Below are 102,500 nucleotides of genomic sequence, written 5' to 3' on the forward strand. Positions count from 1 at the left end.
GTGTACAATTGAAGTGTAAATGTTCTATTAAATCTATTAAATAAATTTATAATTATTAATAATAGCCCTAACTGTTAATGAAATGTTAAAATACACATTACCAATATTTATCTAGCACAAAACAACAACAGGGGATCTCAGTTTAGGTAAAGGCATGTCGATGTTTTGTTTTTGTTTTTTTAATGAAGTTATAACTTCATTACATAAAAAAGACATACATGTATAGAAGGGTGGCCAATAAATATAATGATAAAATGTCAACACAGAATTTAATGTCAGAAAAAAAAATATGACACAGTAAAAATTAATTCCAATATTCAGCAAAAAAACGCAAGTTGCTGATATTTCTTAACATTTAATATATAAAAAAACTAAAACGTACATTTTTAAATTTTAGGATTCATTTTGGAGCGCGTGCAGCGAAAAAAAGTACAACTTTGTCATTTGAGTGTTTTTAGTGATTGATGCTGGAATGATATCATAATGTATGGGATGTATGTGCCCAAAAATGTTGTCTAGCCGGGTAGGCAGCCGTGTAGGGTTTAAGATTAGAAGTTTAAGGTTTAAGAAGTCATAACCGAGCGCAAGAAATGCTCACTGCAGCAGCTTGCTTTTATAACCGTTCTGTTGTGTGATTTAAAGAATAAAAGCTGAAGGCCCCGAGTGCGTGATCTGACACTCACTGCTCATTTATCATTTCTCCAACTAACCAAAACAGGGTGAGGCTCTTACTTTGTAGTTGAACACACTGTAAACAAGCACGCTGTGCATTTCAACTGGTGTCTTAATAAGAGACGTTGCACCATCAAACGTGTAAAAACATGTTTGCAAACTCGTAAAGGCGTTCGCCGATCTTACCTCGTCCTGTTTCTGAGAAATATCAGTTTGATCAGGGGGTGTGTGTACTGCTGGAGTCCCGTTTTGCTTATTGATGTGACCCGTAATTTGTGGTCCAAGATGTGCAGGTCCATCGTTTACTAATCCTCCAGGAAGACGCCGCGAAAACGTGTTCTGTGCAGCGCGGGCTAAATAACGCAACGCGAGAACCGCCTATGTGATGTTACATACCCCTGTGCTACTAAAACGCTTCATCCTCGTGAACTGGGCATGCTGCTGGGAGAGACTCGTCCGATGCAACTCGATTCGAGAACTAATTGAAAAGTGCATCTGAAATGTTGTTTACCATGGGGCGTGCTGCTGGCTTCCTCCAGGGGGCGTTTGGAGCCGCTCAACTAATTTGAATTCGCATATTATGCGTCTTATATTTATTATTTTTGTAGATTTAAAAGTTAATATATCATGTTCAATAAATAACATTTATATGTTAAAAAAATATATATATATTCTATGTGAAACGGGAATACAAGATATGTGAAGTCATCACAAGTGACCGTGATAAGGCGAATCTGGTCAGCGCTGAGTAAAGTAACAGATGTCATGTGACACGGTCTCTATAGTTCGCGTCCACAAATGTTACAGGCAGTAATTTATACCAGAAAACACAAATGAGAACCTGACAAAAACATAGATTGTAAATCGGAGAATGTTATTTAAAGCCATCGAATTTGAAAACGGACTTGTCGCGAAGCCCCGCCCACTTCGGAACGCATCGTTTTACGCTTATTGCCTTTCTGCCAGTTCAGTTGATTCTACTTGTATGGTTCGAACAGCAGACGGCCCAGTTGTCACACGCCCCCTTGCTCTTAAAGGGACGGAAGTAATATAAGAGGGCCATATCAAATCGTCCATAACAAATAATGTTTTTGACATTTATGTAATATCATGGCCATCAAACTAAAGGGACAGTTCATCCCAGAATTAAAATTCTGCCATTAATTACTCACCCTCCAAACCTGTATGTAACACAAATGTAGATATTTTGAGTACTTGCCTTGTTCCCGTTAAGACCAAAGTATGTGCATAGATTATAGCATGCTCCATGAATAAAGTCATTATTTTAGTTTTCTTTGTACACAAAAATACTCTCCTAGCTTATCCTTATAGCATACGTTTCTGTGCCTCGAAATTAAGTTTTTATGTACAGTTAAAATGGCCATGACATCAATTATTATTAAATCACAATAATATATCATGTTGTAATATCAGACTACAAATCAACACATTATTTATTATTCCATAAAAGAGCTTTTACCACGTTAAAATGAAGCATTCCAATAAATTTATTCAATTTAGCAAATTTCTTTTAATTGTAGATAAAAGGCTACACTGACAGGCAGTTTCTTCAGACACTGCAACAGGCCAAATGATGCACGAGAAAGAAGAACGACCGGATCAACACATGCTTTAACAGTCCGAGCTCTCTCATCGTATCTCTCAGATTGACTTCGACACCTGCACAGGTCTGCCTTCTTGCAGGCTTTAGGTCCGGCTCCTCTCTAACACAACTGCCTGTCTACTTGAAGGGGACCTGAAGAGCACGATCATCTGCTTCGGATGTGTTTGATTAAGTCAGAGCTGGTGGATTGTGTATTTGGTATCATCACAGACGAAACGCTGCCGATTTTACTGCAGAGGCGAATGTTCCATGGGAATCATAATTCTCGATTCCATCTTTTGGATAAGAGGCACTGTCAAAAACACAAATAAACAGTTCTACTGAAATCCGCCAGATGGCGCTGTTTACAAACAAAACACTTTTTTTTTTTAAATTATTCTTACTGTCATAAGTTAAGACATTTTTACAGAATTTAAACAAGCTTTTTTTTCAGATATCCGTGGGATAATATTCGCAGAAAAATGGCAATGAATGATAGCACAGTTGGAAACATTTATGGTTATGATTTATGGTTGCATATTAAAATATAATCTACTGTTCAAAAGTTTGACAGTATGTAAGTCTTTGTAAGAAAATTGGAAAAGTAGTCTTATGTTCACCAAGGCTGGAAAATGTAAGTATATAAACATTAATACTCCAATTTTAAATAATTAGGTATTTAAAATTTTTTAAAAACTATTTATTTTTGTTATGGTACAGCAATATTTTCAGCAGCTTCAGTGTCACATGACTTTTTAAAAACAATTTCAGTATGCTGATTTCCTGCTTAAGAAAGTTATTATTATTATTATTATTATAATTATGTAGAAAACAACTGTGCTACCTCATATTGTTGTTGGACTTGTATAAGAATTATATGATGCTATTCAAAAGAACAGCACATTATATGAAATAAAATATTTTACATATTTTGAACAGATTTGAAAACATTTAACAGTGTATTATCTACATGATCGATACATTAATACGTTAATTTTGTTCATACTCACTGGTATAGTGCACATTGGCATCCCAGCCCTCTTTTAACCAAGCAGCATTTCTGGTCTCTTCTCTAGACTGCAGGTCTTTATAGGCTAAAACACATACAAAATATTTTGAAATCACTTAATAATATGCAATGATCAGAAGAAGACCTGAGCTCAGCGAAGGATGTTCTTACCCCATAAATGATGAACGACGTACAATTCCCCGATCTGTGTGAAGAAGCCTCCCACCGCTTCATTATTTTCCTGTCTATATTTGATGGCTCGAGCCCTTGAACATGATAAAAACAGATGCACGTGGCGATATAATATCAGTAATTTATTTTTTAAAGTTAAACTGTACAGCTCAGACACAAACTTACCAGTGATTTCCCCATTCAATCATTGTTCCAGGCTTGAGTCAGAAATTTCAGGACAAACCAAACAGGAAAAAAACAATTAAAGGAAAAGCTTAAAATGTATTGACCTCAAGCTATCCAAGCTGCGAGTTTGTTTCTTCATCGGATCCGATTTAGAGAAATTTAATATCACCAGTGGATCCTCTGAAGTGAATGGGTGCCGTCAGAATGAGCGTCCGAAACGCACGACGATTAATGTCTTGCTAAGCGAAAAGCTGCTCGTTTGTAAGATAAAAATCCACGACTAACATGTTTTTAAACTTTGAACCGTTGCTTACAGCTAAAACACAACATAAGAAAACATTTCAAGAGCGCTCATTCTGACGGCACCCATTCACTGCAAAGAATCCACTGATGAGCAAGCGATGTAAAATGTAACAAAACATTTTTTTTGTTCTGTTGTGCATATATAAAAAAAGAGCGATTAAATGGTATTTACTACTAGTTGATATGTTCTCAGTTCGTAAATGTTGGGGCCGCTTCTGGGTGCAGGCTCGTTCCAGAAACTGAACTCCAGAAGAAGCTGGTTGCATCGGGAGATCAGCATTTTACTCCTCTCTTTTCGAAATGCAAGATAAGCCTGCAGAGAACACGTTCCGATAAAGGACAAAATGCATCCTCACATCTAAATCTGAAGTGCACAGAGATGTGGCAAATACCGTATTGCTGTTGAGTTTGCTCAAACACTCGGTTAGAGCGGGATACCCGCCGGAATACCTCCAGAGATGCACTGCAGACACAAAAACAGCGCGTGTCACTCTAATACTGCAGAAAGATATATACGGAACAGCTAGCAGATATGTAAACAAACCAAATCTGGTGCTTACATTTTTTTTTTTTTTTTTTTAAAATCAGTAATTTGATCAGATGACTCAATGATCAAAAGTGACAGTAAAGACGTTTCGAATTATTATCTTTTTTTATAATAATAATAATAATAATAATAATAATAATTTTAGTAGGCTAGCTGAGCAGCATATCAGTGATTTCTAAAGAACGCCGAAGACAGACCTTTGCATCACAGAAGTAAATTGCATCTTAAAATGCTTTCAAATAGAAAACCGTTATTTGAATTTGTTATAATAGTTCACAGCAGTACTCTTTTTACTGTACTTTTAAGCGAATGAAAGCAACATAAGACTTAATTTCGAAAACATAAATGCTGTTTCCCATCTCACCCGCTTGATCCTGTTCCCCATACCACGTGTTCCAGCTTCCGATGACTTCACACGGATAACTCGCATCCCGGTGAAGTTCTTTCTGTACCTCATCCCTTGGGAGTAATTTAAGAAATATTTAAACCCGACAATAATGCAGTTAACGGGCTAAAACTGCACGCAACGGTTTAATGTGGAATTCGCATTCATGCGTTTTATACAGAAACAGAAAGTTGGGGCAGGACGCGTCTGTGCTACAGCGATGATAATAAATCGGGATCGCGTAAGGACGATCAAAGAAGCAAAGTACGTCACATCTAGACGCGGCAGGTGTCGTACTGAAATCAATACTGCGTACGTTATCAGTTCAAAAGGGTACTTACGACATTTTATTGTATGCCTCCATGCACTCTGGCTTGACATTGTGAACTGAAAGAAAAAACGGGATTCGAACGGGATGACAAATGGACCAGAGTTAAAAAACTGTAGGAAACATTTTGAATTCGCTGAAATTCCTTGCAATTTTATCACTCAAACCAACCGTTCAATTAAATATCATCTACGAATAAACACTTTGCAAGCTGATTTATTAAAGCAATTAAACCGGTTTAGGCTGTTAGGAAAACGACGAGCGCATCATTCATGCATGCAGATATTTTTAGTCATTCGCATCAACTGTATTGCGTGCGCAATTTCTCCCAAGGCCTAAACATTTGAGCGCATCCTCGAAGGTTTTAGACGGGTTGGCTCACACTGAATCTTGTAGAGGTTGCTGGTTTCTTTCTTGGAGAGCAGATTGGAGTGGGCATCTTTCCTGGCATCCACTTTGTGTGCAAACATGGAACTCAACCAGCCTTCATCGCTTTTATTCGCAAAACCTCTAAAGATTCACAAGCAAAACTGTTTCAGCAAGTGTTTAATAAATATATAAGTGATGCATCGCAAGCTGCAGTGCGCAGTTCTTATAGAAAGCCTGTACGCACATGAGCAGTTGATGTGACATTTCAAGCAGTGACAGCAAAGGCAGGCAGCGTGACATGCTAAATAATTATTACGCATACACTTTTAATGACTTAATATTAACTTTTATAGTTTAATAGCCCCCCTCGCCCTCGAGTGCAGTGTTCAAAAATTGCTGCAAAATGAGATGAGTAATGCTACATACCATTCCTTATTTTGAATAAAAAAACATTCTAATGATAATTTACATAATTTGTGTGGAGAACTTACTGCAAATCTCCTCCCTGTACAGATGATCAATAAATTATTATTGCTTTTATTGCTTTAATATGCCAATATTTATTTACTACAAATTGGCCTGCAGTTAAGGCAGTTTTAAAGGCTATAGCAGTCAGTCTAAATTCTTAAAATAATTATAACAATAAAATACTAATAAAAATAAAATGCTAGACCACTGATTAATAAATAAATTATATATATATATATATATATATATATATATATATATATATATATATATATATATATAAATTTTACACTAATAATATTATTGCAGTTATTATATATATATATATATATATATATATATATATACATATATATATATATAGATAGATAGATAAAATAATAAATGTATATAATTTATATTCATAGATTTATTATAATAGATTTATGAAAAACGAAATGTATTGCAAGTTAAAAATAGGTGCTGAAAGAAACAGAGACATTATTGCAATGTCAGAGAAAAGGTTATTTCATGTGAAAAATGTAGCAATATTACCTGTGCATTGTGGGCGATGATTTGAGAAACTGAATTTATGCACTTTAAAAATTACCTTGTCACACTACAGGACGCTTTTATGCAGCACATTATGCCTACACTTTACCTTACACGTTCACATATATTTGAACAAAACCCCCTGATGTTAAAAAGCAAGATACCGTCCATAATATTCATCGACTGCCCCCATACTGAATATATAACCGAATGGACTCTAGCACCGCCGACTATCTTTATCCTAGCTTCACGCACCTCTCACTGACAAATGCAGCACATTTACCTGACCAGCCATGTTGAGTGCACCTTGTTCAGGAAATGCCGCTGTCTGTTGAGGATATGCAGAGAGCGTGTTGTCGCCATTATTTTGTCGTGTTGTATGTAGATTCTCGTCTATACGGAGTTGTTGTTGTTGCGTGAGTTGCGACACGCGTTCGTCCGAGTTAATGTTTGACGCGGGGGAACCGTTGGACTTCAGCTTCACGCGAGCCTTTGATTCGTTAAAGTTTAGAAACTCATTAATCATGGTGATTAATCTGTTGATGTGGTCGCTGATGTCATTAAAATCCAGTTTCAAAGAAAAATAACTTTTCAAAAATGACTAAACAACGTTTGCGGCCTAAATAGCAGGATTACTACAAATTAAAATCAGAACCATAAAGCTAGCATAAATGCTAGCTAGCTGAAAAAAAAAGCTAGACCACTGATTTATTTCTATAAATTATAATATATATATATATATATATATATATATATATATATATATATATATATATATTTAACCAGCCTAAGCTGGTTTCTCAGCAAGGATATATGCACCCCAAATTATTTGAAATAATTTTGCAATAAAATAAATACATAGTTGAGGTATCAATGTGTCCTATGGTGTGACAGAAAATGTAAATGTAAAAAAAAATATTAACATTAAAGATAAACCTCTCGCTATTTGTAACTATGAAAGAAGATACATTTTTCGCAAGTTATTTTTTATTATATACGTTTTTTTTTAATTATTATTATTTCACACCATAGGACAGTCCATTTTTTATTTGTCAACTACTCATTTAATACTTTAGTAGCTTTCTATTTCAATTAAAAGCTGTTCATTTGAACTTTATCAAATGTATGCCATGGTTTCCACACAAAGAAGAAGCTGCACAACTCTTTTCAACATCGATCATAATTTTTTTAATAATGCTTTTAAAAAATATTCTGAAGGATCATGTGGCGCTGAAGACTGGTGTAATGATGCTGAAAACTCTTATTTCACATGAATAATTCACATTTTATACTATTCTCGAATAGAAAACAGTTTTTGTGAATTATAATATTTCATAATATTTACTGAATTGGTGATCAAATAATGCATTACAGACTTATTTTGAAAACGTTAACTTTTCAACGGTAGTGTATAGTAATTAGATCAATTCTGCTTGCTCCACACGTAACATTTTAAAGTCTATGGTCACTAATGTCATCAAATCTTTTTCGAAACTTTATTCTTCCCGAACCGTTGTTCCCTTAACGCCGGAAACCATGATCCATCAACCATGACTTGATCCAATTTGCCATGTGGAGGAGTGTGGAGTGAGATTCAAATCAGTTTAAAGTCTCGGTTTTATGCGAGTTCAGAAATGCGTTTGCGGTTCTACAAGCCTACACGATTACAATCGGATTGTCCAGAATGGGTTTCTGAATAAAGCTCAGCTCTTTTTAAGCGCTGCGTTAATTTTTCCACCATGTTTCACCTGGAGGTTTGGGAGTGTTTCTTTAGCGCTTTCGAATAAGTCTTCAAATTCCTGGTCCACGCAAATATCCTACGAGAAACGAGGTTAGAGATACGCAAAACCAGCAAGGAAAAGGAAATATGAGAAATGAATGGGAAGGATTCACTCACAGAGAAGTCTAAGAACTCTACTGCACTCTCTGGGTTCGCTTGAACTGATTTTAAAATGGCGTAGCATCCCGCTGACTGCATCGGGTTCCTAGACATCTGGATCATACGGTAAAACCAACCAAATTAGTCATAACAAAGATCGAAAAACCATAAATCTCTTGTGACGCAGACTTGAAAGCCTAAACTTAAAAGCCGCGCTTCGCTTCAAAAATTCCCTGCTGTTACTATTTTCATCTTTCGCACTTTGAGAATTCGCAGAGTCGTGTTCGCTTTGAGGCCCAACGCAAAATGGATGGCTCCTTCGAGCGGGATGCGATTATTGCTGCAGACAAAGAAAAAAGTATTTTAAGCAAGTATTTGAGGTACTTTTATTCCGGCTGTCAGTTTATCGGCTGTTTGCGAAGTCTGGTGTTTGTTGATTTCACCACTGCAAATAAATCATGAATAACTGTGCATTGTGAACCTTCAAACTAATTTAGCAGGCAAACGTTGAACGATTTCAACTGTCTACCGTCTCATAATTACGGCAATAAATCAAGGACTGTTTATGAGCAGCAAAGAATAGGTGAGGTGGCCGTACTCGCAGGTGATGCATGTCCTGCTTTCCATAAATACAGATGCAGTATAATATATAATCGTACTGTGACAACAGTACCTGATGTTCAGATCTTCCAGTGTATTGTTGTGTTTGAGTGCTTCTTCTAGAGCCACAGATCCTTCCTTGCCCAGGCCATTGTATGACAAATCCAGGGTCCGCAAGAAGATATTTCCCTTCAAAATCAAATCCAACAGAATAATTACAGTAACATATGAGCAGAATTTAAGTGTCTCAGAATGTTTTCTTTCTTTTTTTTTTTTACCACACTAATGTCCACTTATAATTTGCTTGTATCATGATTTACTTTAAATACTACTACTGCTACTACTACTAATAACAATAATTGCATTATTACAATTTTTTAAATAATATAATTATATTTATTTATTTATTATTTAATAATATAATTTAATAATAATAGATTTTTTTATTTACTATTGTCTTTTTGTACAGGGGAGAAAGTTTGATTATTTTTGTATTATTTTTTATTTAAATCCACCCACCCCACCCAAATTATTATTATTGTCATTATTATTATTATATAAATAAAAAGAAGTAAGCAAATAATGCATTTTCTTATTTTGTGCAACTCTATTTTTAATAATCGTCCTTTTTTTGACAGGGAGAGTGCTTAAAGCTCTTAAAGTTACAATATGTTTTCACAGTTAAACTATTTCATCTTAAAATATGAAGTTAATTTTGATTCCTCATGATAAGGCCCTTTTTACTGCATAGGATGTTGGACCAAACAGCATGTTGCTATATTTAGGTTGTTAAATCCTGACTTGATCAATGGATGCTAGGCCAAAGTAAGTTCTTACATGAGTGAGTGACTCTGGCAGAGGATGGACTTTATTTTCCTCTTACCTCCAGGCCTTTAGCAATTGCAATGGCTCCTTTTCCTCGAATGCAGTTCCAAGCCAGATTGAGTGACTTCATTCCCGTGTTCTCGGCAGTAGCAGCACCCAGAATTTCCCCTGAGGAAAGGAGAAAGATGGAGAAGAGCAACATAGGGGAGTTACTGTTATTAATTCAGTGTATTACTGTGTCTCCCACATACTATTTTATTTCTATATGATCTATCTGGATATTAACTAGTAATTTAAGCCAAAAATATGATAGTCGGTGTGGGAGCAACATAAAATATAAGCGTAAGGATACAGAATATAGAACATAAAAACTAAATAAAATAATATAATCAGGAAAAATAAGTATACATTTTTTAACATCTTTTTTTATAGTAATTTCAAATAAATGCAAACATAGTGAGCATAAAAGAATAAAATAAATGATTTCAAAATGATCAAAAAAATCTTTCTGACCTTAAACGTTTGAGCGGCAGTGTATTATGCGTAATAAATAGCATTCCCTGAAAGTGTTACCATTTTCAAAGCTCTTAAAGAAATCAAAAAGCTCAATGAATATCGTACTCGATATACATAACTGTGTCAGGCCTTATTGACTGCATCTGCGATGGTCACCAGTGTATCCTGCCTGGAGTAAGCGAGCGGTGTATGATTATAAAAAGAAAGCCATCACCATATGTAATATGAACAGAGATGTGCCAGAGGAATCTGTTAAAGATGTATGAATCATGGCAGGTCATGGAGGAGTTCCTCTTTATGATTATGTGCAATATTTTATTGAGGTAATTTTCCTATCTTCACACTCTGTCATTCATGCTGACAGCTGTGGGGCTTTAGGACTGTATTCTTTATCCCTCATCATCATACTGGAGTTTCTGATCATTTGAGATCCAGCCCTCTGGATATTGCAAATATGAAGATATTGTGCTCGTGTTGAAGCCGACTATCATTTCCAATTTGCATTGGAGTTAAGAAGAGAGCACTTAGCTTTAAAAAACAACGTTATTTTGAAGAATTGCGTTTCCGTACATTCCCACAGAAAGATATGAATAATCTCTGAGATGGGTTTGAAAACAGTGGGTTTAAAGCAGGTTTCATTTATCAAAGTATTAAAAATAAAACTGTAGTTAAAGGTTTGTTTAAAAGCAAATTTATCACCTCGCAGTAGACATATATATTACACCCGAAATTATACAGTGCCATTATACAACTTATACAACTTTTTAACTACAAGCCAAATTCCAGAAATGTTGGGATGTTTATTTTATTCTCATAAAAAGAGCGTAGATAATATAACAAATGTGTAAATTTCAAAATTTAATAGACAAAATGAGCTCAATTCTAAGTTGATGCCAGCTACAGGTCTCAAAATAATTGGAACGGGGACATGTTTACCATTGTGTAGCATCTCCTCCTCTTTTCAAAGCAGTTTGATGATGTGCATCGAGGTTATGAGCTTCTGGAGTTTTGGTGTTGGAATTTGGTGTCATTCTTCCAGCTGCTGAAGAGTTTGAGGGGGGTTTTGACGTATTTTTTATGTTTTCTTCTACTACGAAGCCATGCTGTTGTATTATCTGCAGTATGTGGTTTTGCATTGTCCTGAAGAAATCCCTTCCCTGAAATGGACGTCATCTGGAGAGGAGCATATGTTGCTCTCAAACTTTTAAAAACCTTTCAGCATTCATAGTGCCTTCCAAAACATGCAAGCTGACCATACTCCATGCACCCCCATACCATCAGAGATGCTGGCTTTTGAACTGAACGCTGATAACACGCTGGAAGACCTCCTTCCTCTTTAGCCTGGAGGACATGGCATCTGAGATTCCAACAAGAATGTCAAATTTGAACTCGTCTGACCATCAAACACTTTTCCACTTTAAAACATTCCTTTTTAAATGAGCCTTGGCCCACGGGACACAACGCCGCTTCTGGACCACGTTCACATATGGCTTCCTTTTTGCATGACAGAGCTTTAGTTGGCATCTGCAGATGGCAGGGTGGATTGTGTTTACCGACAGTGGTTTCTGGAAGTATTCCTGGGCCCAATGACAGAATCACGCCGATGAGTGATGCAGTATCGTCTGAGGGCCTGAACTAGCCTGTACTAGCACTTAAATAAGTAAAACAAAGTAAAACATTTTGCTATTGTCACGCCCCCTAATTGTGTCATTGCCTTCATCTCTTTAAAATAAAATATAAAATATAAAAAAATTGTAGTTTTGCATAATCAAAAGTAAAACAGCAGCACCACTGAAGGCACCTTTGCTGCACTTATATTTTTTAATTCATTAAAAAACATCACATTTTGCCCTGTTATTTTTTCAGTTTCATAAATTTTATAAAGCAGTGGTTCCTGTCTAAGCACCCCGGCAGTGGAGAGTCACTGCACTGGCCAACTTATCTTTTGCTTCGTGAACTGAAACGAAATTATCCAAATTTGTGTCTAGACATTTTTATTATACTCTGTAGTGCTATAAAAATCGTCAGTAATGAACGTGAAACAAACAGATTTGAATTTCATTCCCATTGTGCAATACAGCGTTAAAGGTTAATGTTCTTTTTGTTATGCATGTGTTGGATCAAATCTCAATCTTTTTTTTTTTTTTTTTTTTTTCTAGCGCTTATCCTACTAAGTGACCATGAAACTGTAGCCTTCCGGTCCAACTGTTACATGCAGCCATTCAACACATGTCAGCCAAATGCCTCAACAACTACTAAACGCCCCTCTAAAAGCAAAGTTATTCAGAGGTCTGCAGTAATCAAGCGGTGAACCTTTCATCAGCAGCTTTTCACATCATCTCGCACCTGCTATATCTCCGAATCTGTTGTGACTCAGGTCTAGGTGCTGAAGTTTCTGGTTGCTGATCAGAGCTGGGGACAGGTGTCTGGCCGCTCGCTCGTCCAGATGGTTCCCGGAGAGGTTGAGAGAGAAAAGGGTAGAGTTTTCCAACAGCATGCTGGACAGAGCCCTGGCTCCATATTCACCCATCCGGTTTTCAGACAAATCAATTTCTGGGAAGGAAAAACATACAGTTTATATCTTGAGGGAGTGCTGCAAAACCAACTGTATGAGCCTCACCAAATCAACCAGAATGCACAGCGAATAAAATGCATTAAAACTGTGAAACTGTTGTATGTTGCTTTGAATTGGCTATTATCCATTACATTTTTAACCATTTTTAACCTCATTGTATGTGCTCAGATATCACAATGTATAGTACAGCAACAGTTATGACAAATTTTGATGTAGGCCTGACAAAGCCGTTGTCTGAAAGTTTCAAATAACTTTTGAAGTTTGAAGGTTATACACAGAGAAGTCCGAGAATTAGATTGATCCCATGTAGCTATGATTGCAGGAATCGCTCTGAGATGTATCGCAATCTTCATAACAATAAACAATCTGACTTGTGATGAAGCCCTGGAATTAAACCGCATCACGTTGGTTTGTCTGGCCAGAGGAGAACTGCCGATTGAGTCTGGTTTCTTCCCAGGTTTTTTTTTCCGTCCATTTTTGTCACTGATTGAGTTTGGGTTCCTTCCCACAGTTGCCTTTGGCATGCTTTGTTGTGGACACTTCATATTTAGCAATATTATTGAAATGAGTGTGCACCCTGCTAAAAAAAATAAAACAATAAAAACCATCTAAGAAATTCCAAATACCATTACAAACTATTGGGCAAGTTTTTGGGAACATAATATGCGCATGTGTTGTGTATGTAATGGTTTCTTTTGTGTTTTTTTCAGTACTGCTGAAAGGTTACTTGACTTGCTATCATGTTTTACCACTTGAACGTTTATAATATGATTTAGCACATTATTAGCATCTTTCAGCATGTTGCTAGCATGTCTTAACACATTGTTAGCATTTTAACATGTTGCTAGCATATATAGCCTATGTATATTCAAATGCCATATACAACGATTCCAGACATGCTGGTGCATCCGTCATCTTGAGAAAGTCATCTCTCACAGTAAAAATGCATGTTTCTAGCTTGTTTCTAACATGATGTAACACATTGCCAGGATGTTTTTTTTAAGCTGTTAGAGCATTACGTATGTGATTAAACACATTACTGGCATCTTTTAACATAGTTTAGCATAATTTAAGAAGTTCTTAAAAAGTTAACACATTGTTAGCACTTAAACATTTTTGATAGGGTGTTTCTTGTATCATTTAGCACACTAGTATTTTTAACATGCTGTTAGCAAGTTGCTAGCATGAATTAACATTGCATAGAAATATTTAACCCACCAAATTTAGTGAAATTTGAAATCTGATATTGAAATCAGTATGTCGCCTTTGTTATATCATAAACCATATTGCTTTCTAAAAGATTCCAGAATTGTCCAGCCCCATGTTCCTTTATAAAAAACATGACAAGACTGTCTCGCAGATGAGATCAAACAGACTCTCACACTACTAGTTAATAAAAAAAAAAAAGTCCAAGGAAAACAAGGCAATACTGTGATGTTGTGTGTGGACCTGCGGGACGTCACCTGTGATGTAGCAATTCTCTTTGAGCATATCAGCAATGGCAGCCCCGCCTATTCCCTCCATCCAATTATCTCGCAGATTGAGCTTCAGGACAGAGGTGTTGGTTACTAAGGAAATGGCCAGAGCTTTGGTACCCTATGGAGGAAAGTTTTTGACATGTTAATCATATTTAATTTGTATCGAATGCAGCAGGACCTACAGACTTCCTATGATGCCTTTTCTTTAGCCATCAGTCCATATTATTTCTATAGAGCATCTTTAAATCGTTAGTTTTACATTTCGCCACCATTTTTTATTTAATCATTATTCGCATAGTTTCAATGGATACTAGAAATGTTTTTCCTTTGCATTTTTGAATAGAGTATATTGTGTAATTGTGTATTGACAATGACATTGGGAAAACAATCCTCATTCCCATGGATTCACAAAAACAAATAAAAAAAATGTATTATGCATGCCAGGTCAGTAGATGGCAATGTCTCTTATACTAAGTATCTGAGCACAAATGTTAACACTACAGTCAGTGAAGATCTAATATGCATGCGCGTGAAAAACGATGCACAAATTCACATGCAAATGATAAAAGCATCGTTTCCAAAAACGCGCACTTTTTAAAGCCGTTTTCAAACGTTTGCGTTTTTATGCCCCCAAAACGCTGTTTTCGTGTAAATACATAGCCAAGATGCATAAAAAAATGTCTATGTTCAGTTGAGCTGTGTAAATGCCCCCTAAATCGTATTCTTTGCTCCTACCTGTGAGCCCAGCCCATAATGCATCATGTTGAGTTCACTCTGGTTCATATTTCGGAGGAAGCAGGACACTGGAATTACATTCAGCATCTTACAAGCCTCTCTGTAGCTTGACTGTCCTGTGGGGTCATATGCTCGTCTTTCATCTAGAACATAACCAGAATAATCTCATTCTTTTATTCGATAAAACAGCTCTTTTGCACATAAATTAAAAAGTTATTGACAGCTCGATACTGTGTTAATTTCTCTCCGTATACAGACAAAGTCAAAATACTGAAATTATAAAATCTGTAATCCTATAACATTCTTGTCTTTTGATTGTGGCCTCGTTTAATGTACTTTCTGTCCGAATTAATTTTAATGCTAATAATTATTTGTATTTGTAATGCACTTTTCTCATACTAAAGTGCAGGAAATCTAAATATAAAAGCTAAAGAATAAATTCAATAATAATAATAAACCAAAAAAAAGCGAAAGCATTGCTTACAAAAGCAATAAAACATCTCAAGGAGGCGCCACCGTATGCAGCACAAACTGTACAAAGTTACGCACTAAAATTGAAAATACATATTAGAGGTTTACTATTCTCATTATGACTTATGAGTGAAAATAAGTGATGCTTTCCTCAGCAAGCACAGGTAATCAGAAGATAGTGTGCCGTACTCACACACGCAACCTTTACAGCTCAAACGAGATGAACTGGTGTGACTTCATAAACCAAATACGACAACAATGTATCATTGTTTCTCATTGAGATGCGCAATTATCATGAATGTGGAAAATTCCCAAGCCATTCATTAAGCTATGCGGAGGCACACAGCAGTAATCTAGCAGATGGCTATCTCTAATAAGCTGAATAAACAGCCATCAGAGAGATAGTGAGGGATGGATGGAGCCGTGATTTATGTATATGTAGAGGAGTGTGTAGGTGTTTCGGTATCTGCAGAACAAGCAGGTGAAAAATGAGAGCGAGGAAGAGAGAGAGACCTGTCTGAAATTACATGCGTGACTCACGGCCGTTTGCCTGTTTTATTCCCCGTTGAGTGGCAACATCATATTCTGTGCCCCTTAGCTCTTTGACACCCTCTATCAGAACGTGCATCACCCACGTCCCCCCCGTCGGCCCACTCTCTCCTTCTCTCTCTCTCTCTCCGCTCATATTCACACTTTCACTTTTAATAAGAACTCTCACTGTGAAATCTGTCGAGTTCCAGGTCTGTGTCAAAATCTACGTCACCGATGACACACTCTTCCTCCTGCTGCTGTCCATCACCTGGACGGATACCTCCACCTTCATCCACCTCGTCTTCTTCATTCGTATGATCTTCATCCTGATGGGCCGTTCTTGTGCTCTGATGCAGACTGGGTGATCTAGACACTCTCTGAGAACAACGCAGAGGATACTCTCTGAAACGAGAATTCATCATTCTATCTATTGTTCTGTCTTTCTGGCTCTTTATCCATCCTCTATCTTTTTGTCTATCTATTGCTCTGTTGTTCTTTCTTTCTGTCTCTATCCATCATCTTTTTTATCTAGCTATCTATTGTTTTATCACCTTGTCTTTCAGTCTCTTTATCCACTATCTATCTATTGTTCTTTCTTTCTGTGTCTTTATCCATCTATGTATACTATCTTCTTTGTCTATATGTCTATCTATTGCACTTTTTTTTGTTCTTTCTTTCTGTCTTTATCCATCATCTTTTTATCTATCTATCTATCTATCTATCTATCTATCTATCTATCTATCTATCTATCTATCTATCATCACACTTTTGTTCTTTCTTTCTGTCTTTATCCGTCATCTTTTTATCTATCTATCTATCTATCTATCTATCTATCTATCTATCTATCTATCTATCTATCTATCTATCTATCTATCGTTTTATCACCCTGTCTTTCTGTCTCTTTATCTATCTATCTATCTATCTATCTATCTATCTATCTATCTATCTATCTATCTATCACACTTTTGTTCTTTCTTTCTGTCTTTATCCGTCATCTTTTTATCTATCTATCTATCTATCTATCTATCTATCTATCTATCTATCTATCTATCTATCTATCTATCTATCTATCTATCTATCTATCTATCAGGCCAAAAACCTTCAAACTTCAAAGGCTTTTAAACATTTTGAAAACTTTCAAACAAAATTTGTCTGTCTAGTTCAAAATTACATTTACACGAATTTCTGTTTTCACTTCCGAATGGCACACAATCTTACCATTCAGTAAGTAATAATCTCACCATACAAGTCTTTTTTTTCTTGCAATGTGACACATTTCCAAGTGAAACATACTGCGAGGCACAAACACATAGGAAGGGGATTTGATTTTATTTATCAGGAATTTTTGGATTTTGTAAACCGGTCACATACCAGAATGAAGGCAGATGGTTTGTGGTGAGGGGTTGCAAAGTTACTGTGTGTGCCCACTGGTGCTGAGATGAGCGGGCGTTTACAATTCATTCTCTATGGGCGCTGAGCGACAGGCTCGTGCGGGGGATTGACAGCGCAGTGAAGCAAGCAGTGAGAGCAGCAGAAAGTTGAGAAAACCTAAACTTTAAACAATAAAGGCCGAGGTCGAGAGCCAATCACATTTCAGTAATTTGACCAAAATGTAATGCTAGAGCAGAAGTGGTTAAAAATATAAAAAAATACAATATAAATTTAAATAATGGAAACATACTTCATATATATATATATAAATATATATATATATATATATATATATATATATATATATATATATATATATATATATATATATATATATATATTAGTAAGTTTTTTTGCAGCAGTGGTGGAAAGAGTACTAAGACACTGTACTTAAGTAAAATTATTATTGAGTATTATTAGGTAATTTATTGAGTACAAGTAAAAGTACAAAAAAATTATTTGACTCAAGTGAGTCTTTGCTTAAAAACTACAAAGTACTTAATTTGTCTAAAAAAAAAAAAAAACTTTCTTATGTCTTTCAATTGGCTAAGAAATCAAATACACTGCTGGACAATAACCAATCATTTGCATTCTGTAATATTTTTCTGTACTTGGCTAATGACAATTTTAGGATTTGTTTATTCAAACACCTAATACAGCAAAGTAGTTTCTATAATAAACGTTGTCAATTAGCACTTTTATGACTTTTTTCAATCAGATTGACAATGGTGTCAAATCATTGTGTCAAACAAATCTTTTAAACCCAGGTTTATACATCCAGACAACATAAAAGTTCTCAGTTCTTTGCAACGAATACTAAACTGTGTTACAACCCCACCCCAGTCAACCAATGATTAGCTAGTTGTATTAGCATAACGGTTGAAATTAGCAGTTAAAAACCTGATAATCTACAATTTATTCTAAGGAAAACTGTATGATTTAATCTTCAACAGTTTGAGTTTCTTGCACCTAAATCAGATTTTTTTTCTTTATAAAATCTGCATATATCTATTTACAGCCTTGACAATAATTCATATAAGATCAGGGAGGAAGTAGGTAGATAATGAAATTATTAAATGGTGGTGTTACAACCATACCTGGTCTCCCCTACTCAAGAAAGTAGAAAACAATAAAAAATGCACTGTAATGAAGTACTGTAACAAAGTATTTGTAATTACTTTTCACTTACTTTCTGATACCATTTGGACGCTTTTATGGTCTATATATTTGTTCAAAATTTAAGTTAGCATTTTTCCAACAGGATTCATGCATATTTATTGTATTGAAAATGTTCGTAAACCACACTGACTTCTTCACACCACTAGACAAGTACCAAAAGATTTGGGACATCTGAAACCAGTGTTTTTCATAGGCCAAACTTGTTCTTTCACCGACCTTAAAATCTGATTGGTTGAATAGATGTAGGAACGAACGTTTTCTAACACACAAGCGTACGACACTCACTTGGCCATCCACACTTCCTCTGCTGTAGAGACTCCTGGGTCTGCTGACCGGCCTGCTCGCGATTGCTCCCAAATCTTCTTCTGGTCCACCTTCATCTCCTTCATCTTCGCACACTGATGGAAGAATGCTTTCTTTTGTCACCTTTTTGCCCGCTACCATTTTATACGTTGCGCGAGTCTGTGCTTCTTTGCAAAATGAATATTGAGAATGCTTTGATCAAACTAAATCACATTCGATTCACTCTGGTTTCCCCTGCCAGACAGGATCGATATCCTTAAAATCAAATCTGTGAGAAGGCAAATCAGTGCAGCAGTGTCTCCTGTTGGCCCAGACTAACCTGCTCTGATGCAAGCTTGTATCTGACCGACAGTCACTTCGACTAATTGCAGAGCTGCATGTTGGACTGCTCATCCAATCGGCCGATGAGCCTGAACACAGAGGGTGGGCTATTGTTCAGATCATTTGTTTTGTTGACTGGTTGCCATGGTGTCATTTCTCCTCTCATAAAGCCGCGCTCAATCTATTTCTGCAGTGAGTGGTGAGAGAGAGAAACAATTACATAAAACAAAGAAAATACATCTTCATCTCTCATTACACAATCAGTTGCTCTCTATAAAACCTCATAAAAATGTATATTTAAAAGTTTAGATTTAAATCACACACACATACATACTTATTTTGAAATGTAATGGCAATGTTACATTTATATTAATATTTAAATAGTTTTAGGCATATATATATATATATGAAAGATAAAAATATAATTCGTACACTTGAGCATACATGCTCAGACATTTTTTCGACTTTCAAAAAAAACTCAATCTCAGTTTTTTATAAGCATCATAAAATACATATACACATGTAATACATATGCAGTTTGTATATTATTTCTTAAGTATTTCATAATTACCTCTTTTATTTACAGCACATTCTTTACGTAGTTTATTTTGATTCTAAAATGTATAAATAATAATAATAAATATAAGTATATATAGTATTTCTTTTGCAGAGTTGTAGCACATTGGCAATAAAAATTTTTTTATTAAATAAAAGAGATGAAAACAGTCCCTAGATTGCTTCTGTTTCTCTATAGAAACTCAATAGGAATCCCTAAATGACATTTCAACAAAACACACCATAATCTCCCGAGCCATGAACGTGCAACCTCTGACCTCAAACTCTCCATTCACACACCCTTTCACTCACTACGAACGTCTTAAACTTCACGTTGGCTGTATATTTTAAAATGTCCTGGCATTAGAAAGAACGAAAAACTCCAAGTCTTGACATACAAATGTTTTTATTATTAAGTAGATGCAAAGTTCTTGCAGTATATGCATTAAAATGGCAAATGTTTCAATGTTCGAAGTTCCACAAAAGAAGATTCACAGCGGAAATTGATCGGAACAGTTTCTTTTAGCAGCAGCAAAGAACAAACACAAAAAGGGAAAAAGAAAACCCCCGTAAGCTTCTTCTCCGTCCAGTCACAGAGGAAGGACGCGATCACAACAGTTAAACGGACACAGTGCAGGTTAAGAGAAAACAGGACGCTATAACATCATGCATTCAGAATAATGCTTCAGGTCCCCCCCAAACTAATTAGACATCATATATTCACGTCATATTTTACAAGCAACTCAGAGGGACAAAACCAAATCAATACCCATAATCAAAATACATTCTTAAAAAATTCTCATACATATTATATATTTAGATATTTACTGGTTTTGATATATGCATGTGTGTGATTTTTTTTTGCCCGACTTTTTGTCATCACAGAGTTTGAACGGTGCAAAACCCAAACGTGGGGAGGGAAACATTCAGTGTTAACAGCGTACATACAACAAGAATATTCTCCTACAGAAAGACAACAGAAAGCAGAAAGTCCCTCGAAATCAAATTACCTCATGTAATATTTTTCATGCCGGAGGCCAGTCATAACTCAAAAGTTTTTTTTAAACGCAAATCCGAAGCGAGCTAGGTTTTAACTGAAAGTACATTTCCGAAAAGCAAAACAGTGACTTTTCTTAAAGGATTCGTTGCCAGAAAACAGGTCCTTTCAAAGCCATCGAAAAGGCATTGCATGCAAAAAATGGACTATGCGCAACGCATTGATTTTTTTTGCTCGGTGTTGCAAGCGGTCACCCTTTAATACGAAACGACAACTACGACGGTTGATCTTCGATCTAAAGAAGAGATCCAGGTCTCTGTTTGGAGTCAAAGAGAAGAGTCGTCACAGCCATGTCTCAGAGAAACTGGGAAAAAGGGATGCGGAGGACGCATAATAAAGCAAAGCAGGTGCATCACCTTTTTCAGTTTCATCAGAGATTCAAGGATGTTTCATAAAAGAACCAACCTAGACAGTCTTTTCTCACAGTTGGCTCGAGATAAATGGATATTGAAAGATACTGAAAGGTGTTTTCATCTTAGGTTGATTAATCTTAAAGCCACTGTATGTTATTTTGTGTGAAATATTCTGAAAATTTGTGAAAAAGTCTATGGTGGAAATTTTTTTTCCTCAGAATTCTGAGGAAAAATCTGAATTATAAGCTCAGTTAACTCAAGAACAAAAGAAATTCTAAATTGAAATCTCTTTTATTTGTATTGAGGGTTTTTCTAGTCATGAAATGGGTTTTAATACAGAAATGACGTGCGCATAATTAGAATTCAGAAGTCATTTGCCTTATAAGTGAAGAAAACTGACTTAACAACTTTTAATACAGTCTAGATAATCAGTCTTCTTTAAAACCAGTTGTATTTTATTTAATAAATTAGTTTAGAAAGTAAGTTGTTTTTTAACGGTGTATCAGAACATAATAATAACAAAAATAACCAGTTTATTTTTCCTGAAATTCCATTAAAATTCATTGTATATTAAGGGCTAGTTGTTAATAAGACAGTTATATACTAGCCTCGGGGGATATTTAAACACAGGATATTTAACTCTTCAGCTTGTTTAGATGCATGGAAACCAGTTTGGTGTCAAATAGCAGTGTGTGTTTCATTTAGAAGAGAGGTTTTTTACAGGTCTAACTCGTCTGACATACGTCAATTCATTCTCAGTTATCCACTAACTTCTCACGTGCAAAAAAAAAAGGTAAAATTTAAAAAACAAAAATAAAGAAATAACTTCCATGCCTTTTGTGCCATGTGTTTTTAAGTTTTGTGTTTCTATTTTTCCAATTGTTTCACCCTTAATGAAAAAACACATTATGTTCAATATTAAATAATATATTATAATGCAGACAAAAAGAAGAAAATAAAGAAAACAAATTATTGATAAAATTAATATAATGGTTGGCTGTGATTCTGTCAAAATCAAAAAGTACAAAAATGGACCAAAATGAGATCTGAACCCACTTTTAAGGCCAAGGACAGCGTGAATGGGATCGCTTCAAGAGGTCTACGTGAGTTTTTTTTTTTTTTTTTTTTTTTTTTTTTAAAAGAGATTCACCTTTTGTGAATACGAGCATGTCCTCTCTTTTTAGCAAGGATAGAGACCCCGAGACTCGCTATCCTAACCGAAAACGTCCCATCTTTTAAGAGTGAAGTCAATATCTACGCATGTTGCACATGAGGAAAGCCACTGATCTTGCTTACACTTTAAAAAAAAGGCAGGCCATGTCTAAGTGCACGCAGCCCATTAGTCAGGACGAAGCTTAAAGACACATAAAAAAGTGCATTCAGAAATTCAAGTGAAAGGTACTTGTGTTAATGCAGATTTTGATCATAGAGATGCACATCAAACAAGACCTAGCAAAGAAAATTATATATTCCATTTAAAAAAAAATGAAATAAACTTTTGACGGACAAACTTGGCACAGTTTTCGCGAATCATGGTTGGCGTCCCATCATGCTTCTGGTTGGCTGATTAGAGCATGGGCAAAAAAATCAGCGATACATAGACGGAAAATGTGACTATGAGCAAAATACCCTGTGAAAAGAAGAAAATAAAGATGGTAAGAGATACAAAGAGAGAAAGAATATGCATATAGTACATAATTAACAAACTGCATAATTAAATGCTGAAATGATTAACATTTTTGCATAAGCAAATATTCATTTACATAAATCTATTCCACAACTTATATATGCTCATAATTGACTATATTTATTAAGTTGATGCACTTAAGATTTAATACACTATTTGAGTTCAGTAATTTTTTAATCACTGAAAGAAAAAAAAAAACACTCTTATTCATCAGTGATTCACTTAACCAATTAAAGTGACATACTTTTGCATTATATTAAGCAGCAAATCAGCATATTATGATTTCTGAAAGATTACACTGAAGACTGTTATTTAGTGTTTTTGCTATACGTTTAATCGAATAAATGCAGCCTCTGTGAGAATACCAGACTTCTTTCAAAAGCACTTTTTAAAAAAAACAAAAAAAAAACAAAAAAAACAAATCGCCGACTCCAAACTTGCCATTTTTCATTTTACGTAAGTACATGTGGGCTGTAATAGCGATTAATTTGATTAATTAATCTGAAAGTCATGCAACTCGTTCCATTAAAAACAGTAAGCGACTAACAGCACCTCAATTAAATAAACACCTCAATTAAGCAATCAAGTTTCATCGCGGCGTTGTGCGTTAATTTCCACATTTCACGCCGATACCGAATTGTTTCGTGACATGTAAAGTTGCCCGCTACCCAACGGAGTACCAGACGACAAATGGCGAGCGGCCGTGAGGCAGCTCTCGTCCTCCAGGACAAGGACTTTTTAATCATAAAACAATAAAAATAAGTGACACCTCTCACAGGAACTACGGTGGCCATCCGGTAAAAGGGCCGGTTAAGCGAGCGCTGCGGTTAAAGCACTTGTGTCCCTCCCTCCGCTCTCACAGCGAGTGCGCGATGAACAAGCTCTTATCTGTGAGAGCACAAACAGAGAATAGCACAACAGCCACTCTCTTCTCACTAATCCTGTTACGCTGCAGCCTCTTCTCAGCCTCCGTCTCTATGGTTACGGCTGGCATTCGGTGATGCTTGTCCAGAGGCTGTATCTACAGTAATCTACACGGCACAAGGTCCTCCTACAAGCGCGGATAACCCGAGGCGACTCAAAGAGAGAGGAGGACGGATGGAGAATAAGAAAACAGGACTTACTCATCCGTGTCTTTCTTGCTCTCTTCGATGTATGCAATAGACTCAGACCTTAGACGGTTGGTGACCTCATAAGTGCGCAGGGTTACACCGAAGATGTCCTCGTGGTATCGATTCTCGTCCTTTAACGGGAAAGAGGAGAAACGGTTTGAAACGGTAACTGGAACTTCTCAGGTGACACATAGAACCGGTTTTAAATAAATGTCCCGAAGGAGACAGCAAACACGGTACAGAGAGGAACGGAACCTTTAGTTTTATTGATTAATTTTTATTTAATCAAAAATTTAAAAATATAAAAGAAAGAGAAAGTGAGATCCAGCCCTTAGGTTTGCAGAGAAATTAGCACTTAATAATAAAATTGAAATAAAAATTCCTTCCCTCCTTCCTTCTAAAAAATAAATAAACATATAACAAATAACAGCAAAATATAAAAGGAAAAAAAAATTAAATAGAAGTTCTTAGATGACCTTGTACTGGATTTACCTTCATAGGTGAAAGGACTTGTTTGAACTAAATAACTGAAAAGCTTATTTAAACTAATTCCAACTTATTTACTGCTTATGCGGAAAAGTGTTGAGCAGCCAAGCAGCAATTAACTACAGCATATGAAGTCTGGAAAAAAGTGAAAAAATCTAACCCTTAGTTTGCTGATATAGAAGCCGGCATCTTCCAGAGACATGTTTCCATGCAGTTTAAAGATCTGCTGGACTGTTTTCAGTACGTCTCCGGCCATGGTGACATCTCCACAGACGTAGATATGCCCTCCTTCTTCTCTCAGATATTTGTACACTGTTTCAGACAGCTGCTCGCGAAGCACATCCTGGACGTATTTCTGAGAGGACGAGATGAAAAAAAAAAAAGAACAAACTGTAAGGGAAAAGGACTAAACGGATGTCTATGAGCCACATGGCGTGCTTCCACTCCTATTTGCCTTGCTCGCTGAATTAAAAAAACAAAAGTGAAAAGCAAAGAATTTCTTCATAAAGGTCAATTTTTTTTTTCCTATTAATCTCTATGATTCACTTGAGCAGCTAGCTAAACCCTCGGTAATGCTGGATTATAATTGGATCCGAAATATCCTCAGTAATATTTGCCAAGGCATCAAATTCGAACCTTTGGTCTCCCAGGCTCTCTGGAGTATGCGGTGTAAAGCTCTTTAAACACTTCCTTGTTCTTGGCCTGGATGGTCTCTTCCTTGTAAATGTGGTCAATCTGTGACTGCCGACAACCGAAAACCAAGATCATGGGGCATGCCTTGATTCCTGATTAGACAACGTAAAATGTAAAAGTATATTAGTAAAAATGTGCAAGTAAACGTAATTGTTAATTTTGGATGCGATTATTTAGATGTGATAATTATTTGACAGAACTAATATTTATATAAAAGCTTAAGATAGATGTTAAGATGTTAATTTTATTTTACAAAAAGTGAATTTGATAAATTATAAATAAATTAATTATAATCCACGGACATTTAAAAAGGCACCATATGAATTTGTATATTGAAGCATTCATGAATAAAACAATAAAAGCTTAAGACAAATACTAAGATCATTTTAATTCTACAAAAAGTGATAATGTCACTGAATTTGAAAAATCAAATAAATCAAACAATGATAGAGCTTTTCTCAGAACTGGAATTTTAAATTAGTCTTTAAATTTGAGTATCAAGCTAGTTTAAAGCAATTAAATTACATAAAAACGTTTGATGGATGGATAATACAACAATTTTTATATTACTCTACAAAAACACCTATAAATGCATTACAGAAATTAGCAAATTGATCAAACAAATGACACTTTTCTTTCTCAGAACTTTAAATATAAACGCACGATAGACGCAACCAAAAGCCTACCTTTGTTTTCAATATCATACAGTCTCTGCTGCCAGAAGCTTCTGAATGGAGCAATTCCAGTGCCTGGACCAATCAGAATACACGGAACCTGGCTGTCTTTTGGCATACGGAACGTCGGGGCCCTGAAACAGACAATACATGCTTTGATTTAATCAAATCCACAAGAAAGCCATCATCAGTGCACATATTTGAGAAGTTTAGAAATGCCTTACCCTCTGACAAAGCACGGCACCGTATCGCCTTCTTCCAAGCTGTTGAGCCAGGAGGAACACACTCCGTGGTGCACAGGACCTTCTCCATCTATCCGGGGGAATAAAAAAAAACAAAAAAAAAAAAACACAATCCTTTAACCTGACACCGATCTAACGTCTAGCAATTTAGGACTGCGCAAACCTGACATCGCTTGCTTCAAATGGAATGAAATTGCTATATTTTAGCCGCCAATTACACCATTATGCACATAATTACATGTTTACAATGCATTTAAAATGTGGAAGAGAGATTAGATCACAGTTTCTCTTCCGTGCATGTTAACTAGAAAGGCTTAACGGCAAATGAGCAGATCTAGAATTAATTTGATCATTTAATTTTCACGGAGTCCCTATCTTTAAAATAAATGAGCAGCTATTAGACGAACAGTCAGAATCAGACTAATACCACAGAAACCAGCCCAGTTTCTCTTTCGACAATACAGATTATTCACAATTAGGCACTTCAGTCAAATTGCTAATTAAGTTCATAGTCTCTTATTAAGCACCCAATTATTCACACCATACCGCTGTTGGGGAAATTTGAGTTTTCAAGCCGTATGTCGGCTGTTTAGCGAGACTCTCATGGTTTGAGATGAACGGTAGAGAAGCACTGGAAACATTTTTAACACTCCACAAGTGGATTGCACTGGTTAGACAGCATCAGGTCCTGTTTACACCTGCTTTGAACATCTGTTGACAGGCAGAGATGCATTACTTTTATTAACATCTGGTACAAACAGCATCTCAAACATGTTTCCTGTGACCAATACCGGTGATTTCATTAAAGAGAAGGTTTCTGAAATAAAGACACCACTTAGTCAGTCTCGGAGTCAGTCTCTGCATATTAAGCCTCAAAATGCTCTCCATTGATAGGCATTTTTGAGATATATATATATATATATATATATATATATATATATATATATATATATATATATATATATATATATATATATATATATCTCACAGTTTTCTATTTTAATATATTTTTAACAATGCTGAAAAAATTGCAATATATATTGCTAATTTTTCAGCATTGTTACTCAAGTCTTCCCTGAGACATGATGCTTCTGAAATCATTCTAAGATGTTTATTTCCTGTCGAAAGCAGCTGTGCTGGTTAATGCGTCTGGGGAAAATGTGCTAAAATTCGAAGGTTTTTAGAAAAGTTCAAAATGACAGCATTTATTTGAAAGAACATCAGAAGTCTTTTGTAATAAATGCCTTTATGTGATAAAATTTTTTACTTTTGAAGTGTAAATTTGCTCTGCCTTTGATTAAAAAAAGAATTTAAAAAAACAACTATCACCCTTAATGGCAGTGTGTATTGTGAATATATCATTTTGTATTAAACGAGATTTTTTTTCATTTAAACGCACACACACACACACAAATATTTAGAGTTACCTATTAACAGCTTTTTTACTTTAGCATCTTTACAGTCTTTTGTACTATAAAGCTCATATTTAAATTTAAGAGCTATACAAAATGTCTTTTGTAATGTTTTCTCTACCTCTGGGCCGATAGGACACCACCGCCACAGTGAGGTGTATCTCTCCTGGATGAAGGTCCGGAGAGGAGCTGATGGAGTAGTATCGAGGCTGTAGGAGGGGCAGCTGGGTCAAGAGAAGGGTGGAGGGGATCTGGAGGGATGGGAACTCCTCCAACACCTCCACTATGGTAGGGTTATTAAACCACTTCCACTCCTCATACTCCTGCAAACCCTGAGGAGAGAGAACAAAGCGCATAACATCATGATGACGCTCCCAGTAGCTCTGTATAAACGGCAAAATTCTGCAAGTACCTTGTGCACGATAGCAAGAGGCGAGTAAAAAAAAAAACCTGTCAACGCTCCAATTTGCGTAAATGTGTTAGTCATGTGAATGTAAAAATGTCTTTTCAGATCCTTCCTTAAAGAGAAAATTCTGTCACCATTATGCACCTACTTTTATTCAAACATAAAAGGTTATTTTATGTACAGACTTTTCTGGAAGTAGAGCTTTATTAGAACTGTCAAGCTACACAAATGTTTTCTATGGAAGCCTATTTCTATGGAAGGTATTTTTTTCCTCACAAGTCAGAGTCAGAACTGCGTGATATAAACATGCAATTCTGAGATATATACTTATCACAATTTGGAAAACATGAGTTTATTTCAGTTGAAACAGTTCAGGTTTACATTTAGTCTGAGACTAGGCTTAAGCCTAAGCCTAAGCCTGTGAAAATGTGGTATTACTGAATTAATGAATTTTTGTTAGAGAAAAACATTGTGATTATAACTACATGGTACACTGAAAAGTCAGTGACAAGGAGCCTTATGGTTGTAAATCTAAAAAAAAAAAAAAAAAAAAAAAGCTGATGAAGATTAAATTTAGAAATGGGTAGTTTTATTCAAGGACACTAAACTGATTAAAAGTGACCGCGAATACATTTATAATTTTACTAAATAATTACATTTTGAATAAATGCTGTTCTTTCAAGTTTCCATTCACAAAAGAACCCTGAAATAAAAATGTATCATAGTATCCATAAAAATCTTAACTGTTTTTAATTATGATAATAATGACAAAAGCAATCAGTCTAAAAAAAAAAAATCAGCATAACAGAACATTTTCTGAAGACAGCTTGCTCATCGTAAAATACAAACTAAAATGAATGAAAATAGAAAAAAAGTTCCTTTAAATAATAATCATATTTTACAGCTTTTAAATAAATGCAGCCTTCGTGAGCATAAGAGTTTTTTTTTTAAACATTTAAAAAAAAGGTAATCCAAACAAGTGCTTAAAATGATCATTTTAAACAAGCGGAGAGAAACTGTGGGAAGTTGCCATTCTCACTGATGTGAACTCAGCTGAAAGAAAGTCTGCGAAGAATGTCCCTCTGTCTTTCTCCTCTAGTTCACGCCATTCCTTCATCAGAATCATTTGAACCAGAAAGGATGACTCACTAACTAAGCAGCCATTTTTAGCAACATTACGAAAAATTGCACTGTGCGTTTCAGTGGGAGGCAATGAAAGAGAAATATTTCCATGTCTTGGTGTTGACACTGAGAAGCTCGTTTGAGAGCGAAAAAACAGGCATGGGAGGAGGGGAAAAAAGGAAGTGGGGAGGAGGGGGTTGATTTTCAGAGCTAATAAGTTATCAAACTGAGAAAATTACTGCCGATTTGAGGCGGAAAAGCCAGGGATGCATGTGGAGATGTGACGCCTTTTGTCTTATATAGAAGAAGTGGGTGAAAATGGATCTTAGATCATTACTGAGCTTTAGCGCGGCTTGTATCGATGCAAATAAATGTCTCGCATTATAATGAGGGAAATGCAGTTATTCAGTGTTTTCTTACCTTGCTGAGCACCTCTAGTCTCTTTCTCTGTTTCTCATTAGTCGCTAGAGGAGCAAACTGTTGCAGTAGCAGGGGACTTGGAGGGGCAGTTATGTCCAGGAAGTATTTGAAAGCCTGATAGGTGGTACACGGCGGAATACGACTCTCGTCTGTCCAGTTGCTTATCACACCTGCGGAAGATAAAGAGCCTCGTTTTGTTAAAAGCGCAAATATGTACTCGATTTTTCAGTTTAATCCTGATTGAATCAGTGATTTAATTTTTTGACTAGCAGCAGACACAGTTCAGGTCAAAAGTTTACTGAAAAATGTGGATTATTTTACCAAAATAAGAGAGATCATGCAAAATGCATGTCATTGTTTATTCAGTACCGACCTGAATAAGATATTGCACATAAAAGATGTGTACATTAAAAGAAAATAATAGTTGAGTTAAAAATGACCCTGTTCAAAAGTTACAAACCCTTGATTCTTAAGACTGTGTTGCTACCTGAATGATCCACAGCAGTGTTTTTTTTGTGTTTAATGATAGTTTGTGAGTCCCTTGTTTGTCCTGAACAGTTAAGCTGCCTGCTGTTCTTCAGAAAAATCCTTCAGGTCCCACAGATTCTTTGGTTTTCCAGCATTTTTTGTGTATATGAAACCCTTTCCAACAATGACTGTATGGTTTTGAGAGCAATCTTTTCACTCTGAGGACAACTGAGAGACTCTTATGCAGTTAATTATTATCACTGATACTCCAGAAGGAAAAACCATGCGTTAAGAGCCAGGGGGTGAAACGTTTTGAATTTGAAGATCAGGGTAAGTGTAACTTATTTATATAGCCTCTAAAGGACAGTACTCAATAGGATATGAAAATTAAATATGACATGAAAATAAGATGTTTAGGCAAAATGTATAAGTCTCTATTCTTTTAATGCACTGTTCTGAAAGGGGGGTGTAAACTTTTGACCTCAACAGTATGTTACATGGAGTTCATTTCCTGAACTTTTTCAAAAAAATCTTTCAATGAAAGGTTCTTCACAAAAGCTTTTTATAATATGAGGAACAGTATGAGGAACAGTATAACTTTTGTGCTTCTGTTGAAGGTTCTTTATGTAACCTTAGATGGCAATAAAGAACCATTATTTTTAAGAGTGTATTGAAAAACTTAAGATCGCTTAATGGATAGAAACCTTTCTTTAGCGGAAGTCCTCGATCCCATACAATATAAAATGAAGGAGACATGCACTGATAACAAGCTCCGAAGGAGACAAAAGAAGCACAATAGAGGATGTCAATATGACATGTACACTATAATTTAGTCATGATAGGTTTGCGTGATGAAAATTCGGAAATTTACCTGAAAAACAGGCCTTTTTTCTCAAATCTCACTCAATTTTACCTATTCCTCTCATATTAAACTGATACGTGCCTTCTGAGGACCTGAAATATAAAGTACAAGTCATTTCTGCCTCTTTATTGTGATTTTTCTATCATGTATCATGCACTTTTTTGCCAATTGTATCCCAAGTAATTTGTGTGGATGACTAAATAATGAGTTTTTATTTTTGGGCGACCTGTACACTTATAATGTGCCCAAGGCATCTGCTTTTTTTAAAATACCTCTTTTGTCCACAGTATTTCAGGCTTCATCTGTAAAGATTGTCAGACAAAGGAGATAGAGTTGCAGCAACCTCATTTTCCATCTCTAAAGGTCACCGACCAGTTTTCAGTCATCCTGACATATTTCTCAACAAGGTAAGGTGAGAAATCTCACTTGAGCTAACCTTTTTAAAAGACAAGTAGGTCCTATCATTAAAACCGATAGACTGCACATTTCCTGTCAGTACCATCAAATGCGTACAGCTCCGCAAAAAAAATTATATGCAGCGTTTTTAACACCCTAACGAAACATAGAACCACCAGCAGAAAATTGGCACGAGAAATATTTCTGAAAACGTTTGCTTTGTCCACGTTTGTACTCAGCTCTTGTAGTACTGACAGTATGAAAACAAAAAGCTAAAATAGTTTCAACGCAAGACAACTGTGACGACTGTCTACAGAGGCAAGATAAATGTCCTTATACGATGAGGAAAAACCTCAAAAAGAGAACAAACAGAATGAAATGGCTCAAATGGGAAAATAGAACAACGCCTCAAACACAAGAGATGAAACCCTGATTGAAAGCACTTCATTTAGCATCAAAAATGTTTTTGATTCCATCAAACAATAGCGTGACAGCATCAAAATCTCTTCCTGCGGGTGAAACTCTGGGTGCCAAATTTTTCTATTTAATCTAAATATCTCTGTTATAGATCATAATGAAGCCAAAGCAGATAAATCCTGCATTCATTTTTAAACATTAAAAATCACACAATTAAGTTGTCATGCGGTTTTTAAATGATAATAATTTGAATTCAGTATGCAAATGTTGCAATGAATGCACTAATAACTATCAAGGATCAGCTTATTATAAACACCTAACGATCCAAAAGAATTGCATTTTCATGATATTTGAATTTATCGTTGCATGCAAACATTAAATAACATTTTTTTATACATTTTTAGCTGTTCAGAAAGAACACATTTCCATGTATTCATATGACACACTGTCGGGTTAAGCATAATCAATACATGCTTAATGATATCGGTGCATATACACTGCGAGTAGTGACCAATTAGTGCAAGCTTCTATAATCCAAAAAAAATGACATATAAATAATTGAATAAATTGATATATAAAATATAATATTGCATTTAGAAAATGTATAAAACTTAGTAACCGTTTTAATATAGTATCCAAGTGAAAACTATGGTTGCCATTGTGATTTTTGTAAGTGAAAGCTAGCTTTCACTTTCCAGTAAATGTGACATGACCAGCACTATGGACCAGGTTACCCTGATCCTTGGCTCATCATGAACACCAGAATACCTGATGAACATACTGTTCGGCAGACAATGGCATATCCAGCCTTTCCTCTGTGTTCACAAAATCATGTTTGATTGGTCTGCCAGACTTGTATGGATGAAATATTAGAGGTAGAACGTCTCCCTTACGACTCTTTTTCCTCTGTATTTCAGTTTCAGATTAATTTTAGGTAGATGCTGTCACTTTCCATAAGACACCAAAGCAGATGTTTGACAGACGAGTTATTATGGAAAGTTGCTTTTCATTATTACTTTGCAAGAAGTGAGTAACCATTTAAGCCTCTAAAATGCTGTGAAGTTAGAAGCTTATTTTGTAATAATTTTTTGCATATTTTTTTTTTTAGATTTTGGATTAGTTATTTGCATATTATTATAGGAACCTGGTGTCATAAAAATACGTACTTCTGTGCACTTTTCGTGCAACACCGTTTTTCAACCCTGCCATGTTTTATTACGTTTATATAGGTACATATTACTGTGTTTTTATTACGTTGCTTCCGGTACATATTATGACGGTTCAGAATTCAAATATCCATTGACTGTCGCTAAAAGTTAATGCTCTTTCATGTTGGAAATATGCCGTACACCAACTTCAATTCTAAACCTACCCGATAGTGTTAACAAATGCAAAACTGATATTAAAAACGTTATTTGAACTTCTTTTACACAGATTTGTTGAACAGCAACTGGACTCAAATTATGCTTTATTAATCAAAACTCTATAAATTTGTGTGAAAAGGAGTTTTGCTGCCCCTAGTGTTCAATTCTGTTGGAAACTGCAGTGATATGTACTTGTTGGTATGTATTTTGTTTATTATAAGTAGTATTATGCTGCCAAAAAAATAAATAAATAAAAAAACTCATAGTTACCCAATGCTGTGTTTCTTTCTTCCAAGAACTCCACTTTCACAATTTGATTGACAGGTGGTGCGTCCTCCAGTTTTTCGATGAGAGTCGTAACTAAAATTTCGTTGTTGCCAGGAAAAACGCCTAAATGGTCACCAGGCAGGTATTTCAGGCTCTCGTGGTTGTTGGCATCAAGACGCACAAATATAGTCGACCGGCTGGTAGACAGGAAGTAAGAAAACATGTTGCAGTCTTTCTTAAAGGGATTACAAAAGATGTATTCATACATAAGAGAAATTGATCCTTTCTCTAAAAATCTGTTTACAGCCTCCATAGACAAACATTAGCTTGAGGTGAATTGGTCACAAACGATTTGAAGTAATGTAATGTAATGTCAAAAACCTACTTCGATCTGGCACTTTGTAGGTTCTGTCTTATCAGAAATTTGGCCCCGTAAACTTTCTTCTTATGGATGCTGTAAAGCGCTGAGAGGTGGACACAGAAACCAATCAACAGTTAAAACATGCTCTGTGAAATTAGACCATATAAAACATCAAAAGGCAATTTAGCGGCCCTACAACTTGATTTGCTATAAAGCTCACGATGAAGCCGAGCCGCTCATTTCAAGATCGTTTCGAGGACTTTAGATGCAATGGTAAAAAGTCTGTGACATAGGAAATCAGGCTTGGAAGACCTAAATGCATTGTTTACACTTTCATCAACTGAACAAGTAAGTGTTTACAATCTTCTGGGTAACGCTAACAACATGGCACTGAGACAATCCGTTTCAGGCTAATGAGCCACTAAAATGGCAGTCCCTTCAAGAGTCAACTGGCATGCGTCATAAATTTGAGGCGATAAAAAAGCTTGGCCATTCACAAGGGTAGACTTTAAGTATCATTTAATTTGATAAAAGCTTATTGGTTTTCTGAAATGATGAGTCATTCCTTGATGAATGGAGGGTACTAGAGCAGCAATGTACCTTGGGTTAGTGTCGGTGCCTCCGCCGTGTATGTCATCCGGAACTTGCTTTTCTTCCAGCTACGATCGTTGCTAATCAAGGAATCGTTCGCTTTCTCAATATTAACATCGTCACCGACACAGAAAACGTCACATGCAGCCTGGGATAAACAGGATAAAATAATCATTCTTCACAACATGACGCTAAATCATAAGAAATACGCACTATAAATAGGGTTAAAAATGTCTACAATTATAAATGCAGTAATGCTGTCAAATGATTAATTGTGACAAAATCACATCCAAAATAAAAGTTATTGTTTACATTTATGTCAATTTCTGCGTACTCAAATTTTAAATAAATACACAAACATACGGTATATATTTTGTATTTATACATTTATATTTTCATATTCTTCTATTTTATATTATATATAAATATATACATGCATGTGTATTTCTATATACATACACAAGAAATTCACATATAATTTATGCAAACAAAAACTTATTTTGCATGCAGTTAATCAAGATGAATCTTTTGATAGCACTAAAATGCGGCAGAATAAATACACACTGTAAATGAATTTTTTTAAATAAGAATTTATCAAAAAAAGTCATATACACAGTAAATAAAACAATAAAGAAATAAATAGTAAACAAGCAGTATAAATTAAAAATAATAATAATAATAATAATAATAATAATAATAATAATAAAAAAAGGCATAAGTACAGTACAATAAATATACAAAAATATCTGAGACATAAGATATGTAAATTAAAATAATTATAATAATATATATATATATTTTTTTTTTAGGTAAAAACATTTTTAATACAGTGCAGATAAATCAACCTGACTACACTATATGGCTCTTTAATAAAATAGTTGATCCAATTAAAATTTTGACATTGTTTACTTATTTTATTTTTATAAAGACATTTGAATAAAATATAAAATCAGTGATTATCAAGCCCAAATAACGGCAAACCAAGTATCGTAACAGTAGTCTATTATTATTTGTATGCTTATATTCTAAAATGACCAATTATCTACTTAAGTTAAGTAACATTGTATAAAGAACAAACCAAAATATAAGTACTTCTCACAAATCTAAACTTAATAGCCAATATAATCCTAATTTTGATTCATTTTAATAGGCTACAACAAATAGTTTCTACAGCGTAGCTCATGTTAAAAACAATATACTGAAAGTAGTGACTGTAGCCCACTGCTAGCTCGTGGCAGTACCTTAAAGACCTTCTTGGCCCATGTTCTGAAAGATTCCTCTTGGCCGCAGAGTTCATCTCCCTCTCCCATGCGCAGGATTCGTTCCCCACCGAGCTCTTCGAACAGTGTGTCCACTGCGTGGGCAAACGCACAGAAGTGTGGGTATGCCCGAGAGCCAAGGCCAAACACAGAGAATCTGCATAGGAGAAAGACTTTAAGCACACGAACACAAACAAACAGAGGTAGCTTATAGACAAAACGAAGCGTATTATAAGAGTGGGACGGTGGTGGACATCAGGCCAGGGGCTGTGAGCTTTGATCCTGAAACTATGAAAACTAAACGAGGATGAAATTCAAGGCCAGAGAGGATGTTACGCAAGCAAGCGCGTATGCATACGTACAGAGCTGATTTGCAAAAAGTGTGAAATTTCGTTTGATTGCTTTAGGATGGAATTTCTTTTCAAACTAAACTTCTTTTAGATGGTTGTTCTCTGTTCTTTTGCTCTTTGTGTTTTTAAGTTTTCAAGAAGTCGATGGAGTTCACTTAAAGCCAGAGGGAGCGCAAAGACCCCGGATGAAACCAAATACACACACATATAGGAGAACTTTAGAGGAGAAAAGAAGTAAATATATTTTGCATAAGAAGTTTTGAGAAATGTAGGCCGGAATAAATTTTTGTATTGCAATTTTTTTTCCTCACTGTAAAAAAAAAAAATACAATTGGTAAAGCATTATTATAACTAATGTTAACTTTTTACATTTCAAATTCAACTTGATTTGTAATTTAATTTAACGTACACTTAAGAATTTAAAGGCAGCAACTGAGCATAATTATTTGAGTTGAAATAGATGAATATTTTCACAGTGGTTATTATTTATTTATTGTGTGTTCTTCATTTAAATCATGCATGTATTTAAGCCATTTTAAGCTTTCTTGCATCAAAACTTATATATATATATATATATATATATATATATATATATATATATATATATATATATATATATATATATATATATATATATATATATATATATATATATATATATATATATATAAAATTAGAAGAAAAACAAGTACATATATTTTCCATAAAAAGTAATGTTTTAGGACCATTAAGAATTTTTTAATTGCCATAATTAAATATTAATATTAACTCATTTATTTTATTCATCTACTATTGGAATCAGTTATCAATTAAAGCTAGTACAATACTAGTTTACATATTAAAATCAATTGTTTCTTAAATCTCTTCTTATTTATAATACATGCAATAAAATTTATTTTATTAAAAGTAAATTTTATATAGAATTTTACACATGAGAATCTGGGAGGACATGTGCTTAGAGTGCTTTTCAATACAACCCTTTTTCATCGTGGGACAATTAATCTTTAAAAAAAAAATCCAGAACATTTTTCCCCTTTTTTTGATTTTGAGGTGGAATAACCCGGACACGTTTCCTATTTTCTCCAAAAACAGTACTGTAAAAAAAGCAGTACAATACCTGACGTTAGCAAGTGGCCCAGTGCTCTCGAAGTTGGCTTTGGATTCAGGTTCGTCGCTGGAGGATTTGCGTGTATCAGAATATGAAGAGACGCTGTTAAAGCGCACCTTGTACGTCCTGAGAGGCAGAAAGAGAGAGTCGTGTTTATGTGAATGGTTCCAGCGTACAGAAGAGAGAAGTAATGCACGTTACGTGTTTACGTGTCTGCCTGTTGCATATATGTTAGACTCTGTGTAGGTGTGTGAACTCAAACACTGAAAAAAATTAATTATGGGAAAGCAGATGGGTGGGAGGACGAGAAGAAAAATCACTGGCTTGCGTCTCCGCTTCGCGCGCGCACTCACTTTCTGTCCTCTACGCTGGTGGTGGGATGTCTCATCTCCATCAGTGCCGCACCAAATTTCTGTAGAGTGGAAAAGGGGAGAAAGAAAAACGGGAGAGAAGTTACAGGCCCTTCCCACGCATGTTCTCAATCGCGAATTCAACCAGGACCTGAAAGCATAATGCAGGTTCTCCATTGTACAGTATATGCGCGTGAAGTCCTTTATCATCACGATGAGAACGTTCTGTTGTGTTGTGAAGTGTTGACAATTTGATTCAAAGCAAAACACGATGATTGATGTGCTCATTGAAACACTAGCAGGCTTCTGCTTTAATAACTCACCTCTCCGTTTTCGGGAGGGTCCCCGTTGCCGAACGTACTTGTCACCACTAACACAAGCGTCTCGTGCTCCAAGTCGACGGTGTCATATTCATCCATAGACGTCACCTGCGGGATCAAATAATACAGCATAATACACCTTGTGCTGCTACTTCTATATTGTATTATAACCTCTGTACCAACATCATCCATCTAAATAGTTGTATTTATCCTGTTGTTGTTGTTATTAGTTTATTATTGTCTTTTTTTGATTTAGAAAAAAAAAAAAAGAGACTTTTATTGGTCAGTCTTTATATTTTATAAGAGCTTGTGACTATGGCTAGTTTAAACTAGTGCGTTTTTCCACAATTTCCATCTACACATCCCAAAATGCATGTATCATTACCATTCATAGGTACAAATATAGATATGTGTATGCAGATTCCCACACATCCATGTACTTGGAACGATCGGATGGTGAATCCCCCCAAATTTCTATGGTTACAACAATGAGAATGGTGTTATTGTTTACACGGTTGTCAAGGAAACATAGAGCGAACTCAGGCATCGTTTTCAAAAAGTTTTGGTCCATTTATAATGGAATGCAACCCCAAGGTTTTCGACTAAAACAGTGTCTGCAGCGTTTTCAAAAGTCTCTGGAGTAGTGTAAGGCAAAACTGTACTGTGAATTGCTATATAGTTTTAGTTTTGAAAGAAACACACTTTAATCTATAATGTTTATGAAGGCTAATGATTGAGAAGATCGATTCATAACTGATTTGATCATGTCTTATACAGCCTTCGCACAGCACTTCTTGCTTCTGGCCAAATGTATTCAATATCAGAAAAAACTTTGCACTCACATACCTACAATAAACTTGCAATAATTGTAAGCTGATGAAAACATAACTCGGCGCTCTTACTGCCTGAAAAAATGCTGTTCAAAATTATTTCAGTTTGCTAAAATGTTGATAATGACACGTGCTAGTGTCGGATCATATGTAAAGCACAGTGCAAACCTTGACGGTGTGGTGTTTAATACTACAGGTTTTTTCTAATTTACTGAAGAATAACAAGTTTGGAAGGTTTCCATCCAACAGCAACAATATATTTAATGCACTACCAAAAGATTAAGATTGGTAAGAAAGCATTCGAAAATTTCTTACTGAGCTGAAGCATTAATTTCTTGCCAAAACCATCCAAAAAGCCATTGCATCTAGCCATTTTCCCCATTTTGCCACGGCTCTCTCATATTACTTTCATTATATTTACATAAAAGCTGTCACTTCTGCACTTCATTCAAAGCACAAACCCCAAGTATTACACTCTGAGAACTGCTATGACAACTGAAGTGAGGACCCAAGCCTTGTCTATCGCTCAAAATGTTACACTGGTGAATTGACTTTTTTGACTTGGGCCAATAAGCGACCTCGTAAAACAAACAACTTTTGCACCAACAAGCACGTAATGTAGTTATTTGTACGGTTTGTGAAAACATATATAACGCTTCATCCACTAGACATGCCCATTTTGACGCTATTGGTTTTTCTGCCTAGCTTCTAACCCAGGAGCAAAAGTTTGGAAATTAGATCAGCGTTTGGAGAGATCTCAGGCAACGTTTTCGAGTGTGAAAAACCACACAATGTGCATCAAGAATGGGAGGCACGTTATCTCTTGATCCTAACGTACCGCTAAAAGGGGTGTAGAGGTAATGAACAGTTCGTACGGCGCCTAACGAGCAGCTAATGCGCCATGATACAATTAACAGAAAAGACGCATCAGTGCGTGTGGCAGGGCAAACGCCTTCAGGACACGAGGAGAGAGACAGAAGCGGTATGTCTGCGTCATCTGCATGTAAATCACGTATAAACAAGCGCACACGAACGAGATTGATTATTCTGCTAGATTATAAAAATAACTTTGCGTTTAACTGCTATCCCAAGGCGAAATACGTAATCAACTCGATGCTTTTGCACGTCGGCTTTGAGTGTAACGGGATATTATCGTAACCTACAGCTCAATGTCTGTTTGCGAGATGATTCTTGGCATTTGATGCATTGGAGGAAAAGAAATTGTGGCGAAAGACGCATCTGTGTAAGCCATCGCATTGCACGCCTCGGTGTGAAAACAGCTTTTTCACTCCGCAATCCGCCGTCTTGAATTGAAAGGGAGATTTTGGGTGTAAAGCTAAGGGGATGCATGTGCCTCGCGTCAATATTCTTTGTCATTTTGTTTACATCGATGTTTTTACGAGCAAATCCACTGAAGGCATTCATCGGGGATGAATCGGAGATGGAAAGGGTTTTAAGAATCACAGAGTCGCAGATGTCAATCTTTTATGTGCGGTTTAGAACAACGGGCTTACCTTGGCATCAAACGCATGCTTGAAAATCTCACAGAGCGTTTTTGCATAGTCCTGCGACTTCCCAGTTTCTGTGGCGAACAAGATGGTGGCTTTGACTCTTTTAGCCATGGCTTGTCCCATGAGTTTGGCGGAGAATTTCACAGCCCTGAAAGATGCATACAAAAATGTCAGATTGCCGATGAAGTTTACATTTGTGGAACTGAGCTCAATTAACACCGAACTGCCTTGAGCTGAATAATGACTGAGTTTTTTTTAAATCACATATAAAGCTTTTTAGGATATTTTTTATTCAGTCCAAAATTGCTACAAGCTCAAAAACATAATGCATTTTAGAATATTATACTAGAATATGAAACAGGCACACGTTCACCTGAAAAACAGGGTAACTGCATGTGTGAAAATTAAATTTACAAAATACTGAAATACTGTACAGATGATGGTTCATGTACTAATATCGAGTGATACTTCATTCCACTGATATAATAATGATTTGTGGAAAGGCATATTACATATTGTGCCAATACTTTTAAGTGATATTATACAGTTCCTGTAAACCGTGATGTAGAGAGAATGCCAGTTAAAGTTTGCTGCGTATCTATATGCCCATAACAAAAAGAGGGAAGTAAACAATGTCAGATTACAATTAATGCCTAGAATACATAAAGACTATTATTTTGAATATTTATTTTGGACCTATGAATTTATTCTTGAAGAATGCATAGCTGATTCTGTTATTTTGCTGTTTGTTTATTTGAAGATGCTTTGAAAGAATCCGTATTCTTTCAAAGCCCTATATAAAAAAGGCTTGTCTAAAGACTTGACTTAAAATCAGCGTTCCTGAAAATTATCTCTTCCACCACCTCTCAGCAAGAGTTCAACACACCGACAGACACTTTCCCCTCATTTCCGAGACCACAATCACATAAACGTAACTACTTATAGTGTATCCTGCAGGCAATTACTGTAATAGCTCAGAGGCTGAACGATGAAGGGACACTGAAAGAAAACTGATTACACCTGAGTGTGATTCAGTGAGTTAGACTCGCTATTCTCAGCATAATAACGAGAAAAATATAGTAGAAATCACTCTTAAACAGCCATCAACAAAACAACCTGCTGAAGTTCCCAGGTTACGGGTTATAATTACAACAAAAGGCTGCCAAAGATGCCTTCGGAAGATCCATACAGGTTAAACTCAATGTACACTTTGTGCTTGAGACAAAAACAAACAGCAGAAGGTCTCAAGCTCTTCACCCACTCACTTGGCAAGTTTCTTGAATCCAATTGCTCTTTTCTTTGTGGGCGTCCCATTCACCCCTTTCCACACGTGAGTGTTCCATGGGTCAGGCTGGACAGTGAAAGAAAGAAAGATAGCATGTTTTAATTATGAGAACTACATGCTGATTGTGATCAAGTGATTGAAGTAGAGTTCTGCAAAGAGTTCTAAAACTCAGGAATTGAATTGTATATTTACTATTTTAAAATATTTAAGAAATGTAAATAAGAATTAAAATATTTTTGGGGTCACTTCACTATTGCACGTTTGAGAAAAGAGGTTTTCACTATTTGTAAATTAACAAAAAGCGTCACCTCAGAAAAATAGATGGTAAATTAGGCTCAAAAAAGTATATATTGCCTTGCGGAAGTATTCATACACCATCGTTTTCAGTAATGTCTACAAGCAATTATGAACGCCCCCGAGCTAAATTTCTAGTGTCCCAGAAATAGGAATGAATACTTGTGCAATGGAATGATTTTTAGTTTTATAAATTTGCAAAGATTTTAAATATTTTTCCTATACAATTATGGTGTATATTGATGTGGAAAAAAGTCATTTAAAGCAGTTTAACATAACACGTGAAAAAAAGGGGTATGAATACTTTTGAAAGGCATTGTTTATGCGAGTGTACTAATCACTAAAAATCAAGATTCTGATATCACATCAATGTAAACTGGATGAAAAACATACCTGGTACTCAAAAGAAGGTGTGAGGCGATAGTTGAGCATTTCCTGGTGGAAAACTGGTGTAATGCTGCCTGACATGGGCGGCACTATCCAAACCCAGTCACCTGGGCAGCCTCCCCTCACTCTGTACTCATTCTCCATGTGCTTCATGAAGGACTCAGTGGCTGAGTGATGGTCTACTATGGTAACCTTTGACATCTACAAAGGAAAAATTGTAGTGAGACCAGATGAGACCAAAAGTAAGATCGCCCAGCATTAAAACTGCTGAGTGCACAATAAAATCTGAATTCAAGTAACATACTTTAGCATAGATATAGAATTATATCATTCATCAGACTGTGCCATGAGCAGCACAGCTCTGTTCTGTATGAAGTGATCAGAGATGCCATCGACAAGCGTTTGATTGTACTTTAATCTAACTAATTTGTTTTTAGTTAATAAAAAAAAAACGTTGCCAATTGATTCGAACTAAAATCGCTGAGATTAGTGCTTAATAATTCTGTAGTATAGCCAAACTGCATAGATGATTCTTGAAATCGTATATTAAAGACTGCCCATGTTCAAGCGTCTACACCAATTAGCATAATAAAATAATGCATTGTAAAATTTTGTGGCAAGACATGGAAATTAATTATTGTTTTTAATCATATTGATTACTATATTTATTTCTTAGGCTAGTGTCATTGTGGGTTTTGATTATTTTGCTGTTGTAAGCATAGACATGTATATTATATCTGTGGTTGTAAGACATTTGACATAATAGAAACCGTTTGGCAAAGTGATATGGAACTGTACTGCAGTCAAGGAGCTGCTTGGGACTAGTTTGCCGTTCAGTTACTTAAAAAAAATTGCACTGCTTAGAACGTTCATCAGCCAATCAGATTCAAGCATTCAATGGCCCTGTAATATACTATGCAGTAAATCATGCTTAATTTATGCAAAGAAGGTAATATATTAACTTATCAGCTGTCTGCTTTGATTAATCAATTAATTAATAGCTAATGAATGGCAAAGATATCTATTTAAGACTTTATTGTTGAGGCACATGACAAATGTACTCATTCAAAATTCTTAATCACAATGATATTATTTGAAAATTAGTTAATAATTCTGTGCCTCAACAAGTCAAGTCAAAATATAATTACCCCTTTGAAAAATAATTAGCTGATGTTTAATTAAAGCGGACAGCTGGAAGTTAAAGTACACAGACTTGACCACTGTGGCAATTAGCAATTAGGTGTTGGGCAATTATTATATGTTCTCTATAACAATAATAAAAAATTAAATCAATAAAATGTCAATGCTTGAAAAAAAAAAGAGGCTAAAATATAGCCTAATCCCAAAATTGTAAGTGTGTTTTTTTAACTGACACAAATTCTGTGTTTTACCAGCATATAAACCGCAACAATCGTGTGCATTCTTATTTTCAAATGTTTTTTTATGTTGATGTAAGTCAATATAACCTACAATTAAATCCGTAGATTGGCTCGTACATCTAGTTTTCCCAAGTAGATTTAATTGTTATCCGCCATTGTTTTGACTCCATCCGCAATTATGAAAGATAAGAAAACTGAGCACAGCTACTTACTAACATCTAATTAGTTTATCAGTGTTGAAACGGTTCCATAAAAGCCTTTTAGCAAGAAATAAGGTCTTGTGGGTAAACAAACTGCAGGGGGTGTGCAATAAATATCAATAAAATGTTTCTTTCAGTTAAATGTCCTAGGTGCTTAACTCTAATGAATAGAACAGAAGGGATTCAGGCTTTTGATTTGTGAAAGCCGGGTTATGCTTTGTTTGCTTGCATGAGTCTTTATGAATGCTGCGTGAACGTAAACGCGAGGATTTGCTTTTAGGCTCTAGGAGAAGCTGTGTAAAGAGATGAACTGAAAAAATGAGATACTGGCAAAAATAAATAAACGTGACTGAAAATAAGACAAGTGTAAGATTACATGTGGGTGAACCTCACAGAGCTTGTCAAAAACATGTCTGGGTTGTGTTTGACAACAAAATTAAAAGAAAAAAAATAATTACATTTTGTATAAAGTCTATTGAAAAAAAAAAATATATATATATATATAGCCTGTTTAAGGCCTTTTTGTTGGGTTTTGTGATGTTATTTACATGACAAACTAGCACATCTCCACATATAATTTTTATCTTTAGCGTAAAAAAAAAAAAAAAGACACTTCCTGTAATTTATACTGGTTATGATTTTATTTATTTTATTATTTCTGCATTATATGTGTGTATTTAAGTGTGTTTATTTATATTTATATTAAATTAAATTAATTAATTGTTTATTGTTAATCTCCAGACAATATTGACAATTCAAATTATTTTTATTAATTTTTATTAAAATAAAGCCATTGTCTAAACTCTTAATGACGAGTTCTTTTACAGAAACAGATAACTTTGCTTTTAACAATTCTCAAAAATCATGTCTTTTTCATTGTGCATTCCAATTAATCTCAATTAAACTGCAGTTGTGTTTTTACGACTAGGTAAAAATAAAATAACTAAAAAGCTACCACAATAAAAACATGATAGCATAATAAAAAAAAGCTAAATCTTTTTTTGCTGATAAACTCTTCAAAGGGTAGTAAAGCAGGCTGTTTGCTCAGATTTAGCTTTTTAAAAATGTTATTATTACCCCACCTGGAAACTATAAAGGACTGCGATGTTGATCTCCACCAGAGCCTGGTCCTTCCACAGGGATGAAGTCTTTCTCGTGTCCAGCCCCATCATTGTAGCTACTTCCTGAAATGAAGGGAATTAATCATACTGTATAGATAGACTATTCATACTGTATTCTCTCGGGAACCGAACCAAGGTTAATAGAACTGCCACTCGCGATCTGCCTCTACAGATCAGGAAGATCTGAAGCCACCTAAAAATACATTCTATAGTCAAAAGATGAGACACACTTGACGTGGATATGCCTTAAAAACCTTCTTAAATTGATTCTTAAATGTGTGTGTTTAATAAATTAATGTAATAGCATAGTAATAACATAGTAATACATTATTAGGATATATTTGAAGATATATGTTTACATGTGATAAAGAAAGTTGATTATATAGGCCAGTGGGGTTAATACTGTCTTTTAGAAATTCAAACTGTACGTGAGTTTATTTTTTAGTATAAAGGGAACGTGAATGAGAGATTGTAATACTGAATGAGTATCATAATGATGATTAAAAACAGCATGTTTATGAATTAAAATCTGCATAAATTAAAGACAGCAATTCAAAACAGGATAAACAATGCGTAATATACCGTATAATCAACTTAATCCATTGTAACGGCTCATCAAACACAAACGTGTCATTTCTAATTTCCTGTTGGGGTTCGACGTCTAATGCATATGCATGACATTTATAACGATCACATGTAAAGCAGCCTGGGTTCAAACGCAGTGTAAAAAGTACAACTTTTCAATGGTGCAGGGGTGATTTCTGGCTGTCTGTTATGGTACCTCAAGTATGTTGTATCGAGAGCTGTCGCAGAAGTCTCTGACGCCGATCTCAGTCCCCATATACCAGCCGCTGAAGGGGCAGGCTGTGAACTCCAGTCCCCCGATCTCTAACAGCATGTTAGACACAGCAGGAAGGCCGTACCACTTTAGATTCAGCTCCTTAAACCATTCTAACCTAGACAGACACAGACATCAAGACAGTCAATATTGAACTGGGAGAAAAGTTGCTTGTAGAAATGTTTTCCAGCAAATGTTCTTGGGGTTTATTTGCATAACATTATGTAGTCAGTAGAATATCTCGGCATATGCAGATGTACACCATTAAGCTTTTAGAGTATTCCGTTTAGAGTTTCCATCATAATTTCTCTGTAAGTAAATGCACACATAGTAAGCACCGCCAAAACCGTCATTATCTCCAAACCGGCACCTGCAGGTTTCTCAGGTGTTGCGCTAAGAGGCCAAATCCGGCTGTGTCTGTTGTAACGCTGAAAACACAAGTACTCTGATGGAATGGCTGATCCATGCAGAAGTTTTCACTCAATTATTGCACTAAATATGGCACCCATTATTGTCGCTGCATAATACCAGCACTTTCTTTCCAAAGAAACAATATGTAAATGCATCTCCTCTATTTACATATGTTTATTTTGCTAGTCATTTCTTTGCACAGTTTGAGGCAAACTTTCAATAATGGGCATTATGTCAATTTAGGTAATAGTTAAATGCTGAAAATTGTTGTTTTGTTATGCTAACCGTCTTATAATTGTTGTTTTTCAAGACTGCGGACATTTTCAGTCTGATATCATGGAAAGACAACCATTTCATTATTTTAAGTGTACGAAATAGGAATGTATGATTTTTAGAAAAATAGTAAGCATGAATGTCAGTCCCTAAACATTACCCTTACCCATAGGCCAAAATGTATACTAGTTATGAAGTGACATGAGTTGCCTTTTCCTCAGAGAGTTTGACTTCATGATGTTAAAATTGCTCAAATACAGTATAAGAATGAAAAAAGCACTCACACATTTTAAAACACAGGAACATTGAGTATATAAAAAAAAGTATGTTTTAGCCATCCTTTAACACTGAATTCAAGGTTTACTTCAAAATCCTCAAAAACACATAAATCACAGAGTGGTACGTAATATGCGAATTTACTGATTTCTTGAAGTAGCACCATGGTCATTTTCATTTGCACTTTAAAAAAGCCTGTGGGCAGTGTTGGGAGGAAAGAGTTCTGTTTTACTTTACCCATTTGCTAGAGCATGTAGCTTAAAGTGATTGTGTTTACATTATTTAATCATTTCATTTAATTGCATTTGTCCACTTTTACACTTTGATGAGAACTTTTTCTGCATGACTTTTGATTTAATGGTAGCTGGAAAATTTAATGGTAATGGACAATTCACTCTTATCTAGACCTGCGACACACAGAGTATCTCAGGACACAAGTGTCTGATCTACTGAGGCACATCAACGTCAAACTGACATTAGACGAGCAGGCAGGTTCAGGAAAATGGGCAAGTTTTATGCCAAATTAGCCCATGTTCCTGAGTTGTACGAGGCAAGCTCTCAGCTTGAGTTCTCTGTTGCTATGCATCTCGAAGCTCTGCGCTTTACAGCTTCTCTAACGTGCGATTTCCCTTCAGTATGTACAGCATGGCGGAGATTATTATCAGATTCCAGGAGGAAGAACATTTGGTGCAAAGTGTTTTAAGAACCCTAGTCTGAACCCCAATATAAACTCTACAGCATGTTTCTTCTTACTTTGGATGTATGATGGGAATCTCAAGGACAAGATCATCAGGAATCTCAAAAAGCTCTGGATCATTCCCGTTGGCTTGGAGGAGAAGGGGCAAAACATCAAAACGGCTTTTTGGAGCTTTCCATCCTTGCTGTATACAGATCTACGAATCAAAAACAAACATTACAGATGTTAGAACAAGCTACTGACCATCGTGGAGCTGCTAAAGACTTGGGTCAGCTACCCAGTCCAACACAGACACCAGATTAAGCTGGATTTTGCATTGCCAAAAAACAACCCAAACTCATTTAACAATGTTTATTTAAACAAATATCAACCCAGTGATAACAAAAAAAAATGCTCATGATGTCCCAAAATATACTGGGTTTTTTGTGTGTACTTGTAAAACGCTTCATTCAATATGTCAGTAAACATCTTTTGATGCCTGTTACTCTAACAATCGAAGCTATTGCCATGTAGCTTCCCATCTCACCTCCGTAAGCTCCACTGAGGCCGGATCTCCGAGAATTGATCCATCAGGCTGCTTGTAGCCTGCGTACCGGATCAACTGGCTGTTCCAAACCCGAAAGTCATGCTTCCCGTCTGTCCTCTGGGGGAAGATGGTAATAGCCGATCTGCACATTAGAGAGAAGAGGTAATGCTAAGATCTCTCCGGTGGATTCATACTTCAAATCCTCTAATACAGGCAGTTTCACATACTCCATGAAATCAGACTTGTGTGACTCTTAATCCACGTCTGTTAAATCAATCAAGTTTTATTTGTATGGTACTTTTCACAGTACACATTGATTCAAAGCTGCTTCACAGTTGCATATAGCAGATTAGAGCTGGTCAATAATATAGTTTGTATATAAACAAGCAATTATGATCCTAAGGATGTCTACTTACATACACAAATACAAAATAACCCAAACTGTTTTTCTACAGTAAAACACTAGCTTTTAATGAAGCAAAATTCCTTCGTTAGTATTTTAAAGTGACATATTGGCAGACATAATGGATGCTTGGGCTCAGCTGTTAAACTGTCCAATTGAGATTTGAACCTGTGACGGAAGGAAGTAGTTTACACAGAAGACTGCATATATAAAATTGAACTGAACACGTCGCCATTGTTCTCAGAAAATATATTTCTAAAGATGCTGTTGACATGAAATTTCAGATATTAAAGTTATTTATAATACAATAAAATGGAATGACACAGGGAAAAAGCATTGAACACATGAAGAAAGAGAGGTGCAAAAAGACATGGAAAGCCAAGACACCAGCTGAAATGTATCAGTAATTAGAAAGCAATCCTGCCCCTTGTCAGTGGAAATTAATATTAGCTGGTTCAGTAACAACGCCAGGATGATGAAGATGAAACAAGGGTTGACATTTCAGCAAGACAGTGATCCCAAACATTTCTGAGGACGCTCTCAGTCTTGAAGGTTCTATGGGCCTGTTCTATGAACTCTGCTCTTTAGTTCTTATTTTCTATTGGATTCAAGTCAGGTTTTTATTGGATTCAAGTTAGGTTTCACCGCTGGGCCATTCTAGCAGCTTTATGTTCTTTCTCGGAAACCAACTGAGAGTTTTCTTTGGCTGTGTTTTGGATCACTGTCTTGCTGAAATGTTCAGCCTTGTTTTATCTTCATCAATCTGGTATTGTTGGTTTAGGGACCAGCTAACATTAATTTCCAATGACAAGGAGCAAGAGTGCTTTCTAATTACTGATACATTTCAGCTGATGTCTTGGCTTTCTATGCCTTTTTGCACCTCCGGTTCTTCATTTGTTCAATACTTTTTTCCCTGTGTCCTTCCATTTTATTACACATAACCTAATTTCTGTCAATAGCATCTTTAGAAATATATTTGCTCAGAAAAATGGTGATACATTGAATAGTTATTTTCCTTCAGTAGTAATAGCCTAATGGATAGAGAGTTGGACCTGTAACCCAAAAACCCTCTCTCCACCTTCTAAACCACGACTGAAGTAAGACCCTTGAGCAAAGCACCAAAGCAGCACTGACAGTTCACGGTAAGTGTGTGCACTTTGCATTGGTTAAATGCAGAGCACAAATTCCAAGTATGGGTCACCATACCTGTCCCATTTCACTTTCACTTTTTTCTTATTTTCACATTTAAACCCCTGAGAAATACCTGCATTAATGGGATTGGTTTTAAGAACTTGATTACACTTGAAATGTTATATAATTTAGTTATATATCCAACTTTATATAGAGCTGTGTGATTGTATATTTTGCAACAGTATAAACAGTTACACAGTTAGTATAGTCCGGGCTGGCCTGGTCATGCTGGATTTAATAGATTTCTGGACACTTTTCAGCTAGAAAACCAGCTCAGCTTAGCTAAACTGGCTTGAAGAACATCCTAAAAACCAAACATATTAAACTGCACTGTATGGTTAGCTATATTAACACGGCAGTGCTATATAATTAGCTTCGTCCTTCTGTTTGATGATCTCAACCAGTGTTTTTTTAAGCTAATTATATAGCATTACAATCCAGAATTGGTAATTATATAATACGGTTTCATTTTAGTTGCTTCTGAAATAAAACTACCCCGTGCTTCATTGCTGAAAATACATCGCACTGACGTTGAACAATATGCTAACAGCATAAAGTGTCAGTCCAACTAATCTAAATAACAAGTCCCGTCACTCTCAAAATACAACTCGGCATGAAATTTGGGTCACCAGCCTGTTTGAAAAGGCGCCGAGGAGCTTTTCTTGTTGCCTTGATTTGTTTATGTGCGGAAAAAGCGTGTAGGAGACCTCTGACGTTTATTCTGGCAGGTCCTGATGATGTAAGAAGCAAGCGCGGGGGCTTTTGACTGTATTAGAGCATTTCCCCTCTTCTTGTTTTAATTTTCCCTTTCCTCACCCCTCTCTCACTCTCTCAGGCTCTAATCATTCTGTTAGACTGACGCTAATTAAACAGAACAGAGAGTAAGTGTCGTGTATGATTAGCTTTGTAACGTGGCAGCGGTGCCAGCGCTCGGCAATGCTGTGGCAGGTGCTGCACTGAGGGCTGTGGAGCAAGGTGACAAAGAGAGAGAGAGGGAACACACACTTTGACAGGGAAGAAGGCAAGTCGCAGAGAAAAGGAGATGCAGAAAAAGACAGGAAGCGAAAGGAGGTAGTGAAAAATGGCCACACTAACCTGAGGTTTCCTTTGTTGGTGGCGTATTTGATGTGGTTGCAGATGTAATTAAACATTCCATGAGCGGTCGTGCAGTCTCGAGCATCAAACACCTGAGAGGAGAGAAATTCCTTATTAGGACGCTTTTTGTTTCATTATCACCGCATTTCAATAGACATCACAGTGTTGTAGCTCTTGAAAAGACAAAGGGAACGGTTTGAGGCTTTTTGGAAGAAAAATCATGTAATACTTTGCAATAAAAAAACTAAACAAAACACAAGACACAATACCTGTAATTTGGACCACTGGATCCGTCCCACACAGCGAGCTGCATTTCTCCATGCATGTTTGGCCCCATAGATTAGCTCTGTGTCCTTCAGTTGATATGTTCCAGAAGTTTCTATCTCTTTTTTAACCTCTTCTAGCCGGTCAACATGGGCTTTTGAGCCGCATCTGTTCAGACAGAAGATAACAGATAAAAGCACATTTAGAAATATTACAATTATGTAGTTATGTACTGCAAAAAAAAATTATAAATATAATAATGTTTTTGTCCTGGAAAAAATAAATGCATACGTGATTTTTTTTTGGTGAATATATAACAACTTCTTTTCAAATGCCCGGTTTTAAAGCAAAATTCTAATAATATATATATATTTAAGTCATTTCAGTCTAAAAAGTTTGTCAAATACATTATTTTAAATTATTTTTTAATATAAAGCCTGCCCAAAAATGTATATAACCTTCCTTCTCTAGAGCAAAAAAATAGAAAATGTTATTTTTGCAGTGATAAAGGATGCTTAGGTGCAGTGTGCATTAGATTTAAATTGTTCTCCTGCCTTTTGATTGATGTGTAGTACTGGTCAATGAAATCTGTCGCAAGCGGTAGCAGTTCCTCTTTTCTTCGGACTTCATCAGGTTTGCGACTGTGCTGGTTTGGTGCCATAACAGAGCCTATACAAACATGCTCAGTGCAGATCGGCACCTGCAAACAAAAAGCAACAAGCACAATAAGAAGACTGACTGAGCAAATCTAAACATGCTACATCACTCACGGAAATGTGCTACAGATAGCATTGTGTCTGTCTCACACATATTGTGTCTGCAGGAGTGTAACTGCAACAGCAGGCACAAGTCGAGACAGAATTTCTGCTGTATGTCAGAATTGGAGGTCTATACAGAAAAATATAAAGGGATGTCTGGGTGACTTTAATTACCACCATAAATTATACAGTGCCATGAAATTTAAGGGGCAGCAAATTTAAATCCAAATAGTATTTTAAATGTTTTTTTTTAGGTTACTTGTATAAAAGCCTATATGCAAACAATATGCCATTTTCTGGTAAGTTCACTCATTTTAGCACCTTTTCATTTTTCACTTTTCAGATTTTTATAATTCCCCACTCAATTAGAAAGAGTTTTTGTGCATTATGTACCTAAAAAAAACACTTGCCTGGGTAAGTTACCAAGATGGCTGTCAGGTGGGAGAACAAACTTGAGGTAAAATGACTTTGTTTCATTGTGCAACTCCAGCTCTACTTACAGTGCTACTACGTCTACTGCACAATGATTCTTTCCAACACTCTGGGGGGAATAAAACGTGCCAGCGGTGACATTTCTGTAAAATAATACCATTGTGATGCACCACTTTCAAAGTGAAATGCCCAATGTGTGGTGATAAAAGCGTGCTCATTTTTAACCAAAACAAATCTACACTGAGCATTTTATTACATCGGTTGGTACACATTGCAGCAGTTTGAAATTATTTAGTGAAAAGCACGAAGCGATTCATTCTCTGTCACTTTTGAAAATGACTTTTATCTTGCTTTTACATATCGAGCTATTTACTGTGTATTCATTTGTATAAAATTGCAATGAGCTACAGAGCAAGTTTACATGAGAAAAGCCATTTTGAGATTATGTGATGCATACATGAAATTAGTTTACAAATGACCTTTCATGTCTTGAAATGTCATGAATGCGCTTTCATGTCAAAACTTAAAGTGTGAAAATAAGTCTTTATCGATGGATATTAATACTGTATATTAATGCAATAAGACAATTGTTGGGAATGTTGGAAAACCAACACACAAAGTTTCAGAATTTATTGTACTGTATGCGTTTCATGATCATATTCTTGGAAAACTAATAAAAAACATGTTGTTGAGAACATCCAGTGGCTAGATAAGTGGCAGGCTTCATCAGAGCCTGATAAGAAGAAACAAAGAGACAAACGGAAGTCGCACATAGCCTTGAGGAAAATACTCATATGGTCACTATAATAAGATTAGATTTGAAGTGCACTGTCACTTTCTGTAGCTGCTAATATGTTCACTGGATTAGGGGTGGAACGGCAAAGACTGAGCTGAAAAATAACAACAAGCCTGCCCAAGCTAGTGCTGTTAATTAAGGACTGGCTTGTTTTAATATCCCAAACTGCCCTTTCAGTCTGGAGAAGTATTTAAACCGTAACTGACCCATAACCCTCGACAGTTTCAGAGTAGCCAGCCAAAAATAACCAAAGTCCCTTTAAGGTAAGGGTTCTAAGGCTTCTAATGAACTTCAAGCTCATATCATAAACAAAATAAGGAGGTAACCACATCAAAACATACACCAAAATACTTGGTATCTAATAAAAAAAATGCATAAAGCAAAATACAAAGGGTGAGCTTAGTTATTATACTGAAAATAACTGTTGCAGAAATAATTTTGAGCTCAAAATGTATATATATATAAAATATATATACACACTTGTAATTCTTAGGAAAAAAAATTCTGAGGCAAAGATTTCGCAGTAACTTTTTTTTAACAGACAAACTTCCATAAGTAACACATAAAATAAATTATTCAATTTAAAAGTAGAAAATGTCCAAAAAAAAAAAAAAAATAAATAATAAATATAAATATATATATATATATATATATATATATATATATATATATATATATATATATAAATAATACTAATATATATATAAATAATATTATTATGTATATTTGTGAAAGATATTCTAAAAGCTTTTGCAGTGTCGATTTACATTAATATACTATCAGATCTGTTTTTAATATTATTGAAATACAGAACTGATAACTGTTCAAAGCGCATTCATTTTTCTATCATTACTTGCTCCAGCGTATTATAACTTACCCGTATATCCCATCTGTGGCATGTACTGGGACACCTGTGTGACTTTAACTACCCAAACATGCATTTATACTAATGGTCCTTAGCACAAGAATGTTAAAAATAAAATAAAGACGTTCATTAGATTCTTCACATTCACCCACCATAAGGGACTGTGAATGCAGCCTTGCAGCTGTCATATTCTGTTGGAGTTGGAGATGCAACCCAAAAATCCTTCAGAATGTGATATATTATAAATCATACCATCTGTAATTAGCATCAATTAGCATGCAAAGCCAGCCTCTCATGAAAGTGCACAGAACTTCATAACCCCCTCTTGGAGGGATGATTCAGATTTAGAGAGATGTTGAGAGTTCTGCAAACATGTTGTCATACAGACTAGTGTCTACAGCGAGAGACGAAGGCTAATTTTAAACCTCAGCTCATTTATGACATATGGATCCTATAGGAGCAGCAAAATTGGACGCAAAGGCTAATAGCAAAAGTCACTCCTAGGTTTGTATCATGTCAAAATAACCATAATTATGAGGTTCTGGCATGTAAAATGACTCATATTTTGTTGAGTTCTCCAACTAAACTTTCGCGGCGTCGTGTAAAAATCGACCAACATGGCAGCAGCTAAAGCTACTTTGTTGGCATCCTCTGTTTGATATGGCATTTTAGCATAGCCAGTCTATTTTGCAAGAAGTGAATTAAGGTAGCATTTTTTCGGTCATTACCAACAAAGCCGCACTTGGATCCATTTTGGCATTACGTGTGTTGCCATAGAAACAATTCATTCTTGTGTCTGTGAACAGGAGTAGAATCTGAGAGTTGTCATTTTGTAATTACGGTAATTCTGAAACAACACGAACGCTGCATGAACCTTTGACACCGAGCCGTTCCTCATTTTTTTCTTTCTTGTTGTTATCATATTACTTTTGAAACACCTGAATAAGCAATGAAATAACAGAAAATGTATTAAGTTCATTGGTTACAGAGACTGAAAAAACATACTGAAAAAAAAATATTAGTATAAATATTAGCCATAATAGTAGCTAGAAAAATGGTGTTTTTTTGTTTTGTTTTTTTGGGAATTGCACATGATAATATTGTATTTTTAATTACTTTTTAACCGTGCAAATACAAAGCACGAAATGACAGGAAGAAGAACTTCCTCATCATCAAGTAATCATTTTAAGTTTGAAGAAATAAAAACGTATTAAGTATTTTCACAAAGTCATTTTTAACTCAGTTCTGAATGGTGCACAAAACAAAGAGTTTTACCAAAAGTGATGCCAAAGTATCACCACTAATTCTTTGTAAGGGCTCTGCTGTGTCAGTTATGGCTAAGATTATATTTATTTATATGCTCAACTAAATGTAGTTCATACGTATAAGCCTAAATAGAATCAACATCAAACATACCTTGCTGGAGCTGAGATGCAAAGTATCATTGTATAAAGCTCCAGTCTCCCAGTTCTTCACTTTCATGAATCTGGGACACTTGGTGGGACTTCCGTTCTGCACTGGCTTAGTCGGGGAACCTCTCTCATGGGACTGGGGCTGTGAAGGAACAAACATTACACCTTATTAGCCTCAAAATTTGTCCATCAGCAAACACTTTTATCCCAAATGACTCCCTGTACACTAATTCTCACAACAATGTTCAGGAAGAATAAAAAAGGACATTTTGGTTATCAACACAGACATTCAACCTACCGTTATTGCACTCTTAATGTTTTTTTTTTCACAGTAATGGCAGCAAAGAAGAACTGTTGTTGCTTCTCCAAAGAACCTTTCAGTAAACAGTTCTTAAAAGATATACGTTGTAGTACATTTTAATTATCTAAAGAACACTTTTCCACTATAAAGAACCTGCTGTGCAATGGAAAGTTTCCAGGGATGTTAAATATCCTTCATTCAGTGTGTTCATTACATTTGCTCTTAAAAGCGTATAGGCCACTATAAGCAAAACCAGCCATTTAGTTCCAAAACTACACTTTATGTTTTTGCTTAATAGTTTCTAAGAATCCCTACCAACTGTGTGGAGAAAAATTACAACTGACAGCAAAACTTTCTTTGCAAAGTTTCTTGTTCTTATGTAGCTATTTTCACAACCAGCAGGTTGGCCTTCTCAAAGGCATCAATGGAATAATCAGCACTTTCAAGCAAATTTCTGTTTGAGCTTTGATTTTCAGAGAGAATAAAATACTCTCGATGACTTGCCATTCAAAAGACTGCCACATGTACAAATGTATCAGAAGTTGACATTGTTAATCTAACAGAAATCAATCTAGCAGTCATTATATTTCTTATGAAGCCCCAGTTCACAGGCCGACGGTTTCGGCACCACATTTCACGTGTAATTGTGGTGGTTTCTGATGGTATGAATGCAAACTTCAATATCAGCCCATTATGTTTGCTGTCCCCAGGAAGAATAGTGGGCGTCCTTCTCCTCAATCGATTTGATTCTCCTCAGAAGACAGATCAGTCCTTCTCTGTCTCTGGCTGCACAACACACGTAACGTACACGATTATTATCTCAAAGCCGCCACGCTGCACTCGGCTGGCAAGGAATGCGCCACACTCATGTTTCCGCATGTGAGACATCTGAGGCAGATGGATGAGAAGAACCGTCTTGTCACAAGACAAAAGGCGGATATGATACACCCTTACGTATACGAGTGTACACTGTGACAGGAAGGCAGTGCCAAAGAAAAGGTGTAAAATTGAAAAAGCAAACTTCAACTGAAAGGTATTTGGAAGGATACTGTGTACATGACAGCGTCGCCCCGGGCAACAACTGACACGTGTGTGTGTGTGTGTGAATAATCGGCAACATCATCGACACTTCGAGACCACTTACCCACATCGAAGCGCTTCAGAAACAAGCACTCGATACACTCACGCAACATTCACAGCCCACTAGATCCCACCTTCGCTGCTGCACCTCTTTATTCAACTTGGTGCTCGACAACGGCCACTGCGGGGGAAACTGCTTTGTCTACGTCTCATCCTTCTCACCACAGCTGTATTAACACAAGCTTTATTATGTAAAAGAGTAACGCGAGCTGATTTGACAAACTCATTTTCACAAGCTGCTAATAAATAAAACATTCCGGAATGACTAATAAGCTGAAAAGATTTTGTTTCTATGGATGTCATGGAAATTATCTGCATAAATATCTAATACTGGCTTTATTTACTTAATATGGCGGGACAGCTGGTAGAACTTTACTTAGGAGGTTTTTTTTTTTTTTTACACATTCGTCAGGGTGTTCCTATGGTGTTAAAGGGAAATTACTATGGTTGCTAAATCTATGGGTCTTAATCAGATTAGATGCCATATCGCATTTAACACAGATGAAAAGAAGTCTCTGAGGAACCAAAGATAAACTTCATTTTAAACTTGGAAAACGGTTTTATCGGAATTTCATATACAGACATACAGTAGCTAAACTACTATGAAACTGTCTCGTTTTCAATCCTGTCAAAAAAATTTATATGGCGCCACCCTGGTCTCATGATTTGACAATATCAATTTCTTGGTTGTAATCTATGCTCGTTTTGATGAACCAATCGATTCTACAATTGAATAATCAATCTTTTGGGCTAGTCTATCCTATTTTCAATTGACGCTTAAACTAAAATGTACCAAAACATTATTTGTAGCTCAACTCTCATCCAATAATTCACACCAGCCTACTAAAATACATCTCATACTAAAATGCATTCAAAATGATTGCATCACCAGGCATAATTATATGAACATCAATATTTACAATGTGGCGATGTGTTGTGATCACAATAGCGTTTCTAAATCACTGGTATATATTAGCTGTTTTTAAAAAGCATAACGACAACAATAGGAATAATGAGACAAATGTATCTTTTTTTAAAATGTAATCTAAGTCACTTTGGATGAAAGCATGTCAAATGCTTAAATGTAAAACTTAACTTCAGCAAGTAAATACATTTTTAGATGGGTGCTTTGCAGTTACATGTACAATAGCTAATGACGGATATGCATGTACCATCATTATAAAATAAAATATTTTTGAACTTGTGGAATGCTGCTTTGACATTAGGATCTATAAGTTTTAGAATTTAACTTATGAGGGCATGAGGTTAATAAAAATCTAGATGATTAAATAGCACTGCTTTTTTTTCATGAAGATTTTCAAAGACAGCAGCATCATTGTTTAATGATGTTAACAGCTCATCTGTCCGACTGCTTCGCACCACTTCCACTGGCTTATTAGAGCTTAAATTATGCAGGGTGCTGCTGTTAGCCTTGGAAAACTCAGCACATTTCTAAAAAACCTCAACCCCATCAAGCAAACTGAAGTGTTATTATCATCTCAACCATTTCAAATCATCGCACCTGTGTTGCTTTAGCGGGTTTGCAATCACTAAAGCAATGAAAGCATCCAGTTTCGTGTCAGCAAGGTTAGCTTTCCAAAGCACAGACACTTCTTAAAAAAAAAAAAAAACCAAGCTGTTCCATTTGCAATGTAAAACAATCTTCAAAGTGTCCAAAGCAAGCTTATTAGAACACTCACTTATCACCATCTCAGCAGCAGGAATATTCCGTGTATCTTACAGCATGTTGAGAATGTTCTAGACATGCTCCGGCAAATTCATTAACTACCAGTGTGTGTCAGTAAAAAAATATGCTAGTGTAAAATTATAGAGTAGCCAAGGTCTCAAACTGTCAGAATGAAGTGAAGATTTGAAGGTGTGAGAGAATGTGTTCTTTCCCCTTAGTCTTTGCAGATAATGTCATAACTGGCCGGTCGTTTAAGGTCACTGTGACTGATGTAACACATCCGTATCTAAATGTACACAGTGTCAAAATTAATCTGTCCTTAATGCTATGCAAGATAGATTTAGTGCATCATAGTATGTTTTTTAAAAAAGCATGCTGAAAGTGTCTGGGTGGTACACACCATCTAAACAGTTAGATTTTTTTTATTTTTAGTGCATTATTGTCCACACACTTTTAAGCGACAAAGTATTTTTCTAATAGGAATTTGTAAAGTCTTTGTTTAAAGCATTAAATGCCATGAACCAAGCCAATTGATAAAGAAGCGAAATCTAGGGTGATTAGAAATGTCCTGGTCAGGATTTCTAAATTGCCTAATATGATTGGGTTTTGGCTTTATTCTCTTTTGTTCTCCTGAAAAGTATTTTGACAATCTGAGATGTGCTGAGGCTAGTTCCACCTCGGAATGAAACATAAAAAAGGTAACTGTGATGTTTTATCTCACAGTCCTGATTTTTTTTCCTCTCAGAATTGGGAGATATAAACAGAGAAGTGTCAGATATTAATTCCGAATTCTGACTAAATCTTGCAATTCCAACAAATTATAATTTGTATCTTCCCATTCTGACTTTTCATCTTATAATTACGAGTTTATGTCTCACATTTCTGACACAAAACTTAAAAAAAGTCACAGTTACTGTTTTTAATTATATTATTTGATAGAAATAATAAAAACTGTGAACAATAGCCCAAACTAGATGAACCTAAATTAGATAAAACTAAAAAGCTGGCGCAGCTCTACTCCAAAAGGACTTTTTAAAAATATCGACAATGCAGAATTTATGAAAATTTGGTTGTAAACCTTGACATTTCGCTGACCGCAAATGTACACTAGGTAACCCCATCCACTACTATATAATACATTAGATGTCATCTGATTGGCTGGGACCGTAAAGGCAGCTTTGCATGACAAATTAGTTGATGATGGAAACTTGTTGCCTTGTTAGGACATGCTGTAAGTGTTCATATATCATCTCAACGGTCACTGCATCTTTCTGCCACACAAATAACGTCGGACGTTGTGCACAACAATCACATGCTGCCTTGGTCTAATGTTCTAGTCTTTGTATTTCTCTTGTACTCTCTCACTCTCCCCCTCCTCGTCTTACTCACTGATGATTAATCATCCACCAGACACTGTATTACACTAAGCACAGAGAGAGAGAGAGAGAAAAAGAGAACAACTCCGTCTTGGACCACACAGCTGCATCCATTCATTCCTCTGCTTTCTTGGATCGCCTCCATCCATCCGGTTTCTTTCAGAAGGATAATGCGTCACAAGAGGCCAGATGAGAGAGTCATGTGCTGATGTGAAATGTAAGCACTGCTACCCCCACAACCAGGACTGTAGGAACACATGCTACAGCAGCACTGAGCTGGCAGGTACAGAGAAAGCCACGTGACAGGCTTTCATACGGCCACATGCAATTAATTAAATCCGAACTCCACTTAAAACTTATTTTGTAGGTCCTTTCATACGTAGGTGTGCTTTGAATTTTATTATTTTTAATATAAGGTTAGAGTTTGAAAACCAATTAATTAAAGTTTCTTTTAAAGAAGATTTTTCTCATGTTGGTTCTTTGGAAAAAGCTTGCTTTAAGTAACGCTGCGGTTTCATCCGATCAGTCAGAGTTCTTTTTGTTGGTAGTTTGTTTTGTTTCTAGATTGTTAGAATCAAGAGTTTTAACTGGTTTTGTTTCGAGATCCATATTCTCAATGCAGACTATTCTACAAAACTAAAAATTATTTGTATAGCCATACATTAAAAGTCATTACGTTACCATGAACTGCACAAATGATAACATTTTATTTTAGGGTCTCTTAACTATTTGCTTATTAGCATGCATATTAACAGAACAGCCATTTATTAGCGATAATTAAGCACATATTAGTGCCCTATTCTACATCCCTAATCCTACCCAATACCTAAACTTAACAACTACCTTACTATTAACAAGCAGCAAATTCCCTATTCTAAAGTGTTACCACACAAACACAAAATATACCATATATAAAATATACCAAATCACACGAGGCAGTATAGAAAATGCCTGTTTTGTAAATAATCAAGAGAAGAAATATAATTTACTTTGAGTTTGACAAGTTGATGTCTATCTAAAAATTTGAGGTTGGGGAGATGTTTCATAAAAAAGACAAAAATTTATACACTTATTCAATTAAAATGCTGTAAAATGATATTGGGAAATAGTATTGTGATTTAACATTTTTATTTAGCGGTTTGAATATATTAAAATAATTGCAAAGCTTAATTTTTCAGCATCGTTACTCCAGTTTTCAGTGTCACAAGATTCTCCAGAAATCTTTCTAACATGCTTATTTGATGCTCAGGCAACATTGTTTATTATTAATATTGAAATGTTTTTGGTTTCTGTTTTGGTATTTCATTTAAATTTTCATATATAAACATGAATACGCTTAGTTGTATTTTATTAGTAGTAGGTAGCATAGTTTACACTTTTTTACGCTTCTTTAGAATTTCTTTCATTTTGCGGAACTATGCCCTGTAATTCTTTTTCAGAGTAGGACATTGAATATCTGCCAGCTGTCAAGCAGACCACGCTATATTTACGGTAAAGAAAAGCTTCAATAATTCTGTGCACGCACCTTTAAAAAAAGAAATAATGCTAGATTACTGACTCACTCACAGTCCTTCAAAGCCAAACGTAAAGCCATTTAGACTGTATTTTACCTTGTCACTCTCTGAGTAAGGGTTGTTAAGCACCGTAGGCATGTTGTCCTTTCTCCAGAGGTCATCAAACACTCTGTCGTTATCCGACGCCAGCTGGGCGTTCTGTCCATTTCCCACACCAAGGTCTCTGAAAGTCACAAACAGCTTAAACATCAGCCAGAAGAAAACAGGTCTGGATGTACAGTGACATACAGTAAACATACAGTATATCATAATTAACAACTTGCCTCATAGAACTTCAATTTCTCTAAAACATTAATATCTCAAGGCTACCAATGTGCACTACGTCTTTTAAATGAAATGGTAAATTCCTTTCGAAGTTATTCCATAATCAGATTTAGTGCTTGTGCTAAGACACTTGAACAATAAACCATGCTATCCGAAGTATAATGAATAATTAAAAAGTGTAAACAATCACTTACAGAATTTTTTTTTCTAGCTGCTGTTGATGGACTCATAGTAACACATTTATCACATATGTGAGAAAAGTGAGAGAAGCTTGATTTGTTTTGGATGAAACGCTGCCATCAGCAGTTGGATTAATATTCCAAGCCTAATTATAATTTGTTTAGTTCTTCTAATACAGAAAAGAAATCTCTGTGGCGATTGCTAATCATTGCTATGTTTATTTGAACATCCAGACTTACTTGACAAACGACAACAAATAACGAACCAATGGCGTTAGTTTGGGGCGGGACTATCGGTTTAACTGACCAACGGCAAAAAGGAGGGAAGAGTTCTGGAAACCTGTTTGGAATCAGTAAATATTTTTCCACATTTCATGTTTAGGCACCTTAAAATGAGGATAGCAGCTGTTTGCGATTCATTTGTCAATTATTTAAACAATATTGCAATACTATTTTATGTTTATTATGACAAAAACTACAATGGCTACTTTGAAACAAATAATTAAGGTAGAATTAATTAGACCAAGAGGTGGAAAACGCAACCGTACGGGGCCGTTCACATGTGGCGTCTTTTGCACTCTCAAATTCGTTATTTCAAATGTAGCTTGTTTTTCCAGACGCGTCCGCGCCGCACAGACAATGCTAAGCACACCGCGAGTCATGTGACAAGAATCAACCAATCAGCTTTGTCATTTTGCGTAACAACGTTGAAAGTTCAGCCAAAATAAAGTAATAGTCAAAGCTGTACAGGGATATCCATTTTAAAGTGAATTTAGTATCTCTGCAAGAGGTTTTCAGTGCTGGAAATTAATTTATCCTTTGCTGAAACTTCCACTGTAAAAAACGTTTTAAAAACAGCTAAAGAAGTAGCCTCTCTAATATCAACTGGGACAGAATTCGGTTTTGGAGCATATGTAAAGAATGTCCTTTCAACTCTAGACCGCAGCCGTGTTTTAGGAACAACTAAGAGACCTTGCTGAGACGAGAGTAGATTTCATGTTGGCGTATAGAACGTTAAAAGACCTGCCAGATGCTGCGGAGCGAGACCATTAAGAGCCTTATACATAAGCATTAAAAAAAAAAAATGCTTACGTATAATGGAATAAATACATTCACTCACTGACAGCTCACCAAGTAAGGAAATATAAGTAATGTATGTGCAACAATGTCTATATTCTCTGTCAAGTGATTTGGAAATCATATTCCCAAAGAGTTTTATCAGATTTGTTTACGATGAAGACTTTTTCGCAAACAGATTACACAGAAATACTCGTTGGAATAAACAGTGTCCCAACTAAACCCATACTCCACCACTAGAAAACCAGACTCTATTGTGCTCTTTTGATTATGTCTAAAATTTTGCACTGGGAGTACATACAGAGTTCACAGCATTATACCAATAACGTTTTTGAGAGAACTCTTCCCTTCAGTCAATAGTGCTCATGTAATTTTCTGTAGTGTTGTCATTACTCACGGGCTTCCACTTGAAGCTTTCAAAACATGATCTTTCTGGGAACAAGCGATGTTAAGTTGTGTTAGTGGACTTGCTTTTTAAATGTCAGTGGTGAATTTCAATCCAAAATGGAGAACGCATTCATAACCTATATTTGCACATATATTAAAAAGGTTGTTTAACTCCAAACAATGCAATTTCCTGTTTAGTGGTTTATTGGAATTCCATATTCATTGCACCATAAAGAAAATTATGAGTGGGATGTTAAATGTAATGTTTCAGGTGATTACATATAGTTAAATCAGATTTCAACATGCAAACCATATCATCAGACTAATTGAACAGGCACCAGATAATGAGACCATAGAGGACAGATTTCTAAACTGTGTTCTTATTTCTCAAATGTTCTTATCCTGATTTATAAAAAAATAATAATAAAGTGAATGATAGAACTAAGTCTCAGATGTCTTTAGACCCAGTCTCAGTAAAGTGTAATATGCAATTGCAAATACCACATTCACAATTTTATTACAGCTGAGCCACTGATGTCTGTACATATAACTACATGGACTATGTTCTGGGCCTTGAATCTGTCAGTTGCCTTGCTGTCCACGCAGGGTCAGAAAGCTCTTAGATTGCATTTAACATATCCTAATTTGTGTTTCCGAAGATAAACAAAGGTCTTATAAGTTTGGAATGGCATGAGGGTGAGTAATTTCAGAATTTTTTAAGTGAACTATCCTAGCTAGATAACACTTCAATGTTAGGTTCTTTTCACACTTGTAGCTCGATTGCTTTGTTTCCGATATAGAGATTAAATTTATTACAAGATTGCTTTTCCTTCTTGTTGCGGTTTGCTTTTACACGGCTAGGCTTCTAAACCAAATTAGTTATTAAAAGTCACTTGTTCTCTCATTGGTCAAAATTCCACGTCTAGGTTTCCACTTAGCTGTCACTCATAAAGATGAAACAACAACTTTGCGGGCCTTGTTTTTTTTGTTTTGTAAATGTAATTATTTTAATTTATCATTTTGAGAAGAAGTCCAGGATTAATTATCAAAAAATTTTAAAATGCACCTACTCTGAAAAAGAGCAATAAGACGTACTCATCCACAAACATTCACAGGTTCATTTTGAGGAATTAGCAAAACAACAAAGCTTTTTTGCACGGAACCTACGTAACTCCCCATCATACATTGTGATAAAGCCTGTTTCATTGGTCTGTTGGATCTGATTGCTTTCTGACTACAACTGATCCACTCCAGAGTCTGCTTTCAACTGAGCCGAGACCACCTCATTCAGGCAATCTCAGACCGATTGTTTCAGTGAGGTTCCGAGCGTTTTCACATTCTATCATCTGTTTAGGATTTTTTTTTAGGTCAGGATGAGTTATGTGCTGAAAATATATTCACGTAGTGTGCATTTAAACCTATCTTTTGTCGATAACATTATTTTCAATTTCATTATTTAAGTTGAGTTTAGAAATTAAAGTACGGTAAATGAAAGTAAAAGTTTATCGCATTTGAAAGTAACGTACCAAAACCTAGATAAATGTGGGATAAAATGCATTTGCTGAAGCAACCATTCCATTTTAGCTATTTATCATGTTTTTTTCACAGGAACACTCCCCATTGCAAGTGCTAGGCTGTACCAGGTGAGCAACTGAGCAGGTTTGCCATGAAAGAAAAGCCATATAAACAGAGCTTGTTATGCTTGTGATGTAGATGTCAAAATGTATTAGTTTATAATTCACTATGGTTTAAGCCTTTTGTGTTCATAGTATTGTGGCAAACAAAGATCTGCAAAAAAAAAAAAACCCTCCGACTGATAATTTGTCCTTGCAATAATAATTAGTTTGAAATAACTGAACTCTATTTGTGACTTACTGCCATTAGTGTTTATTTCAGTTGGAAACTGCACAGAGTTGTACGTGTTGGTATGTTTTTTGGACATCACTCACCTCTCCACCTGCACTTCGACATCTTTCCTCTCTATAGCTCTCTGACCTTCTCCATTGATCTCTTTTTTGCTGTTCTTGATGAGCTTCAGCACTGGCTCGATCTCCTTCAGCAGGTCGTTGTTTTCCTCCACACCGTTGAGGAGAAGGGCTGAATGGCCTCCTTCTCTGAGCAGAGAGTCCTGGGCCAGCAGGGGAATCAGGGGTTTGCTCTCCCGTGGGTCTTTCCTGGGAGTAGAGGAAGAGGACAGGTTCTCTATGGCCCTGAGCTCTTTGGTCATGTTGGGACTGAGAGGCGAACATCGATCACACGGCCTGCTCTGAGCGGGGATAACGGGCCTGGTGACCCGAATCGTTTTGGGTTTCCCGTCACTGCTCAGTGTGGTCTCCAGGTGAGTGGTGAAACCCTCGGGTCCGCGGAGGATGAGGACGGCGTGGCTCTCAGGCGATACGTTCTTCAGGGTCTCGAGCGCACGTTCGTAGCTCAGGTCCACCAAAGGCTTGTTGTTGACGGCCAGGACGATGTCCCCGACCTGAACCAGCCCGCATTCCTCTGCCGCCCCACCACGGATGAGGTCAGAGATGATGACGGGCGGCTTGCACACACGTTGTTTGACCAGAAAGCCCAGCCCACCGATCTTTCTTTTTAAGAGGCGCACTGAGATGATGTTGGGCTGCAGCTGACACACGCTGGGCTCAGATTCCTGCATTGTGTCTTGCTGTGCGTCAGATCTGTGATCGAGTTAAATGTGACAAAAGAGAGTGACATGTCAGAGGTGTCAACCACAGCAGGCGAAGACACGAAGAAATGCAAGACAGTACAGACTAGCAAGATTCACTTTTTCATTCTACTAATGGCATCCTGTGACATTTAAGGAAATTTTCAGACCACTAATTAAGCCTAACTACGTCAGTAAGAAAAATTGGTTTAAAGTCACCATATTATGGGTTATGAAAGGTTCGTATTTTGGTTTTTGGATTCCCGAACAACTGGTTGACATGCATGCAAGTTGACATACAGTAGCAAAAAATAAATTTGCATTTTCATTCTGTTCAACAGAACAATTGGGCGGGCAATATGCTAATGTTTCATTTGTCGATATGAAACGGCTTAATTGGGACTCAATGGTTTCAATGATTCAGAGTCAGCTCTTACTTTTGAGACAACTTCATACACTTTACAAGATGTTTTCATTCACATTACACACTGTCACATGCATGACAGGTCATTTTCAAAAATCCATAATAGGGGCACTTTAAAGGAATAGTTTGACCAAAAATTGATTTTAAATACGCATCCTGTCATTTTTCCATGAAACAAACAAAAAAAAAAAACCTAAACATAAAAGTAGTTCATACATCTCATGTTCTATATTCGATGCTTTAAAGTCAGATTTGTGAATGAACAGTTCTTTTCAATGAAACGTTGATCTGAATCACAAATAATGATCCGTTCACAAATCAAACTGATCTGGTATAAATCACTGACTCGGTGATCAGTTTCTTGAATCATAAGCTCGCTGGAGGCGAAGATTATCTGAATAAAGTTAATGCTTTTTAAACGATTTCTCATACAAAACTATCATACAGATCACACTGTGAGATTCTTCCAAATTTCGTTGTTGTGTTCCACAGAAATATAATAACAGCATACAGGACTGCGACAACATGAGTGTGAGTAAATAAAGGCAGAATTTTATTTTTGGATGAATTATTGCTTGACTTTCAGTGCAAGGCATTATTTGTAAGAAAGAGTCATTCAGTTGAAACCTTCACAATATTTTTTGTTAATAATTTCAATGATTGAGTGGTGACTCATATCACAGTGTACAAGCTGTGAACGTGGACTTCAATTCGCTCTTTCCTTTCTGTTGACAAGCCAGTAGCGTTTCGTCCATGTGCATCACGCTCGGTCTCAACTGAACGTTCATGTAAGAAACACTTATAATCTCCAGTCCTCCTGCATCTCGCCTTTCTTGGCAGCATGAAACGCATATGGCCTCGTGTGAACAACTATTGTCCAATTCTGTCAAAATGCGACATTGCTAATTCAGATTTAGTGTCACGGAGAAAATCATTACAACTGCAGGGACTGTTTTGTAATAAAGAATAAGCAAAGGCACAGCTAATAACTTTCAATTGCTCTGCATGGCATTCACAGCATGATCTATTAGTGTCTTGTTTACAGTACACTTGCATTCAATAACGGGGCGACTATTTGTGAATGATAAAATAAAAATGCGTTTGTTGTAAATGACACCGATATCACATTGAGAAAATTATGGACTCTGCATGACCAAGCTCTTAAAGAGGCACATTGCATCCCTCATCCAGTACTGATGTCTTGATAGCAGTGAAAATGTGCCTCAGTGTTATTAATTTGAAATATTATTTCACCTGACTAACTCAACGCGACCTCATCAATAAAAGCAATTTATCTGTAAAAACAGAAACAGCTCCTGCTTTTCTAAACAGACTTGTATCGGTGAATCTTGTGATATTGTTCCAACAATACAACGCATAATATTTCCAACATTTTAAATAACAGGTGCTTTGCACACACATTATGTGGTCATTTTATTTTGGACAACGCTAAATTCATTCAACACGTCAAAAAAATGCTAAAAATGAAATGATCACAGCGTGCACGCTTCAAACCAGCGCGAGTTGCCTGGACTTAATACATAACGGTTAGAACACGTCGATGATTCTCACAATTCCCCCAAAACTTTCACACACGAAAACAAACAAAGGCACACGTGCATCAGCTACCGACCCGCAGCCATGCACGCATGTTCAACAGGACACACCAGTTGCTCCCGAGCATGACACCGCTGTGCAACTCCACATGCCCGTTTCACAAAGCCCCGTCGTTACGCACAGCGCGCGTTTCCCAAAAGCCGACGCTAAAATATACTTTTGGCATTAAAAAAAACCCCAACGCAACTTACCTCTCCACTTTGAAAAGCTGCAAATATCGCCTCAAACAGCGTGGTTGCCCCCCTTAGCCAATATTCCGACGGAAGGTTAAGACTTTTCTCCTGATGTCCCGCTCAGAAGACGCGTGGCACGTCCGAGCGAGCCGCCGTATAAACACGCAGCGCGCGAGAAGCTGTGCTCTCCTGCCACTCCGCTCCGGTACGCGAGCATTTATTCCGAGCGCACTGCTGTCATTCTGTCATCCATCCCTCCCGACGCTCTGCCTCCCTCAATGGGAGGGTTTTTTACAACCCCAGAGCTCTGGCATCTATGGGAATGAGTGATAGGCGCGCGGTAATATTTGCACATCTTTACATTAAACAAGATTATGCCTAAAAATTAAAGCGGAAATGAACATTTCTATATTTGAGGCGAGGGGAACCGGGGAGGATTTTAAAACCATCAGTTTCAGTTTCACCTAAAAACCTGTATTATATATATACCTAACCAGCTGTAAGTAATAGGATAAAGTGGAGTGCAAAAATATAGCATTTAGAGGACTATATCAGTTTCTGCTTTGATTTTTATTTATATATTTTTGCCTGTGCTTTTTGCATTTTTGCTAAATTGTTTTTGGATTGGTTGGTTAATTAATTGCGTAGTCAAATTTTGAATGATTTTAAATGGTAGCGTGCATGTTGTGTTATTATTTATAGTATCATTGTATTATTTATTTTGCTTAAATATAGTTATATTCCATCAAAAACGTATATATAGCTCAACAAAATCAGCATATATTGCGACAAAATGTTACATCACTCCGTGATTTACCCTGAACTTGCTAAAAGAGACCAATTCATTAATGTTGAAGCTACCTTACAGCAAAAAAAAAAAAAAAGTCATTATCTGTGTGGACCTTCAAAGATTTGTGCCAAAGGATTCCTGCATGGCCAACACTCTCTAAACTATAACACCAACATATCATTTCAACACTGATCTGGTTTGACCTCAAGATACTAAAAGCCCCAGCACAAATACTACATAATGAATAATAATTATACACATTGCATTATGAAGTTTGATCTGCCAAAGTATTAACTTGAGCATACAACTTTATTTTTGAAACACCCACTAGGTCATAGTTTCTAAAGTTTTTTTTTCTTTCTCTCTCTCTGTGTTTCATTAAATAAGCCTCTGTATGCAGGGTGACAAACTGAATCTCGTCGTCGAAACCAGTTCACAATGAACTTGAATGAAGGTTTTTGGTGTCGACGTTAGCCATGTACACATTGCAAGCGAGATGTTTTTCAGAAGCCCTAATGTTATTTTACAACGTCTCATTCGGACGGGCTCTTTATTAAAACAGGCAGCGTAAACAGACGAATATGAATTTGTGGGCGCAGGAGGAGAGACACGTTTAACAAACCCCAGACTGACCACAGGCTCACATCAGACAGAATCTATGATTGCTTTATTAAACAAGACCGTATTATAAACCACATTTAGAGGAATTAATAAATAATGTGCATTATTAATGCATGAAGTGTGAAAGAGTGATACAAAGAAAAACTGTGAATTATAATAAAGCTTGAACTTTTTATGTATTTATTTGTTAATGCATTCATTCATTCGTTCATTAGTTAAAACCATATCATCAGCAATGTCTATATCCATGGCAAAAAAAACAATAATATTTGCAAAATGCAAAATGCAAAATGCAAAATGCAAAAAAAAAAAAAAAAAAAAAAAAATATATATATATATATATATATATATATATATATATATATATATATACTGCAAATAATAGCAACAACATTATTTTTAAATAATAAATATATATATAAATAAAAACATTGTAAACATAATTTAAAAAGAACATTCTATTACAATATGATTCAGTTGTCTTCTTTTTTAATAAATAAATAATAAATATGAATTAGATATATATAATATATATCTTATATATACAATCTGGTCATATCTATTCTCAAATAATAACAATAACTTCGGATTTGATGTTTTACTCGCCTATTAAAATGTCAAATTACATTTAAAGATACCTCTTCATGTTGACTAACTATAACTTTTTTTTTTTTTCAAACACGTGAATAAACAAGTAAAATGTGAAAGGATTCTGCTGTGCACGACTGAGTGCATGGGAGATTTTCAGTCTATGACGTGAACAAATGCAAACACACACACACGCACACACACACACACACACACACACACACATACAGCCTGCCGGCCTGGTCGAGCCATTATGTCAGTCACTTCCGACTTGAGTGCTGCCATCTGCCCCCTAATGAAACCGTGCACTGTGGCTCATCACACACACTTTCTTCTTACACCCATCTAATTCACACACACACACACACACACACACAGAAGCAGCAAACAAACACATGAACTCTCGCTGAAAGCTGCAGAAATTAAAGACTTTTAGCTAAAATTACAAAAGTGACTATTTTGGCATTTCTTTTTATAGCCATCTTTTCAATTTTCTGGGGGATTGTGGGTAGTGCTACATTGCAACACACTGCCAGTTCTTGTTTGTGTAAAGGTGTAAAGGTATATAAAGTATACAAAATTAGATCATGCACGCCTCAAAGAGCCATGAAATAGAATTTCCTCTCCTTTTGTCTCAGCTTTCACACAGGTAAACATACACACACAAACACGTGCGGTATTTTAATTGCTTAGGTATGACCAAAACATAATCACTTCTGTCTGATTTTACCTCTGGTTGCCATGGAAACTTTTTCATTGTTGGTTATGTCGTTCTTTCTCATACAGAGTCAATCTTCAACACAGCAGATTTCCAGTTTGGAGAACAAATATTTTTATTGTTTACCTTTTATTATCATTCTGATTTTGATTATTTTTTGGACAGTTTTTATTGACAGGGAGATCGCAAATAAATAATAAATATAAAAATGAGCCACTAACCAAACTGTCCAATAACATGGCTCTTATTTTACTTTTTTTCCCAAATAAAAGCAAATTATATACCACAATGTTTTAGAAAACATGCTCATGTTTTCTTTTCTTTTCTAATAGAATATAAATGATTTCTTTGGAAATTATATTATCATTACATTAATGATTTTTCGTCTGTATTTTGTTCTTCATTTGAAACAACAAAGTCTGACCTCCATGGATAATATACAAATTTATGATATGATATTTAGTATATATTTGAAAATGAGCAATGAGTGATGTTTTCATTTCATGTCAGTTATTTAAATATATATATATATATATATATATATATATATATATATATATATATATATATATATATATATATATATATATACAGGAACTGTTTTAATATGTTCAATTATTTAATTATTTGTTGTTATAGCTTTTCAGAGTATGCTCATTTATAACACACAATGAAAACGATTCATTCACTTAAGTTACAATGGATAATATTTCTCATAATTATATTGCATTATAACTCTCATAGCGATTTTACTTATGTTACTTTAAGCGGACAAATACCGTACATATATATAAACATAATGCATTATCTATTGCCTTAAGAATACTCTCATAATGCATTATAGATACGGGCTTCATAGAAGGTTTTTTTAACCAACATTAAACCTACCGCATTTCAGCATGGGAACATATATTTTTCATTCTGTCCAAAGAAGCTGCATGAAGCTAAATTGAAACATTGTAACATTTCACATGACAAATCTAAGACAGCAGCCTTCTGACGTCACACCCGGTGTATTTTTGACAAACCTCAGGTAGATTTGTGACAGGTCAGCAGAGTTTCAGGTATATAACTGTATGTTTGAGATAAATGTGACAGATGTTGCCTGTAATCATAGTCTCATTGGCATGTCAGGCATGAGAAAAACTCCAGAACTCCAGGACCTCTGAAGTCAGAAACACTGTGCTGCTCTCCTCTCGTAGTCTGAAGGGAAACAGAACAGCAATATATTAAACATAACTATTTATATTCCACTCTCGCATGTCTGACCCCTTAAACATTACGAAGCTCCAGCTGTCAGGCCTCTACAACTGATTCATGCGCAAATGTAGGAAGAAATACAGCGTTTATATCATTAAACGTTATTCGTTTCACCTCAAAAACGAGTTCAAACCAAACAAACAGCAATACAGTGACAGGCAACAGTATAAGCAAGCAAAAAGGGGTTTTGCTTTAATTATCCATAAATGATGAACATGTGTGGATATGTGTGGATAGGGCAAACCATATGTGTAAACCATACATCAAAAATAGTATTTATTCAAAATAAGAATATTTTATATATATAATAATATATATATATATATATATATATATATATATATATATTTTATTTAAGACTATTAAAAACAAGACCTTGTATTATGTGTCAGTTAAAAGTCAGGAAAATATCGAAACCAACTAATTCTGGACTTAAAAGAAGATCGCATTTAGCTGTCTTATATTCATTTTGAAACATGAGGAAATTAATTTTCTGTGAATTCACGAAAACGTACAATATCAGGACTACATCAGCAGGACGTATTCCGTAATATATACAGTGCTGATTAAAATACATGTGAATTTAAACACACTCACACGCGCAAAGAGCCCTTTAACGCATTTCCTGACGTTACCATTAGTGCCCGACTCACATCGGGACTCGTTTTAAAAGTGACTCGTTTCGATGATTCAAAGTCGGCTTTTTCTTTCTTACTTTAGAGTGAATACTTACTCAAGCAATTTTTATTTTCGGGTGAACTATTACAAACATGTCTCACTTTTACCTAATTTTTGAATGTCTTATAAAGTGTCCTTCCTTTAAAACATGTTGCTTTTGAATTGACATTTTAACTAAAGTAACGACATCCTACCAGGACGGCATGTTCAGGGCCCACAGTAATGATATAAACGCAACATATAATTTCTCAGCTACTTTCACAGATTGAACTCAGATGCACCTCTTTTCGGGCTACAAATTGTTTGAAGAGCTATGTCAAAAGAACATGCCGTGAATTGTGATTGGCCGACTGACTTTGATCTCCCTGAGCAATGCTTTTGGGATAACCTGTCGGGCTACAGTACTAGCCATTACAGACAGCGTCGTACCTCGTCTGGAGAAACATCTGAGGAATGCTTTAACCAATCACAAATGCGTTTTTATTGCGTGGCAAGATCTCAGGAATCGCGATGATCCCCTCGCACCTTCGCTTTTGAAATGAATTACTAAATGGATTATAGATGCTTGTGGATCTGTTTTACGGTTAAAACATCCGAAGCAGAGGAGGGGCCGTGAATTATCCCCACTGTAACCACACACTTAACCCTAAGCTGCTCCATAATGGCAGTCTCTGTATTTCAAGACATTTAAGACAAAAGAGTCAATTAAACGACTGCAATTTAAAGGGAGATTTACGGTTGACCAATTACAGTGACAGAGTCCAGAAGCAATTTGGAGCTGAGTGCTGCTAAAGAGGACAAATGCGAACGGTTAGCTTTCCGCATTCACTCGGAAGCACTCGACGCTCAGTCCTGGCCATAATCACCTGAGCAATAACTGTCATGTGACTAATCGCTCTACAGTTGCGGGAAAATTACATCATGACACTCTGATGGCGAAACACGAAAAAGCTGTGAGCCGTGACGATAAAGGTAGCAGATAGGAAAAATAAGTTTTTAATTTGAGCAGACTGCAATTTAAAGCATTTACAAGCAGGCACTAGCTGGCCTTCTCAGTCGACTAGAGGAGAGAACAATACTTTACATATTCAAATCAAATATATATGCTTATTTAAGTTCTAGTTTCTTTCCCTGACTTGACAGGTAAATTTACTTCAATACACAACCGATTAAAAGCTTCGATTTATATCTTATGAAGAAGAAGGATAAATTAATAGAGCAATTCGGCAGGGACTGATTAAAGAAATTCACTCTTACAAAAGATTTCTATTTTAAAAAAATGCTGTTCTTTTGAACTTTCAAAGGAATGGAAAAAATGTTTCACAGTTTTGACAGAAATCTTAAGTGAACAATAAGAAATGTTAGAAGGATTTCCGGAGGGTCATGTGACACTGAAGACCGGAGTACTGAAGCTGAAAATTCAGTTTTGCATCACATGAATATATTTTTTTAAATGCATATACTGTTAATGTGGCTGACAAGACCAGCACGCCAATATATTATGATGAAAACCTCCACGCAAAATATGATTAAAGGAACTGAACGTCAAACACTGAAAACATACAACTACATGTTAACACACTATTAATCATTTAAATTAAGAATGAAATGACATTTGTAACAGTTAATACATTATGCACACAATGGCAGAAAAACAAGTCTTACCTTATGACGAATCCCACAGGGATGATGTTGATATCTAAAATGGATCCACAAATGCAAAAATGAAAAGACAAGCATTGCTACAGACACAGATTAATGTGTATTTTTGGATTGTATTCTCAATAGTGTACATTTTTAATAGTGTTGCCTATATACAACTGTACACGTAAGCCTTCACGCACATTGTAAAACTCTTCTAAAACCTTTTTCTGTTATTCTTGTTAAACACTGCAGATTTTAACCTGAATACTCCAATACCTGAAATGGGTTGCTGTACAGATGCACGAATCAGTCGTAGAAGCCTGACATTACAGAACCTTGTGGGAAATTAAATCACTAATTAGCGCTACTATTTAAAACACTTATTTAATTATTTAGTTTTCTTCATGGAAATGAATTTACTCGATTTTTGGCAAACAATAAGCATGCAGTGTCATCCTTAGCCACTAGGCGAGTTTTCTTCTGGTTGTAAAAAGCCCTTGGCTCTGAGTTTACCTTCAAGGCTTCCCTAAAATTTTAGATACAAATAAAACATGCATTGTAAACCAAGAATGAGAAACACTTAATATAGTATAGTATAATAAAATAGTATATTAATAAATTATATTCTCCGACCAGGTTGATCTAGGTCTTTTATACATGTAGTATACGTATGATTATATATGCCGTTGGCGTTGCTTACTCTTTTTTTTTAGACCGACAAAGTAGACTGATAAAATTAATCATGTAATATAGAAAAACAAGCATCAGCACTTCTGTTTTATCAATATGCAGAGGGCCAGTTCATCACCCGTTCAATATGACGTGGCCTTTCTGTTTGAAGGGCCTCGTGGTTTTGTTTCTACTTCTTCTTCAGATAATGGCTGCGATGGTAATTTTGTCTGAGCTCAAAAGGGCAAACCTGGCATTTGGTGTAATACATTTTGCGGAATAGCAATTATATTTGTATTTGGGTTTAAAAATAGGTTTTATGCGGATAGACTGGACATGTGCATGCAGAATTCATGAGATAATAGTACCATTCCTGTCTCGGCATTGAATTTCTTAATACTTAGTATTTAGTCAAAGGACTTTTAAGTGCTCCTGTATATGAATGTAGGCTTTAGTATATTGCAGTACATTCAATCAATATTTCTCTTGCTTCATCTATCATTTGGATGAATTTATTTCACAGAGGTTGTCGATTTCACGTGTTCTCGATTGACTTATCTATGAAGGATACATCGAATCTGGCCAAAGCATTGCTGATATGATTTCAGATTCGGTCATTTTCGTCTGGATAGTCAGTTTCACAAGGTAGAAAGTTCCCTGTCAGTGAGATTAAGGGTTTTATGACAGGTGCAAGACAGGTTTAACCAAACTGCCAGTATGTTTAAACAGTTAACTTTAATATCCTGTCATTATTTTCTGACTTTCTGCTCTTTCAAAATGATGATGCTCTATGTTAGCACGGGGTTGCGTCACTTTGCGTTTCAGATTGTAGAGAGAGCCAAGAGTCGTAAGTTAATCACAGCATTCTGAAATATATACCATGGTAACATTCAGTGGCTCAGAGTAAGCTACAAAGCATAAAATTTAAATGTTGGCAGGGCACTTACTCTATTCATGTAACTGACAGCATGCAGTTCCTTTACTTGAACGCTTAAAGAGATTTACTTACTGTATGTGCAGCCTGATCCAAATTCAGTCGAAGCCCACACATACCACAGGCGCGCATAATTACACCACTTAGATATTATATATATGCTGTGAACTTAATTTTAAGTGACTTTTAGGACAGGTAGTTAAAGTGCCCCTTGAAAACATCCGGGAAAGTTTTAAATTTGAAAGTGCACCTTGTGCAAAGCTACTGTCTTTCAGAAGAAAGAGTCGACTCTGAATCACTGACACGAGTCGTTTTTTAAAACGAATCCCACTTGCTGCACGCGCAGACAGGGGAAAAGTAATTTTCCCATTGGTCTGAATGAAAATGCAAGTCCATGCTCTGCCACTAGGTGCCTGCCGCTTTTGGAGCGTTAAAACCTCGTTACGCTGTTCGAAAAAGAACGAATCATCTGAGGGGTTTGGAAAAATTAGTAATTGAACGAATCGTTTGGGAGTCGTTGAACAAGTGAGGTAAAATTAGATACATGTTATAAAACAATAAAAGTGTTTTTGACCTTGCATACACATCTACCTGTTGTTTGGGACTCCCAAAACAAAAATATCAATTTTATATAACCTATAATAGAGGCACTTTTAATATTTACACATATTATTTTTTAGTGTTGTGCTCGACGTGTCTAAAAAACGATAATCTCAACTGCAGTATGGATGACAGAAAATATTATGCAGTATTTCTTTGCATATGCCAATTGTTTGTATAACATAGTGACATTTATATATTTATAAGTGTCTAAATATTTTTGAGGTTCAATGTACTTATACGGATATATTCAGCATATTAACTGATCATTTAAAATGGCAGTTTTCAGATCCACAGTTTGTCCTCCCTTTCCTTCATCTGATATTGCAAAGCTTTTTATGGACAAAGTAAACACAACAAAGGGATTCTCCTGTGATTTGTGAGAGGAAATGTGCAATATGGCAAAGTCCCCTAATATGCACAGTATTACAGAAACACATGCAAATTGGCTGAATCATGTGAATAAACATCAGGGTCAAAAAGAGATCTGTTGGGGAAAATTGTTTTTGTTTTTTTATAAAAAATAGCCAACAGGCAAAATAGCCTCAATGTTTGTTCATTCAAAATGAAACCATGTGGCCCCGGTCATTTTCACAGGAATTATGTTGCATTAATGATCTAATTTCAATATCAGAACAAGGACGGAAATTTGGAAGATTAATAATAACTGGAGGCCAGTTATGACTCACATTCCTTACTGAGCCACAGTGGTTAACCTGCACCGCTTTCCTTTTTTTCTCATCTCTCTTTTGCTCAAAATTTGTATTCCTGACAGGATATCGTGTGCGGTGTCTGATCAGCAACAAAAAAGGTGTATAACTTAATTTCAGTCCGTGAAAATTTTGTAAACCTCTTTCAGCACTATCTACACAGTGTGACATACAGTTGGTTGAATGTACGTATCTTTCATATCTGCGCGTTGAAGTCATGCAAACACGTTATTCATCACCGGGTTTTGATAAATAAGTCTTTATTTCTGAGGGCAAAAGTAGAACCTGACCAAAAGCGGCACAACAAAAACACATATTTGGTAACAAGGCCCGCAGCGCTCGAGAGCTGACATTCATGACATCTGCCGTTATAAATACCGTTTGTTTACAAGAGTAGAAAAACTATAGAAATATCACTGTACAAAATGTACACAGCCGTATGTCCTCATTTTTTGCACAATAATGCTTTGTGAAAGGAAACTCCATGAGGAGGTGAAATGTTCAGGAAAGGAGTTTGGAGCACAGTTTGATTTTGAGATCATGAATCATTAAGAATGGCTATTAATCATTGTGAATGACAAACATCAAACAAAAACAGGACAGCAGATCAAGGCTTCTGTGAAAGTTTTTTTTTTTTATGATTTCGTTTTAGGTTCATTACTTGTACTGTAACTATGAAATAAATATTACTGCACTTGTTTATTTACAGTATGTGCTATACAAGCTCGAAGCAAGTATTTCAAAGTTCAACGATGCTTCTCTATACTTACATCAGTAATCCGTTTAAATGCATATTTATTAGAAATAACTCAAATAGAATTTAATATATATATTTCTGGCATGGTCACAGACAAAACGATAGGTTGGCCTATGCAACTTCTGGTAGGTCGGTCAAACGCTCTATTCCTTTTTTTTTTTTTTTAAGGGGGTGGTTCTTGGCCAGACTACAGCATTTCTAAATTTACAGTTTGTTTTAAAAGGAAAAGTTGCTGAAAGTGAACTCCTTCTCAGGCCTTCCGGGATGCAGATGTAGAGGTTTTTTTTTTTTTTTCATGGAAACTGATTTAAAGAAATGTAGCATCACATCACTTGCTCACCGGTGAATCTTCTAAAGTGAATGGGTGCCGTCAGAATGAGAGTCCGAACAGCTGACAGAAATATCGCAATTATCCGCAAATAATCCACATGACTCCAGTCCATCATGCATGTTTCTAAGAAAGAAATCTATAATAAACGTGTTTTTACTTTAAAAAGGCGAAATAGAAGTCCATAGTCCATAATTCCCTGTTGTCCTCAAAACTATAATCCACTAACATTTTTGTTTATAATTGTTTAATTGTTTGTTTTTACTTGAAAAAGCAATACTAAGGCTAGAGGACCAAGTAACAGCTTTAGGTTGAAATGTAGATTGCTGGATTCGTGCATTCGTTTTTTACAAACAAGCTGCTTTTTGCTTCATAGCATGTTAACAGTGGACTGGAGCGGTGTGGATTAATTGTGGATAATTGTGGTGTTTTTATCAGCCGTTTGGACTCTCGTTCTGACGGCACCCATTCACTGCAAAGTATTTATTGGTGGTGCAATGCTACATTTCTCCAAATCTGAGTTTGAAGAAACAAAATCATCTACATCTCGGAAAGGCCTGAGGGTGAGTACATTTTCTCCTAAATTAATTTTTTGGTGAACTATTCCTTTAAGTACGTTGTGTGCACTAGTTGGTGGTGCAACTCTTTGCAATGATATTGATTTACATGAATTGATTCCTTTCATCCTTTTTTTTGTGGCATAAGGGATTCTGGGATACATTCAAGGTCCTCTCGCTCTTTCTGTCTGGACTTTCTAGCAAATACAGCCATAAAGGGTCACAGTACGAATCTTCTCGTGAAGGGCAAATATCTACTGATAATAATTCACAAACTCTTGGACAGACTGGCACTGTGTACACAGGGAGGGCATATTCCAGAATAGCGATCGATGGGAAACCTTCAGCAAAGTTTGGTTTAATTCATTACTCAAATCACATTCAACAGAACGGGTCACAAGAAATGAAATGTAAATAACTGTAATGAACTGATTAAAGAAAAACAAAGATTTCTCCCTCCGCAGATTCTAGGAAACGCTCAGAAAGCTAATCAGGGTATGATGATATCCGAAGCGTCTTACAAATGAGTGCCACGAGAGAGATGGAATGTGTGATAAGCCTTTCAAACGAAGCATCAGAGGTGAAGATTGTTAATGAATTCTCTTGCTCACAGGGTTGTTTGGTCTAATTATCCGGAATGTGAATTATTTGGTAATTATCAAAGCAGCAAATCGCTCGCCTACGTTGAAAATTACATGAAAATGTGCCTCAAAGCGGGGCGCGTTGAAAAATTAACAATTCTGCGTTGGTTAACGACTTGTGGAATTATGAAATCAACTGTTATGTATGGGGGGGCTTCTTTTGTGCCATAACGTGATGGTAAACACGTCCCGTCATAAGTAATTAAGCGCTTTGCATTTTAATGAGATGCTTCTGAGAGGCATGTTTACTGTGCGGCGGGTTCAGGTTATTGTTGGCAACGGGCTTTCGTTTAATGCAACACAGCTCAATCAACCCATCTTCCTGCTCTAAGAATGCTAATGAACACGCTCACGCTGTCAGAAGACAAAGCTTAAAACTTCACACATTATGGATATTATCAATTCGCATATTGATTATCAGATCGTTAGTTAATGTGCATTCAAATATAAGTTTGATAGCATAGAAATGAATGCACAAACAATGTGGGTAAGCACATTACAGTAAGTACAGTAATAGTAATGCTTAGGAAACACCACTAGTTTGCTTATGACATTTTTTTAATAAACGTTATCAAAAATTTTGAATGAAACATTGATATGTGAATGTACATGAACTACTGATCTGTGTTACTGAGCATGGCAAGCATTTTAAGAATGCATGAAAAAGTCCATGCTGAAGTGTGGTTAGGTTTACTATTGATCTGTGAAATTTCATAGGAAATTAAATTTAGGTCAAAAGGAAAAGTTCCCCATGCAGATTTTGCTAACATTCAGGTACAATCACTGGAGCAGTACCTTTTTGAAAGGTAACTTTGTACCTAAAAGGTCCATTTCTGTTCCTTAAAGAACATATTATAGTTTACATACAGTATTATTAGAACTTAATACCATTTCAAAATGCACCTTTTGAAAAGGGTACCGTCCCAGTGACCGGTTATGCACCTTTATTTCTGAGAGTGATCAGAAAACAGCTTGATTTTTCTGTATAAGCCATGCTTCTTACACTGCTATGTACGTTTTCGCCAATGAGTGCAAAATTTAGCAAATTTGACTTTAGGGTTGTGTTGATTGTTGCTATGCGGTTGCTATGGTGTTATGGATAGCTGCAAGGCTGTTGCTTAGTTTCTAAGATTCCGTTCCCTAGCCTCAACTCCCTTGTTTCTTCCATCTTCTTTTGCTATAACATGCATTTTACAAATGCACGAGTGGTCTTTGAATATGAAAACGTACACTTAATTTTCTCCCAGGGCGTTATTCATTAGTTTTTACGGACATTTTCGTTAAGTCTAAAATACCATGCAATTAGGTGCATAATTCTATAGTAAAGCGCCTGTAAACAATCAATACAGAAAATTATTTCATATCAATACAGTACATTGTGCCCTATTCTGAAAGATGTGTTATTGTTGTTTTTACAGTGAAGGGTGTTGTAGTGATTGCTACGCTGTTGCTACGTTGTTAAAAATCATTTCAAGGCCATTGCTAACACCATATCTACACCGGACGCAACCGTTGTTTAATTTGAAATCTGTGCATCGCACCTCTTAACATAATGTCTTAGCTATGACTTCTTCCATCACTGTAAGTCTATTGTATTTTTCCACCAGGAAAAATAGAAAATTAGCGCTGATAAAAATGCACAAACAATGTGGGATCCCAAACACATTAAGTATGAGTAACAGTAATTGTGATGGTTTGTTGATGGCTTATTAATAAAATGTATATGTTTTACCCGGAAAAAAAGCATACACGTTACTCATAAAGAGACGCACTTACACACAATTAAGCACATCCCACCCGTCTGCCCCCTCTTACCTCTCCTGTGTGACTAATGCAATCATTTATTATGCTAAAGCTAAAGTTCAACTAGCAGATTTTGCTGAAAACAGTGATGGCTGTCCGATGTGCAGAAAATGTCAGGGAGATCATTTTACTGTCCTGAGTGCAAAGAGTAATGTAATTAAATGAGGGCTCGTGCGGCTGCATACCTGCACAGCTCCTGCGCAGACGCTGACTCATCAGACGAGAGATACAGAGCATTGATTGGGTGAGAATGACTGCATCGACCTGTGTGTTTTACATTATGGAGAAGGATGAGGTTACCTGGACACTGAATTCACATGCGCCGAGAAAAAAAAAAAAATTATGAAGCATATATTAAAGGTGAAGTGTGGAACTGCATGAATAATTTCTAAATGGGGTTTCTCAAACAATCCTTTCCTTCAGAAGAAGTAAATATTCTTTCCAGCTGTTATCTTTTTTAATAAATGTTTTTAAGGTTTGATTGGTCAGAAAAATAATTTGCAACAAATGCCTGTCATTTTTGATCATTTTCTGATTTTGTTATACATTTGCAATGCATCGTACTTTTTTTTATCTTCAATAAATAATCGAGTACAGAGTCTTTTACCTGTTTTATTTTCTAATAGCTTTCATTTAAATCAAATATGGTAATGTGATTAATCTTGGAGCAGGTTGATTTGGTTCAAAGCCCTGTTTGAAAAATGATTTGAAATCTCTATGGAGGAAATGAATGGGTAAAATTGTCATGGCTGCTGAAAAAGTCACTGTTACATTCAATTGTTCGGATAAACAGATGCCTCATCTGCAAATTACTCCATCGGTTGATCTAATGTCGATGTTTCAGATCAATCAAACAAAACAAGCAAATGTTTGGAAAGCTACACAAGGAAACCATGCAACAAATAGTTTGTTTATGCTCATTAAACCTGTATATTAAAGTATTATAAAATGACACATTTCACCTTTAATGCATCTCCAGACATGTTGAAATGGAGGACGGATATTGACTTTGTGTACACAAGTTATGAAGACGGAGCCTCTTTTTAAAACCGTAATCAAACTCAAGGTATCGGCCATATTCTGCATAGACTAGCGAAGCAAGGGCTCTCAGTCCTTCGATCATAAGGATCACAGGAAGCCAGCGCCGAGATTTCCTGTCACGTGACTGATGAGGTAAGACCTCGGTCCAGGGTTTGACTGGGTGTGAGAACGCAGTCCAGATGAGACAATGAGAGAGAGAAAGGCCTTCTGAAGAACAGGAACCCATCGCTGTCACATCCTACGGAAAGGAAAATGGAGAAAGTCAAACCAGCGTAAAGAATTCTATTTGTGCCTTCCACTTCCACAGCATTTTTAGGCAGTTTTTTAGGTGTGCATACGACACAGAAGTTGTTCCTAAACTAAAACAGCAACATCGTGCCTTCTGATGTTCCAGTTCTAAGTCTATTTCATAACAGAGCTGTGTCGTTAGCTTAGCGACATGCTAACATAAACAAAGGGATTCAGCTGTTAGCGAGCCAAATCACTAACTAAAACTAGCATTGTTACTTTTAATAAAACAAACAATAACAAAAAATTAATTCAAAAGCAACTTTTTTATGATGCAGTTTTTGCTTGATGAAAATGTTCAGTTATATCAGTGATAATAAAATACATTGGGCCACTATTACGTTTCAGAAAGAGAGCAGTCTATATGCAGTAGACAGCCAGGCGGCTCAATTGGAAAACTAGAAACAAACTTGTTTTATTCTTTTCTTAATTTATGTGATCAGTATCTATCAGCCCACTCTCAGCTGTAAGGATCTCTACTCTCAGGTGGGGGTTTTTAAATAGTAATTAATAATTCATAATTTTAGCATATGGAATTCCTTTTGGACAAATAGTGTTTTTTTTCCAATTCTGAAAATCTGGAAGTATATCCAATTAATTGGTTGAATGATTTACGCACTTAAGACCAAAGCATACTCTACACAAGTATGGGAAAGCAAACACTTCAAGCGATGTTTCACATGTCATTGCATTTAAGCACTGAACGACATCGGACGAATGCATCAGCTAGAAAACGCCTCAAGGGGACGTCATAGCAGATATTAAGCCTTCATCACATGACGTGACTTACATCAGCATTTCTGTATGCATTATAGCAAAGTGCTAAGGTCAAGCATTAGTTTTAAGATTACATAGATCTTTCAAAACACATCATATGTTTATTAGTGGAAAAAACGAGGCATAGTTGGAAGTTACATTTTTATTAAGTCTAAACGATTCATGTAAAGCATTTAGGGTAAAAAAGGCAATATTCTCTGAATATTCTCAGTTTTTTTTATGTTGAAAACTTATGTTAAACTGCTTTAAATTACTCCCCCCCCCCCCACATAAATCTACACTCCATACACCATAACGGCAGAATCTCTTAACATCTTTGCAAATTTATTAAAGATAAAAAACCCTTAAATAATTCCATTGCATAAGTATTCTTACCATTATCTGGGACAGTTGAAATATAGCTCAGAGTATACATTAACGGGAACATTAGAAAAAAAAATATTTTGTTGTTATATTGTTTTGTTGACTCTTGCTGAAGTTAAAAATGTGTCGACCTGTCAATGTATAGTGCACTTGCAGTGCTTTGGCTACAGGATTTGCGTTTTCATTTGTGCACTTGTGTGGAGTATGTTTTGGCCCTTAGACCCTAAAATACGCACATTACAACAATGAGCAATACAAGACATTAAAAGTCAGATTCAGCGAATTCGGCGCCATTGCTAGTGGATCCCCAGCCTGCTGCGCTATTCAATATTACCACTCTTTTATCACTCATCTTTGAATCTAACCTTTTCTCATTCTCTCACAGCTCTCTCCTTTTTTGGCCCAAGTTCGTGACTAATCAGCGCAAGCTCAGTGAAGTGTGTGGGTGTCTTCAGCGAGGTAAAGAAAAACCTCAACTCTTCTGCGCATATGACTTTTAAACTAGACATCTGAAGCATGAAATTGGTCAGAAAGTCCTCCCACGTAGAAAAGGCATATATTGATACAGTACCTGTGACTGGACACCCTTTAGATTGGAGCGAAAATGCTCATTTTCAGTGCAAACTGAGCTTGAGGCCGTAAATCCAGATCAAACCTTCACAAATTTGAGTGTAGAAGCAATAAGGTTTGGATATTTCGTTTACCTTCGGGCCAGGTTTGTGCATCCCAGTTCATTCAGAACGACAGACTCATTATGGGTGAGAGAAATTATATGTGGAAAAAGAGAAAAGTTGACAATGGAAGGTTCAAAATGTTTCAACAGAAGGTCAAGTTTAACACATCGGACACTGGACAAAAACACAAAATTATCTCTCTTAGATTTTATAGCTCTGCTCCAAAACTTAGTGAGCCGCCTTGCTGTCTGCAGCCTGCATAGGCAGCTACTTTCTAAGGCAGCATCAGAAACGAAATGGAATAACCTGTCAAACTAATCATAAAATGGTATTTCTCATGCAAAACGCACAGAAAACACACTCTAGAAAATGTTTCGAAAGTAACCAATGTCTGAAAAAGGTTTTGATCTAAAGAAACTTATGTGGAATGAAAATATTAAGTTCCAATAAAGGTTAATTTTGAGAATACATTTTTAGTTTTTTTTTTTGAAGAATGCAGCATAAAAAACTATTCTCTAAGCAGAAAAATATGCATAGTTTTATAATGATCTAATATGCAATTTATGTAATTAACCTCCAATTAAAGGAGGCATAATGTGCATTTATAATATATGTAAATGTAATATTTACACATACTTTAGCTACTATGAATAATCAAAAATAAAATAACCCAGTATTTGTAAAACTATTATAAAATTATACATATTGAAAATGTATGCCTGTGTACTGTGTATGTTTATTATATATATATATATATATATATATATATATATATATATATATATATATATATATTTATTAACATATATAAATTATAAATTACACTTTTATTTCAGTATTTCTTGTATTTCTAATAGATTTCTCTTTATTTGTTTGTTTCACTGAGCTTGTCACACTGCATTCTGGGTTGCGTGACATGAAGCAGCATAGTCAAGTTGCCTACCTTTCTGAAAAGCCTTTGCACATGTTTATGATGCCCCCTCCACCCCCTGTAGTCAGCTCACTCGGCTTTGGAACAGATATATTGTAATTTAACACGAAATATATACAGCATGCATATTTAGTGCGCTTCTTGCGCACCGACAAGACAGCTAATTACAACATCCAATTTCAGCCCCTTTACCACGAGCCTTCTTTGCTTTGCCGCTCCTGATTCAATTTAGGGATCCCCTGCTAATAATCTTGTGTGGTTTGGAAAATTATGGTCTTTTATGATAGTTCCGCTGGTCTTTCTTAACCACTAATGCTCTTCTGGTTCTGATCCAGAGAATTCAATTAGTTTATCTGCTTGTAATTGGAGGATCTCGGAGGTGCTTCTTGATGGAGGTTTCAGGTCAGGCTGTTGTCTGCATATTTGTTCTGGACGGTTTTTATTATGCGATTAATGAAACACAGGTTTTTTAAAAAGCCAATTTACGACAAAATCGCTGTTAGATCTTGTTTTGCATTGATATGCCTTAATAATTGTCTAACTGATTGTAATTAGATGATAAATTGAAGCATACTACTTAGATTATTTAATATTAATTATATTTTATTTCAATATTAATATGAAATCTTCAATATTTAAAATATGCCATGAAGTCCTTTGAGCCACATAATTGTAGTGAGTTTCAGGCTCACCTCATTTTACTTTTTTAAACAGTGACTTGACCTAATTAAACTCATCAGCTGAGGGAGAAATTGGGAACACAAGGAGCAGATCATTCTCTCATTAAAAAAGGCCGGCCAATGAAGATACGATGTTTGACATTTGCTGTCAGGAGGTGACCGAATTCTTGAAAGAAGTTCACACAAAAATGAAAATTACGGCATATTTTACTCACCCCGAAGCCATCCTAGGTGTATAATGACTTTCTTCTTTTAAAAAGGTTAAAAAAAATTATGCTGGCTCTTCCAAGCTTGGTAATGCTGGTGGATAGTGGCCATTATTTTAAAGCTTGGAAAATCGGATATATTCGGAAATACTGGGAAATAAAACTAACCTATATGCCTTCAGGGGGTTATCACGAGTTTTCTGAAGCAGATCGATGGGTTTTTGTAACAAAACGCAAGTTAAGTCATAAGTCGAGTCAAAAGCCAGCCAAGAAGCTCAAGCTCGGTGCTCTCTCTAAAAAAAAATGTGGAAGTCAGATATTGACATAATTTGAAAACTATAAAACTTTTTGTTACAAAAAATCACTAATCATGTATAAGTTTATAGGTTAGTTTTACAACAGATATAAATCCGATTTACGGAGCTTCAAAATAATGGCCGCTATCCACAAGCATTACCAAGCTTGGAAGATCCAGGATACCTTTTTAAACTCAGACTGCGTTCGTCTCAAAGAAGAAAGTCGTATACATCTATAATGTCTTGGGAGTGAATAAAATGTGTCATAATTTTCCTTTTTGGGCAAACTGTTCCTTTAAAAGCGATAGTTCACCCCAAAAATGACAATTTTATCTCATATCATTCCAAACACGTATGACTTACTTCCTTCTGTCGTGCATGAAGAAAAACAAAACAAAACAGTATATTATTCAGAACTCACCTTTTGTTTACAAAGAATCGTGCTGTATATTGTTTTTGAACGATATGAGAGTAAAATCACAGAGTTGTCATTTTTGTGCGAACCGTTTCTTTAATATACACAATTTTTACCACAGGATGTCTTTGAAGTGTCTTGGGCAGTCTGTTGAACCAAAAAGTGATAGATCAAAAGGTTTTAAAAGGATGGTTCACCCAAAAATGATAAATGTCATCATTTACTCACCCTCGTGTCATTTCTAAAACTATATGCATTTCTTTCTGCCGCTGAACACAAACAGATGATTAATGGTACCTCCATAGTATTTTTTTTTCACCTCTTCAGGTTACCCACATTATTAAAAATATCTTTGTGCTCAACAGAAAAACATCAGGGAGAGTAAATTATGAAATAATTTCCATTTTTGGGTGAATTATACTTTTTAATCATGTTTATCGGTATAAACCCGTTATGAATTCTTATTATAAATCAGATAATCTAATTTGCAAAATGTTTAATACAGACACTTTCTAAATTCATCAGGTTTATCAAATATTTATGATGCAGTTTATTCCCTTTTTTGGTGGTTGTACAAAATTGTGACCTTAGTTTAAAGTGAAAGATTTTAAACTTTGTAATTATTTTAACGTTGGATCAGGAACGATCAATTTATTTTTTAAAGTCATCACTTAGGTTTAAAGCTTTTCCATGAATGTCATAAAGATTATTTTTTAATCAACATAAAACATGAATCATGACAAGAGGTAAAAAGAAATGACGAACAAAAAACAAAAGTCCAAAATCAACACCTTTTTATTTTCACATATTTTCATAAAGGATGAGTGCAAAGAAAGAGCTTGTGATGTGTACCAGTCGCTAAGCCATGGACCATAAGGCATCAGTAAATACAAGCATTATATATACTTACAACAAATACATAATACAAAAACTCAATCATGGAGGCCATCAAAGAAATCTGCGAAGACGCGCACACAATATCAGAAAAGAAATGTAAACCGGAGCGATGGAGAAATGCTGACAAATAATCAACGACCACTGAGGAAATGCATGGATGGATAGAAAGAAAAAAAAGAAAGAAAAGGAAACCAACGTTAACAACAACGCGCGCACATACACGCAGAACAATTCATACATTCATAATGGAGCAGAAATATAATAGATGACAATGAGGTCGGGTTGGAATATTAATTACAGCAACAGATTATTAAGCAAAATCTACAGCCCGTCAAATAGGCCTGTTATGGAAGCTGCTAATAATGGTTGTTAACAAGACCCCATCTTCTCACGATTTCCCATCATTCCCAGCGTAAAAACACTGTCCCCGGCACGTCCTCGTAGCCCCGTTTGGAAAAAAATAATATATATATATATAAACGTTATAGCACAGTTCTATACTCGTAGGTTTAAAATCGTGCCTTACTAGGCTCCGATACAGACTTCAAATATATCATTTTGTATTACTTTCTCAAACACGCCGTCATTGTGTTTCGTCACAGCTTGTAAAACTACTACGTCTGGTTCTGACCTCGAGGGGACAAACCCCCTTAAAAATGTTCTCATGCATGTAAAAACGGTCGACCGTACAAATATAAACGCCCACTTAACAACATCTGTATTTTGTGATCCTAAAATATACTCGAGCACTTCAAAAAATAACAGCAGCAACAAGTTCGTGAGCACTGGCACTGTTTATGACTCCCCCTCCCCCCAAAAAAACCATGGCTTTACAAGTGAGCGGATTGTCTGTACCCGGAGTGCGTGGTGGAGAAAGCGGGATAGCGGTTCGGTTAAAGCCATACCTAGCTAGCGACACCAACCTTCACACTCGTTTTGACACGATCACCGTTCCGTGTTACAACATGGACACTCCAGAACTTGCAACATGCAACAGTCATATTAATGAGACGTGATTTAGAATAATATACAAATGCCTTCTCGGTGAATAGTGCACTATTACTCATGGTACTGTATAATCTCTACAATATAACGACGTGTAGCCTAGTACAAACAACGCAAAGCTTTAAAAGTATGCTAAAACATTCGTAAGTATGCACTGATAAGAAAAGGTCGGTAAGTGTGATAGATAGATAGATACATAGATAGATACAGTCCGTTATATCCATCCCTTTTTCTTTGTAGGCTCAGGAATAGCAGTTTACCCTCCAGGTAATTCTATTTTTTTTTGTCACAGTTAGGCATGATACAATTCAAGTGTCGATAATATACATACCGCACGTGCCTTGAGCAGTAATCAAACGCGCCGCCGCGCGACGCAAACGAGCGACGGACGCGCGCGCCACCTTATCTACAGCGCGACGGGAAGGGAAGGAAAACTCTTCACATTCTCGGAACACGCGTCTCCCTAAAGCTTTGAGATCGGAAAAAAAAAATTCGAAAGACGGGATGGAATTCTGAGAAACACCTATACAGCGTGAATGAAGAGAAAACAAACAGGTGCAGAACAACTCCAAAGGGTACATTTCTCAAAATCGAAAACAAACAAACAAAATATATATATATATATATATATATATATATATATATATATATATATATATATATATATATATATATATAAATACATTCATCCGATGGCTGAATTCGAAAGGAATATAAACAATACAGACAAAAACTCGAATAACACTAGTCTTAGTTGTTTATATAAAAAAAAAAAAATGCATTGCAGAGGTTCGACGAAAGAAAACGACATTCACTGAAAGTGGACTCATTCAGGGTAATGAGAAATAATCACAAGCAGTTGATATATGCAAAACATATTTAGCAAAAAAAAAAAAAAGAAGAAGAAGAAAACATCTCCCTTTCATGACCAAACGATACACCAGAAAATACCGTGTGCTCTAAATATGCTAAATGATCACTGCGTTAAGGAAACGTCGCTAAATACAGCAGAACACATGCGCCATCGAGTAGCGGCTCTCTCAGTCACGCGGACCGACTCCATCTTAACGTTACTTCACGATTGTTTTGCGGGTTTTTTTTTTGTTTGTTTGTTGTTGTTGTTGTTCCAAGTTTGTTTATTTTAGAAACAGGCGGTTTTTGATTTTTAGCTTAGCTCATTTCACATACTCAGCTGATTTCCAGAAGTGTACTGGGTGAGACAGGCGACGGTTGCGTTTCGGGAGTTTCTCCAGTAGCTCCACGAGCTTGGAGAAGCTGGGCCGCTCTTCCTGTTCGTACGCCCAGCAGAACAGCAGGATGTCCTGCGCAGGAAAAGGAGAATCTGGTCAGGCACCGGGTGCTTATTTGACGCGATGAAAGCCATAAAACGGATAGTTTCCAGTACTTGATTCTGATTGGTTAAAAGCTGTTGTAAACGACTCTACAAACACACACCTCGTCGTTTTTAAATCTGTGTGTTGCTCGATTTTTTCAAAAATAATATTTTTAATTATATCTTCACATTTTATTTTGCTTTGTTTCATTTTGAGAAACCTCGCTACGTATATGGAATGGCCATTTTATAAAAGCAATAATTACGTTTACAGTAATTTCATAACAGCCAAGGTGGCTCACTAACAATACCCCTTAGCTTTTATAAATTCACTGTAAACCACAACTTCTTTTCGGGAACTTCTTGCACGTGAATACTCACGGATATCTCTTTGCCCATGCCGATCTGAGTGAGGTTGGGCTTCATTCCGCTTCCCACCTGCCAGATAATGACTTCAGCGGGCTGATTCTTAAAGGGCCACTCGCGCGCATGGAGCTCGTACCAGATAGTGCTGAAAGATAGGACACATCGATGTTATTAGTGCGTGTGCCAGAACTGGTTTCTCTGCATTTGCGAGGATAAAACGTATAAAACGTTCTCATTAATATGATAAAAAAACTCTTAAAAGCAAATAAAACAAGTTTGCACATAGGCTGAATAATTTCTTAAAATATATTTATAGAAAATAAAATATAAATACATTCAGTACTTTAAAAAGGGAAATGTTATGTCTATGAGTAAGAGTATGAGTGTTGTTTCATAAATGTTAAAGTACGGTGAAAAACTATATATAAAAAGTTTGTAAACTGGCCAAATATTGCCTTTACTACAAATATTTAGATCAAATTAAATTAATAATATGCTTTAAATGTAAAATAATAAAAAATAGTACTATATATATATATATATACTTTTAAAATTGTAGTACATTTAACGATTTAATAATACATTTCTGAATGCTCTGACATAAAGTATTTAAAAAAAAAAAAAAGCGCAAAATGTTCATAAACGTTCATAAATTAATAAAAGAAATTAAATATATACATACTTTTATATGTAATATAATGGTGGTTAAATCAATACATAATTATTTGAATTATTTATTTTTATATATATATATATATTTAAATATATTTTTCATAATTTAAGAACGACATAATTTTGTGGTTAAATCAATACATAATTATTTGAATTATTTATTTTTATTATATATATATATATATATATATATATATATATATATATATATATATATATATTTTTAAATATATTTTTCATAATTTAAGAACGACATAATTTTTACCTTTGAGGGCCAAAGTTCTAAATATGTCCCTAAAACTTTCAAATATCTTTAAATATAATAAAAATAGGTTTGAAAATAATGAATAATGCATTTTTAAATTAGAATAAAAGTATATTAAATTATATAAACATCTTAATTATAATTTGTTTAATTTAAGAAGAACAAAAAGTCAGATGGAACTACTCACAAGTATGTCGCAGACATAAGTGTGTGTGTGTGTGTGTGTGTGTGAGCATGAGGGCATGTGAAGAGTGCCACGGGCCTCCCTGAGGGGCCGCAATACAGCGTTTCAAAAGCTTTAAAGCACTACGTCACTTTGCATTCTGATTTAGTTAGAAGTCATCCAAGATAATTAATAAATGACTTTGAGGTGCTGCAGAATGCTGAAAAGCACGGTATTCTGCTCTAAAGAGCACGCTCATGTTAAAGTTTACTAAACCACACTTAAGAGCTAATTAACAATCATTGAGTGGAGAGCGCTGCTGAAAAGCCCAATCATCCGAGCTCTGCAATTTAAACCAAAAGTAAAACGTGCAGCTTGCTGAGATCGGTGAGAAAAACAAAATCAATGTCATTCAAATGGCTTCTGCAGTACTGATGGCGAGAATTCACTTTTGCACCCAATGATACGCTCTAAATATGTCCAAATTAATTCGGATACATTTAAAAATCTTTTTTTTCTGTGTTCCTGTGTTTTTGCATTCTAGTGTGGATTGTAAAAACAGAGGTGACTAAGCTTGTTGATGATTCCACGAAGGACCTCCATAGAACGCTTCCATTGCACATAAGGATCTTTATAGTGGAAAAAAGGTTTTTACACTTTCTTCACACTAAGAGAAATGAACTATCACTGAACGGCTCTTCAGGGAAACGGTTCTTCTACGGCATCACTGGGAAAACGCCTTTTGCACAATGCAAAAAAAATGCTTGTTCTAAGCATGCAGTGCAACCTTTATTTTTAAAAGTGTAGTGTCATTTATCTGAATGTAAAAAATTCAGTTTGCACTACATTTCCAATCTTGTGGGTCCTTTCTTAAGGTTGGAATACATGACTTTTGCCAAGAATTTTGTTTTACAGTCGATGCTAGCTGCAGAAAATCAGAGCCAATCTGCAGATTTTAATTTACAGATTTAATTTTTTTAAAAATGCATGGTGCATTTTTTTTTAGCTTTAATCTGTGATTCCATCCAGTTAGATCAGGGCTCACCAAGTTCAGTCCTGAAAGGCAGGTGTCCCTGGAGAGCTTAGCTCTGACCCTAATTAAACAAACCTAAAGTTAATCAAGATCTTACTAGGTATACTTCCAGGGCTGCATTTCCCAAAAGCATCGTAAGCCTAAGTTGATCATGGCTACATTGGTTTCAATTGATCTACGATGTACTTAAGCTAATGATGCTTTTGGGAAACGCAGCTCAGGCAGGTGTATTGAGGCAAAATAAACTCTGCAGGACACCGGCCTTCCAGGATCAAGTTTGAAGACCCCTGAGTCAGATGATATCACGTATGTTTCTTAATTTAGATTCGGTTTTTAGAAACCGTCTTTTGGCGTTAAAGTATACTGTCAGCTTTTAAAGATGTGCAGTAAAGAATTGGCATGGACAACTCATTATTTATTAGTGTTCAGATTTTAAAAGTTGTGTGGTATATTCCTTAGTTCTTTCTGTAGAAGATGCGCTAGACTTCCTGATCTGAGTTTTCGACTTCACTGTGATTCAGGCACCTGAATCGACTCCTAAAAAATGCTGAAAATGCACTCGTCCACACAGAATCTGGACATATGCCCAGTTTCTCCATCATTTGATCATCATTTGATGAATTACCTCTGCCATGATCGCTGGAAGGCATACATAAACATGTCTTTTTATAATAAAAAATACATTTACCGCCCACAGAAAGCAAAAGTCAATAGCGCCAGGCAGATAGTGCTGAATAATGCATATTATAATTAGCCTAATTTACACTGAAAGGACGCATGTTTGTACTGAAAAGAGTGACAAATTAGTGAATTTGGCCCGATTTTAACATATTGTTAATTTCACAGCGTATATACATATAGGATCATAAAAAGACCATGAGAGAACAGAACATGAGAGCAATACGGGCAGAAAATATGGCACAGCTACTGCCTACTCTCTGCATCATTAAAACACGGCACTTGCAGAGAACAACGGAAGTGAAAAGAGGAGGCAGAAGGGACAATAGGGAGAACTGCTTTGGGGTCACCTCTAGGTAATGTCCCTTTAGTGTGACCAGCTGGACAGCTTGCGTGGGTGCTGTATTTGGCTCCCATAGAGTGACAGTGTGACAGAGCCTCCATATGGAGAGAACAGCTGAGGACGCAATTGTGTTAGGACCCAACAGAGCAGCATTCCTTCATTTCGTCAACCAACCATCCATTCTTTTATTCATTTGGCCCACACAGTCACTGCCTCTGGAAAGGCCCGGGTCAGGTAGAAATAAGTACAGATGGAGGTTCAGTTCTGCATGCCGAATGCAATCTTATTAGTGAAGGCTGAGCACTGGGCGAATCAATTTTGTGATAATGTTCATCCTAAAAGGGCCACAGTCTATCTAGATGTTTGTGTTATTGTAAATTTATGATTGTTTTTTTTTTTTTTTTTTTCATGCCATTTGATACTACAGCTGTATTTGCATATGGCAAGCGTACAAGTTAAAGTGATTCATTTATATATTTAAACTAAAATCTGTTTATGTAGATGCATTAGATAATATTATAAAATTAATGTTTGACTAGAAAATATCCAAAGGCTGTTTGTCCTCCTTTTGAATAATGCAACATACTTTTATACTGTTATACTTTTATTGCATTAAAAATTAATAAAAAAAATAAAAAAAAAAAAAAATATATATATATATATATATATATATATATATATATATATATATATATATATATATATATATATATATATATATATATATATATATGTTAAATTTGAAAAATTAAATTTCTTAAAAAAAAATAAATATATATATATATATATATATATATATATATATATATAATATAGTCAGCTCAGTATTATAAATTTCTGTTTTTGCATTCCATAGAATTGTGTAGATGAAAATGAAATGTTCTAATATTTTAGTTTTCCTAAAATGCCTAAAACCCCCAAATGCTGATAAAGACACATACACTGTGGAAAGAAAATCAGGCTTATATCTGTAAATAAAATGGTTTCTGTTCGTCCCTTGAGTGACAAAGGCAGAGAAGCAGTGAGGGGTGAAAACACGGGTGCTGAGAGGGGGACAGAGAGGGACCCACCCAAAGGCAAAGACGTCAGACTGTTTGGAGAAAGGGAGCTGGTTTTCTGCGGTCTCTGGGGAGAGCTGACGGATGAGCTCAGGAGCGAGATGACACAGCCAGCCGCTTGGGATCCGCAGCTTATCCTTTCTCCTACTGGAAAGAGACACACACACACACACACACAGAAGAACATGAGCAGTCACAACACACAAATCCTTTTGAAGTTAGATTCATTTGTACCACACAAAAGGTCAGAAAACAAACTAAAAGATCATTACAATGACAATTCTGTCCAAGAAATACAATAGAGAGCAAACAACTATTAGTCTCCCGCACTCAGATTATCGACATAAAGTCTAATTCACAAATAAGATTTCTTTTTGAACTTGTTGTTTCTCCTAGAAAGCAATGAGTCAGAGATTTCTGAATGTTTCTTAAAAAAATTGTCTGAGCAGCACCATTCACAAATCATTTTTTGCAGCTCAACCTCTTCAACAGGTCATGCCTGTGTTTATTTTTACATCGATGTAGTTTTGCTTTTAAATACAAATTTGATATTTGTGACAATATGTTCCACAGAAAATCTACAATGTGTTTTAAAGACTGAATATCAAGAAAGTCACACTGATCAAACTTTTTTTCTTAGAAGAACACAATGTAGCAGAGTCTGGGAACCTGTAAACACTTGTAAACTTTTTTTCCCCACCGGGACGATTAAAAACCTGTGAACCCTCTACAATGATAAAGTAGTTGCCTCCTTCTCGAGTGTCAGACGTGGATTTGAAAGTGGTCTATCTCTGACAGACATAGAGCTGTTTCAGCTTGACTGAGTCTCTGATCCAAAGTAAAAACTACTTCACCTACACAGGATAGTGTATATATATATATATATATATATATATATATATATATATATATATATATATATATATACTTTTGTGACAGAGTCAAAAGATGCTATTAAACATAATATTAAACATAAATACCCCCCAAAACTCAAATAGTGGGGACAAAATGCACTTTAATATTTTTTTTCCTAAAAGTTCCACTATTATGAGTTATGAAAGGTTCATATTTTAGTTTTGGGAGTCCCAAACAACAGGATGAAATGCATGCATGCATAATAATATGCATTTATTTTTACCCTATTTGTTCAACGACTCCCAAATGATTTGTTCTACGACGCATTTTTCCAAGCACCTCAGATAATCGGTCACTTTCATTTAAAGCAGTGTTTGTGAGCTTTTAACGCTCAAAAAGCAGCACCTAGTGACAAAGCATGAATTTGCATTTTCATTCAGAAGCAAAGTGAATAGATCAGATTAAGAGTCGACTCTTTCTCTTTCTCTTGTGAGACACAAAACTTTTGCAGAAAATTTTATATTCAATTATAGCTGCGTCACACACTGCATGAAAGGTCATTTTCAAAAATCCACTTTAATTTCCTTAACATTATATATAAATTCATAATAATATAAATAGTTAATAACTAATATATAAATGATCTTATTAATTTATCATTAATTTATACCATTTCAATTTTAGATTATATTTATATATTTAATTTTTTTATAAGCAACGGCCTACGTAATTGTGCACAGTCAGATTACATTGTCATAAATAAAATGATCTTTTTGAACTAAAAATATAAAAACTAAAATATAAAAACAGGAGCAAATATTTCCCGCTAATTAAAATATACTTCTACTACAACTACTACTACTAATAATAATAATAATAATTGCTCCTGATCAAGACACAATAACAACAACAAAGTTTTGTTCCATCAGATCGTGTTATGTTATACCATAATCTAAAAAGCAAAAAAAAATCAACAAAAATGATACATAAGCACTTAGGGCTTTAGTATTAAAATTAGAAATCTGCGTGGCCCATCAGAATGCTTAGAGTAAATTTCCAATGATTTCATAAAGATTCAAACCCACGCAAACCCTCCTAAACAAACCTTGAACATTTGACGATGCTTGGGTGCGAGCTTCACCAGCCACTCGTACCTGCTAGCTGTTGCCTTACACGGATGCGGTATTTTAAACGGCACAGAATCCCCGAACAATCAGATCTTATTTCAATACCCAGTCAGATCCTGAGTCATAATACATAACTAATGTAAAATCGTGTTACTGAGAGCCAGGCTTGTGCCTTTCAGATAAACAATTCATAATTATGCTAGAGCCTGCACGTCCCTGATGGCCTGAGAAAAATGTGCCGCTCTCAAATACTATCCCTTCCTCCTAATAACTCCTGATAATAATTCACATGGCTGCGGAGGTGTAGAAGTGGGCTGATCAAAACGGCAACGGTGAGCCGATCCAAGAGACTTGATCAACAATGGCTGCGATGTAAACCTGTCGCCGTGGAGACGTCGTCTTTTCCCCAGTAATCACTGCCAACGTACGTAAACACACTTGTGCGAAATCAGCCTCATAATCAGATGAACCGATGGGTACGAGTGTTTGTAATATCGCTCCATCGGGGGATGTTGATTTACTGCTTGCAATGCCAATGAAAACATTTTCGAAGAGGAGCGACACGCAAACACGAACGGGACGAGTGCCAAAACAACATCAGCATCATCACGGTCATCAGCGGTGGCAAACGCTTCACGTTGCCCCGGATCATTTACTCTCGTTTTCAGCACATTCGAAGCCAAAGACTTCATTAAACATCTTATTACACAAATAAACATATGCAATGAAAACAAAGAAGTCAAATTTCTTAATTGAAATAGCATTTCAGGTCTGTTGATTCACAAATGCAAGCACTGAATGCTGTTAAGACGATGATTAAAGTTGCCAAGAACATGTTGAAGGGACAAAAAATTATTTTTCATTTATCATGCACATTTATCATATTTCACTTATTCATATCTCATTACTATAAAACTGACAAAAACATATTATTATGAAGGTAAAATAACTTCCGAAGTATGTTTGCATTGTGTCAGTATTAAATTCAAGTACAGTATTTATCATATTATTTATTTCATTCTCATTACTGTAATGTTAGATTTTTTTTTATTATTGTAAATGTTAAATGATAAAATATGTAATGACTTAAAATGACAAACTGAGCACACATCATTGCAAAACAAAATAAAATAAAATTAAATTAAATTAAATTAAATTAAATTGTACTGCAGTAATAAGGATTGAAATAGAGAATGTGCTTAATTGTGTTAAAGTAATACTACAATGCAAAATATATTAAGATTTCTTTTTCTATTTCTATTTCTAAAAAAACACAGACAGAATTGTCTTTATGGCAAAAACTATTTTTTTTGGTGTAGTTATATACTGTAGAAGAGGACATGTCTTCTTATAACCCTTCCCTTTGCCCTCAGAAACATATTCATAACTGAAGAATGATTGAGATATATGAAGTATATCCCAGGTTTACAAAACAAATCAAACGTCTGGCACTGTTCACGGTAATTCAGCGACCTTGCCTAGAGGAAAGAATATCTTTGAATCCATTCAGCCATAAAGAAGAGGATGTTTCCTCTTCATACATCGCAAGAGAGCAACAAAACGCATATTCCAGACACCCTTTTCATGGATTTTCCTGTTCAAAGGAGTGTGGAGGAGAAAAGCTTCTTTTAAGTCTTTGTCATTGAAGGAGATGGGAATGTATAGACACAGATCTGAAGAATCTGGAAAGGTTTTTTTAATTAAGAAGGTGGTGGAAGTGCAGAGCCAAATGAGATGTCACACACAGATTTTGTGCTTTTTGACACGCAATCATCAAATTATGCCAAAATATTCATCCAAATCATATACACATGCAGAATTGAATTAATTACTTTGAGGAAATGGCGTTAAAACATAATTAATTGAATATTTGCAACGCTAAATATTGATCTTGGATTTAAACTGAAATGAAACCCTAAAGGAAAAACGTGCTCAATTAAAACAATATTTACCCAAAAATACTGGTGATCATTCACTTATGCTTATCCTAAGTTATAGGCCCTAAGGAATAATATCAACTTGGGGAAAATGGGCATCCGTTGACCTATTTAAAATTGCACTTATGCAAAGAAACATTACAAACTTACGCTTTGAAACAGTCTGTTTCTTCTGTGTCCAACCTTATAAAGAGCAATATATAAAACGCATTACGATTCGGATATATCAACTTGCAGACGACCCTATAATTACCCCTCTTTTTAACGTAATAAAGCACATTTCTGGCTTTATACCGTCAAGCTTTAAAAATTTGCGAACTCTTCTTTCTATTTAGTCATAAATATCTGGTTGGCAAAAGCAACAATTTCATCTCATTCATGTTTTTCCAGCGCATTGAAATGAAATTGCTAGAGGGAGTTTCCCCAATAAAAGTTAGTGAAGTCCTGTCAAACGCCCGTTTGATGATAACATCTGCTGCTACTTCAACTCACTGAAGCAGACATTTATCAGGAGCCATGAGAACACTGAAGGTGAAACTGGATTTAGCTCCGTGGCCCACACTCTAATAATTACAGGCTTTGGTTTTTAATAAGCGGTTCTGAAAGTCATTATGGAATTTAAGAACGTTATTAATGGCCTGCCACTTGTATAGTGTGATGGGTTGAACATTTGTCGCTCTTCTACTGAAGACACTAAAAATGTGCAAAACTTACACAGCTTGCCACTGGGGCAGTACCCTTAAAAGGTACACATTTGTAGCATAATTACCCCTAAAAGGTCACTGTAGTACCCTAAGGTACATATTGCATTTCAACTCTAGGGTTAGGGCTACTACTCCAGCAAAAAGCAGGGTGTTTTTTTCACATCTCATTTTTTCCAGACAACTTTAGACAGCATTTTACAACATCACAGACACGCTTCTGAATTGAAGGCGAAAATATAAGGAAACATCACGTGTCCTTTTGAAGAGGCAACCCCAAAATATAAAGTCAAGCCTAAAATGAAGAGTAATGCAAGACTGTTGATTAATTAAATGATGAAAAATTGCTTGTTGGACTATTGAAGTATTTCATCACTAACTTATTAACTATAACAACAACAGTTCAGGAGACCTTTTTTTAAACATCATTTTAATGGCTGTCAACGACAAATTGACGTTTTCTACATTGTTACTTGAAATTACAGTGTGTCTGTGCACATTTTGACCTACCTGCCTGCTTGTAGTACACCAGATATCGTGAACAGGCCAAAGTCGGTGATGACCACTTTCCCATTGTCATAAAATACATTCTTGGATTTCATATCTTTGTGAAGGATCCCTTTGGCATGTAGGTAGCCCATGCCCTGAAAAAAATGGCGTTAATGTAATTAGGGTAATACCGTGTATTTGATATACTGCTAACTCTGTCTAATTGCAATTTTTGCATTAATTTTCACTCTGAAACACACTCTGCGAGTATTTATTTAACTAAATTGCAGCCTTTGAGATTTATGAATTGTTTTAATCCATTTCACCAGGCAACCCTTAATGTAATCGAATGCTGTACGTGAAGGAAGGCACACGTAGGTAGGTATGAAGGCTTCCTGCCACTGACGTGTTTTGCAAAATAACTGCTTTACACATGTGAATGCATTTTAGCTGACATTTAACGATCAGTCTTCACACTGACTTCAGCATCAATTACTCTCACCTTCACCATTTCTTGTGCGATTTGTCTAGTCTTGTTCACGTCGAGAACGACTTTTGCATCTCGAATCACTGAGTAGAGGGTCCTGCCCTTACACAAACTACAACAAAAGAGCAAAAAACACATATTAGACATCAGCAGCGACCATAACATCGAAATACGTCCAGTTATTTTTATCTGTTTGTTAAAACCGTGGGTTTTCAAAACAGTCTTTTCAAAGGGTTTTCAAAGAATAGCTTTCCAGGTTCGGATTCAACTCACTCAAAAATGAATAAAAAAACCATCTGACTATTTTTGTAACTCACTGGCTAAATACTGCACTAGAAGCTCTAAAGGTAAAGGCTATTCAAATTAAATTAAATAATATCATGAGATTGATTACCGATGGCCTTGAGATTACTAACCGGTATTGGCCATAATTAAATTTCTAACTATGAATGCATTTAACAGTGTATTGAAATTATGAATGCAATTTAGATTGTTGAAGAATGGCAATAAAGCCAGTTTATGAGCGCGGCAGACTCGCGTTTCATTCTTGAATGCAATTAAATAGAATGAATTTCATCCTTTTCCTTTTTTGTGCTGCCACCAAGAATGATGGGAAATGAAGGTAGGGTTTTTTGATTACCCACAGCACAAGAGCAATGAAACGTCATACGATGAGCCCCTAGAGCATCCTGTGGTTGCAAGCTTGGCTTTAGGCCACAACACTAAAAGTTTATCGATCGCACCTCATGGAGAATGAACCTACGATCTACATTATCACCGGACATATGTTACCACAAGAATGACACGTGTTCATCCTTCGGCATGTTAGACAGAATTTACATACAAGCAGATTTGAGCACTGTCACTTGGAGGACTAATGATGCTGAGCGAGCCATGAACTTCACCTCTGCAGGAATAAGAAGAAAGACTCCCCTGTAACTCCCTGACATCTGAGCTCCTACTGTGCCACCTGACAAAGACGTCTGCATCTTTCCCCAGGCTGCCCTCAGACTCTGTTTATGCATATTTATTACACCATCGGGGTGCGAGGCCCATTTTTAGCATCGCTCTGGCCTTTAGGCCTTCTGTAGTGTGGAACCCTTTAAACGCAGCACGCACGAATGCAAATGCTGAACTCTGTATATGTGGCGTCAGCACACAAATGTTTCGCGTACATCAGCTGTTAACAGTAATAACGTCAAGACAGGCTATTCTAAATAATAACAGGCTCTGACATTCTGCTGCAATTATGTTGTACACGCTGCATTTGTGAGCAAAAGTCGAACTTTTATTCCACACTGCAGGGGTGATATGAAAAACAATCAATGCATAATCACTCATGACAATGCTAAGACACACAATCAATATTTAAGTCAATATTTATTTATTTATTTTAAAGAAAGAGGTCATTTCTAGCAATTATATCTCAGTTTGTTTGTTTGGGCCTGCTGGCCTATGATTAAGGACTATGAATAAAACCATTGTGGCTTTTGTGTGTGTTAATAGAAATACACAAAACCATGCACTAAAATTAGTCAGGATTAGACATTAATATACTTTTTTGTGAAAAAAAAACAAACCTAAACCTAATTTATTCAAATATTTTGAACTGCCCACTTTTTTTAAAGAGAGATTTTTACCAGAAGAAAATAGTTATAAAATTATGGAAAAAAAAGTCAGTTACATTTAAATATTACTTACATTAAATATTAAATACAATGTTATTTGTTGGCACAGGTCTATTTATAAAAAATATATATTTTTTGTTACATAAAATTACAATTACAATACAATACAATTAACAATATCATGATCAAAAATAAGATTATAAAATGAATAGTTAAAACCTAAGATATATAGGTCATACAAAGTCATAGATTTAATGCTTAACTCAATTCAAGAAACTAAACACTTTGATTCCAGAAAAGGCAAATAAAAGTTGAATCCTATTTTTTTGGCCATGGTCGTGCAGCACAGCATCTTTTTGCAGACGAACAAACAGAAAGCACCAATTTGTGTGGCAGCAGGAAGGAAATGATATTGGCCATCTCCTTAGACAGAATGCTAAAGTAGCACACGTTTTTTCACAACACTCTCTGTTCATATACTGACATGGCTTCTGAGAGTTCTGAGAAGTAAAAAAATTCAGCCACTTATGTTTACATTTGTGTTCGAAGACATGTCATTTTACATTACGCTGAAAGCAGCCACTAATGCAAGCTATGAGGTCATGCTGATTAGAGAGAATCAGGAAAAGTGAGTCAAC

At 35.8% G+C, this 102,500-nt stretch overlaps 5 protein-coding genes across 16 annotated transcripts in view; all 5 read right to left on the bottom strand.

Annotated features, from left to right (window-relative positions):
* castor1 (cytosolic arginine sensor for mTORC1 subunit 1) overlaps positions 1-1,187 on the bottom strand; it is a 23,584-nt gene extending 22,397 nt beyond the window's left edge. For 4 of the 7 annotated variants that reach the window (XR_006251108.1, XR_006251110.1, XR_006251109.1 and 1 more), the window contains exon 1: positions 859-1,184. Coding sequence is in view for 3 of the 7 variants with exons in the window: in XM_043240916.1 (XP_043096851.1) it covers positions 859-971 (113 nt within the window). In the remaining 4 variants the exon portion in view is untranslated. Of the gene's footprint in view, positions 1-858 lie in introns of all 7 variants that reach the window. The other 3 variants (XR_006251111.1, XM_043240914.1, XM_043240915.1) reach the window with 3 other exon arrangements.
* Positions 1,188-2,162: 975 nt separating this feature from the next.
* On the bottom strand, positions 2,163-7,053 carry nipsnap1 (nipsnap homolog 1 (C. elegans)). 2 transcript variants are annotated; one of them, XM_043240770.1, is made up of 10 exons: positions 6,856-7,044; positions 5,587-5,714; positions 5,218-5,263; positions 4,856-4,950; positions 4,337-4,407; positions 4,117-4,257; positions 3,642-3,673; positions 3,456-3,550; positions 3,286-3,369; positions 2,163-2,588 (listed from the first exon to the last, which is right to left on the bottom strand). In XM_043240770.1, the coding sequence occupies exons 1-10, from the start codon at positions 6,933-6,935 to the stop codon at positions 2,524-2,526; spliced, it is 837 nt and encodes a 278-aa protein (XP_043096705.1). In that variant the 5' UTR covers positions 6,936-7,044; the 3' UTR covers positions 2,163-2,523. The 2 variants fall into 2 exon arrangements, with proteins under 2 accessions (XP_043096705.1, XP_043096706.1); XM_043240771.1 differs by lacking the exon at positions 4,117-4,257 and having other exon boundaries at positions 6,856-7,053.
* Positions 7,054-7,605: 552 nt separating this feature from the next.
* lrrc74b (leucine rich repeat containing 74B) lies at positions 7,606-19,414 on the bottom strand. Of its 3 annotated transcripts, none has more exons than XM_043238444.1 (10): positions 19,078-19,414; positions 16,370-16,584; positions 15,181-15,323; positions 14,431-14,563; positions 12,739-12,945; positions 9,935-10,044; positions 9,125-9,240; positions 8,713-8,791; positions 8,470-8,565; positions 7,606-8,389 (listed from the first exon to the last, which is right to left on the bottom strand). In XM_043238444.1, exons 1-10 carry the CDS (start codon positions 19,179-19,181, stop codon positions 8,276-8,278), a joined length of 1,317 nt encoding a protein of 438 aa, XP_043094379.1. In that variant the 5' UTR covers positions 19,182-19,414; the 3' UTR covers positions 7,606-8,275. The 3 variants fall into 3 exon arrangements, 2 of the variants coding, with proteins under 2 accessions (XP_043094379.1, XP_043094378.1); XM_043238443.1 differs by having other exon boundaries at positions 7,610-8,389; positions 16,370-16,559; XR_006250937.1 differs by lacking the exon at positions 8,713-8,791 and having other exon boundaries at positions 16,370-16,559.
* Positions 19,415-20,358: 944 nt separating this feature from the next.
* nos1 (nitric oxide synthase 1 (neuronal)) lies at positions 20,359-68,124 on the bottom strand. Of its 2 annotated transcripts, XM_043240453.1 has the most exons (29): positions 67,875-68,122; positions 64,927-65,655; positions 61,107-61,233; positions 54,997-55,134; positions 51,284-51,429; positions 50,735-50,897; positions 50,466-50,557; positions 47,777-47,918; positions 47,307-47,446; positions 45,537-45,711; positions 44,717-44,818; positions 42,062-42,256; positions 41,355-41,440; positions 40,093-40,237; positions 37,752-37,856; positions 37,432-37,490; positions 37,088-37,204; positions 35,603-35,777; positions 34,371-34,509; positions 33,795-33,873; positions 33,413-33,606; positions 29,636-29,805; positions 27,809-28,019; positions 26,258-26,345; positions 26,046-26,167; positions 25,303-25,451; positions 24,827-25,021; positions 24,193-24,311; positions 20,359-23,011 (listed from the first exon to the last, which is right to left on the bottom strand). In XM_043240453.1, exons 2-29 carry the CDS (start codon positions 65,631-65,633, stop codon positions 22,996-22,998), a joined length of 4,296 nt encoding a protein of 1,431 aa, XP_043096388.1. In that variant the 5' UTR covers positions 65,634-65,655; positions 67,875-68,122; the 3' UTR covers positions 20,359-22,995. The 2 variants fall into 2 exon arrangements, with proteins under 2 accessions (XP_043096388.1, XP_043096389.1); XM_043240454.1 differs by lacking the exons at positions 20,359-23,011; positions 24,193-24,311; positions 25,303-25,451 and having other exon boundaries at positions 24,837-25,021; positions 67,875-68,124.
* Positions 68,125-89,403: 21,279 nt separating this feature from the next.
* Positions 89,404-102,500, bottom strand: part of ksr2 (kinase suppressor of ras 2) — a 70,284-nt gene continuing 57,187 nt past the window's right edge. For both annotated transcript variants that reach the window (XM_043240640.1, XM_043240639.1), the window contains exons 17-21: positions 100,250-100,346; positions 99,769-99,902; positions 94,651-94,785; positions 90,442-90,571; positions 89,404-90,049 (exon numbers count right to left, since the gene is read on the bottom strand). In XM_043240640.1, coding sequence (XP_043096575.1) covers positions 89,903-90,049; positions 90,442-90,571; positions 94,651-94,785; positions 99,769-99,902; positions 100,250-100,346 — 643 coding nt within the window. In that variant the 3' untranslated portion in view covers positions 89,404-89,902. The remainder of the gene's footprint in view (positions 90,050-90,441; positions 90,572-94,650; positions 94,786-99,768; positions 99,903-100,249; positions 100,347-102,500) is intronic.

Source organism: Puntigrus tetrazona, chromosome 5, assembly GCF_018831695.1.
Source record: "Puntigrus tetrazona isolate hp1 chromosome 5, ASM1883169v1, whole genome shotgun sequence".
NCBI lineage: Eukaryota > Metazoa > Chordata > Actinopteri > Cypriniformes > Cyprinidae > Puntigrus > Puntigrus tetrazona.

Coding starts and splice junctions, on each gene's coding strand:
- nipsnap1 (XM_043240770.1), bottom strand. CDS start 6,935: ATGGCGACAACACGCTCTCTGCATATCCTCAACAGACAGCGGCATTTC. Junction 5,264..5,586: donor CAACCTCTACAAGATTCAGT/GTGAGCCAACCC, acceptor TTTTTCTTTCAG/TTCACAATGTCAAGCCAGAG. Junction 3,370..3,455: donor CGTCGTTCATCATTTATGGG/GTAAGAACATCC, acceptor TATGTGTTTTAG/CCTATAAAGACCTGCAGTCT.
- lrrc74b (XM_043238443.1), bottom strand. CDS start 19,236: ATGGTAGCGGGCAAAAAGGTGACAAAAGAAAGCATTCTTCCATCAGTG. Junction 14,564..15,180: donor ATTATGGGCTGGGCTCACAG/GTAGGAGCAAAG, acceptor TTTCCTCCATAG/GGTACCAAAGCTCTGGCCAT. Junction 10,045..12,738: donor CAGATTCGGAGATATAGCAG/GTGCGAGATGAT, acceptor TCCTTTCCTCAG/GGGAAATTCTGGGTGCTGCT.
- nos1 (XM_043240453.1), bottom strand. CDS start 65,633: ATGCAGGAATCTGAGCCCAGCGTGTGTCAGCTGCAGCCCAACATCATC. Junction 61,234..64,926: donor GTCGAAGTGCAGGTGGAGAG/GTGAGTGATGTC, acceptor TGTGACTTTCAG/AGACCTTGGTGTGGGAAATG. Junction 42,257..44,716: donor CAGTCCTTTATAGTTTCCAG/GTGGGGTAATAA, acceptor TTTCCTTTGTAG/ATGTCAAAGGTTACCATAGT.